The sequence below is a fragment of the Glycine max genome, chromosome 7 (genome assembly GCF_000004515.6).
Source record: "Glycine max cultivar Williams 82 chromosome 7, Glycine_max_v4.0, whole genome shotgun sequence".
In the NCBI taxonomy this organism is placed as follows: Eukaryota; Viridiplantae; Streptophyta; class Magnoliopsida; order Fabales; family Fabaceae; genus Glycine; species Glycine max.
The window spans coordinates 15,209,818-15,334,446 of NC_038243.2; the positions used below are offsets into that span (position 1 = coordinate 15,209,818).

The window sequence follows — 124,629 nt, forward strand, 5'->3', positions numbered from 1 at the left end:
GACTATATTTTAAATATGTATTGCAGAAATATTGACAGTTAAGTAGGTTCTTTTCTTCCCTTAATTGACAGAGTGCATGTTAAGGAACTAATCATAGTAAAAGCTTAATGTTAAAAAAATATAATCTTTTAATTGTGCTAATCATGTAGCCAGAGGATGAATGTTACCTGGAAGTTGGACACAATAATGATATTAGGGAACATACTTCAATCCACCGATCTTCAAAATCAACCGATAGGACGGTAAGAAGTTGGCTTCAGTAACTTTTTTACAGAAAAAAAAACCTCAGAATTTTTAGACTCAAAAACATATATACCTTTTCATATTCTCACCATGATCATATGATCAGGTTATTGGTAATGCCAATTTTATAATGGGATCTTGTCATATTGCCCATGATTGCAAGATTGGTAACAACAATATTTTTGCGAACAATACTCTCCTAGCTGGGCATGTCGAAGTGGAAGTAAGTTCTAAAAAATTAAAGTCACTTTTCTTTTATGATAAATTCGGTTTTATTAATTTCTTATGTTTTAAGCATAGAATTAGAAAATTAATTAAAACTCTTCATATGTAGGACTACGTTCACACTGCAGGTGCGACTGTTGTTCATCAATTCTGTCATCTTGGCTCTTTCTCTTTTCTTGGTGGTGGTTCTGTGGTAGGTTTATCTTTTTATCTTCATGGTCTTGAATCAATCTGTTTGATAACAAGGGAAATGATTGTTATGCAATTGTGGAAACATGCAACTGTCAAAATCATAGGCAGTCAGCACTCAGCAGAAGTTTTCTAGTAGGTCGTACTAAACTTATAATGGATGTGAATGGTGAGGAGTATGTGAAGAATATGCAACCTAAAAATCTGTCCAACACAATTAAGATCACTTCATATCCTTTAGATTTGGGCAAATTTGATAGGGACTTAAATTTCTGAGCGGGACCAACAGTATCAATTACTGTAAATAACAGTACTTATGTAATAGTGGATCTGTTCTCAACTTTGGCATCAGTAATCAATGTAAATTTATTTTTCATGAGATGATTTCAACAAAAAGTTTATTTAAAAATGGATTCTAGCACATAAGGGCTGCTATCTTTGGAATGTATTACATCAAATTGCCCTTATTGAAGAACTTGTTAAAACAAATACTTTTACAATGCCAAATTGATTTACATCTACTCAGGTGCGCAACTACATTGTCATGTTCTTACATAAATGAAGGTTTCACAAGATGTCCCAAAGTACATGATGGTAGCCGGAGAAAGAGCTGAGCTTCGTGGTCTAAATGTAGTGGGCCTTACTCGATGTGGATTCAGCATTGCAGAGGTTTATGCTCACAATTTTCAAATTTAGTTGTCCTCAATTATATTTCATCACAACTAAACAATTTGCTCGGGTAATGTTTCAGATCAAGAGCATGAGAACTGCTTATCGAAAGATATTCATGTGTGTTGATGCAAATGCTGGGTCTTTAGAAGAAAGGCTTGCAGAAGTGGTATTGTTTGTGTTCGTCTATTTCTTTGAGGTAGTTGGTGATTTATCTAGTGTCTTCCTTGGGGTGGATCTAATCTTATGGGAAACTTATTCTGCAGGAGCAGCATGAGGAATTGGTTCATGTTCCTGCTGTGCGTGCTATGTTGCAGTCTATTCGCAACTCATTTGCTGAAAATCGTCGTGGAATATGCAGGTTTAGACAATGGAATGCCTCTTGAAGCATGCTGAGGTTATGAGGTCAGTTAATATATATTTTCTGTGCTTGCCATGCTTACTAGATGCTAAAAGATGTATGTTTTTAACATCAATTTACAATTAAGAAACAGAAGTAAACCAGTACTTAATTTTAGTAAAATAATTATAAAAATTTGTAATTTTGCAGATGTCATGCAGTTCTTTTCTCTCCATCATGAAGCCTATGGGAGACCATTTAAAGTGTAGTTGGTTTACGATGGAGCAGTTCTTTTCCTTGTTATAATCTGTGTAAGAAGAGTTTGTTGTATTATTAAGCGATCGTAGGAAGCGAGAAATGGTCGTGAATCTCAAATTTTGTATAGGTACAGATTTGTATGCTGAACTCAGGAGTCAGGAATCTCTACCCTCTACTCATTCTCCACATAATAGACTAATCTTGCGTAAATTGTCACTTTTCTCTCCATCAAGTTAATATTTAGCCTGAAAAGCATAAAATTTCACAGTAGATGATTTCTCGGTAACTAATTTCTTGCATAGAGCTAAAACTGCAACAGAAAAAAGAAAGAATTGCAAAGCAAGCTAAAATATCAACAATGGATTGTACCCACAAACTGAATGCAGGACTGACAACATTCTATACATCATTCCCACAACAAAAAAATCAAATTATGTATTTATCTATTTTATCGAGCAGTGGGAAATGTTCCATAACTGCAGGCTGATGGATGAAATCTCACACATCAAGTCTCAGTAGCATTTGAAAAGTACATCGATACTACATTAAATATGTGCTCTGATACTAACAGGTACACACCAGCAGCAAGAAAAAGGTATATCCTCAGATGGTGCATCTTTTGCGCCCTAAATGAGTTATGCATCAACCACCTGAAAACCTGAAATGGACAAAAAACTAATGAACCCTTTCCAACATAACAAAATGATGCACTTGACACCTTCACATGCAACCGAAATCAGGATGGAACCTGTCATAGATTTACAACAACAACAACAACAACGCCTTATCCCACTAGGTGGGGTCGGCTACATGGATCAACTTCCGCCATAATGTTCTATCAAGTGTCATAGATTTACTCATCATTTTTTCAAAACATGGATAGAACTGAGACAATTGGTAATCATAGCATGTGCAATGAAGGATCTTGCATGAAAAACAGAATATTGTAGGATGTTTCTAAGGAAATCGGAGCATGAAGGTCTCACTGAATCTGCACCCACCCTTAATGAACTTGGGCTGATGTTCAACAATCTATAAACATTTATTACAATGACAATGAAATTATGCTGTATCATACCTAACGCAACTTTTTTACACGTTTGGAGGGTCGTGCTGTCTCCTTTTTTGATTCCTCTGGAGTTTTTAAGTCAATAAATGGCTGAAACATTTGAGACATAGGTAAAGCATCATCAATTAAATCGAAGCACTAATCTAACCTATTATCACTTCATATTTGTATTTTAAGTAAAGGCATCTCTCCAAGGTTGAAACTACTGTTGCCAACTAATGATTCATCATTGAAACAGATTGTATTCCCCTAAATATATTTGCATTCCCAAAATCAAGAAGCTATAAGCCCTTGTCCTCTTTTGTCTCACAGAATTAAGGCTTCATATTTGTAATTTGTAAATTATATTCCGCTATATGTTTGATCCATTTTCATTACCAATACCATATGTTTCTGTTTGATGAAATAGAGACTAGTTACAAAAATTCGTAGAATGATCTAACTGGACTAGATTAAAATTATGAAGTAGCTTAAAAACTTCTTACTTGGCTTCTCTCAAGTGCGTTGGTACACTTTAGAAGAGATAACGCATAGTAAAACCACTGATTAGAATATTAAGGCAGTTTTAACAATGTTTATTTAATCATGTAGATGTATTTTGTTACAATCTTAACGATTTTTCAATCAACAGTTATCCCCTTGTTTCTAAAATAAGTACTTATAGAAGAAGAAAATAAGGTAAAATATAATTGAGCTTTTTCCATAAGTTAAAATAAACTCATGGTTTTGGATGAGAGGAGCTTCTGTAAAAGCCAGTGCATAAGTTAATTTTAACTTAATTTATTTTGCTTTCTTATTTTTAAGATAAGTTTATCCAAACAGTTTCTTGACACTTTTTTCTCCAAATGCACAGTCCTCACGTTCAATAATTCAATTTTACGTGTAGTCAGGTGAATTCTTTTTGCCAATGCTAAACAAACAGTCAGAATTCGGATTGTGTTTCTTCATTTGAGGTAAAGTAACTGACTACTAACTAGTCTAGGTAATCTGTACCAAGCATTATCCTACTAAAATGTTATGAAATTCTAAAGTTAATCACAGCAATAGTATGAAAGTAGAAGAAAAAAAAAATTGAATTTGAATTTACCTCTTCCCATTTAGTTTGAAGTTCCAAAAGCTCTTGACAGTATGCAAGGCATTCAGCATGGTATACCGCAGCTAAGTCTTTGATCAAGGCCTTCCTCTTGATGATACCAATCACTTCAACAAAAAATTGAAAATTAGAATTATCAACTCACAATCCATAATCATAAAATCAACTCACAACCTATAATCACAAAATCAATCAATGCAATGCACTCCTTGAAGCCCTAAACTCAAAAATTCAAAGCGCGAGAAAATTGAATAAAGAAAAACAGAAATCGTAAGAAGATGTAACGTAACGATGAGAGGGATACTCACTCCGACTAGGATCAAACGGTAACGGAGGATCAGAAGGTGGTGGAACTTTCGGTTCTTCCGCCATAGCTTGCTGCTCATCAACTCAACCTGCTGCGCTAGCTTCATATAGAGTGGGCTAAATCTTTTCGGCTAATGGGCCTTCCCAAAACTTGGTGGCTTTTACTTCCTGCACCCCTAATATTTAGTGATTGGACAAAATTGTCCTCCATGGGTTATGACCAACTTAGGCCGTGCCTCACACCCAACGTGGTTAAAAAAAGAGAGCACATTATTCTACAATATAGTCCTCTTGCACTTGAATTATCTTCATAACTAAATTCATGAAAAGTGGTATATGAGTATTGAAAAATAAAGGATTCCTAGAAATATTTGAGTATAGTCCTTAGCCACTAAGCAAGCTTTGAACCCATCAACATTCCCTTTATTTTTTCATAAAGTAGCCATGGCCTAGTACACTCTTGACATATCAAAGAATGTGCATGACAACATCCCAAAGACTATCAAAAGGGGCATTGAGAAATTGGCTTACCACACTCACAACAAAGGTGATGTTTGCCCTAATGACAGTGAGATAAGTGAGTCTACCAACAAGTCTGTGATATCTTCTCGGGTCTTTCAATGGCTCTCCCTAACCTAGAAGAAGCTTTACATTGGGGTCCATATGAGCATTATTGGGACAACAATCAAGCATACCAGTCCCATTAAGAATATCTAAAGCATATTTTCTCTAGGAAATGACCATGCAAAGGTGGATTGAGCAACCTTAATGCCTAGAACATATTTCGGCAAATACAGGTCTTTCATCTGAAACTAACTTTGAAGATGGGATTTTATCCAACATATACCAGCAAAGTCATTACCATTCATGACAATGTCATCAACATATATAGATCACCAAATAGATGCACAAGTCAAATGATGAGTGAAAGGAAAATACAAAGTGATAAGCCTCAAAACAAGTGATAACAAATCGAAATAAGGCAGAACTAAAGAGGTCAAACTAAGCATGGGGAGATTGCTTCAAGCCATACAAAGAACATCGAAGGCAACAAACAAGATGAAGGTCATTAGAAGTAGTAAAACAAGGAGGCTGATCCATGTAAACCTCTACCTACAACTCACCATGCAAGAATGCATTTTTAATATGTAGCTGGTGAAGCAGCTCATAGTTTAGTTAGGATAGAATTTCTTGCACCATTTCTTTGTTTTGTTATTGTCTCTTCCTATAGATGGACATAATATGCTCAAAAAAATTTCTTTCTTAAACTTGAAAATCTTGTTATTGTTAGTTTTGTATGTTTCAAAGGAATCATAATTTGATTTATTGATGTGTCAACAGTAATGATAGATGTTTGTACATTTTTTTTAAATGTAATTTTTCAATAAATTTTGAAACCAAAATTATTAGGATCCTATGCTTCATTCGTTTTGCTTGATTACTGTTTTGTTCTCTATATACTAATAAGAGGTGACTCGGAAGATGGATACTCTTGTAAACAAGTTCTCTATATACTAATAAGAGGTGACTTTAGAAGATGACACTCTTGAAAAATAGTTCATTTTTACTGTTTTTTTTCCTCCAAACTTTTGTTGCCATGCATAACTAGGTGCAGGGCAAAAAAGGATTCTATGATTAACCAATCATTGTAAATTTCATTAGAAACAATATAACTATTTTTCTCCAACATATTTTTTTCCTACCTAGGTCAAAAACTCAGTGAGTCAGAAAATAATTTTTTGTGTGGTGTGTCATTGTCGTTGATCTAAAATTTTTTTATATATGATAAGAATCAAACATAAATTTTTTCATTAAATAGATCATTCTCCACATATGAACACAACAAAACCTTACATCATTATATCAATCCTATGAAAAATCAAGAATATCAAACATTTATTAGGTTCTTCTTACAACCATGTGAATGATAGTTTAGTCTGTTTTAGACAAAATCTAAGGTGCGCAATTAATTTTTTTTATAAAATAGTTTTGCCTTAATGAATTGATATGAAAAAATCGTGTGGTACTCACAGTTAAGATTTTTTATAACAGAAAAAAATTATAATACTTAAAAATATATAAATTTTGATGGATCATTTGAAGGCGGCATGTTGGTATAAATATTAATGTGCAACACTCATCAATTCTTAACTTTTTTTATTACAAAATCAATAGTAATATTTTAAAAAAAGTATTATATCAATATTATATTTTATCAAATTTTAGTTATTATATAATAAGTTTTTATCTCCTAACCTATTTAAATTATAAAAGTAATAGTAATTTTATTTTTGGGGGGTTTTTGGTATTTGGTATTTTTGGATAGGGGTGTTCATGGGTACGTGTTACTCATGAACCAAAATTGATCCAAACCGATCCAAACAGGTTGGATTGGGTCATTTATGTATTTGGGTCAAAATCGAACAGAACCAATCAAAATCGTTTATGTACAGTTTGGATAATGGATTTAAATCTATAAATCCGATTAAAACCAAACTGAACCGATCAAAATTTGTAGAGTTGTTTGGTTTGACTTTAAATATTACTAATATTGGAACTCTAAGTGTTGAAACTTCTTAAGGTATTACTTTCAAGTACATTGTTATTTGTTTCACCTTTTTTCATATTTATTTTTTTTCGTCATGTTTATAATATTAATGAATCATATTTTGTTCATTTGTTTCAGCAAATCTAGTTGCAACAAAGCTTACTGCAAAAATTAGCTTATAGGAAATAGTTGTGATTCAGACTATTATAGTAAATCTCATTGAATGATATTTTGTTTTAATTTGTATTAGTCTATTTTAGAATATTATGTTAATGGTATTAAATAAATTAATTTTATTACTTTTAGACATTTAATAATATTGTAGTAATTATATTGGATATTTGGATAAATCATGATATTAAATAGTAGTTCTAAGAAAAAAAGATAAAATTTAAATGAGTAACTCATTGGCTCGAAGTGAATCAAATAGTTCATGAATGCTTGATTGAGTTAGGTTTCAAAAAAAAAATGTAAAAATCAAACCTAACCAAACTCATCAAATTTGATTGAGTTGAATTTTAAATTTGACAAAAAACAATCTACAAACATCCCTATTTTTGGGGTTATTGCAATTGTTTAGTAAGTATGAATGGTGTTTCTCATAGTCTACATGAGACACAATTTATATGTAATTTTTGACAAAATTTCATACATTTTATTTGTATATTGGTCCTCTTTAATAAACTTGTTTTGCCATTATAATTTTTAATTTTTTCTAAAAGATTACGAAGTTCTCTCAAATCTTTTAGATTTGTAAAATAAATTAAATATTTTAAATTCTAACTATATAAATCTGTAAAAATCTAAACTGTAAAATCTTAATGACAATTTAAAAAAATATTGAATAATACATAATATTTTTAATTAATTTTTAAAATTCACAAACATAACTTTTTAAAAATTTACAAAGTTTTATTTATATAAAAATAATCTTTTAAAATTTGAAAGATACTTCTCAAAAATTGGAAAACCTTACATTACACCTTAAAAGCTCCTTCAACCGAGGAAAAGAGTTTAATATAGGCATTAAAAGATACACGTCAAAAAGATGAAACAACCATTGAGAAACGCCATGGAGATAATTAAAGACGAATGAGTTTGGGCACTTCGACGTCATTTCGGATGATTCAGAATTTCAGATTTCAAATAATGGAAAATGCTTCAATGATTCAAAAAAGTCTATAAAACCATGTGAGAGAGTGGAAAGTCTACAAAGTTTTCAATGGAATGAAATTTCAAATTAGCAACAATTTTGTTTTTACTGCAATTAGCAACAATTTTGTTTTTACTGCAATTAGCAACAAACTTAATACAGTATAGCCACTAACTCTATCTACTAATAAGTAACTGAGAATAAATCAAACAGTCCAAATCCTAATGTAATAAAGCAGAAAATAATCTTTTTTTTTTTATCTGTAACGATCCAACACAGACATGCATAAAAAATCCCCGTATGCAAAATATATAAAAATTATTCACATCTTATAAATAAAATGAACAATAATTAAATTTTATACTCTCACTTTTAAAAAATGCATGTATCCATACTCATAGCTTGCAAATTGTGTCCTTTTATACACATACCTGTATCATTTACCTGCATTTTAATTAACATGAAAAATTGATAAATAAATAATAGTAATTATAAAAATTGATATTAATTCAATTAACATCACATTCAAAGATATACGAGAGGACATATTATATGATATATGAGAATGAAAGGATTAATTCTGAATCGCATAATCAAACATTAACGATCAAGATTTATTGTTATGTGACCACTTAAAAAATTATGTGATTTGTTTATATTGAATCTCAACCCTTTTATGTATAATTATACCACTTAGATTTAATCATATCACTCTCATAAGATGTTTTATCTCTCTCATATATATATTCGTGTGCTAATTAGTTACAAAGAGATCAAATTAAACTATATTTAAAATAAATATATATGTTTTTATTAACATTGATATTTTGTTATAAATAGATCATTTCTATATTTGTGAAGTTACAAATCTTATGTAAGAGTTATTTTTAGTATATAATAATATCACTAAGGAATTTTAAGTGTAATTAAATTTTGATTGAAGATTAGTTTTATATTTGGTTCTTGCATAGATATCTTAAAATATTATTATGAGGTCTAATGTCTTAATTAGGATAATACCAAATAAAAAAATAATAGGTTTTCGTAATTACGATAATGTCTTAATTTTACCTTCAATCACTACAATAGGTTTTCGTAATGGAATAATTGCCATTTTAGATACTTAGGAACAAAGGATAGCTGCAAGTGCAATTCTTCTTACAATCATCTCATGGAGACCTTATCTAGACTTGCGTGAGATACAAGAATTCATTGTATGTCTACGTTTGAATGTTCATGCACGAAAAGACGTGCTCAAATCATATAGCAGAGTCAGCAGCGTTTGCTTAGGGGCTATAAATGGTGGTTGGCCAGATAAAGTAAAGTTTGGGTAGCATCAACTCGATCTGGCTATTGAAACATGAAAACCCGGTTTCACATACTATGTGCGGTTGGTATAAACTAATGAGTAATGATTGATCCTGTTTCATCCAGTCACAGTTACAGTTGTGTTGATCACAAATAAATAGTCAATAAAATATCAGTGAAGGATTCATCATGTCACAACACCATCCAACCAAAACCAAAACCAAAACCAAAATCGCCCACTGGTTGATTAACTCGATTTGCATTTTGGCTTCAATGCAACCTTTTATTTTTCTATGCCAGTGCCCCTGGTTTTTGTATCATATACTGGATCAACGAGTGTCCCATCCACAGTGGCTTTTAGACAGTTGAACCCAAAATATTTGTGTACAACAACAATTACGTGGACCTTGGACTAGTCCAAACGTGGTGGAGAAGCATGATGAAGACTTGGTTTACAAGGAAAAATCTGATTCCCCATCTAAATGAAATAATTAAAAAATACACCGGATCACATGATAACTACGAAATGAACTTGGACTTGCCATTCTCAAGGTACTCTCTAACTAATTGTCTAATCATTTTAAGTCTATGCTTCATATAAACTTATCAAACTATATTATACCATCTAGTAGTTTGTTTAGTGTTAAAGCGGTTTTAAATCTTTTGTAGCCCTATATATACCCCATCCAGTAATGTATCTTCAGCAAACAAACACTTAGCACATAGATGGCTATTCCTGTGATAGATTTCAGCACTCTCAATGGAGACAAAAGGGGTGAAACCATGGCGCTTTTGGATGAAGCTTGTCAGAAATGGGGTTTCTTTCTGGTAAAGAGAATTAGATTTGCGTTAATTCCTCCTTTTAATCAATTGTTAGTTTAGTTGGCTTTGTTGTTTAATACATTACATGTGCAGATTGAGAACCATGAAATTGACAAAAACCTGATGGAAAAGGTGAAGGAGCTAATTAATATTCACTATGAGGAGAACCTGAAGGAAGGTTTCTACCAGTCCGAGATAGCAAAGACCTTGGAGAAAAAACAGAACACCTCTGATATAGATTGGGAAAGTGCCTTCTTCATTTGGCACCGTCCCACTTCCAACATTAAGAAAATCACAAACATCTCACAGGAGCTTTGGTTAGTCAACTCAACCTGGGTGACTTCTAATGTAGAGAAATGCTGGCAATATATTTTCTGACTTTTTTAAACACACAGTTTACTATAGGTTAAAATTATTGAAAATCATAAAATTTTCGGAATCTTACTTTATTATTTAATAAATCTCATTTATAGTTTTATAATTTTTAATAAATTTTAACTAATAATAAAAATATATTAAAAAAATTGTGTTAGAAAATGTGTTTGATAACACTTTTTTTCCTCCTAATGAATAACACTAGATCTGCCCTATGAAGCACGGGCATTCCAGTCCTTTGTCGTGTTCAGTGTCCGACACGCGTCCGTGTCAGTGTTCGACACCGACACGACACCCGTATTACGTTCTATATTTTAGACATTATAGGTGTCCACGTGTCAATATCTATGTCGTGTCCAGTGTCCGTGTCGATGTCAGTGCTTTATAGTATCTGCTCCCTTCTTTGGAAACACACACAAACACTTTGTCTTAAAAATGCACAATCTGATACCAATTTTATATGTAAATGCAGCCAAACAATGGATCAGTATATTGACCAACTCGTTACGCTGGCAGAGAAGTTATCTGAGCTTATGAGTGAAAATCTTGGTTTGGAGAAAAACTACATTAAGGAGGCATTTTCTGGAACAAATGGACCTGCTATGGGAACAAAAGTGGCCAAGTACCCTCAATGTCCACACCCTGAACTGGTTAGAGGACTTAGAGAACACACAGATGCTGGTGGCATCATCCTATTGCTCCAAGATGACCAAGTGCCTGGCCTAGAATTCTTCAAAGATGGCAAGTGGGTGGAGATTCCACCCTCCAAGAACAATGCCATTTTTGTGAACACAGGTGACCAAGTAGAAGTGTTGAGCAATGGCTTTTATAAAAGTGTTGTGCACAGGGTCATGCCTGACAAAAACGGAAGTAGACTCTCCATAGCCAGCTTTTATAACCCAGTTGGTGAAGCCATTATTTCCCCTGCTAACAAACTCTTATATCCAAGTAATTATCGTTATGGAGACTATTTGGAGCTATATGGCAACACCAAGTTCGGTGAAAAGGGTCCCAGATTTGAATCTATCAAGAATATGACCAACGGGCACTGCAATCTTAAACCTTGAATAAAGATCAAACATATACCCTTCATTCTAGTTAATTTTACAAGTCATGTTTTTCGCGTTCTCCTTAAAAGTAGTCAAGAAAGAAATACGTAACATAAGTTTTTTTTTTTTTTTTATGGTTTTAATATCAATAATAACAAAGAAGAAAACACAAGTTTTTTCTTTATCTATATCCATCCCTTTCTTTCTGTACTTTTTATAAACTTTCAGTTATTCTACATACTAGTTTTTTTGAACATAACACGTGTATTACTCTAATAAGCAATAAAAATCTGCCTCCTAATGTGATGCACTAACTAGGAGCAACTCAGATAAGACAAAAGTACATAACAAATAAACCGGTAATTATTTACCCAAATAAATTAATTATTTATACAAAGAATACAAGCCAAATATTATTTACACAAATAATATATTTCATTGCATTGCATGGTGAGTAACCGATTCTTCTAGCACAACTTTTTTTTAATATTTTTTTTATTTCCGTGTTAGTTGAGATTTCTTAACTAATGTTTTTTTTAGATACGTTGAAAGAACCCATTTTTCAACGTGGATTTCTTTTATTTTTTAAAACTTAGTTTTTATTTTTTTTAAATGTTTTAGAAATTTTTTTAATTGTTTTAATTTTTTTATTAATTTATATATAAATTTTATTATATAAGAATAAAATTTTAATTTTCATATGTTGTTAATTTTATTTTGTTTAAAATTATTTTTAAATCATTCTATTGTGTTGTGAATTCTACACAACATTCCACAAAGATTAATTTTATTTAATTTATTTTAAAGAAAACATTTGTAATTCATTTTTATCAAATAGTATTTTTTTAAAAAAATAATTAATCCTTAAATGAAATATTTAGAATAGGTGACATAATTTAAAAGCTTCTATTGAAGAAAATGAAAAAAATAAATAAAGAAAACTTAGATAAATAATTGAAGGATTAACCTGATTGAAGTACATAAAAAAGTAGTTAGAACAACTAGTTTGAACAATGACTGCACAAATTCATCACACATCAAAACAATAATCTCATTAGTAGTTCTTGGTTTGTGCAACAGGGCAATGATTTCATATCATTTGGAGAACGCTCAAAAGTTGCATTCAACTCAATCAAATCTTTGGTACTAAATTCTAAATAGATGAAAAATATTTTTTTCCACATCATCGTCACATTTGAGCTTTATACAGTCATATTCAACGCAACCATCACCTACGTAAATTGATTAACGGTAAAAAATTATTTTCCTTAAGGCATAAAGTGACATGTCCTCACTTATTGTGATGACTTTAGGATCACTAAGACATTCAAACATTATTTATTCATATGATGGAATTATGTCACCATCGCAATACATAAGAGCGGACACACTTTTCATGTTTTAAGCAATATGGTGAATATATATCAGACAAAGGTATTGAGTTGCATCTAACCCCTACTGCTATTTATATTAGGTGTAACTTGTTCTCCTGTAACTCATACAACAGTTGAGATCGCACCAACAATGTAAACGATTTAGATTGCGTCTTAATTTATTACTGTTGGTTTGCGTAATTTGAAAAAAAACAATGTTCAGTGAAATCATCTTGTAAAAAACCTTGTTCAGTCACATCGTCTCGAAACAAGCAATGAGGTCAAATCGTCAAGGAAAAAACAATGTGGGGTCAAATCGTCTCGAAAGAAACAATGTCTAGTCAATTCTTCTCTAAAAAATGTTGTGCTCATTCATTAAATGCAATGTTCAAACAATTAACAAGGAAAAACTAGCATTCATAGTACACACTAATTTAACTAAGGCAATTAATGTCGTCTATGTCCACCAGTTTCACATTTAGGAGGTTGTCTGTTTCTTACCAACTGTCGACATACTCATCCATGTTCTTGCAGTTGAAGTTGTTCATCAAGAACAATATGTTGCTCTTCATAGATGAAGTCATTAATATTTGGTTGATTGGTTGAAGAATTGCCAACAATAGTTTTGTAAAAGGATGCAAACAAAGGTATGGACATGCTTTGCATGTACGCATAAGAAGATTCTGATGTTCGAAGATCTGTACCTATGAGATTGTCTTTAAAGTCTTCTCCGCTAGCATTGAAGAACTGTGGATTGTACCCATAATTTTGATGATGATGTTATTGTGGCGTGTATTCATATGATTAAGGAAGTGGTTGTAGTCCTTCATCATGCATGTTGGCAACAAGTGGTGAGCTTTGTGGTGGAGGATGTTGTTAAGTTTTCATCTTTGGATTTGAAGGAGATGTGGCAGCAATGTTTGAATGAGTTGCAAACCATGTTAGATAAACTTTTGAATTTGCTCATACCAGTTCATGTAATAACTCATATGTTCAAGATGTCTTTGAATAAGTTGTTCGATTAACACATTTTGGCATTTTTCCTTCCAAATTGCAATCCACTCATGATGCTCTTCTGCCCAATTTGTGTTAGTGTGTCTTTTCCTGTCAGTTTGATGGAATTTATCAAGATTATGAGGTGAATTTGATGTCTTGACAAAGTCCAAATTAGAGCATGATCTTGTCAATTTGCTACCATACTACCACTGGGAAACAACTTAAAGCGACACAAACACTTCATATTTTGAAATCCTTTTATGCATATTTTGGCAAAAATAACTCAAACCCTCTGTAAGGCATCTAATGGAATTGAAAAAGCAATATGCGTTAATAATTTATAAAATAATGTAATTGACATTTGAATAAATAAAATAAAAATACATGGTTCATCCTCCTCATTATGCATGTTATCGAATCTTGATCTATGGCCTATAACATTGTTGCGTGAGACTGTAGAAAATTGTAACCCTCTATCACTCCATCTAGTTAAATGTAATATGTTAATGTCTAATATTTCACCAAAATTGGTATTTGTTTGAGTGAACAAATTTTATTTACCTAGTTACAAGTGGATATGAGGTTGGCTCTCGACCTTTGGTTGAATGAATGACATGCAACACAATGTCTAAGACTGCAATAACATTGTACATCCTCCCATTTTTTAGATGATGTATAAATTGTCTTACACATTTCTATATACAAATGTGTTAAACATGTCGAACCCTAGTTGTATCATCCAGCTCGTTCAAGATCTGCTAACATAGCTAGATACATCAGGTGAACTCTATTTTTTGACTTGTCTGACATTAAGACTCCACCAATCAGTCCTAAAATGTATGCTCTACAATGAACTGTTAATTATTGTGGGAGAGTCAACATGTTTTCTTTTAATCATTTTAATTTTAGTGTTAATCTCACTAGTGCATTCTTTAGGGGAACAACACCTATATATTATGTGCACATTTGTTCTCAATCATAATATGTTGGGCTAGTAACTGGTTTTCCATCAACACGTAAACCCAGTTAAAGAGTAACATCTTCCAAAGTGATTGTGCACTCACCAACTGAAAGATAAAACATGTGTGATTCAGGTTTTCACATTTCAACCAAAGTAGTCATTAAAACATCGTCAATTTTAATTTGTCTAAGCTTTGCAACATCTAAAAACCCAGCTTGAACAAACAAAGATTAAATTTTGTGATTTGGAGAAGGCATATCTTGAGCATATGACTAGATTACATTATTCGTTACTTGCAGAAATCAAAATAATAATAACATGAATATTTGTAAGTTATAACATAATTAACATTGAAAAATACAAAATTTATTACATACTTTTCCATAATATGAAGGTGTTGTTTCCAAAGAAGAGGAACAGTTGTAGCTTCCATGGTTTAGGCTTTGCTACTAACGTCATGAAGAAGTTAAAGAGGGATATACGAGAACGAGAGAAAATGAGTCTATGTTTGTATATGATGACAAACATTTATTGTATTTATAGAAAAATTTAACAGCAACACAATTTATTCGGTGTGATCTTGGTCATTGATTTTATCGGTAGAATCTTGGTTATTCAACGTATGTTGCTCCAATTGGTGTTATCTAAGTCATTGATTTTGTCAATGAGATCTTGGTCATTCATCATGTGTTGCTCCAATCAGTGTTATCTAAGGGGTGTTACACCTTGTGGCCTCAATAATCTTAAGAGGGATAGGCTTAGAATGCAGAAGAAGCAACAACAATCAATTTAATAATGTTCTATAAACATGCAAGGCAAAATTGATTGCAATAACATAAATGAGATAAGGGAAGAGAGAATGCAAACACAGTTTTATACTGGTTCGGCCATAACCCGTGCCTACGTCCAGTACTCAAGCAACCCACTTGAGATTTCCACTATCTTTGTAAAATCCATTACAAAGTCTGAACCACACAGGGACAACCCATCCCTTGTGTTCAGGAATCCTTTACAACAAGAGACTCACAATCTCTTAACCAATCTCATTGAATAAGAAGAATGGAAGAAGAATTCTCTCTTCAAGAGAAGAATATTACAATGAAGATCATGTAAGAATCCTTATAGATTTTGCAAGTGTTTGATCAAGGATTTCTTGAGAGAGCATTTGACAATGAAGTTCTTTTGGAATCTCTCTCATTGTCTTTTGAGAGGATAAGACATTTTTGCCAAGCAAAACTCTCTGCCTAAAATTCGTGCCCAAGTCACCTATTTATAGGCCTTTGATGGCCATTCACAAATCTAATGAAAAGATGTGACTGTTGGCAGATTTTTTGAAAACTTTCCACTGATAATCGATTATAATGTTTGTGTAATCGATTACACAGTTATAATTTGAAGGGTTATGACTTTTGAATTTGAATTTCCAAAGTTTCGTTGCTGGTAATCGATTACAGACATATGGTAATCGATTACATGTTGAAAATTCAAATTCAAAACATTTTTCAACAGCTATTTCTCAACCCTGTCTTCTGGTAATCGATTACACTTCCTGGTAATCGATTACCAGAGCCTTGAATGTCTTGAAAACACTTTGTTTTAAGGCAATGCTTGGTCTTTAATGAATCTTGAAACATGGCTTTGCTTGTTGAAGCACTCTTGAATTATTCTTGAAGCAAATGCTTATCATTTGAAGCAGCCTTGTTTGATTCTTCTTTGACATCATCAAAATCATGTATACATACATTCACAAGGGGTTCATTTTGTTGGTGGGATCTTGGTTGTTCAACATCCGTTGCTCCAATCAATGTTATCTAAGTCGTTCATTTTGTCGGTGGGATCTTAACTGTTCATCATGTGTTACTCCAATTGGTGTTATCTAAGCCATTCATTTTGTCAATGAGATCTTGGTCATTCTTTTTGAAGTGCATGTTACAAGTCATTAAACATTATAAATATAATTTGTTCACCTTAATCAAAAGCCTTACTACTACCCTAAACCTAAACCATGACTTCATTATTAGTCACTACGATTGTGTATTACAATGACGTCATCAAAATAACTAAATATGATTCAACGTTTGTAAGTGATTCACCAAAGATCGTTCAACTTGACATTAGAATGTCACTTGATGCCTTGAAACAAGCAATTATGAACAAGATTAGTCTACCAAATGGTAAAATGGTCATGGATACACATTTTTGATGTCCTGTATCACTTGTTGGTGATTGTTTTCAGTACAATGCATGCATACCGCAAGATGATGAGGACATAATTACTATGTTTTCTATATTCGGGAAACTCTCCAACCTCACATGCCTTGAATTATATCTTACCACCGCAGACACACCTACACAAACATGTGCACAACCACCACCAATTTCTGCAAGCTCTTTGAATTTGGGGGATTTGGATGAATACCTTGATTAAGCAATGAACCTTGAATCGAGTTTTGAAGAACCCCCTCCCTCACAAATTATTTGATTGCTATTTTATTATTTAATGATTTATAGTCATCATGTGTGTTGTTCATTGTTGTATTACTAAGTGTTTTCTTTGTAATAAAAATATTCATCATGTGTGTTGTTTATTGTTGTATTACTTTTTATAATAAAAATATTCTTCATGTGTGTTTTAAGGCCAAAAGTTTGAAGTATGGAATGAAATCTTGAAGTTTCAATGATTTTTTCTTGTTTTTGGCCGCTTCATTAATGCATTTTAGGGTCGAATGAAGACTTGAAAGTTATCTTACTAGGTTAATTGACATGAAAACTACGGGATTGTAACATTATTTTAACCAAAATAACTAATACATATGACAATCTAGGTCCCAAAAGTTGCAATCATGGATTGATTTTTAGAAGTTTCAATGATTTTTTCTTGATTTTGGCCACGTCGTTAATGTATTTTAAGGTTGAATCGAGACCTGAAAGTTACCTTATTGGCTTCATTAACATGAAAAATATGGGAATGTAATATTATTTTAACCAAAATAATTGATGCACATAACAATCTAGGTACTAAAAGTTGCCTTCATGGATTGATTTTTTGAAGTTTTAGTGATTTTTTCCCTATTTTTGGTCATTCCATTAATGTGTTTTAAGGTCAAATCAAAACCCAAAAGTTGCCTTATTGGTTTCATTGACATGAAAAATATGGGAATGTAATATTATTTTAACCAAAATCACTGATACACATAACAATCTAGGTGTCAAAAGTTTCCCTCATGGATTGATTTTTTTATATAAATAAAAGTGTTTTTTCTTGTTATAAAAAATGCACATTTTTACTAGCCTAAACCCTAATTATGAAATCTAACCTAAAACATAACCCTTAACCTAACCCTAACCATAATTATGGATCCCGAATCCTAAGTCTACACCATAACACTAACCTTAAACCTAGGTCAAAGACACTTTTGATTTACGTCGGTGCGTTAGAGACATTTTTGTTTTATGTTAGTGTGTTAGGAAATCCAATGTTTTACATTACCGTGTTAGAGACACTTTTGTTTTACGTCGGTGGGTCACAAACACTTTTACTTTATGTTAGAAAATCCAATGCTTCAAACCCTAACCCTTAAGTCATAAATCTTGAACCCTGATCCTTGTATATAGAAGTCATATTCACCTTCATTTAACTCTTATGCACAACACTTTCTTTCTTTATTACTTTCTTCCAACTTTGCAAACATAATACACAACATGTCTTCCTCATTTGTCAATTGGTTAATGCAACTTGTTGATGACCAAGACGTCAAAAGTATGATTTTTGTTGTTTGTCAACATGAGGTTCTTACACGCATTGAATTGTATGCAAACATTAAGCTAAATACACTTCCCACCCCAAATCCTCAACCAATATCTCATGAACCTCAATATTATTCAAATCCCAAGTCCCATGTTTCACACACATCTAATGCACACATCTTCTTTTACTTAACTTCTTTCTGCACCATTTTCTACCAATTTGTTTTTATTCACAAACATTTGGTGTTATTGAGGATCAACCTCACCCACTATCATTTGTGATAACGATGGTTGTGCTTGAACATACAGGGCAACATACATCCTTGCAAGTAAGAAGTGGGAAATAAGAAAGCTTCATGAAGCTCATACATGTTCAAACTAAAGAATACACTGCCACACATACTGAAAACATGGTTGGCAAAGCAAAATGTCATTGAAAACTATTAGATTTCAACTTAAAACCAATTGGCACTAAGTGAAGTTGTCCAACAGATATATATAAGCTGCACCCCAAGATTTGTGGCAGACGATGTGAGACTTCCTAACATCCTCCCTCCACATATGTCTGTCAATACAGGCAAGTCTACTAGAATAGGCAAGAACTAAGATGGACTATATGCTTTGATAACATGCTTGATTTCAACTTAAAATCAATTGATACTAAGTGAAGTTGTCCAACAGATATATAATCTTTAGTCAAATTTTATTTATCTTTATTTTAAATTAGTCAGAATTCATTTTTAAGTGAAAAAAAAAAAGAGAATATCATCTTCATATATGCGGTGTCAAGTGGAGTTGAGTATACAAAAATACTTATTCCAAACTAGAAAAGCAAATTAAGCAAGCAAAACATCCGATCCGATGGGGGTAGGCAACAACATGAGTGCAGTGTTGAACTTCATAGCCCTGTTGGCCTCAATACCCATAATAAGTGCTGGTGTGTGGCTAGCCTCCAAACCAGACAACGAGTGCATCCACAACTTCCGCTGGCACGTCCTCGTACTTGGCCTCCTCGTACTCCTCATCTCTCTTGCAGGCTTTGTGGGTGCTTACTGGAACAAGCAGGGGCTCTTGGCCTTTTACCTTTGCTGCATGGCCATCCTCATTTCTCTTCTCCTTTTCCTTCTTGTCTTCTCTTTCGTCGTCACTAGACCCGATGGAACCTATCATGTCCCTGGAAGAGGCTTCAAGGAGTCCATGCTCGTTGGCTTCTCCCCCTGGCTCAGGAACCATGTCTTCACCGCTTCTTCTACCACTAGTTGGAACAAGATAACCACTTGTTTGGCTCATTCTTATGTCTGCATTAAACTCACCCAGGACTACGCTTCTGCTGATCACTTCTTCAACTCTAGTAATATCTCTCCTTTACAGGTCTCTCATTTAATTTGTTTATATACCTACCTTGTTATTTATAGGTTAAGCATGAGAGTTGTTGAACTCCGTAAATCGTTTTAATGATTCACACACATGTTGAAGTATACTTCAATTGTTTTGATCTTGAAAAATATTAAAAACTCACATTATATATAAATTAAGGATATGAATAGGCTTTGATTTCATGGGTTTTAAACTGCTTGATTGGAATTTCCATATGATTCTAAAAAAAGAATAAGATTTCTTAGGTTCGTTGAGGCTCAGTGAAACATGATATCCTTAATTCTAGTTACTCTAGCTAGGCTAGCATAATGGGAGTTAGGAAAGAAGAGTGAAGTGTGTGGGACCTAGTTTTCTATCTTTGCCCAACATATATGACATGGATCAATTTGCTTTTTAAATTAGAGGTTAGTAGGCATCCCTTCCTAATGCTGTGACCTAACTGCAGATAACAACGGTCCATCTAAATCTCACCACTTACAACTTTACTAAAAACCGTATCTTGAGTCAGCATGACTTGGGAATGCATAATCAGTATAAAACATTACATTCCATCCGCATGGACTAGGATTGAAAGGATGATTTTGCCCCTATAAAGATCTACATGCCAGCTGAAAAATCTACTCACTGATTTACTAAAGTAGAGAAATTAAGAAATTTTGCTTGTCTTTATTGCACGTGATAATAAAGTCATGTTATGGTTGCCAGCTTTTGGGCTGCATATCACGGGGTTGTTTTCTTTATGATAAAATATGTTCTAGGTTTACTCTTTTTTAAGTCAAAATTAGTCTTAATTGTTATACTTTAAAATTAATGATTTTAAAAATCATATATACGTTTTTATAACCGGTAGTTTTTGTCTCCATGAAATTGGAATACTAAAATGAGAGACGAACAGCTTGTTAAAAAGTAGGACCAAGATTAAAATCATCATTTTTAAAGTATAAGACTAAGATAAACGTTAATCATAATCTACGGGACACAAATCACATTTTATCCTTTTCTTTAACTTTCTTCTTTGTAATAGTTTTTTTCATCCATGGGAATAAAAGACGGTGTTAGAAAACTTACAATAACTCACACACCCTTGTTGAATCAACTAAGCTGGATTCCTTTAATCCCTTCTTTATGCTAATCAACTAGTCTTATATTACAGTCAGGATGTTGTAAACCTCCAACTTCTTGCGGATACAATTATGTGAATCCTATACTGTGGATAAATCCTGTGAATCCAATGGTAGACCCAGATTGCTACTTGTGGAGCAATGACCAGAGCCAGCTCTGCTACAACTGCAATGCATGCAAGGCAGGTCTACTAGGAAACCTCAGAGAAGAGTGGAGGAAAGCCAATATCATTTTGACGGTGGCAGTTGTTGTACTCATCTGGGTCTATCTCATTGCATGCAGTGCCTTCAAAAATGCTCAAACAGAAGACCTCTTCCGCCGTTACAAAAGGGGTTGGGTTTGATCCTCTTTCCTTCATTCAAGTTTTTCTTTTTTCTCTTTTAAAATTGATCTTTCATATTTTCTTATTCCTGTAAGAACATTTTTCACTAATGTGTATATTACTTATTGGTTTTCTCTGTGACATGAAAAGTTATCGGAAGTGATAAAGGAAGAAATCTTCCAACATCAAACTAGTCAGAATAGAATCCTGATTCTAGCTTTCCTCAGAGTATATAATAATTCTTATATGCCAAATTGTCCACGGCTTCTTGTATATATATTTTAAAATAATCTTGGTACTTAGATGCTGCCATGCTGGTATCCACAATCTTGACATCAATAGTCTTGAATTCAAACCTTCAATATACAACTGTCTTAAATACTTTAAGGAGAGTTCCCATAATAACTTTTACTTGACTGCTCCAGTGAAACGTATACTTGTGATCTCTACCTAAACAAAATTTTAAATGCCTGATCAAGCAAAAGGAAAAGGCAACTGCCACTACCGACCATAAAGAAACAAGTGCTTTTGAATTTTAATGTTTCACAGATCTCCAATGAACCGAAAGGTAGATCTTCCCAAAGTAGCAATTTTTTATGCATGATTGTAGAGTACAAGAAACAAAGAGCTAGGAATTCAGTTTGTGTGTTCAATGCTTGTGGTAACAATCACTAACACCAATAGATTAGTTATCTACTGCATATACTGATATGCCACGAGAGACAATAAAAATAATTTAATTGGAGATATTGTGTACATTCCCATGAAGGGCCTTGGTCACAAGAAACATTACTATAAAAAAGATTAAGATACAATATGATTATATGAACGGATTTCTCCCGTCAGATTCACTACTGATAAGTGATAAGTAAATACTATATTGGTACGAACTCTCATTTCATATTTCTCTCAAGCAGTAGAGAGCTTCCTAGAGTACACAATGTACATAGGATCTGAGCGTCCAGGATTAGGAGATATATCCACAGCCTACAGAAAAATGCAAACGGCATTAAGCCTTGAATTGACCTCAGCAATAACACTTCCATAGTAATTATATGAAACATTGCAGAGAGTTATCATAATTATTTTATGAGCCTAGTAGAGTTTAAAATTTCTGATTTATATATAGAGACGAGCAGTGGTGAAAGAAAGTACCCTTCAGCATTAGATGAAACATACTATAGTATGTTAATAAACCGATCCTAGAAATTAGAATTTAGAAAGTAGTTTAAGATTCATGCTACTTGAATCTTGTCCCCATAAAATGTGTCAGTCTACTACTAAATGGAAAATTTAATTATGACCGTGCAGATAGCTGAATGTCCTTCACGTAAGCATTGAAAAAAATATCAGTTATGGAATTACCTGAGGAGGTTCAAATCCTCCAGCATAATGGAAATATGACCCAACAATCATAACATGATCAGCATCCCCAGTTGATGTCCATATAGAAATGGCTTTTGTCCAGAAGCATCGGTTTGAAAAGCTAAAATCATCAATGAAGACATCATGAGTTGCATAGCACATACGAGTACAAGATCAATAAAAGATGAAACATCATCCAACAGAAAACAGGCATTGCTGTAAAGATTAAATGCTTGTTTATATGCAATATGAAATAAAGGAACAGTTGTGTGCATTCTGACAATTTGGCAATGAATTTTAGTGGTCGAGGGGTAACAGATCTTGGATATGATTCAAACATGAGCAGAACTGTTAAAAAGTTCATTGACTGTATAAACTGGCATCTCAAAAATAATTAAAAGTGTCACTTTTAAGAAAATTAATGGTGTAAAGTTATTAAGCACAATTGAAGTTGCATCTTCCTTAGTATGAAATTTCTTGCAGATTGCTTTTAAACTTTAATGCTAGGTTCATTGGTTTTAAACATTTAGGTTAGTATAAAATATATCGTTATATCCATGTCAGGCACTTTGGCTAGCTTGTTTAGCCTTCTTTTGCATCGTCTTTCCCCTTTTTCTAGATGCATTGGGGAATTTCTAAACATAATTCTTAATCTGAAATATTCATTCTAGATACCAGATGGTTAGAAGGGTCCAGAAAATTTCTGAGTACAGATTATTTAGCTGTGTTCAGATTATTAAATATCCAAGAAATTGTTTGATTTTATATGGAAGTGGTTTGTGGAAAATCTTCTTTCAATTATCAGATTTTACAAAACTGTTAATATGAAGTAATTCCGAAATGGTTGACAAGATTATCACCTCATTATGGCCAGTCCACCTGGTTTAAGTATCCTGCACATCTCCTTGAAAACATCAAGAGGCTTTGTAAGGTAATCAACACTCACCTGCAGGGCATATTCAATTTTTAAGCTTTAAATGGCTTATATATATATGCTAATCAAGAATTCAGACACAGTTTTAGCCCCAAAAGATTTTAAATGAGGAGAGGGAAGGATCCGGAGTAACTGCTGCAAAAATATGCATCATACATAGAAAATAGCATGCACCACTTGAAATATTTTCAAGCATCGAAGTTAAGATATATGGGAAAGTATTTTTACCACATTAGTGATGATGTCAAAAGAGTTATCCGCAAATGGGAGTTTTGTGTTCACATTTAAGTCTTGCACAGCATACTCTGTGAGAACCTACAACATCAACAATTTCTATTAGTAGGTCCACGCTTCTCTATCAAAATTAAAATGTTGAGAATCTTGAGATATAGCTGTCACTACTTTTTAGTTGAATTGAATTCAGTACTGGCTAAATTATTGAATACAGGCTGTAGGATCGCAAATGGATATGAAAAAAATATATCTAAAAGAGGCACCTTAAGAATACCAAATTCAGTTTCAGTCCCAAAATTAAAGGTCAATGATCATCACATAACTCAGAAAGAGTATTGTCTTACTGGGTTCCCCTTCAGCTCTTCTTCATTCATGCCTAATCCCACCACTAGTTCTTGCTTGTATCCTGATGGAAAATGGCTGACCTAATGCAAAGTGGAGAATTATGACAATATGTATATGCAATGCAACACCAAAGAGACTGACTTATAGTACTAAAACTCTTACCCAACTGCTACACATATCCAAAATGCTTACTCCAGGAGTGTTGCTAGGTGGGAAAACTTTGGAGTAATACTTAGTCAGAGCAGCAATTGCAGGATCATCAATGTGTGTCACAAATCGAGGAGCTTCATAGAACAAGGAATCCGGTGTCCTAAGGAGAAAAATTTATTGGCATTATACACAAAGGCTAACAAATAGAAAATAGAGAGGGTAGGAATCATTTGAAACAAAAGGCACAAGTCAAAAGACTCAACAAAAATTTGAACACCACAGCCAATGCATTAGTCATATTAAAAAGAAAACATTTACACACGTTATAGCCTTGCTTTGTAAACTAAAAAATGTCAATATTCTTTACACAAGCAAATATGAAACAAAATGCAGAAAGCAAATAGGGGAGAAATTTACTCATCGAAGCGCTGGAAATCCTCCTCCTTAAAGGGGAACTGGTCGGGCCATTCGACATTCTTCAGTATCTGTAAAATGGGAATGTGGCACAAAGAATTAGAGAAACAAATACAAATAAATTTGCACTCAATTTCAAAACACAAGACCTGAGCCGTGGAACACTAGACAAAATAACTCTTTTAAATTGGTTGAATTATTGTGCACATCAATACAATAGAATACCATGACATATTCATTATTCGGCTAGCCTATCAGGCATCAGCAATGTGCATCCATAGAGCATGAAACATGAAAGAAAGAAAGAAAGATTATGGAATGATGACCTCATCCACAGAGGGACCAGCCGTTATCCTAGCCAAGGCAATGAAGGATTTGCTACCAGCCATAGACAAGAAGGAAACCCCAAGGCCCAATAGCATACGACGAGGACCCTTAACTCTCCAATTCCACTTCTTTAATACTGCTCTTGACAGAGTAGTGGAAGTGGCAGTGGCAGAAACATCACCCAACACTGGCAATGGCAACCTCGTGTGCAACCTTAGTCCAACAAAATTGGTCATCCTTTCACACTTCACTCAACAACACATGCCATCCTCATCCAAATGGAACTACCACTTCACTTCTCCGCTGCCTGGATTATCCTCAAACATCATTGGCAAGTGATACATACCCACCTTACGTGGCTGCCTTCTAGCCCACTACCATAACTATAAAATTTTACTTTCAGATAAATAAATCATTTTGGACTACACAACTTCAGGAATGTCTCGCATCATAATTCACATCATATAAATTATAATATAAGAGAAGAGAAAGTTTATGCAATTTTCATTTTATTTGTTTTATTAACATTGACATTTTTTTTTTACTAAAAACGTAAATGTATGAAAATTGTATATGCATAAATTTTGTTAAGCGATGGGTTTTTTTTTTTGTAGTTCAAGATATATTAGTAGTAATTTCAAATCAGCAAAAAGAAAAAAGTAGTGATTTCATTTATTATTTTACTTATAAATGTAGATGTAACAAAAAAAAAAGGATTTCTCCTACGGGAACGGTAATATTCTATAGCCCAAATACCAACCTAAGAGCTCATTTGAACAAGAAAATTAGCATTAGTACAAAAATTTTATACAATTAAAAGTCATATATATATAATAAGATTACTAATATATAATATAATTTTTTGAAAAACAATATTATAAGTTGATCTTTTTTATATAAATAATATAAGTCTTTGATTTTAGCACTGCCCAACGCTAAACCCCTAGTTGTGACTCTCTCTTTTTTGTTTGTTTTTCTAGTGACTTTGGAACAGTGATGTATCAGTTTGGTGAATAATACCAATAAAAAAAAATTAAATTAACCTAACATGGCCAGACTTGACTTCAAGGCCCACATTGAGAAGCTTGCATGAAATTGCTAGAGATTTGACTAAATGGCCCAGTTCATGAACGTAGCCATAAAAAAAAAAAAAAGCAAGCCTCTCTCGTGACATGGCACCGCACCGCAGAAGAATTTATTGTAGAAAAACAACAAAACAGTTCACACAAAGCTGTTAACATCTTCTAGAAAATAATAGAGAAATAAGAAACTATACATTATATTATAGCTTAAAAAACTTGAGACCAATTTAACATGAAAACAATATAGAATTATTGTTACAACAACTTGCGTTGTTCACCTTCTGTAGAATTGCTAAGAAACAACTCGCCATGCTAGCTAGTATTCAATACAAGGAACTTGAATTTATACCTAAACGTCACTACCTCTTATTAAAAAAATAGAGATCAAACACAACTTTTGCATGTTAACTTTTTAAAACAAAAAATTTGATAGCGTCAATAACTCTTGCTTTCGTTGTCATTGTGATAAAATTGTCTGATCTTTTGTTTCTAATGACTAGAGTTGTCTCTTTTCATGGGATGTCAATCCAAAACTAAGAGCTCAAAAGAGAAAACAAGTTTCAGAATTATGATACCACAAACGAAAACCAAAACGAGTTCCACCCGTTTTTAATTAACTAAAAGATAAATAGAAAAACAAGAGGGTTGAGAGAACTACCATCAAATATAACTAAACTAAATGTACTGTCTTTGTGGGTGATTAGGAAAGGCTGGCCTACCAAAGACGTAACATTTCATTTTGGGGGATTGTGGGCAATCAAGTAACAAGTTTAAATGCAAAAAATGTCACAAACTACATGAAACACAATACTACCAGTGTATAATATAATATTGCCTTCTAGCTAGCAGCAATTATTCTCAGGAAAAAAAAAAAAAAAAAAAAAGCTTGCAGCAACTATATTATATACAGTACGTACTTGCAAGCATAAATAAATATATAAATTGCAGATTATTTACTATAGAAAACACCAGCTGTTACGAAATCCTAAAGTCAAAGAGGGATTCAAAAAACTTAGTGAGCCATTGCTGATGTGCAAACTAATTTATATTGTAGTGCTCTAATGATTGGGAGTGTTTGTGAGAATGGCTATTTTTTTTTTTGTGTAAAATGAAGATAATGGATATCTTATAATAATTTATACATCATATTTAATCAACTAAATTAATTTTTTTTATAATATACATGTTATTACAGCATAAAAATTTGATAGTCTAATAACAATATACTGATTATCTTTAAATTAATTTTCATATTTTGTTAGTATTTGATGTTTTATTTACTTGTTTAATTACGATTAAGAGTCTAGAATAGTTGAATACAAATAAAGATATATATATATATATATATATATATATATATATATATATATATATATATATATATATATATATATATATATTGTCTTTAATTTAAATCACATTTAACGTTTCATATCATGTCAAATCAATATTAATTTTAAAACATTTAATCTTTGTTATCTCATTTTCCTTCCTTAATACATTAATTCATATAATTTCAACTTGTTATATTGTAATTAAACATAGTTTTATACATTATAACTTGACGATAAAGATTTATATCGGAGATCTATAATATTTCACATCGGTAAATAAAGACAAGTTAAAGATACAAGTGTAGAGGTATTAAATTTAATTGGTTTAAATCTTGTAGATGATACATTTCCTATGCTAATTGATACACAAAAGGAAGTAGAAGCAACCTAGGCAATAAAAAGACAAATAAAGAAAATTAAACAATACTATGAGATGAGAAAGCTTTTAAAAAAAAATGCATTTGTTTCCATTAATCATGTTGTATATGGTTTTGATGAGACATTTTCCTTCTTTAATTCCATTTGCTTTTTACAATATTGTAACACGCAACTTGAGATAACCACCAATACCAAAAACTAAATAAGCAATTATTGTATTAAACAAAGTTGATAACGGCAAGCTATATGTCACTTTTAATTCTTCGTATATGGTTAACAAATTTGACAATTACTTTCCTATGAATTTTTCAAGGAAACTTTGCTGTTGAATTTTCTTTCTTTTTCACCTATTTATCTTTTGTCATAGACCAGCACGCCACACAGTTCAGTCAAGTTTCATGGGATGTTCAAATTCATTAATATTGTGTTAAATTGAATCAAGTTTATTAGGTTTTGTTTTTTAAGTAGTCTAATTACGTAAAACAACTTAATTAAGTTGGACTGTTAATAAGCAAGAATTCATATTATACACTCTTACATACACATAAGGAGAGATTAAATTATATCATTATAAAATATAACTACTACACTAGTATTTTACAAATTTTTTCATTTGTTAAATAATTTTATCTCAAACATTGTCATTAGATTCAATAGATTGAAATTCCATTATTATACATCAAAATTGATACAATGTATACCGTTAAAATGTATAAAATAAGAACTCTTCAATTATATACCAATAATTATTTAGTAAAATTTAATACAAACAATCAAAATAATAATTATAATTTAATAATTTGATTGGTTATAATCATATTTTATATAAATCAAACTATTGATGGTATAATAGTTTGTATAATATATATCAATATATAATTTGATTTCTCATCTCTCTCTATATATATATAGTTTGGTGTAATTTATTTTAAAAAAAGTAATTTCTCTTGAAAGTTAAAATAAAATGTTGTACTGATTTATAATAATAGAGAATAAAAATGATAAGAAAAAAGATGATATCAAATAAGATAAAATTCAAATAATAAAAAAATGAGGAAATTCATTTCAAGTTGAAAAGTCTAAAAGCATACACCTTTAAGATCCAATCTGATGTCAAGTTATATATATATATATATATATATATTATTTGAATATTCAAAAAATTTATTCAAGTCAAGTGAAATTAATCAAATTTATGTCCAGAAATATTATGACCTCGCTCTCTGTTTCTCATTTCTTTGTTGATTCTACTAAATGATATTAATATCACTATCATTATTATTATTATTATTATTATTATTATTATTATTATTATTATTATTATACATTTTTGTGTCTTGTTCTCTCAACATAATAAGGAATAGGGGTGGTCACCGGCATAGGTCACCTCAAACCCGAATTGATCCAAACTAATCCGAATAATTTAGGTTGAGTCATTTATGTATTTGGATCAAAATCCAATTGAACTGAACAAAATTGTTCATGTACGAGTTGGATGATGGGATTAGATTTATAGATTTGATCAAAATCGAACCGAGTCAATCAAAATTTTTAGAGTTGTTTGATTTGATTTTAAATACTACTAATACTAAGACTCAAGTGTTGAGATTACTAATGTTGAAATTTTTCAAGGCATCACTTTCAAGTACATTATCATTTATTTCACCTTTTTTCATTTTTTTTCTGTCAAGTTTATAATATTAATGGATCATATTTTGTTCATTTGTTGCAACAAATGTGGTTGTAGCAAATCTGGTTACAACAACACTTATTGTAAGAAATTAGTTTATATGGAATAGTTGTGATTCTTTAATTTGTATTAGTCCATTTTAGAATATTATGTTGATGTATTAAATGAATCAATTTTAATACTTTCATACATTTAATAATATTGTATTAATTATATTGAATATTTGAATGAACCATGACATAAATAGTTTTAAAAAAAGAAAAAGATCAAATTTAAATGGATAACCGAATCAAACCGTTCATAAATGAGTTGGATTGAGTTTTAAAAAAAATTATAAAAATCAAATTAAACTGATCAAATTTGATTGAACTTGATCTTAAATTTAATAAAAATTGATCTAAATCGACCTATAAATACCCTAGTAAGACAGTATTAGAATGATGCATTCCATAAGGAAGACTAAGACTTTTGCAAGGGTTTCATGTGAACTACAGTAATTTGTTTGTTGGAAAAGTAATATGCATTACATTTTCAAGGGAGTGGAGAATTGCCAAACACATCTTTGAGATATTTTTCTATTATTGAGGTTAGGATGTGTCCCACGAAGTTTAGTTTATGCATTCACTCGACATACCTTTTTGTCTTGTGTGAGAAAAAAATTAAAGTAGGATGCTACATTAAATTGATTAGATGCATAATCATAAACATTTACTTCACAAAAAAAAATAGTCATGAACATTTGGAAGTAGTTGCAAAGTACCAAACACAAAAACGTAGATCCCAAGCGCACAAAACACAAGGACATTCCCACTTTGAGATTAATTATACTGGTGATACGTAATAGTTGTCATTAATTTTAAAAAAATTGATATAAAAAATTGATTGTAAATTATTTTATTAAATAACTTATTTTTTACATATATATGTGATAACATCTTACACATTCCATCAATTCTATGAATTATATTATTTTTATAGATAATAATCAAATTTTTCGAAAGAGAGATTTTGATAAATAAATTTTTCAACAGAAATTAATTATTAACAAAATTAATAAATATTTTATAATAAAAATAACATGTGTCCAAAAAAAACCCATGACCATATCATGATGCAAAATTACTTAATAATTTTTCTCTCGTTAGAGTCATAGCATGTTGGTGAAGAAATCTTTTTTTTACAAAGACACTTGACATCTACGATTGAATCAATGGTTAAAAAAAAATAAAATAAACAACATTTTTCAACTTTAGCTTTCGTAAAAAAATGTGATACTAAAATTACTTATTAAAAAACAATTGAGTTACAATAAAACGTATTCACATATACAATAAATTAATAACTATAATTCAAAGTTTATTTCGGCTAAAATATGCCTTCCACTAAAAAAAATAAAAAAAAATGGATCCACCGTTGATAAGAGAGGGTCACTTAACTCCCAAACAAGTGGATCTAATGAGAGAGAAAATAAAAATAAAAAGTATGAATTATTGATATTAATAAAGGTGTCCAAGGAAAAAAGAAAATGAATGCTAAATACTAATGAGGAATTATTGGTATAGAAAAAGGTTTGGTACTTAGCTGGCACATAGCAATGAAGGAATCCTCTTGAGTATAAATAAAGAGTGAGGAGCGCCATATTCCTTCCCCTCTCTCTTCCTTGTTTGTGGGAACATTATGGAGCCCAGATTCGTAATCTCCGCATCGGAGGCCGAATCCCAATCAATCTCCAAACTCCTCCCTTCCCTCGTTTCCTCTTCTCAGTCCCTCGCCCGTCCTTCCATCTCCAACTTTCCCGTCGCCGCCGTCGGACTCGCCGCCTCCGGCCGCATCTTCGTGGGCGTGAACGTGGAGTTCCCCGGCCTCCCCTTCCACCACACCATCCACGCCGAACAGTTCCTCCTCACCAACATGGCCAACAACGCCGAGACCCGCCTCGACTCCTTCGCCGTCTCCGCCGCCCCCTGCGGCCATTGCCGCCAGTTCCTTCAAGAACTCCGCGACGCCCCCGACATCCAAATCCTCATCACCTCCCACAAAAACCCTCACTTCAGCCCTCTCTCCCACTTCCTCTCCCACCACTTCGGCCCCCACGACCTTCTCCCCAAAACCGTCCCTCTCCTCTTGGAGCCTCGTCACAACGCTCTCTCTCTTCCCCAAAACGATCATTTCAACGCTCTTGCGATTGCGGCGTTGGAGGCCGCCAATAACTCTCACGCGCCCTACAGCGCGTCCCCCTCCGGCGTCGCGCTTCTCGATTCCAAGGGGAATGTTTTTAAAGGCTCTTACATTGAGTCCGCTGCTTATAACCCCAGCTTGGGACCGCTTCAGGCCGCCATCGTCGCCTTCATCGCCGGCGGCGGTGGGGATTATGAAGAGATTGTTGCGGCGGTGTTGGTGGAGAAGGAAGGGGCGGTCATCAAACAGGATCACACTGCAAGGTTGCTGCTCCATTCCATAGCGCCACGCTGCCACTTCAACAATTTTCTTGCTTCTCAATCTCCTTCAACTTGAACATTGTTTTTTTTTCTCTCTACCCTAAATTAATAATATATATATACTATTTGAGAGTGGATTTGGATGCACCCTTACCTGACCTCACCCTGTAATAATGTGATTGTCACGGATAGACATGGTGATGGTCTATAATAATCCCCTTCCTATTTATGCCTATGTGGTTCTAATATTTTAAGACAAGCTTTTTCTTTTTGTATATTGTTACATCTAATGAAGAATATTGTCCTGTCTCTCTCGCACTTCTGAAGGCTATTTTGTATTTTAGACTTCATACTTCAAACTAACAATGTCTTGAACAGATTAATCCTTTCAATGAGTGTGGGAAACCAAAGAACTCAAGGGTTGCCACAGGCCAATTGGTCAGGGTTCAAGCCTTCAATAAATTTATATTGAATAATGATTTCTTAAAATCCATCAATGGATTTTAGTTTCCTTTCACATAAATTTTTTTTATATATATAATTTTATATTAATTTAAAATTATTTATTATTTCATTCATACATATTAAAATATAAATTATTTAATTATCTTCTTATTGTTGTTCAATTTTAATAAAATTTAACATAAATAATCTTAACAATATATAAATATAATTTAACAGTTAAATCGATAAAAATTATATTTAGATTAAATTATAAAATAATATAATAATTAATATATATATATTTGCAACCCTTGCATTTTGAAGAGTTTTGGTACTCTTATTGGCATGGACCAATATATTGAAGACATTTCATTTAATGAAATCCTGAAATCATGTCACGATTTGCTAAAAGAAAATTACAATTTAGTCATTTCTCTTTTAAATTAATTATAACTAAATTGTACATCATGCATCCAACAAAATACTTTTCTCGTTCTCTATATAGTCTATATTCTATAATATATGAAAACGCACTGCCGTCAACTTGTTATGGTCAATCAACAAAAGCATGCTCTCACACAGAATCATGGTCAGTTTGACAAGAATCGAATTTTAGAAGTTGAGCCCATTTGCTTGATCACTTTACCACAGCTTCTGCAGCTTTCTTGCACATCATTGGATCCTACAAGCTACAAGTTTACAACTACCCATTATTCTCTTGTTACAATCCTTGGTTTTCATTGCCCCCTGCCGAGAGTGGAAAGGTAGACTTGGTACCAAAAGTTCAGGGTATAACAGGAAGTTCCACCTTGTCAAAGGAAAAAAAACTGACCCTTCCCTCTGTGACCAGGCAGATTTTCAAAGGGATGCCACCACATTGTTTCTCAAGGGCTTCAATCTCTGCTCTAGATGGTGGATTTTGAACCCTAACAGGAGATACATGATATAACTGATTTAATACATTTCCATAACCAGATAGCAAAAAGAAGGGAGAAAAAAGGAAATTAGAGCCAAGGAAATTTTTGCATAGATATTAATTATTAAGGACCAAATAATCAGTGGGGTTCTTTTTCAGTTCAATTTTTAAAAATAAATAACCATACTCTGTGCCTAAGTGGTCCTAATCTAATAGATAAATACCTACAACAACTAGTTGCTCATTCACACTTGCTCCCCCAGGAATTAGAACTATTCCTCCAAGTCCCAAATGGCTATCACCTTCTCATGGATATATTGAAGCACATTTAACTAACAACAGATATCTTTAGATATAAAATTTCATTTTCATATTACCATTACCTTTAAATCCTATCAGAGAACAGACAGGTACAATGCCTTTATCAATTCTAAGTATTCTACTTTGAGAAATAACATAGCCACATTGCCTCCCACCTGCACCTTAGAAGATCCCACCCCAACCACACACATGTCACACAATGAAGTAGCATGTCTGCCACCATGAATTCCTATGATACAATAGAGTGAGTGCAAAAAGTTAAGTTATGATATGCTTGAATTACTCTTAGTGGTGTTGCCGATTACTCCATTGGATAACAATATAAAGATCACTAGCCAATTAAATTTCTGAATCTAAATTCATCTTACTGATGCAATGAGAGATGCAGTATTTACCTAGATAAGTACAGTAGAAAACTTGGATCACCGGGAGAAGACTTTCTAAACCTGCTGTTTGGAAGATAAACATCAAAGTCTGGCCTCAAATCATTTACCTGCAACTCTCCAAATAACTTATGGCATGTGCTAACTAGTGCCTGTACCGCATTGGCTAGAAAACTAAAAGGAGAAATGTTTTTATTGGAATGCACAAAATTGCATTGTTCATGACTTTTTTTACGCTCTCCTATGATTTCTACATAAATACTTTCTCCTTTTAGTTTCTTAACCAATGTCCTAAGAGCACTGGTTAGCAAGACCCATAACTTATTGATGGAAAGCTCTGATTTAGAATCAGTGTCTTCTAGTTGTTTGCTTTCTTCTGTGACTTCAACAGCAGCAGCTTTATGGGAACTTTTAATACTCTTCAAACTCCAAGCAACACCATGCCGGCCAATAATGTAGCCAAGAGACTTGAGGTGCCTGTAAACCTCAAACAGCTCCCAACAACATCCACTCTTCCCGCTAGCAACCTTTTCATACATTTCTGTTAAAGATATGCTTCTACCATCATTATCTACGATATCTAAGGCTCCTAGTTCCATAAGATACCTGCCAAATCAGCCTTTACATAAGCTCAAGTTATTATGAAATTTCAATATAATCTTTTTTTCTCCTCATGCAAACAAGTGTATTGCCTAGTTACATAGTTTCTTATTACAGAAAGCTAAGGCTTTAAGAATTGCGCGACTCTTCTCTACTTCTGAATGTCACATCTAAACAAAGGGGTATATATATATAAAGATGGCATGTCACCTACAAAGTCTCTTCAATTGAAGAATAAATCTTGCCACTGCGAACAATTCCAGTTGTTATCCACATTTTGCCATTCTTCTCAATGACTTCTCCCATTCCCATTTCTTCATTCCAACAGCCTTTGGATTTCACGTTCCTGGTAAATGAAATGCAAAATGTTCACTTTGAAAATCTAACTTTAGCATGGGAAACACAGATATCTTCATCGGTGAGTACTAATTTACAATGTAAATATGCTTGACCTGAACTGCAACTTGGGCATAGAACCAGATGAAGAGCCAAGCTCCTCTTCATCACTTGCATTTTGCAAATAGATCTCACCATCACTATCTTCACTTGAAGAACAACCCCTTGTCTTGCCTTCCATTGATCAAGGCTGTAATTTAAAATATCAACCAATTGACAGCGGGGACCAAAATCAAAAAACAGTTATCAGGATTGTTGGCAGCAACGTTGTTAAACTTGAAATTTTATAGAATTAGGAGGGGGGGGGGGGGGGGGGGGGGGGGTGAAAACTCATAACTCGGGAAATATAAAAAGATCCTACATTCCTACCTAAAATGCAAAAATTATACTTATATATAGTAATATGCATTAAAAAAACAGCATAGATAAAGAAGATAACCTCTTAGTCACATCATTAAACAAACTTAAATTGAAAAATCATAATCATAATAAGGAATAAGATCCAGATAGACAAATACAATACATAACAATCCAACAGACCTGTGAGAACAAACCGATTGAAGAGAACAAAGAACAAACCACTAACACACAAAAGAGCTGCAAGACAAATGAACAATGAAAATCATAGATGAGAGAAGATAAACAAATGAACAGAATAGAGAAACCTTGGGAATAAGGAGGAGTGCAGTTCAGTACGCAAAACAGAGGCGCAATCGGCGACGGTGGCGTACAGCAGCAGCGGTGGTGCAGCGTGAACGTCCGGCGGTTGCAAACGGGTCAGAAGCAATGTGCGAAAGAGGAGAAAGAGAGAACTGAGAAGTGTCTTACGAAAGGGAAGAAATACTTTAAGGGCTTTTGAAACTGGGTCAAAGCCTCAAAGGGACGACGACGGCGGCCTGCCGCAATGCCTTCGACGGCTCCGGTGGGGACCTGCGATGTTCGACGCGGCCTAGAGCGGCGTTCGACGGGGCCTGGTGGTCCTGCGACTCTGCGACGGCGGTGCGACCTCACTGGGTTTTACACATTCATGAACAAAATAGTCATTTACACTGTGCCCAATTTGACAAAGTGGCACCAAGAAGTAACAAGGCAAGTTTTGCAATTTTGAACGTACAACCTTCTGGTCCTTCTGGTTAATTTCAATTTAATATCTTTCTCTAAATGATTTACGTTCAAATTTCTTGTGTCAAAAAAAAAATCTAGACATTAGTTTAGACCTTAAATAATATATAGTTTGAAGAACTCGTCCAAAGGAAAAAAAAATCTTGATCTGGTAACTACACTAATTATTTTTATACCTCTTTTATTTTTGGGCCAACGATGATATTGCACTTCAAGTAGAAAAAATAGAATGGACAGGTTGAGTTTATCCTCTTTTAATTGATATATATTACTAAAATTATAGACTAACGCGATTAATGTGATCGCAATTACAATTATATTAAATCTAAAATGATACAACAATAAACTAGATATACCCCGCCGTTAGAGAAAATAAAAAATCTTTCTAATACAAGAAGACCTATATTACTAAAATAAATACAACAGGTGCGCTTGTCTATACATAATAAACTTAATATTACTAATAACCTCTATTATAGAAAATTGATAATTTTCAATACACTTATGACCCCAAAAAGCTTTATATTGGAACTGAAATCCCAATCGTAAATTGTTTTTTCAAATCTTAGTGATGATATGCAAACACTTTTATATCAATTATTATTTTTTATTTTTTTCTTATCCTATCATATCATCATACACTTTTTTCTCTTTTCCTCTGCAGTATTGAATAGAATTTGGTGTCCACCAAACTTTTCCCTTATCTGCTAAGTAGATTGAGTCATCGACCCCAAGTGCAAAAAAAAAAAAAAAGGCTAAAAAGGAAGAAACGAAATTAATAAATTTTTATCTAGATATGAATGAGGTTGTCAATCAAAGCAGCTTTTTTCTTATCCCACTCATCCAAGCAACTCATGTGTGTCATAAGCCTTGTTGGCTTATTCGACTAGACTATATGTGCTTTGCATGCAAATTGAATAGTGGGGTGGTAGTTGGAACAGACTGAATTATCATTTGAAACCATTTGTGCAAGTTGCTATATATCGGCAGAGTATGATACCAAACTTGCTCGAGTCTTGACTATTTGCAAGCTTGCGTTTCTTTAACCATCTAAACTCCAAGTAAATATGTGAAAATTGCAATGGAAATTGGCAAGGAAATGTTTCAATTAGTACGCAACTGTTACTTTTGAGCTATATGCAGCCAATTATTGACTTAGCTGGGTCAAGGCAATTAAGTGAATGCCCGCAATAAAGGCAAATAATATTCTCAATTGACCACTCTCAAAACATGTGACAAGAAACTAACATTATTGGCTTCAAAGAAATGACAAGAAAGAGAATGCAATTTGGATGAAAAATATATTGGATAATTAGGAATCAATAATCAAGTAGGGAAATCACAAGAAATATAAACATCTTAATTGTTCTAATTAAATTTGCTTCTAAGGCAAAGTAAAAGAAGAGGAACCAGGTTGTCTAAGAGGGACTTTGACAACATCTCTAAAACCTTTTACAACCCCTACATCTTCATCCATGGTAAACAGATCCTCCGTTTCCCTCATGATAGCATGGACCAACACAACCACTAAGGCAACACACATACCAACTATCACATTGTAGGTTACATTTGTAAGTACAAGCAAACCAATGGTGATCAACAACAAAGAGATAACCACCAATCGCTCATCCATCTCAAACCTCAAAATCACCAAAGGGGTATCTCGTAGGAAATATAAGTACAGCCATGCAATCATCATAACAACTAATATGATCAAAGAAATGGGGTGTCCTAGTAAGCTAAGGAAAAGCACAAGCAGTATGATAATCACGTAGTTTGCTCGAAAATGTTTGGCATTTGTGTTGATTCTTTGGATTGCACCGAAGAAGGAAGATGGAAGTTTGAGATGACAAGTTTGGAGCATTTCACTCCATGGTCTTGTTGTGCCTAGACCGTCTTCAATGCGCTCTTTGGCCTGTGAAACGAAAACTGAGTTTGAATTTGATGAAGCCTCTTCTGAGATTGTTCCATATGTGGTCATTTTTTTTTTCTGTATATTGAGAGAAAGGTGGAGAAGGAATGAGAGTGAAGGCAATTTGGCGGATCTTAGGAAAGGAAATGATTGCTGTTTGAACTAATGAATCAGACTGCAACATAACAAACCCACACATGTTTTGTGGATCTCTTCTTCGCCTTTCTAGGACAAGCTCTCACAAAACATGATACACTCAACACTATTTTTTTCTTTTTTGTAAATGGAAATTCATTAAACAAAAACTAAAATTAAACTAAATTCAATAAGAAATTCCAAGAACCAACAAGGCTTTGTTGGTCCGAATGATCCTTAACTCCGTCCCCTTAAGGTTTAAGATTCGAGCCTTGTGGATGAAAAAAAAAATAATTAGAAGAAGAGATCCACTAAAACCAACTAGGATTTGTCATATATTAAATAACCGGTCATAAATATTTTAAATTATGATATAATATTTTTTTTTATTTTAAGAAAATTAATTTAGAAATAAAAATGAAAGAGTAAATTAAAAGGAAAAATTGGTTAAAAATATCATGTTTAATCAAATTCAGTATAAAATGTTTTTTGTGTGTTAGATTATTGAAATTCAACATTAATAAAAAAAAATATTGAGAAGAATAAGTTAAACAAAACTTACTCATTTTTTGAAGATTGGTTGTTCACCCACATGGTCGTCGATTGTGAAGGCTGCTAGTTTCCTAGATCGTCCCTTTAAGTATCGTGTAGGCAATGACGAAATTTCTGTGTTCTACGATAATTGGCTGGGTGATGGTCCAATTTGTGATTGCATGGACTACGTGCATATTAGTGATACGCAGCTTCTCATCCGAGATGTTTTGGTTAACGGCCAATGGAGTTGGGGGAAGTTTTATTCTATTATTCCTGACGAAGTCAAGAATAAAATGACGAGCTTGGTTATGGATGATAATAGCTATGATATAATCATATGGGGGCAATTAAAATCAGGAATTTTCACTGCCAAATCTGCCTATGAGTAGTGGATTCATGAGCCTGCCAATCATAGTAATTTTCCAGGGGACTGGAACTGGGTCTGGAAGCTTCAAACACCTGAAAATATTAAACACTTCACTTGGCTGATTCTGCAAAACAGCCTCCCTACTAACTTTTTCCGTACTAAGCGTCATATCTCTTTTGATCCCTTTTGTTGCAGGTGTGGGCTAGAAGACGAGAGTATTATTCATTTGCTTAGAGATTGCAGTGAGGCGAGAGAAATTTGGAGTCACATAAATATGTATGCTGATACTGATTTCTTTGCAATGAATGGAGATACATGGTTCGTAACTCAGCTCAAGTGACACGGTGTTCATTTTGCTTGTGTTTGTTGGTTCATTTGGAAAGCAGGGAACGTTGAAGTGTTTGAAGATCAGGTGTGGTCTGCTTGGTATACTCTAGCACTTCTTCAAGGTTCAACAAAGGTCAACAATACTCCTTCTCACCGTCTGGTTGCTTGGACACCACCTGTAGCAGATTTTGTTAAGGTTAATGTTGATGGTAGCTCCTAGGGAAATCCGAGAATGTCTGGCATTGGTGGGATTCTACGGGACTCTAATGGTAAATGGCTTACGGGTTTTAGTAGTTGTGGCGGTATCACTACCAATATGACAGCAGAATTATTGGCGATCCTGCATGGCTTGCGTGTTGCTTGGAATTCTGGCTTCAAACGGGTCATTTGCGAAACTGACTTATGACTTGGAATCTGATCCAAGAAACTCTCTCTGGCACCCTCAAGCTTCTATCCTCAATCAGCTAATGAATGGCCAAGAATGAAAAAGAACAAACAATTCTGCTCGGAATTCTTCTAATACGAAAAAAAAAATATAAAAATAGTAAATATACAGAGTACATATATCCTTTACATCATAAGTTTCTCTGGAGTACAGCCTTCTTTGGGGTTTCCCTTTGTGAGACAACTTATAATACAAAAGCGAGAACATAAGTACTACTATGGTTACACAGATTCTGCTGGTCTATCCTTGGCAACTGAAGAAGGTTCAGCAAGCAGATCGCCAATGCTCACAGGTGGACCGATGCTGCATCGAGCTGTGTTATGTATCTCGATGGCATCCTTTATTTTTTGAAACTGAAATTTTCAAATGAACCATTAGCTGATTGTGAAATTACAAGATTTGGCTCCCAGCATTCTATATAATTAAGTTCAATCCATTATTGTAAGCTTATTTTTTATATCCATCATCGTATATTTGCTTTGCTATTAGGCATTTCACTTTCCCAGCAAGTTTGTAGGCAAGTCTTGTCCTTAGTGAGAAACATAGATAAGTGAACATGTGTTTCTATGCACTTGATTATCCCCTATACTAAATTCAATTTAGCCCAAGGGTCTTTATGCAAATGATGCAGGATGCTAAAAGAGAAAATGCCTAGGCATCATCAATATTAAAAATCACTATGCATCAGTTTTATGCAATATTGCATTTCTTTCCTCTAAGTTATATAGTATATAATAATGCTTGGCAAGGCGAGAAGATAAGAGTGTTTTCAGTTTATAAAATATTTTTTTATTTCCATTTCATAAATAATTACAGAAAAGTAAATCTTGTTTTTACTTTGTTTCTTGTTTTCAAATATTTACACAGGAAATAGCTAGTGAATGTTTCCTGTATAAATCTTTGAAAACAGGAAATGAAGTAAATATAAGATAGCATTTTTGCAATTATTTATTTACCAACACACAAAATAGCAACAAAATATTTTTAAAACCAAACTGGCCCTAAGTTTCAGTATAGACATTCTTGGACAGTGCCAATCAGCAACTGCTGCATATTCGCTTACAGTAAAGCCAGAAATGCTAACATAACCAGAAATAAATAGAAAAAATTACCTTGGCAAGTGAACATGAAAATGATTCAAGCTGCCCCTCAGTCCCACGATAAAAGTGGAAGTAAGGAAGTACTTTAACATTCAGTCTTTTACACATTGGCTTATTCTCATCAAAATTTACTTTGAGGAAAACAATTTCAGGGTGTTCTTCAGCTGTTCTGCATAGCTGCCAAATCCACATCAAGACTCAGGACATCTGTGATATAATTTCAGCAGCATGCAAACAAAATTGTAAAATAATTTTACAAATATGACCTAACTTAAATTTGTTCGGGCTGTAAAGATGATAAAACAGAACACAAACACACAAACTACTACTGGAGTGCTTCTTTATTTATGGATATCGAGGTAGGCTCCCAACTAACAGTCAATTACTCCCTTTGCTCCTATTTATAAGACCCAAGTTTGAATTGGTGCTTGTTCATTTTTATAAGACTCAATCTATAACATTTCTTGCATTAATTATTTTTAGACTAGAAATACCCCTCATTAAAAGATGAGAGAGAATGTATGGACAAACAATTAGAAGAGAGAGAAGTATTAATGACAAGGATAGTTTTGGAAAAATTTATAAATTTAAGACAAATTTATTATCATCAACTAAATTAACTACTTTTCTTAATCCTATTGAATTAGGTAATTGGGTCTTATATATAGGAATAGAGGGAGTACTTTTTTATTTTTAGAGGAAAAATACAGGCAGTAGAACAGAAGAAAATGGGAGAAAGGTGTCTCTCAATTTACAGAACTTAACCCAAGTCACAGGGCCAAAATTTATCTAAAAAGTCCCCCCCACCTCTCCCCCTCTCTCACTCTCCCTCTCTATAACTAATTTCTCTCCAGCTCTACTCTTTGTCTCTCTCTTCTAAATCAGTAACTAACTCCCCTCCTCTTCCTACACCAAGTGTCCCTTTTTCTTCATAGGACATACTCTCCAAATCTTAGGCCCAAGACTCATTTGATCTAACAATGGGCCCATTTTCTCACTTTGGTCCCTATTAAAAAAGAACTTTTTTATTCAGGTATAATTAATTTTTCCCTCTCCCCTTCATTGTTGTTTACAGTAAGCACCAAAGCGGATCAAGGATTCTTCAACAAGAATTAGACAACCAAGATCCTCATATAGTAGTAGCCTCTAATCAAGAGTAACAATTGGGAGATGAAAGAGGGGGACAGGCCATAGACTTCTAAAGCAAGTCAATCAATGGCCATGAAAGCATTTATTCAGTAAGTGTCCAATGCAATAGAAACTTCAAAGGTTTTATTTGTCAGAGACAGAAAAAAATAATAATATAGACTTGCAAATTAGTATCACTCCTTGAACCAAGACATAACATGTTGCCCATGTTAACCCCATATGACATATAACCCAGCCATTTGCATAACTGTTATTAATCCTTTTTTGGGAGTTTTTTTTTAAAAAAGGAAAATGCTCTAAAAATGTGGCCACAGGCAATATCTGATTCAAATTGAGAAATATGTTTTGAAGATATGGGTGCAGACAGTATCTCAAACACAGCCTCTTTCAAATCAGTGTGACCTCAAGATCCTATTCTAATTCATTTAAGAGTACCAGGACCAGCATGGAATAGAATGGAATGCCAAGCATCCAGATCAGTACATTCATAACAATGGAGACCAAAGTCACTATCCTCTAATTAAGACACCAGCCAACATTCAGTATAGTTTTTAGATGACCATGAATATTAGATCAGTGATGATTTTAGGACTTATTTAATTTTGAACATGTAATCAACAATGTACAATTGAGACCGACCATATGTTGTTGTGACAAATAAAAAATCCTCTGAAAAGTATAATAGTGAAAGGGTGAAATTCAAGAAGTAAGGGGAACCTTGGGGAATAATGCTCGGCAAGAAGCACACCAAGTTCCATAAAATTCAACAATAACTAGTCTATCCCCAGCTTGACTCATAGCACTCAGAAATTCTTGCGTGGAGTGAATGTCAATCATATTTGGTGCATTCTTTTCCCACCATTTTGGCTGACCTGTTTCAGCAACAGTTGCAGATACCTGAAGTGAAGTGAGTAAAATCAAACAAAAGCTGTGAGAAAAACACATTATACTTTAGTAACCCATAGAATTGACTATTAATCAAGAAATATGGTAAAAAAAAACAAAGTGTAGTCATTTTTTTACTATAGGCAAGAGTTCCTTCTGCACTATTTTTGAAAATAATTAACTTATTCACATATATACTCTTGATCAATAAAAACCAAAGGTAAAAAACAACCTAGCATTGATTTGTGTGAGTAAATGAATCATTCCAAATATTTATAAGCCCTCTCAGATGGTCTAGAGAGAACATTTGAATAGCATCAAACGGACAAAACTCAAAGTTGCAATGGAAAGAGATAATTCCAATACAAATAGCATTAGCACTATTCATTATATTTTAATTCGTTCACAGATAAAATTAGAATCAATGCCAAGAAGAAGCTACTTCTAAAGATAAGGTTAGGGGTAGTCACAGAGTCTTAATAAATATCACTTAATTGCATGTGCAAGCTCAATAAAGTAGCAACTAAGGGTATGTTTGGGTAAGCTTCTCTAGAAGCTCTTATAGGAAAAGAAAAAAATGAAATGAGCTTCTCCATAAACTAAAGAGAGCTCTCCATTAGCTAATTTGTAGATGTCCTCTCATCTTTTAGAGAAGCTATATGACAAAACTTCTAAAAATTAGCTAATGGATAGCTCATTTTAGCTTATGAAAAAGCTCATCTCATCTTTTTCTTCGTATTTTCTTCTCTTAGAAGTGCTCCTAAAAAAGTTTACCCAAACAGGCCCTAATGCAGTTTAGATCATCTAAGTACACAATTCATTGGTGATCACCACAAACTAAAAGCATCACGTTAATAGAAGGGGAATACTAAAACAGCATACAACAGAGCTGGGAGCCTTCTTTCTCGACCTGTTACTATTCTGTACAAAAAGGGAATGCTACATAGCACTGATCCGTTTTTCATTCATGTGAGAATGCATAGTACTAAGCCCCAAATATTGAATTACAGACACGTGATTCCAATTCTTATAGCCTGGCAACAAATATCTGGTTTGTTATTGCTTCTAGCTAGTCCTCACATTCTATTCACAAGGAATGATGGATGATGACCAAGAGATGAAAAATTCTACTCCAACAATAAAAAAGAACTGAAAATTTGGTTAATATTGTCATTCATTTCATGATCGTGAATTTTAGCATCCAACCCAAGCATGTTTCGAAAATGGGCCATAAGGCAACAAAGATAGCAAGTATCTTTACAGTTGGCTATCCCTAGAAACCAGCAAGCAATAACAATGTCAACAGTATACCATAGTAGCATGAAAAAAAAAAATGTGCAAGAGCTAAGCCGTTTTGGTATCAGCAAACTATGACGAAAAGTAACAGAGTAAGTAATCAAATTACTCTTTAATCGTGTGGTCAGGGATTGAAACCCTAGACCTGTGTTTGGAAGATATTAGCTTCTTAAATGAACTTGAGTACCTAATGAAATTACTTTTTGAAAGATGACTATATATATATATTTGAGAGAGTTGTGCGGTAATTTGCAACCTATAATCAGAAACCAGAGCAACACAATAACATATCTTGCTATACTTCTATGGTTGACTAGAAAAGAAACATGGAATGGAAGTGTAAACAAGTTAGTTAATTGAGAATGCATTAGAATAAGGAGGGAGAGAGAAGTGACCTTGAAAGAAAGCAAATGCTTTCTGGGGGGGAAAGCAAGAGTAGCTGGTGGCGCTGGCCTAGAAGAAGAATAGGCGAGAGGAGAGAATAGGATCTTAGCAGAGAAAGGTGAGGGGGTGAAGAAAGAGGAAGAGGAGAACCGAAAGGGCTGAAACTGTAATCGAATAACATCAACATGTGCCATTTACACAGCAAGGAGTAATAGCGCTACAAATACAAGCAAGGTAGAATTAGACACATGAGGATGTGTTGGTGTCTGAATGAGTGAGATAGATATAGATTGTGTTGAGCAAAGAGAAGAGAAGCAGATAGATAAATGAATCGTGCGAACCAAATGAAATGGAATGGCGTTCCCCAAACTATAATTGATATTTTTCCTTTTGCTTTTGGGCTCCCCTTACCCCTCCTAGGACCTTACCCACCCCCAATCCAATAGCTCCTCTTTTTTTTTTTATACCCATTAATCATTTCGTATTCAAAAATATTCCTAATCCACTTTCTCACACTTTTTTTTAACATATTTCTCTCTTATTAGTTGAAATTAAGATTTGCTAAAAAAAAACACACAAAATTTAATGGATCTCATTCATTTTTAAAAAATATTAATAAAAATGTTAAAAGAGTGTACGGCTAACATTCCTTTTTTAAAATTTTGTATTTATTCAAATAAAAAATTACTTCTGTCTTATTTTTAATTTAACTAAATTTGTTAATAAATTTGAATTACTAATAATTAAGAACTTGTAAAAAATATTAAAAAAGTATATTGTAAGCGTTTAATCTAATGGTTTGATACTCTCTTTCCATTTCTACACTTGGGAAGTCCTTATTGGAGGTTTTTTTTTTCACATGAGAGATGTGAAAAGAGAACAGGTGACAAATTCAAACTCTAATTCCATGATCACACTTTAGTTTTAAAGTGTAAATTTGGATAAAATATATTATATAAAAATTCCATCTAAGTGAAGACTCTCATAACTTTTAATATTATTAATTTCATATATATAAATTTAATAAAACACCAAAATTTAATTTTAATATTAAGAAAAACAATATATTTAGATTGAATTTAATATTTTTAAATAATATAAAATATTTTTACATGAATTTTATTTCTGTCTACTCTCTTTTTTATTCATCTAAATAAGTTGGGAAAAAAATCCACTTTCTTTTATTTTTCATTTTATTTTCCTCTCATTTCTTTACTTCTTATTTCGCTACTTATCTAAACTGATTTCATCGTAGTGATATGTAGAAGTGAAAGAATATTATGTATAAAAAAAAATATAAAAATAGTGAAAGAATACTGGGCAAATAGTATTATTTCAGGAATTGATATTTATGTGGAAGCATTTGACATGTAACAACAGCATCTTTAATAGGTAAAATTTAAGTAAATTATTTTGAATCCTTTATCATATGTTAATTCGTCACTACAATGTTATAAAATAGTTAAACAACTCATATTTTACAACCGTTGTTTATATAAGGAACCAAGGCTTAATTTTTTAAAAAAACAATATGACATGTAAATCATCTCCAATGACAAAAATAAATAAATAATTATGTTTAAAAATAAGCAATTCATTAAACAACCAGCATTAACGATACTCTATGTAGTCCGGAAAATAAAAAATATTACTATTGAACCAAAGACTAACACCCTCCAAGTATAGAGTGGGTATACAAGTGAGACGCCAGAAATAATGATGTGTTTGATAGAAAGGGAAAAAATAATTTTGGAAAGGAATTTGTACTTTTTTTGTGGGATCATATTTTTTCTATTTTACTTTAATTCAAAAATTTGTTTTTTATTTTCATCCTCTAAATCAATCACATCCAAAAATATTTTCCATCTAAACTAGAAGTATATTATTAGTGGTATGCCGGAAGAGGAACAAACAACTCAGGGAAATGCCAAAGTTAATAAGGGAATCTATATATGGAAGAATCACATATTGTGAGAGAAGCTCCACCATTGATAGAAGTACCTAATATAGTAATATACTTGTGCTATTTGCGTGCTTTCTTTCTTAACAGACAGACAGGTGGAATAATGCCTATTCCTACGAGGCCTGCCCAATAACAGAAGCTGAAAACATGAAACTTATGCGAACAGTATCCAATTGAAATTGAATAATAAAGCTCATATGGAAAACATTAGCAAATGTGTCAGTGAAATTATGAACTAAGTAAGGATATGAAAAACTACAGTAATTCAAACTAAAATTAATTTAAGCCAAGGAAATTACACATTATACACCTATTCCTTCTACTGCATCTCATCATGTTCATATTCAGAGCATCTCTCCTAAAACTAGAAATTTCACTACCATCTCATGCAGCTTGCTTGACCATCTATCTACCAGAGTTTTATTTAGGAATTGGGACAAAGTTCCATAGGTGCTTTTGGTGCTATTTTTCAATCAGAAATGAAGTTTCATCTCAACAATTCGCGTAATAAAAGTTTGCATTAAAAGATCATCAAGGATTACTGAAATAAAACTCCTGTTTTAATAATAAAAAATAAAATACACCAAAAATCCCTACATAACAACAACTACTACATCTCCTTTTATTATTCATGCAGGAGGCAGAAGAACAGAATCCGGAAACGAGTCAGAGCCATTATTAGGCGCACCCTTGATGTCAAGAATGGAAGTAACCAAATTATAAATCTGAACATTCTCAAAGGAGGGTATCTTCTTCCCTCTTGCAAACCTAGGACCATGTCCAATAAATATAGTCCTCATTGAGAAAAAGGCGTTGTCATAACCATGTGCACCGCCACATTCCTTCTTACCAGTTCTGTTCTGCTCAACCTTAAAACCCTCATCCGCCAAACCAATTATGGGCGGAATCCGATCACTGTCCGAGTAATGAAGCCTCTCAGGCAAATCCTCCTTCAAATAAACCTTCAATTTGGCCCCATTCTCAACTTTTCCCGAATTCAACCCTTCATTCATCTTAGCAACAACATGTGCCGGATCAACAGAAGGAGGAGGACGAATAGAGAGTATTGGAGTAAAATACTGGACCCAATCTCGTGGAATCTGGATCCAAGGCGCCAAATCATCCAAAAAGACAAGCTTTGTATCGCAGGTACCAACCATGCCATGGTCACCAACCATGATAATATGAACATCCTGAAAAACCCCTCTTTGTTCCAAACCCTGAATGAGGCTCCCTATAATGGCATCAATTCTGGCAACGGATTGAGTGATTTCAGAATCATCAGGACCAACCCGGTGACCCTGATGGTCAGGGTCCTCAAAATAGAGAGTAATAAAAGAAGGAATTTGATGAGAGGGTAAATCGAAATAGTTGAGAACAGTGTCTACTCTGTCCTGAAAGGGGACAGATCCGTTGTAGGGTTGACAAAAGGCTGTAGGGCAAGTCCAGGGGCCTTTGTGAACCTCGGAGCCAGGCCAGAAGTAGGTGGCGGCGGAGAGGTTGTTGAGGAGGACGGTCTCCCAGAGGGGTTGGGCGAGCCACCACTTGGGCTCGTGGCTTTGCATGGTGAATTGTTGGCCGGTGAGGGGGTCGAAGAAGACGTTGTTGACGATGCCGTGGTGGGGAGGGTAGAGGCCGGTGACGATGGAGTAGTGGTTGGGGAAGGTGAGGGTGGGGAAGACAGGGATGAGGCCGCTCTCGGCCTCGGTGCCGTCTTGGATCAGACGGCGGATGTTCGGAGTGGGGGCCTTGAACTGGTACCCGAAACGGAAGCCGTCGGAGGAAATGAGGATCACCACGGGGTGGTGGAGCTTGGCGGTTGCTGAGGAGGAGAAGTAGACGGCGAGGAGGAACATGGAAGCGATCAAGAGGAGAATGCAATAAGTGAATGTGGAAGAAGAACGCTTGCTGCGGGAGAGGAGGAGAGCTGATTCTTCTTCTTCTCCCATCAATCTGCCCTTTCTTCTTCTTCTTCTTCTACTACTCTACTCAGATCTCAATCACAAGAAACCCTAACTTTTATATCTTCTTCCTCACCACCTCAGCAACAAAAACAATCAGCACAAATAATAACGATTTATATTTTTTAATTAATAACAAACTGTTTTTAACTTCAAGTCAGAAGAAGGTTGCATGCGTCATCAAACTGATTTGATGCAGTTGTGGTCTTCTGGATGGATTTAATTTGTTTGTGGGTTTAGAAATTTGTTTTGACTTAATTATGTGATTTGTTGTTATTTTGACTTAATTGTGTTATAGCATCTTCAATGTAAAAAACTTACATGAATTTTTTAACATTTTTTTTTCACATTATTTTTTGTGATCTTCACAGTGTTATATCATTCATAAAAAATTTACTTATAATTTTACTTCAATGTAAGAAATTTAAATATTAGAATTTCTTATATAAAAAAGTATTATTAGTAACTAAAAAATATATTTTATCACATCATTATGTTCCAATGCAAAATAACTCACAATAAATCATTTTTTTAACCTAAGAAATCATAGAAGTCCAAATTGGAGATGCTCTTATTCTATAAGTATAATTGTGTTTCCTTTTTCTTTTTATGTGATCGTGTTATTTACATCGAAAATTTTGATTTTTTATTTTTAATAAAATATTTTTTTAATCATATTTTTCATCTATAAGATTGAATCGAAGATTTTATTTAAAGAAATTCAACAAAATTTAATTAAACCAAGAACTTATTAATTGTGTTGCCTAAATACAGTTGTACACATAATTATATTTTGTTATATAACATTGTTTGAAAGCGTCGATTTGAGATTTCATTGGTGTCCTTTGGATGAAAATGGTGCATTAGCATAACTCTTTGATCCTTTGGATGCATTAGCATTTTAACTAGTGAGTGCTACAGTTATTTCGATTCTCGAATACTTATTTAATTGTTATTATAGAGGAGTCCAAAAATAATTAGATTTTAAATCCGTATATATTAAATTATATACTTATATTCACTAGTTAAAATTTTAAAATGAAAATTTTTTGTTTTCATTTTCTAGTTGTTTACTGTTTTCATTTTCACTGAAAATGTTTTCAGAAATCAAACCAAACACATCTCCATCACTATTTTCTGTTTTCAGTTGAGAACAGAAACTTCATTTCGATTAAAATGAAATTGCGGTGATAATGAATGTAATTTTAAACAAATCTAAAAATACAAAAAGACAAGAAGTCAATATATCATAAATTTTCAATATTTTTATTTCATGAAAACAGAAAACAAGAAGTCAAATCAAACATGTTTTCAGAATTCAAATCTTAAATAAAAATAGGAAATGAAAACAGAAAATGAAAATACAAATTAAACACACCCTTAGTTTGCCTATTTACAATTTATTAACGGTAAGTCATTAATAAAATTTAACGCAAGTTTTGTGATATAGAGTCATTAACATCTTTAAAAATAAAAGTCATTCATCAATGAATTTAACAGTAAGTTTTGTGAAATTATTTTCATTTTATTTATTTGTAAAAATAAAAAAAAATATTTTTCTTTAAAAAAATCATCTTATTTATTTTGTGGCAAAAATGATGGAATATCACATTTTTTAAAAATATTATTCAAAGTAACAATGCAGGAGGTAAAATCTAAATTATTACGAAATGAAAATAATTTATGTATGCATAAATTATTAATTTACATATTTTAAATTTAGTATATCAATTTTTTTTAAAAGTAAATAATTATTTTAAAACAAAATTTTAAAATTAATATTACGTTATTAGTTTTCTCTAGATTTTTAATAATAATTATAATAATAATAATAGATGAGATGTAAAATATATACAAAATAATATATAAAATTATTAATATATGATCAATTGTTGAAAAAAATACAAATGCTAAAATAATACTTAATAATTGTTTTAAAATATTAACAATATTAAATATGATAAGATTCAATCAACCCTGTTGTTAATTATAACTTTCAATCGATGGCCGATATTAATTTGAAGTGAAGTTAACATAATGAACGATTATTATATGGCTTTTGATCAATGGGGGATTGTTATCCATCCTTATAGTTACAAGCCACATTCAATTTAATTTCATCTAAGTGTTTTTTATTTATTATTATTAACAACTGGATGAGTTAGATGTAATTAAACATGAATGTACTAGTATATCACGAATAAATGATTTCTTTTATCATCCTACCATAACGTGGATATTTGATGATGATTTAAATATATATTCTTTTATCCATTATATCTTATTAATAGTTTCCCCTATATCTTATTTACACATTTTATCAGTGACAAATTCTATTGAAAAATTTAATTAATCATCTTTAATGATTTTTTTTAATCATATTTTTTCATCACACCTTAAACACGAACAAGATTTGACTTAAAAAATCAAGTTCTTTTTGAGTCAATAACTTATTAATATATTCTATAAAATAATCATAATAAGTTTCTCTAATCATAATAAACCATTACAGACCTTTAATATAAAAACAAACAAGAGCTTTAATATAAAATAATCTTTTGAATTATTTTAGAATAATTATTTAAAAAATTAAGAAATTCAACATTGGGATGAGTATATAAAACATTTTACCTACTGTGGGTATATAAAAGAGAAAGAATGACTGAAATTAAATTACGTAACCTAACCCAGTGAAGCGCAGTGGCAGTGAAGCGGAGGTGGCGGAGAAGGGAGGCAGAGAGGTTTTGGCAATTTCTCTGTTCTACTGGTAAGCGAAAATGAATTATTCAGTGCGACGAGTGTTGCCAATGTCAAGGGTTGTTCTTCGGTCCTACGCCACTGTCACTGCGAAACCCAACGATATTCCATTTCAGCCCAAACTTGCTAACTCCGTTAACCTCATCGGTCATGTCCAGTCCCCGATTCAGTTCCATGTCTCTCCCAACGATGGCTACGTCTGGGCCTCCACCGTTATCACGCGTCAAGACTCCTCTGACCTCTCTTTCTCGTTCGTATCTCTTTCTCTCTTCTTCTTCATCGCTAACCCCAATCTCATCTTATTTTATGTTATTGTTATGTTAGGATTCCGGTTATATTTGAGGGTGATCTCGCTCATACTGCCAAATTTCATCTCAATCTAAATGATTGCATCCACATTGCTGGAAAACTCACCACTGATTCACCCCAATTGGAACACCTCCACCCCCAATCTAATATTCAGGTACCTACCTCTCTTTATCTTCACTTTCATTTGTTTACTACTACATTGCATTCCAATCTCTCTTCTTTAGTTTAAAAAATTAATTCATTAATAGGTTATGGTACAAACCCTCAATTTTGTTCAACGATATCCCCAACCCAACACCACCACATCAATTGATTTGAAACCTCAACCTCAACCTCAACCAGAACACTCCATACGTAAGTACACTAGTTAATTATATCAATATCAATTTTAATTTGTCTCTTCTATTTTCTAGTTTAGTATTTGGGTTGTTTCAACATTCCAAAATTTTGCAATTTGTTTTTATTTTTTTTACAGCCAGTGCAAAGAAAAACCCGGATTCTTCTTCACCGAGTCCCTGGAGAGACCTTCTAGATAATCCCATGCAGTGGCGTGATTTCCGTGAAAGCAAACGCAATGGATTGGTAGTGACTGCCTCATGACTTATCTTTCTCTTTTTGACTAATTTATCTGGGGATCCATCCTTTTACACCTCTGTTTACTTAGTACAGGTAAAACCAAAGCACCCTGATTTCAAACGCAAGGATGGCTATTCTCTCTGGCTTGGCAAGGATGAAAAGTGGGTTTTGCCTAAATTGGAAGAACTTCAATTTGATGTTCCAACTGCTATATCCAAAAAAGGTCTGTCTCTGTCTGTATAAATCATAAAGGCCTCATCCATCATAGATAGTCAGTCATATTTGAGATGCATGATAGAGTTGGTGCAAACAGATTCTCAGTCTGATTTGGGGTTTATATCTAATTAAAAAAAACAAATTTATATTTTTGATTTTTTAGCCTGGAGATGCTCTCAATTTGTCATGTTTGTTTTTCCTGTGCCACTTAAGATTATTCCTTATGTCCTACTTCCATTTATGCATCGTATTTTGTTTTAAAGTACACATGTCTCAGGTGATGGTGGTGAGTCCTGGAATGATTTGGTGCAAAACTATGCTAACTGGTGGGATAATAGATTAAATAAGGTAATCCCATTTTCTGTTTTGTCCTTGTGTTCTTAAATCTTTACAAGTTTATATTACTTTATTAGAATTTTTTGTATTGAGTTACTAGTTCATTTTTATTATCAGAGGAATGCAAAAGCTCCCGATTTCAAGCACAAAGAAACCGGTAAAGGGTTGTGGCTTGATTCTTCATCAGAGTGGGTGTTAGAAAAATTGCCGCCACCTCTGAAGCCTAAACAAAGTGTAGATACTGAAAGGACACTGGTTTCATAAGCAATGGACAGTGAAGCAGAAAATGGAGTCATTCTCTGTGTTACACTTCCATGTAATTAACTTATGCCTTCCCAAGTTCTGTTTTTGTGATATTTTTTTTTTATAAAACTAAGCATTTCAACCATTCGGCTACTAAGCATTTGACTTGCAGTCTTTACCTAGGCGGATATAGATATATTAGCTAGCTGCTTCTGATGTGAAAATGCATTTATCATCAGACAGAATTTCTGCTACTTCTGTACATCCTTATTCCGCATATGAGGGGAAGTGTTTTTGCTCAATTGATGGTGGATTTCATGTTCCTAATATGAAAGTGCATTTTGGAATTTGTTTTTTTCACGAGCATGTTTATTTTCTATGTGAGCCATATGTGCAACGTGCAAGTCTTGGCTCAGTTAGAAAATGGCAAAGCTTGCTGTTGAACGATTGTTAATTCAAAACAAAATTCGTATAAAGTCAGAGGTTCATACCAGTATACGTATATGTGGTGGTACTAGGAACTCGGGAAGCACCCCAAATATTGATTTGTACGTGTCATTTGCCTAGTTAATTCTGCGTCATTTGAACAACACGGTAAATTTCCAGATTTATTTCGAAGTTGAAGGTATATAAAAATTTACTCACTAAGTGACTTTGTTTTTCTCCATCAAAATAGGGTTATGTACCAGACAGCTAGCTGCTTTTGATGTGCTAGTGCGATTACAATCAGGCATTCCTTCCTGCTACTTGTGTGCGTTTTTATTCCACTTATCAGAGAAAGGATTCCTTCCAAAAATTTATTGTGGATTTCATGTTTCAAAATTCATGGCTTCCTTGGTGATGCTCATAAGAAATGTGGGGAATTTGTTGCATTTAATAAATTCTTTGCCATTCGATTGTTCGAGACGCGCTGTACCGCAGGAGTACCCAAATCAAATGTCTTTTGAGTGCATTTGATTTGTTGTATGACTATATATAATAAATAAATACTTATTTCGTAAAAATAAAATAAAGAAATACTTATTTTATGTTTGGGGTAGTTTGTTTCTTGGATTTTTTTTCTTTAATATTGGAAATATTTTTTCTCTTCCGATAATAATTATAATTTATTACCTCATAATAAATCTATGAGAATAAATTTTTCCAATCATATATTCCTAAGAATAAATAAATAATCAGTGAAATAAATGCCCCCTTGATTTTTAAACTAATCTTGACACAAGACAAATCTAAAGATGGAGCTCTTGATATTTGATAAAAGTATAAAAATGTTACCAAGAAATACTTTATGTTAACCGGATCGAGTTCCACTAGAAAGGGCTAGTTTTGTAAAATGTGGTGAATTACAATTCAAGTTTTTGTTAGGGTGATGTTTACATAGTCTTCAACTGTGCCTTGAATATAGTTGTCTGACTTGTCTCCATAAAAGAAAATGTGGGAAATAACTTTGATTATTTGTACATAATCATTTAAGTTAAAACAATATGATTTGGGTGAATTTTAATTTCTATTTTTAGGGAAATCCGAATTGAACCAACGTGAAATTTGAGTTGGCTGAGTCTGGTTAAAATATATTTATATTTCGAAAAGCATCAAACCAGCAAATTGTTAGAAAAAGAAGTTATATCTGTTTTGATTAGAAGTGCAGAATTTTGAATGTTCATATTCAAATTTACTTTTCAAGATGGAGTTGGCATATCCATGCTTCCTTCTATTTGTTGATAATTCAGATGAAAATAATTAGCATTCAGAACTGAAAAGGGAATCTTATAAAAAGCGAGACTAATTCCATCACGTGGAAAACGGAAGAAACAGAGAAAATGTGTTTGTAGGAGGTGGGAGATCAAAAGAATCACAGAAATTATTACTTTGAATAGGAATCAACGAATAAAGAGGAATGGGTACCAAAACACTTTTCAATATTGTTTTGAAGATTCTTTATAACTGGTTTATGCCTTATGCTTGTTTTAGATCTGTCTTCTTTTTTTAATCATCAAGCGTGAGCATGATGTAATAACAAGAGTGTGGTAAAAGAGTGGATTGGTGTGAATAAATAAAGCATCGGAGTTTGATTAATTTGGTAAGGGAATTACTAAAAACAATAGGAAGAAGAGTCAGAAAATATCTATTCTTTCTTGAGACTTGAGTGGCAGATTACTCTCTATGGCTTGTGGAGAACTCTTCCAGCCAGTAAAGCAGCTTCCATCACAACATGTATAACTTCAATAACATCATCCACATCGCACGTGTTTCCTTTGAATGTAGGAGCCTTTGAGTTCTTAAAGTTATTCATACAATTTATGAATGTTTGGCTGCACTCTTGGCTTAGGTAGTCATCTGCATAACCCCACCATCAATCAATAGTTAACATGGTTACCATAAGTACCCCCATTCAGCTCTGTTTAGATCCACCCACAACCTTGTTCAAAAAATAAAATAGTAGTTCAATAAACTTTTGAGTAAATTACATTGGTCAGTCCCATGTGGTTTACTTTTATTATATTGGACACTCCTGTTTTTTTTTAACCCTACAAAAAACATCCCAATTGTTGGTTTTCCATTTTACTGACCACTTTGATGCTTTAGACATGAGAAAGTTTGAGACGGTCACATGAGAAACACAGTTTTTAGTAAATTTTCTCTGCCTAAAATGTTTTTAGTGAACACTCTATCTTGTTTTCTTTGGTCTTATCTCTCTTCTTTGCACCTCAATCTACCCAAAAACGGGAAGGACATTTAAAATTGTGTTTAACCCACTCTCTCCTTTAAGAAAAAGAGAAGCTAAAAAAGAAACTAGATTAAACACTACCTTACTACCTTGTCTCTCAATTTTCAGCCTCTCCAACCATACGATTTTCTAAGCCACGTGCTTGCAACAGAAAAAGTGCACTGACTGATTCAATATTTGTTTCAATGGTCTATTACCATTAAAGCTAATTTAGTGGAAACTTCAGTTATGTGTTTTATACGAAGACTGTACAAAATAAATAACAATCCTATCAAGATAAAGACAGTAGTACAAAAAAAAAAAAAAAAAACGAATTGAAGATCTAGGACCTGTTTATCAAAACAATTCAATTCCGAACCATGCTACCCACAAATCAATTTCTCATCCAAAAAAATTTTTCATATTGTAAGATGTATAGAACTCACTGTTTTTGGCTGACACACATTGATCATGCTTCATACAACAAGCGTCAAGGCCATCACAAGGTCTTTCTCCAGGGCATCCACTATACAAAAGTCCACAGTACTTGCCATATCTCAATAATGGAGGCACTGTCATTAATTAGCCCCCATGCCATAGTATACAAATTGAACCTTAATCCAATCAGCTAAATCTTCAAAAAAAAGAAGAAAAATAACACATACTAATAGAATTAGACATGTACCTGAGCAGAAACTTGACTCACATTGTCTACTGCACTCTTTGCCCTGCAGAAATATATGAAAAGTACAAATTATATATATATATATATATATATATATATATATATATATATATATATATATATTATATGTTACTTAAAAGTGGATAATTTAATTAAGCAAGAAGATTACCACAGAGACAGCGACTCCAGTGGTTTCAGCTCCTATGTTGAGGGCACGGACAGGAGTGGATAACAAGTTAAAGGCAAAAGTACAACAAAAGAAGAGAACATACTTGAATGAGGGGGCTGGAACCATGTTTTTTTTTGTAGGACAAGGAGATGAATTAATCTTAAGTTTGTGAAACTTGGTTTTGCTTAAAGGCTTTGATTTATAGGTAGGGACAAGGAGTGAGTGAGTGGTGTTGGATTGGATTCAGAACTAAGTTTTCAACACATGGCAGGCACAGCTCAGAGAAAGAGTGGAGGGTTGGTGGTTTGTTTTTTAGTGTCTCGTGACTGTATTATTGTCATTAATTTAATTTATTCTTTCCTAGCACTTTTTATATATGCCACATTACAAACTTTAATGCATTGCAACTATACAATTTTTACAACCAATACGCTGAAAGTCTTACTAATATTGTTTTAAAATTTATCATTATATTGTAAAGAAAAGAAAAGGCAGCAACAATGTCAAAACACGTCAAATTTAAATTCTCAATAATTACTAAGGAAACAAACCCTTATCCGGTGGAGGTTAGGTTACGCTCATTCTCTATCTCAACTCGTGAACAAATTCGTTGGTACTTGCTACCTATTTGTCCATTGAAGGCCAAATACCTATTAGTCATAATGAATTTGTATATTAGGTATTTACCAGCATTTTAATACTTTGAATAAATTACTCTCATATCTTTTGGACCGTTCGACTAAGTGTTCCATAGGTCATAGGAGCCGACTTCCACAACAACAACTTACGTATTTAGACCCTAAAGATTCAATGTTTGGTGTGTTGTGAATTGTTCAGTCAGGAGTATCCCATAAGGCAAAACTCCCACAATGATGATAATCCACATAACTCTAGTCATCTTTATTACATTGGTCACAAATCCGCTTTGAAAACCATTTGACTTTATTGATCGAGTGTGCCCTGATTCTCAAGATGTTCCTGACAGATCTAGAGCTATCAAATATGTGTCCCTTGAAACCGTTAGAATGCGGCATCAAGACCAAGCAATGCACCATGTCTTTGACATGTACGAGACGTACAACAAAGCATTTGTACCTGATACGAAACCGACAAGATCGCAGGTATACAAGTGCATGACCAATGAGAGCCAATCCTAAGAGAAGTGTAGAAGAATGTCGAAGGATATCTTGTACGGATCAGATTCATGATTAGGAAAAATGTTGACAAGGGCATTGAGCTTTTGAGTGCTACATTCTCTCTCTTTGTCTCCTTCAGTGTGACCATCTTTTAAATTATGTTTTAGTTAATTTAAGAAAAGAAAATTCTACCTGATTTTATGGAAACCTATGATCTAAGTACCACACGGAATTGAAGTCAATTCTCATACAAAAAATCACGTTTTATATGAGATGAACAAGTGATACTATAACGCTCTTGATTGTCGACTTCTTTGTAACTCATGCTTTACTAAATTTCATACAATGACACTTCACTAAAGTCTTAGTCGGTTAAAATTCTCCATCAATCAAAATCTTTCATAAATAACCTTTTTCAAGACTTCAACAATCATCCATGACAACTTCCAAGATCAATAGTTGTTCCTACCAAAAAATAGATATATTTTAGCATCTGTGAAATTCTAAAATTATAAACTACTAAAAAATAGATATATTTTATTTGTATAAGTAATACTAATTAATTTCTTTAAGTTATTATCAATTATGTAGTATCATATTTACATAATATCTGGATTTCTCTCATATTCTACTGTGATTCATCCAACATGTTAAAAAATCATTTCAAACAATAATTTAAATCAACTATTTATTATGAGTATTACATTCTAATGAGAAAAAGTGAGAAAATAATTTTGTTCCTTATAGTCTTGAACGAATAAACAAACACATGCTAAGAGTGATGTATAAGTAGCAAAGTGGGATAATGTTTTTAATTTTTCATTCAAAATATTTCTAGGATGGTATTCATAATCAGTTTGTGCCTTTTCTAATTTTCCTCTTTCTAAATCTATAGTCTGTATTAAATGTTTTTTTAAAAAGGATTTTCACACGATAACTACTTTTTTTTGCTGCAGTAAATCACAAGATAACTATTGTATACTATAATTTAGTGCGTGCTTTTTTTTTTTGAAGGTCTAATTTAGTGCGTGCTTCAAATTTGTTATTTATAAAAATAACTTATTATCAATATTTGATTACAAAACTTTAAAAACATTAACTATTGAAAATCAAGGAAATCAAGGCGTGCACTTAAAGAGGCCATGACCATTTTTGTTAAGACAACTTTTGCCAAAAATAAATTACTTTCATATACACATAATGTGTACTACACTATTAAAAAAATATTTTTTAGGTTGATTCTTTAACACATTCCATGGTAATTTAAAAATTGTCTTTAAAGTCATTGTGGTAAAAAATAAACACTTTCAACGATGATTTTTTAATCATCTTAATATGTTGATTTTTACATCAGTTCTACAAGAAATTATTTTAAATAGTTTTATTTTTTGTTTAAAAAATATCAAAAACGTTAATATTTTAAGACAGATTTTTAAAACATCCTCTTAGAATTTTAACATTCTAAGATGATTTTCACTAAAAACCAATGTTAATTTTTTAAATATTTATTTTGTTTTACATCAAACTAAACTTGCAATTTCGATCATCCAAACCCAAACAGGTTGTAATAAAATATTACTAAATTGTTTTTACTCTAATAATGATCAATAAATTACTAATTTGAGATTGGTACGAAGAAAACATAACACTATAAGCAAATAAAGTTATATTTAGTCAATAAGCTATCCTTAAATATAAAAAGAACAACGCAAAAAAAAATTTAAAAAAATAAGAAACTATTATGATCTCGGATCACACATGTCTATAATTTTGATTAATTTCCCTGACAATTAATTAGATTTTCAATCATTAAGAAAGAATGAATTAATAAAATTCAATTTCATAATTTAGTCGAGGACCATGATGATATGAGGTCATACAATAATTTCTCTGAAGCTAGCTAGAAGATGCTGAAGTTGTTAAATCGGAGGTTGGCATAACTAGCACTGACATAAGCATTAAGCAAGTCATTTTGAGCATACAAGAAATCAGCCTTGAGACCAGATTTTCTCATTGCTTTCAGGATTTTGTTCTTGTGTGCGTATCTCGTCACCACAACCTGCTGGCTGTTACAATCCACTTCCACCTTCTCTATCCCTACACGTAGATTCATAGCTAATGTCAAATATTAATTAATATATTAATATATTCAACTACAAAGTAGTACTAAATACGAATTATTTTATATGGCATATATGGTTTGCCATGCAATGCACATATCTACAACAAACCAACCTTTCAATTTTGTGAGGCATTTCCTTAGTCTTTTCTCATGTATCACAACCATTTCCACTTTTAACTCAAATATTGTTTAGGACTATAAGAAGAAACCTGTAAGTAATTCTTTCTACCATATCTGATGGGACTATAAGAAGAAACCTGTAAGTAATTCTTTCTACAATATCCGATGTGCACACTCTACCAATTAGTTTGGCATGCATTCTCATCATTAATTTATTATATGTCCTAGAAAATTTCCAAACATGCATGCAAGATACAAGTTACCTAAAAATATCTAAGGATATGATGGGTACATGTATAAACTTATAAATAGAATAAGATGTAAAGCTTTTGAAGTTTGAATCCACTGCCCATCATGATATTAATTAATGGCTGCTTGTTTGTTAATTATATTGTTGGTGGTTGCCTAAAGATATCGAATTATCCATGCATGTGTCCCACATGTGAATAGGGATCGAGCTTAATTTGGTCAGGAAATGTGGAAAGACTATAATAATAATAATAATAAAATAGATATCTTTAAAATATATAAATTATAAATTTAATTATTATTTTAGTCCTTGAATTTGGAGGGATGTTTTTTTAGTCCTGAAAATTAAAATTATTTTATTTTTAAATTATTGAAGATTGTTTTAAATTATTGTAAAGAAGATTGTTTTAAATTATTGACATTTTATTTTTAAATATTGAAAAATTCAATTTAAAAATAAGGTAATTTAAGATGTTTGAGAGAATTTTTTATAATTAATTACAGGAATAATGATTGAAATGCATATCCAAAAGAAATAAGAGGAAACATATTAAAAATGTCTCATTAAGAAAATAAGGAGAACAAGAGTCTCACTCTCGAGATCGTGTATTTTAATTTACAATGTAAGAGTAATATAAGAGTAAGTTGTTATGATTAGTTTTGTTTTAGTTTGCATTTTTTTTTCACTTTTAAACAAGGGCCCCACATATTGTTCTGAGACTAACTTTGTTTATTTGAGTAGAAATAAAATGGAAGAAAAAAAAAGAAAGAGATAACTAATTAGATAAAAATAGTCAATTTCCTTTGTTTGAGAGAAAAAAAATAAGGAGGAAAGTTATTTCCTAGGAGCCAATAAAAAGTAAAAACACTCTCCCTCCCCATCTCCGAATTGGAATGAAAAAAATAATCTCTTTTCTGTGATTTTTTAAAAATCATAATATTTTTTAAAAAACAATAAATAATTTTATTTTAAAAAATTGTTATATTAAAATTATTATTTTTAATTACTATAAAAATAATTTTTTGTATAATTTATTTATTTATTTCTACTTCTCTACTCATCCAAACAAGTAGAGAAAAATACTTTAATCTTTTTTATTTCTATCAATCCAGGCAATAAATCTCTTTTACTCATTTCTTCTCTGTTTTTATCATATTTTTTCTTCTTATTTAATTCCTGTCTTTTTCATTTGTAATTCAAACAAAGCATACGTATCCATTTTATCCATTTAATTTACGTGTGAGTATTAAGGATACGTATTTAGTACCAATAAGTTTATACGTTATTACGATTAGTTAAATAATATCTTAGTTAGTGTTGGTTTTTTTTTTTTTTTTGAGACGCACTGTTGGTGGTTATACTTGCATAATAAGACCTTTTTTTTTTTTTTATCAGTACGTATATATAATATATACTAGCATAATAAGACTTGATCAGAATCCAAAATAATTTTTCCTTTTCTATTTTTTTTCAAAGTTCAAACTGCATGTAGAACATCTCATTATGATCCTGGGTTCAAGGCAATAGAAAAATCCGAAAGAGAAGGAGGGCGAAATGGTTAGAAAGAGTTTGTATATAAATCAATTTAAACCATTAAATTATCAAGCTCACACTCAAAGAATACATTATTTTTTTTACACTTTCCACTCTCTGCACCATAGTATACATTATATTTCTTGAGCCTTCCGAATATCATGACAACTATATATGAGATAATGAGAACGATCTTAACCCATTTTCCCACAAAAAATGCAATCCAGTTGTCTTGGCAGTTTGCCTCTGAAGACAATTGTTGTTACCCATTCGAATGCATGCACCCAAAATACACATTAATAAACAAGTTAAGCAAAAGACACAAAAAGAATCCATTTTAAAAAGAATTAATATTTTATTATGTGGTAAGAAAAAATTGGCTATTGGACCCCATTAATTGAATCATGCTGACAGCTACTTTTTACACCATCTATTTTTGTTATTAACAACACCTCCTATTTTTACTGTAATTTTTTATATTTAAGTATACCTTTAAGATTAATGAAAAGGAAAATGATTCGTAGATACTCCTTAGATGTCTACACCTCTAGAGAGATAAGAAAAAAGAAAAATAAATAATTAATTTGATGGGTGACATAATGTGATGAAAAAAATAAAAAGAATGTATTGATGGGATATTTATAATTTGTAAATGTCCACATATTATCACCCTCACCAAATCTTTGACACCTCATTTTTTTTAACACCACACCTTCATCAGTCATCACCATTTCGGCTTTTTCAACATCACCCTTGTTCCCTTTAACCTTTTGTTCCCACCACGCCACCATTTGCATTAACAAAACAAGAAATAGAAATCTCTTTATATATTTGCAAGGTTTCATTGACCCATGTTGATGAGGGTAAGGAATAAGGACATTGAAAAAAATTACTTTATTATTAAATAAAGTTTGTAATATTTAGTAAGACATAATAAAAGTGATTGTTAGCTTGCATGCAAATTAATAAACCATTAACTCAAAATAATTACTATCATTAGAAGTTCATTATGATTAGTCTCTTGATATGTCATAAGACAACTATATGTATAATACAAAGTTATAAATGAAATTAGATTTGGATGAATTCATAAATTAATTTTATGTCAATTGAGATGATGTTTTCTCGGTTTTTGTGTAAAATCTTAAATTCAATATTTCTATTTTTTTAATTAATTCTCTTTAACTTATCAATCTTTAAGAATTGTGATGTTGTTCATTTCCATTTCTCACTTCAATCATATTTTTTCTATTTTTTTTTTACAAAAAATTCCTTTAATTTTGGTTTTTTAAGATGTTAAATTATGATCCATGAAAAAAGATTCTCGTCATTCAACATAAAAGAAATAATTAAAATTTTGTATTCCTCCAATGAGAATAGAAGAGGTGGATGCACATGACGATCAAGAAAACCATTAGGAGAAGAAGACTTTTGAAAAACTGTGAAGAATGGAAACTTAAGGTATATAACCATAAAGAGTTGAAATAGTGGTGGGTTAATGGTTGTTGGCTAAGTGCGTAGAGGATTCTTTGTTTGCAAAGCTGACTAAAAATATGGTGAATATGGTGAGGCAAAGAAGTATATTATTGGTATTGAAAAATCATAATGAAATGGAGTCGTTGGTGAAGTGGAAACAAAACGCAATGGAGTCACTAGTGATAGAAAAAGAGGAGTTTAAGAGTGAAAAGGATGTTTTTGAGAGAGGTGTTTCTAAGTGGGTATGTAGAAATAGAGGTGACATGCTAAATAATATAACAAGATTCTTCAAAGGTAATTGGAAGGGCGGTGTGTTAAAAGTAATTACAAGATGTGATAGCATTACAAGAATATTTCACTATTATATATATATATATATATATATATATATATATATATATATATATATATATATATATATATGATCTATTATAGAGATTACAATGAGTAATTTTGCTAGTAAATTTGGATTGAGCACTATTGAGAAATTTGAAGTGATAAATATTTGAAAGACTTTTACAATGAATCATAAATAATTATAGTGAATATAGTGAATTTGATATTATATTTTAATTCAAAATTTTAATATTTAAATTTATAGATTTTATTTTTATTTATATAATATTTAACTTTTTTATTTTTATTCAATATGAGATTTTATTTCAAATTTATAGTCGAACAGTTGTCGTGTTTTTCAACCAATGATGCATGACAAATTAAGTATATGAATTATGTTTTTATATGCAACTAGTAACGTGTATTACAAGAAAGTTTACAATTATGGCCAATCATTTGTGATGCTTGCAGAATGTTGCTATGGCTTTGGCCAGTCATCATGATTCATGATTGTAATTGAAAGCAGTTATAGATCGAGCAGCATATATGATTGAGCAATATATGATGGTACTATACATATAAGTGATGCTTGCATATGGATTGCATATCCATGGAGAAAAATGATGAGAATAATATATGACTTTCGTACGTATTAATGCTAGCAATTTTTTTTTGTTATTATTAAATGGTGACCACTGTATCAAATTTAATTAGTTTAACTTCTTTACCAATTACTCCAATTCATCAATATGGCTGTCTTCCAATTTAATTAGTTTAATTCGAATCGATTTATCAAATTAAAAAAAGTTTAATTTGTTAGGTGGTCAAGGATATATAACCCATGAATATCCACTAATAGACTTGGTGGGAAATCATATTATCATAACAGTAGACTTTTTTTTTATTCGTAATATTAATAATATTAATGTGAAATATCTATTACTTTTATTGATGATTAATATTTGACCAATCATTTTTAATAAGATTTATTTTTTTATTCATATTTTTTTATTAACTATATTTAAATCCAAAATCTTAATTTGAGAAATTAAATCCAATATTACTCAAATCAGTAATTTATTGATTAATAGTTGACTTTGATATCATCTATATGCATCTTAAGTTAACCTTACAAGATGACAAATTTTATAACTGTACCGTTTTTCACTTTTATATTGATGATCATTAAACTGTTTCTTAACTGCAACCCTTAACTTATCTAAAGGTGTACATCTTCACACAATACTAATTAGTAATTATAGTGATGCTCGCCACGGGTAATACAGATTAGTGAAGTGGGACGCGGGCAAGTCAAAGTGACATTAATTCACTATCAATAATTAACTAAGTATGGCATGACAAGTGGAGAAACACAAAAGGATAGACCCCATGCATATCCAGAGATGCTTCTACGTTTGATCAATTTATACATTGATGTTGTTTCTGAAAGTATAATCTCACTATCTTTTTAATTAGGAGAAAATATTTTATGGACTCGGACCACTACACATCCATATTTACAAGCTATTTTTATGTAATACATAGTTGGATTATTAAAATTTGTTGGAAATATGGTGACCGGGACCATATAACAATTTCCCATCTTCTAGAGCTTTCTGACAGTAAAAGTTCTAAATCTATCTTAATACATGCAGTAGTGAAGGCCATATATGGTGCTCGAGAACAAACTTAGCTAGCTAGAAAGTAGTGTTCATATTGTTGCGGCAAGGGTTCTGTTAGGAGAGGTTCCAGGCTTTGCCACCTTTCATGTTGAGTTTCTTGAGCCTCCCAAAGAACATGACCAAGATAAGGATGAACTTGCCTTTGCTACTCCACCTACCCGAGAATCCAACCCATGAATCTTTGCACATGGCATCGGCTTTCATTTGCCTAGCGCAGCTGTATCCCGTTGAGAACCCTACGTTCCCATAAGCACTGCATGGAGTGCATGCACATTTTTTTTCACAATGTCAATTTACTAATTAATTAATATATATAGTTTTTATTAATTACTCGAGAAAATAGAGTTCCTTGCCTGATGACTTCTAAGGTGATGTTAAACACATTAAAGTTGAGGGGATCCTCTTTTAAGCTCTTACCCTCAGTGATGCAAATCAGAATAATGAAAATGACCAAGTAAGAGAGTTGAGATAATACAAGACACTCCACTACGCTTTTTTTGTTTCTCGACATCATTTTCGTGCTCTCTTACTGGTATAAATGTAGTGTATGGTGGGAGGTACCTGTTTGATCGATAAATCAAATTAAAGATATCAACACTACTAAAAAAATAGCATTTTACTAAAGGGATTCTATGACGGTTCTTTAGGAACCGTTTTAAAAAGTGGTGCGGTGATATTTTTGTAAATAATATATTTCCATCGATCGAATTATTAGGTGAGCATATGTTTAATTAACAGGTGCCTTTTTCATATATATATGATTATCATTTATCAAGCAAGTGTTGTGGATCTGTTAAGGAATTGAATAACATTTTTTCCACCACACAGAATTAAGAATTTCAAGATAATTTATGAAATTCCAATTACCTCACACACAATTTTAATATGTGTGCGTGGTCAATCATATCTCATAATTCCTTTTCCGAGTAATCAAATCAAATCATCAATAGATATATTCCAGTTCGTATGCCACATGTCAGTGGGAGGATAGAATATATGCGAACACTCACCTTTTGAAATTTACGAGTCATAGCAAGAACCATTAGAAAATATATACAAAGAGAATAAATAAATTATACAGAGATATTTATTCCTAAATATTCTGAATATAATTAAGAAAATAACTATATTCGCTAACAAGATTTGAACGCTACATTTAACATACACACTTTATAAAAAAAAGTAACGTAACTAGGAGAGAGTACATTTAGCAAACAACTGAGAAAGAAAAGCACGCAGCTGTTATAAAAATGTGTTTTAAACTTAATTTTCTTTACCAAACATTCTACAAATTTTATGGAAAAAATAATATATATATATATATATATATATATATATATATATATATATATAATTTTCCTGATTTTTCTTTCTTTAAAAAAAGTGCCAGTGAAAGTGTAAAAATAATAGTATATACAAAAACAAGTAATTTATTTTTACTTTAAAAGTTGCGCAACATTTTTCATGATATATTTTTGTTGTTGTTTATAACATCCCTTATTTTATTTTTTATTTTTTTATAAAAGCATTATAAAAATAAATAAATGAAAATAATAGGAATTTGATTTTCACATAGTGTAAAATCTTATACATCGTTGACTAATTGAAAATCAACTTAAATGTGATTTTCAAAATAACTTTTACAAAAATTTAATACTTTTAATTATACAATATTAATACATAAATAAAAATAATGTAAAACCATTTTATGCTTCCAATTAACTTCTAATAGTAGAATGTTATATAAAGGGTAAAGATTATTTACGTGGTCGCAATTGCCAATAGGCATAGCTCGGTGGAATGTTACTGCCAATGATCACGAAATTTTGTTGCATGTCCAATTATAATGCAATGTGATTGATGTCAATTATAGGAAATGCTACATGCATTTGGAAAACTAGAAGTGGGCTATAGTGAGGATAAAATTATTAAACTAAACAATCAACTATCACAAAACAGGAAAGAATATTAAGAAAAATAAATAAAGAAAGCACGAGTGGAAGAAAAATTTATTTGGAGTTGACATCTGCCCTTAGTTTGAAATCTGGACAGTTTTAATATGTATTATAAAAAAATAATTATATACGACAATTCGTATACAATATTTTAATAATAAAATAATGAAACTCTTCCAATTCTATTACATTAGATTTTAGATTTTATTAGCATGCGGGAAATAGTGCTTTGCAAACACTTGTTGTAACTAACAAGGAACACCATTATACTTTTTTTTTTGGGTAGTCAAAACCAACCACGAATAATCTTTGCCTCTAAAATGTAATAATATTATTCAAATTAATTTTAGCTGCTAGTGCAAATACCATTTCCTTGAAAATGTGAATATAGTATAATTTTATATTAAAAAGAATATCAATTGAATAGCAGCTTTTTTCATGCATGAGAATGTAAGAGTGTTAAAATCAATTTATGTAAAAGAAAGAGTATTATTTTTTATTCACACTTTCATAATTTTTTTTATAATGTTATTTCTTTATATTTATCGTATTAATTTTTATTATTTTACTCTTTTTTTCACTTCTTATTTCTCCACTTATTGTAAAAATTACTGTTAAGTTATGAGGTGAGAATAGCATTATCCTATTTGAAATGAATATTCTTAATGGAATATGATGCATGTCATAGACACTATTATACTAGTTGATACCTAGAGAGAAAAATGAAGAAAAATTTAAGTATGATAAAAAATCAAACATCATAGAATTATATATATATATATATATATATATATATATATATATATATATATATATATATATATGAAACAGTAGCTATTAGTTAAGTATTGGTCATGTTGAACTTGAACACATAATTATCCATTCTTGATTATTAACTGATCTGAATTATCTTATCTAGTATGCATCGCTACTTTAGATGATCCTGAGATAGAAAAAGATTAGTGACTTACATCATAACAACGAAGAGTACTAATATGGCTGAAGAGATGGATGAGAGATCAAAAACAGATTCACCAGCGTGTCTCGCATTTGTTACTTGAAATAAAGACGCCACCACTTTCTCATACACATTCAAACCCTCCATGATTTTGGTGTTCCACTCCAAAGAGCAAAGCATCACAAATTGTATAAGATTGAAACCCAAGACAGTAGCAACCAGGAGGCAACAATGAAGAGCAGAGAGCATATGATCATAACCCACGTCTTTGAAATTCTTCAGCAAGTACGAGAATTCCTCTTTTTTTGTAACCTTTTTCAAAACCATTATCAGAAGCCTCAAACATGGTGGATAAAGGGTGTTACCTAGAAGGATGTGTGGGAGGACAAGGAGAAGAAGTCCCGAATTCTTCTTGAAAACCATCATGTTCTCGTTGGTGGGGACAAAACCACAACTAGCAAACGTGGAAACTATGGTAAACAAAGAAAACGTTACAATCTTAATGCCTTTGTTTTTCAGTACTTGTCTTGCACTCGGTACCAAAGTTATGTACAAAGACACGAAACTAAAGCCAACAAATTGAACCACCACTAGGTAACCTAAAACTACAAAAGTCAGATAACTAAGACAGTTATACTTAAGTCTATCACTGTCGTCGTTAATATTACTATCATCACTCGGTTTGTGGTAATTTTCTGATTTTGAGTCAGGAATAGAAACTAAACCAAGTTCTATTTGATTGGTGCTGATAACTGATCTGTTTTGGAATTTGTAGGTAGCAAATAGAAGGTCGAGCATGGAAGTGAAAACTTCCCCGCCGAGAAACATGAGAAGGGTGAGGAGAATGAGTTGGGAATTGGAGAAAAGCTCCATTTCAAGGGCAACCATGCTAGAAACAGTGGAAGCAGAAACAGAGGTGTAAAAGAGGTTCAAGTCATTTGGTATAACGGGGGTCCTTGGCTTTGAGACCTTGAGACCCAAGTAACCTACCAGAGAAAGGATCACGAAATAACCAAGTTGAATAAAGAAAGGGTGGAAATGCTGGAAGGGTAGAAAAAGAACCAAGAATCTAAAAAAACGATCTTGTTTTCGAATTTTCATCATTAATCTGTCATAAACATGCACACTCTCCACGCCTCCACCAAATAGATATATAGTTTCACACAATTAAAATTAGAGTTTGAGAAAATATCATCTCACAGAAATATAAGTGAAAAAATATTACAATTTCTTACTGAGAGAATAATTTTAGCCTATCTTAAAATAGAAGAAATACTCAGAGAACACATTTTCTTTCTCTCGAATTTTTTTATGCATATTTTTTCTCTCTCGAATTGGATGTTACTTAAAACTGATGAAGAAGGGTTCTATTTATAGCCAACAATTTGAGTTTAACCATTAAATGTCATTTAGTAAAAAAAAATAAAAATCATTGAATGTCAATACAAAACTTCTACCATCCAACCAATTCACCGGCCTAGCACACTGCACACGCAAAAGTAGAATTTAATTACCATTCGTGCCTTTTGACTTTTATCTCTAACAATTTCTTCCCATAAAAAATAAAGTTAGCACTAGATACAATAGTTTTATAATGTGTTAAATTTGAGAGAAAAAAATTAAAATGATTTTATCGTCAGTAAAATAAAATGATTTTAATTAAATTTACTCAATGAATCCGAGTCAAACCAATTCATTATTAATTATTGATCGAGTTTGTTCAGTATAAGTTTAATCACAAAATTACACAAAACTAACCTAGCTAACTCAACTTGTAGCATTATAATCAGTTTAAATTGTATTTCACTAAACCCTTCACTCAAACGAATCTGTAAATTAACATCTAAATGATAAGGGTGTAAATAAAAAATAATACTTATTGGTTTTATACAAATTAATGTGGTTGTTAATTATAATTTGATCAATATTTATTGACTTCTTTCTAACAATCTAACCTGTCATGTTCTCACATTATACTCCACCAGAGTATGGAATCTCCTACCTTCCCGTGACGCATGGACATATTCAAAGTAACCAATTTGTTATGTTCAAATTCAAAGTAAATATTGTTAAGCTTGCACCTTGCCTTGCTCTGGAACAGGATGTTCATGCTTGTCGTTTGATTTGAATAAAAGAACTTGTTATAGCTTCAAATGGATTTTAGTGAGTTAAACTTTTCAAAGGGAATAATACTAATATATTCTTGTTTCTTTTTTATGACACTTTTTACAACAAAGAGATATAAGGAAAAGAAAAGAAAAATACGTACGTGATAAAATGGATAATATGCATGATTGAGAGTGATAAAATAAATAAACTACAAATTTTAAGTGAAAATAAAATTATTCTTCCAAATTAAAACACCGGTTGACTAGGAAAATGAAGTCAAATGATGGATTGGTGAAACTGATGAAGTGATCCATTCCCCAACGTGATAGTAATCAAACAAGCAATTTGTGCAGTGTCCCCTCACTAACTTGTTGCATCTTCCACTTTGAATATGTTGATGTGGGCATCCTCCTACCACAAACAAATACACCTCTATTAATAATTGTGCATGCTATGTAATTTTCCATAAGATTGTGATCTTTGTGTGACGAAATGTCACCTGCCATTTTATCTTTAAAGGCACAAATTTCAATTTATTTTTTGTATAAAATATTTGTTTTTATCAAAGATATAAAAATATTTTAAATCATAATTAGAGATGAATTCCTAAATCATTAAATACATTTTTGAGTTTAACTCAATAAAATGTTATTGAATATATTCAGACCCTAATTTAAAATATGTACGTTATTCAAAGTCTTTTTCCAATTAGCTGTTTTTATCAACGATTATGTATTATTAAATCAGACAAATAAGATTAAAAGAAACTTATTCATATGATATTTTTTTATATTTTTAATAACTAAAGAATATAGAAAAGAAGAGAGAAATGTTGAGGGGTTAGTATATTCTCATGTTCACATTTTCTTTTTTCTTTTATTCCCGCTCCGATCTATCCCAAATAGGATAGAAATTAAGATTTTTCAAATGTAGAAAAAGATGTGAGATTATTCTCATGTTCCTTTAAACAGATTTTTTCATTCAATAAAACTAAATTTTGAGACTTTAATTAAGTCTTACTAATCACTTAATGATAAATGTGAGATTTGATCACAGAGATAGAAAATAAAACAAAATAATATTATAAAAAACATAAAGATGAATAATACAACTTTAAAAATAATAGGCCTCCTCATTAATAATGCTGCATTCATTTGCTTCAAGGACATGTCGTGTTTGGTAGGGAATAACATCTAGCAGCGACCACGAAAAGTTAATGATCAGGTCTAAATTTTATAAAAATATTTTTCCTTTTTCTTGAATCAAACTTCTCGGTTTTTATTAGTTTAGAGCTCTTAATTTATTTATGATACCAATATATTCATTTATACGTGGATTAATTTATATTGACGCTTTATAACACTTGTACATTTCCCAAAGATTTATTCACGTATAAATCCGCTAGAAATTTGATATTTTAACTGCGCTTTGGAGGATTAGTGTGTCATTCTATATTTTTTTTCAATTAAATATTTTTAACATGTTTTTCCTTTTGAAAGATATATTTTGCACAACACCTTAAAATCTATCTAGAAAAAATTACTCTCGAGTGTCTCAAACTACTTACCATCCTTCTTATTTTTATCTATTTATCTATATATATATATATATATATATATATATATATATATATATATTCATTTCAATTCAATCGATAAATTCTGTAAATTATTCATTGAAAAAAAAAATAAAGGATCTTAATGTTAAAAGAAAAGCAGTTATAAAAAAAATTGAAAAAATTAAAAAGAAATTTATAATTTCAGAGACAAATATTCATTTCAAACAAAACAACTTATAATAGTAAAAGGAGGGTAGAATTCTGAAGAAAAAAATACAAATATTAAAAAAAGAAGAAATATTCGATTAATTCGTAAATCAAATATTAATATATAACTTTTTTCTTGAATTAATAATTTGCTTAAAAATAAATTCATTTATGATAAGGAAGCAAATACAAAAAGAATTTATGAAACAAATCAAAATATAATTCGCTTTATTTCAATTTTACACAAATATTTTCATACTAGAAATCTGAATTCGCATCATTCTTGTGATATCTTCTTTTTGTCACAAGCATGTGTATTTTTTAATTTATTACACACCCAAATTATTAGCATAAACATATATAAGTCAAGATCCATTTTTCAATATCATGGAATTTTTTCCCAAAAAATGAAATAAAAGATTCTTATATATATATATATATATAGTCTTCTTAATCATTGGTCAATTTCAATATCTACTCTCTTTTATCTTCATTTCTAAACTAGCGAAGGCATTGTCCTTTCAACTTGAAGGCATGAATATTTTAAAATTTTACAATATAACTTAGATTTGTTTATACACACACAAGTACCGTGGTCTTATGTGGAGATCGAAGTTTAGTAAATTTGAAATGATTTTTTTTTCAACACTCCGAAAATTTCTAAATCTAAACAAAGTCATGCTACTTAACCCAATTTCACCCTAGGCATAATTTTAAAAATCGGTTTGAACTAACCAATTCGACCGGAAACAGGTGGTATAATCAATTTGAGTTGTTATTTGAATCAAATATGTCATTGATCCGTGTAATTATGTGAATGAACCGATGGACTGATCGGGATGAACCGATTAACCCATATTTTTTAAAAATGCAAGTTTCAATAAAAAAAAAAAAACAACAAGAATTCAATTTTTTGTAATATATAATTTAAGACCAAAAAATTATTTAATGACTTTTTTGGTACAGATGAAGGACTGACCCATCAGCCCCTCAGCCTCCAATTCAAAAATCAGAAATGGGATTTATTACTTGTAACTTGTAAGAGACATAGTGTTTGTTGCTTTTTAATCAGTTGTCAATAGACTGACTTTATTAAATGTAGATACCGTTGTTTTCCTTCTCTAAATAGAGAGGGAAGTACATAACCTGTCTCTCACGCCCAAACGGATCTTGTCTGTCTTGGATTACGTCTCTAAATCACTCAGAGAAGGAAAAAAAAATATTTTTGGAGACTAAGTGTTGGACTAGACCAATATCAATTCTACCTCTTTCACTCCTAGTAGGGTCAACTTATGTTGCAGCACTTCATATATCTTATATAAGTGTCTTGTGTGTGAACAGTAGTGAGAGAGATAGAATTGATACTAGTCAATATTCAACACTTTTTGTTATATTTCATGTCATTTTTTCCTTGAAATCTAAGATTTTTCTGCATTTTCAGGACTCGATAATTGTCGCAGTCGAGATCAGCTAAATAAAATTTGGTGCATCCTTCACTATTTTCAAAGGATAAGTTTTCATATGCCTAAGGGCATACTGTCTCATTTGAGAGAAGAGTACTTCCTTTAAAAAATGATTAATTCCATTCACATTTCTTATCCAGATGTTAAATTTTGGAGGGATTCTGCTATACCTCATGTGAATTTAAGGAAATTTATTTTCAATTGTCCATCAGCAGAACTAATTTCTTTCAGTTTTTTAAAGTGATTCATTTGGTTTGTAATAGTTAATGCTTTTGCATTTTATTAGGTTCACACTTTAGGGCTCTTAGAAGATCAAAGAACTGAAGCAGTTGAAGTATATTTTGCAAGTAAAAATCTTGGGGGAGATAGATGCTTTTGGTATGGGACTTCACAAGTACAATACCTTTTTATTTCCACCTATAACCTTTTATATATACTTAGTTTTTGGCAAAGGTTGTATCTTATTTATCATCTATTATCTGAAATCATCAAGGCAAATGGGGTAATGATGGAAAAACATGGGCTGGGGCAGCGTATAATCTGATGCTCTATAAAATGGCTAGTCACATATGTGTCACCATTCCAATATACAATTCTTTGCCTAATTACTCTTAGACTTAATTTATGTGTACTATATCTTTCGAAATATATCAAGAGATCTCTTTTTCCTATGTTTTTATGATTTTCATTTATTTGATCTTTTTTGTTGCTTCTGATTCAGTTATTCAACAGCCCCTCTATTTCGAAAAGGTTTAAGTATCCTCTTGGTATACACTATCATCATCATCTTGATTGTCAAAGCATGGGTGACCCAGATAGGATTGCTTAATCGGTTTAGATCATGCAATCTCTCAGGTCTATGTCATCAGATCCAACTATTATTTCTTTCATTTTTTTCATACTTGCTGATGCGCTCTAACCTTGGAAATTACGGACTCCAACAAAATACTATATTACTGGGGGAGACTACGGAATCTAAGGTGAACATCACAAATTGTATAAGATTGAAACCCAAGACAGTAGCAACAAGGAAGCAACAACGAATAAAAGAGAACAAATGTTCATAGCCCGTGTTTATGGAATTCTTAAGCAAGTACGAGAATTCCTCTTTTTTCAAAACCATTATCACAAGCCTCAAACATGGTGGATAAACGGTGTTACCTAGAAAGACGTGGGGGAGGAGAAGGAGGAGAAGCCCGAATTCTTCTTGAAAACTATCTTGTTCTCATTGGTGGGGACAAAACCCACTACAACATATCTCACTTTTACTAATATTTTTTATCTAACACTTAATAAAAAATATTGTTAAAAGCTTTTGATCACATTCAAAAAATATTATCAAATTATAAATGTCACAAAAGCTTTAACAACATGGGCTATACGAAACATTTGATAAATGTTGCAAAAATATATTAATAATATTTATTCATAATTTTGCAATATTTATTTTAATGCTGTTAAAAGTTTTTAATAACACTTAATAATTTTTATTAAGTGTTAGATTAAAAAAAATTACTAAAGATCACATGTATAATAATGACCACAACTAGCAAACGTGGAAACTACGGTAAACAAAGAAAATGTTGCAATCTTGATGCCTTTGTTTTTCAGTACTTGTCTTGCACTCGGTACCAAAGTCATATACAAAGACACCAAACTAAAGCCAACAAATTGAACCATCACAAGGTAACCTAAAACTACATATGTCAAATAACTAAGACAGTTATACTTGAATCTATCGCATGATGCAACGTTAAAATTGTTACTTTAACTTGGTTTGTGATTTTCTGACTCAATGTGAGGATTAATATTAACTAAACCAAGCTCTATTTGATTGGCATGAATATTTGTGGGTGAAAAGGGATTGATGCTAACTTTGTTTTTGAATTTATACCTTAGCAAATAGAATGTCAAGCATGGAAGTGAAAACTTCCCCGCCAAGAAACATGAGAAGGGTGAGGGGAATTAGTTGAAAATTGGAGAAAACCTCCATTTCGAGGGCTACCATGCTAGAAGCTGTGGAAGCAGAAACGGAGGTGTAAAATAGATCCAAGACATTGGGCCTAACGGGGTCCTGGGCTTTGAAACCTTGAGACCAAAGTAACCAAGCAGAGAAAGGATCATGAAATAACGATTATGGTAGTTATTATTTCATCAATATTTCTTGACTTCTTCCAACCAGTCATGTTCTCACATTATAGAATACTCCACCTGGTATAAATCTACCTTCGCGTGGTGTAGGCATCCAAACTCATTTAACTACTGGCTCGTGTAAGCAGACTATTTCACCCAAATCCATATATTTGCCTTGATACCTTAGCTACTCTTAAGATATTATTGAATACATGCATAACATGTTAACATTTGAGATGCGATTTGTCACATTTAAAATAAATATAGGTTGTTATGGCTTCCACGTTAAAAGTTTTTTTAACAAGATTGAAGTGGTTTCGCTTTGCAACATGTTCAAACACACATTCTGAAAGGCAAAGTATTTGATTCAACTGCTTTTTTCAAATGTTCTTGCCAACGTATGTGTGATATCATTAAATTACACAAATAAAAATGAGAGAAATTCTATTTATATAATATATTAATATATATTTTAAGAACTAAAGGATATGTATATAAAAAAAAAAAAACTGAGTGATGAAGAGGTTGTGAGGTTCAAGTCTTCTCGAAAGAGAAAGACACCATCAAAAGTCCAATCTTCGATTACCACCAAGAAGGTAACCTTTATTTAAAATCCCTTTCCTCTTCGTTTAAACCAGAAATGTTTTTTCCAACTTAATTAAACCAGTTTGCGTTTGATAAGATTTATTCTCTTTTGTTTGGGACTAAGCCTTACTTTCATAGCAAATTACAAAAGAATTAGAGTCTAAACATTAGACTGCATTTGTACCCAAATACAAAAGAAGCATTAGAGTATAGTGTAGTCTAAAGAAACAAATTAAAAAAAAATGCGTTAGAATACAACATTAGACAGCATCTACCTCAATCTCTTCACTAAATTTATGTGCTTTTACACTTTCACCTAGTGATTTTCTAAAGGGAGAAGTTGGGCTAAAGAATATAGATAAAGGTTTTGGTTGATCAAGTAGGCAGCACTTCTATACCATTGTCACATGAACCCTTTAGCACATTCCAGTCAATTTATTTCACAAAATCAACCATATACTTTTACACAAAGTATTTGATGTACCGCTCATATCAGGTATTGTTATGTTCAGAATTTTACATAATACTAACATGTTTTTGCACAAATATTATTAATTGAACCACGGTGGTAACAAGTTGACAGCATAACAGAAATTTGAATGAAGACAGGCAAACATGGAGAGGTTTGATAGGTCTAGAGTACTTAAAAGCAAGCAAGCCTTTGCGAATTAAGGAAAAAAAAACATGGTTTGTAGCCTCATAATATCAAGGTCTAACTTGACGAATTATTACAAAAGACTCTCCATACTCTCTCACATGAACTTCCTGTACGGCCGACCATTATCTTCATCTTGCATATGCTGTAATCATAACAGTTCAAAGCATTCTTATGCACACCCTCAACAAATTAAAATTGAAAACCATATGTCCTACAATTAAAGCATCCACCCATACAGCAAGCTCGGAGAGTTTGATATGATAAATCATGTGAGGACAAAAAAAAAATATCAATTTAGCGCTACTGATGACAATATCTGTACACGGTTTAGTTGTCACCCATGATCCATCTCAAACTTGCAGCCAATTAAGCACACAGAATTAGGGTGTGTTTGTTGTAGAAACAAATTTCAAAACTGAATAGATTCTGAATCAGAAATTGATTGTTTTTGAAAATAAAACATGTTTCAGCAGAAGGAGAGATATAGTTGTTAAAAGAAAGTGAAAATCCAAGTATAACATAAAGAAGGAAGAAAAAGAATCGAATGCATAGGTAGAATGAAAAGCCCTAATTGGGAATTGGAAAATGACTACTTACGAATTCACGGACGATGCCCTTGTAGACGAGGACGGGAATAGCGATGCCGAAGATGCCAACAAGAGCAAGGTTGCGGCGAGTCCAACGGAAATTGAACTCCAGATTCTCTCTGGCAGTGCCCCAATCCTCTATGAACTTGTTCTTGTTTGCTTCCATTCCTCCCCCCATCTTCTCTTTTCAGATCCAAATCCCTTCTCTTCTCTTCTCTTCACTTCTTCGTCTCCGCCTCTCCTCTCACTCCCCCCAACTTACCACTCTTTATATGGCTCTAGGCCCACGGCCCACGGCCCAACCCACATTCATCTGCTTTTTAATACATTCTTTTGGTTTTACTTCTAACTATTCACTAAAATTTATTGTTAAACCACGTGATTATGTAAAATATAATACCCACCAAACTTTTAATTTTTAATAAATTTTAATTAAGAAGGATGTATTTCTACTATTTGTTTGGAGTAAGTAGTATTTGAGATATAAAAAGTTTCTATATTGATATTTAATTATAAATTATAATATATAATAAATTTATTGACCTTAATATTATGAATTTGTATATTATCATTCATTCACAAATTAAAATATATTATATGCTTATTATTTTTTTATTGTAAGAAAATTTTTAACTTATTAATAATTTTCTTAAAAGTTTTTTTTAGAATTACCTTAAAAGTTATATTTACCTTATTTTTTTATTGGGTCACAATAAATATTTTATACTTTAAAATTTATATGTATCATTTTTGTTTGTTTTTATTAGTGTTAATAAATACAATGCAACGAAAACACATTTCTATTGTGCATTGAATATTATGACTTATCAGATTTCTTTACAAACTCTTATGACAATTTAGATATTAATGTATTTATATCATAATAATTTAAAGGATTTAAAAGGACTTTATTGATTTATAAATTTTAAAAGGATTATGTGAATTTGTAAAAACACATTCAAAATTACAAGAGTTAGTGAAAATAATAATAAGAAATGATGAGAAAAAGTAAATCCAAAATATTTTTTTAATATTTTAATAATTATATTGATTCTAGCTTTATGTCCTTCTATACTAATCTTTGTTGCAATAGCATCTTCTCATTCTTACTTTTGGATTTGAACAATAGATTTAAAATTATACATTGATTTTCTAACTTTTTAATTACTATAATTATTTCACGATATATCTAATTGTCATACCCGAATTTCGTCTAGGGATCATTTTTTATTGGCATGCAACTTTTGTTTGACCACCTCAAAATGTTTAACACCCATTGCGATGAAATCCGTAAAATTCTAGGACTTTTCGGAAAGAAAATAGTCAAAAACACAAAAGTGGGGGTGAACTTATCAAACATGGGGGTGCACTCAAGAAACTTCATCCATAACATACTAGAAGGGGGGTGAACTTATCAATTATAGGGTGTGTTCATAAATCTTCCTCAAGAAGTCTCTGGGCGGCAACCACCTCCATTTTGTTAAAAATGGCATCTAGGACATTCGTAATGTTTTCGTAAAATTTCTGAAAACCTTGGGTTAACATATTTCACTTAATATTGGTGAAAGGGAAGAGAAAAAAGAGGAAAATCAAGTCTAAAATGCTCCCATAAGGCTTCCGTAACTTTTCCATAAAGTACGAAAAGGGGGGTGAACTTAGTAATTGGGGTGCACTCAGAAATCTTCCTCAAGAAGCCTCTGGGCGACAAGCACCTCCCTTTTTCCCTATAAATAGGGGAGGGGAGCTGTTTCAAAAATGTCCATGACCCCTAGGCTATGCATTTCAACTATTTTGGGTGAAAAAACGTATTTCTGTGAAGAAAATCTAAGCCGAGGTGCTGCCGTAACGCTTCCGAGACATTTCCGTGAGTAAATCCGTGAAGATTTTCCGTCGTTCTTCGTCCGTTCTTCGTTCGTTCTTCGGTCTTCAACCGGTAAGTGTTCGAATCTAAGACTTTCAATTCATTTCTTGTTTTGTTTGCTTTCATCTTCATATCGTTCACTTTCGATTTTCTTTTCTTCCGCTGTTAACGAGCTTTTTACTGTTTATTTAAGCCGTTATCTCGCCTAATAAATGATGAAATGAATTTCAACCGATCATTTGTATTGTAATCTCGTTTAATCACTGTTAAAATAAAATTCAATAGATCGTTCACGCTGTTACCTCGATTAAATAAAAAAAAGACAAAATAATAATAAAATAACCAAAATATCTTGAAAAAAATAATAATAAAATAATCAAAATATCTTGAAAAAATAATGATAAAATAATCAAAATATCTTTGAATAAAATAATCAAAAAAATCAATCGGACGTTTTTCTTTGAAAGTTTCCTTGAATGAATTGACTAATAACCAAAGTGAAACTAAGGTTAAAATTAACTCACAAATCAAGTTTTGTCCGCAAAAGTCACTTAAAACCGTTTTAAGGTTCAACGCCTTAAACGGTCCTCTTTGCTTTTATCGGTTAACATGGACCGTTCAAAAGCATGAAATCAACCCATAACTTCACCACTTTCGCAAGAACTACGTAGGTTTGATTTCTTCATCGCAATTGAGGATACGTAGGAGCAAAAGCCCCGCTTTTGTCGACCCCGTGAAATCATTAAAGGTCCAACGCCTTAACGTTTCTCTCCTTTCAAAAAACCAAGAGATCGTTAACGGTCCAACGCCTTAACGTTTCTCTCCTTTCAAAAACCAAAAGATCGTTAATGGTCCAACGCCTTAACGTTTCTCCCCCTTTCAAAAATCAAAAGATCGTTTAAAGGTCCAAATGCCTTAAACGACTTTTGTATGGTTAAAATCAATCTTGCAAAAAAAGATAAAAACAACTTAACCAACGTTTAGTTCTAAAAGAACTACGTAGGTCTTATTTCCTCATCGCAATTGAGGATACGTAGGAGCGAGGGAAACACCCTTGTCGACCACAAAAAGATAAAAAATACAAAAGACCCATAAAAAGCTAAAAAACATAAAATAAAAGGGAAAATATGTAGTTTTGAAGTCATATTTGCACACTTGATTGAAGGTTGTCGTCCCTTGTGACGGACACGTGGGGTGTTAATAACTTCCTCATGCGTAAGAACAACTCCCGAACCTTTCACAATTAAAGTTCGTAGACCACACGCTTCGGTTTTTCCAACGTTTTCCTCGAATAAACATTGGTGACAACTATGCACGCCTTCCTCCCTTGGAAGACGCACCCGTGAGCCCTCACGTCGCCCTCCCGCCGAAAGGTAGGTTGCGACACTAATGAAATCTTTAAATGAGATACAATAATAAGCATGCACTAGAAGAGAATAATGAGGGTAAAAGATTGGTAGGAGGGTTAATGAGTTATGTGAATGACGAAATTAAGGATGACAGTCACAAAAACATTAACAAGTTATGAGCATGGTCAATATAAGAAAAATATGATTAGTCTTAGCATATAAGATAAACATTAATTTAATTTAGAAAACAAAGGGAAAGTGCAAAGGAGAAAAGTATATATATATATATATGGCATATGCATCTTGAACAATATTAAAGATATTAAAGGGTATGATGAGAGAAAAGAAAAAAATCTAACAAAATCTCAAGAGTTTAGGTAAGATTATTTGATAAATGTTTTATACTAAAGAATTTGATGAAATCTATAGAAATTTTTCTTAAAAAACAATTCATAAAAAATTATATGTTTTCAAATATCAAAAGATTTTTTTTATAAATTATAAAATATTCTAATCAAATACCATCAGATTTGTTGTCTTTGTTAAAAAAACTTAAAAGTCTTAATTGAATACCACAATATTTATTTATATTATTCTTGTAATTATGTTATTGATATAGTGTATCGATCGATTTCATTACTAACTAATCTCTATCAAAAATCTATCTTATCACCTTTAATGAGATTTTTTCCCTTCCAACCACTTATTAATGTTTATTTATATTATTTAAAAATCTTAATTAAATACCACAACACTTTTTTATAAAAAAAAAATTTAATCCAATACATCCCTCGAAATACTAATACCAGTCCTTGATAAGGGATGGAGAAAATAAGGCGTAAATATTTTTAATTAAGAAATGGAAAGGAAAGGAGAGGAGAGGAAGAGGGGTCAGTTGTTCATTTTCATCATTTCATTGTTTCTTTTCTTTTCCAGACATCAAACCAAACACTAGCTACGCTTCTCTCTCTTTCCTTCCCAGGCACTCTTCCTAATCCTCCATGGCTCTATGTTTTTTTTCTTCTTCTTCTTCTTGAAATAATAGAAGAAAAACATTAGAAATCTATCTGGATCCTGTTTTGCGTTTCAGATCACAGATTTGATAATGCATATTATTAAATTTAACTGAACGCATCTTATCACTTGAATTTCCTTCGCAGAGCTTCCTGTGGCTGTGGAATCATCGTATCTTCTTACGTCCGAAGCAAGCCTTTGTCTTGTGTGTGTTCTTCCCCCTTCCGTCAGGTTCGCTTTTCTTCATTTACATTTCCACAATATCAAAATACCCTTACCTCTGTTTCTTTTATTATTTGTTCTATTTGTTGTCAAGAAATACTTTCGATGCATATGTCTCTGTGATTTAATTCGAAATAGTGGACAGACAACCTCTTCAGCTGTTGTGTTCCACAAGTTGCTCCATTATTCATACACTCTTGTCCTTATCCGAACCCCTCAGCTTTCGAAGCTTCCTTGCTTTGTATTTGGTTGTTTTTTTAGCTTTGTTTTCTTCAATCAGTCACTTTTTTTTGCTGTTGTGGGTTAAAGGGGATGTGTCAATTACCTCAAGTTACTTGTTTTGAAATCAGTATTGGATTTAAAGGCTTAAACTTGAACTAAACTACAAGTTACTTGTTCTTTGTCCATGTTACACCATAGCTATTATGGGCTTCATCATGTTCGCTTTTAATTTAGTTACATGCTTGCTCCCCTTCCACTTTGAGCCATCTATCAATCTAATTATAAAACAAAAATGTTGAACCAAATCTTTTGCAGTCAATCATTGTAAGGATTTCTGCCTCTCTCTTCAACTTAAACCAGCATACTGAAAGGATTAAAATATGCATTCCAAAACAGCACTTGAATCTTGGCTAATTGAGAAATGTTAGCAACATATTCTCTAACACACTCTATATTGTTGGGTGAATTTCATGAGTCCCAGTAAAAGAGAATGGGTCCTTTTTTAGTGGGACCAACATAAAATTCGACTAATAATTAGGGTTGTCAATTGGGCACTATAGCAGTATTAGCTGCTATATGCACTGCCATAGTGCCACACTTCAATGTTGCAGTCATAGTGGCCGACGCAGTAGCGGTGCTGTAGCACTGCTATGCTGATGGTGTCCAAATTCCTGAGAATGGCATCCAATATTAACGTTAGGGGGGCATTTTATGGAGATAATTTTGTGATTTTTCATAAAATAGGGTTTTGGCTTGTATAAAAACCCTTTCAAAATTCATAACTATCATGCCTCACTTGTGCTCTTCTACCTTGTGGCTATGACCCAACCCCTGTGTGCGAACCTCCAGCAACCATTGTGTAACTCTTCTGCAACTTGTCTAGCAGCAGTTTTTACTTCTCTCTTGTTCTCGTTCTCTGGGTTTTTTCTTCAGTTTTTTCTTGTAATCTTGTTCTCGTTGTTCTCTTATTCTCATCAATCTCTGTTTTCTTTGTTTGTGTTTCTCCTCTACTGTGATTTTTTTTTTCTTTTCTATTTTCTCTTGTTCTCTTTGTTCCATCAATCTATGTTCTTTGTAGTCTTGTCTCCGAGGTCTTGTTTTTGGTCATCCGTCTACCAAAGACCCATACTCAGTCACTCCTTTTGTCTATATCTCTTTGGTTAGACATGGTATCCGCTATTACATTTTACTTTTATGTTTACTTAAGAGCTAAGACCTATAACTTTTTTTATTGATTATGAACATGTCAAAATTTTTTAGTATGTATTTTTTCTTAAAAAATAACTGAACATTCATGTGTATTTAGAATGAATCATATAAACTATATAAAAAGTTTCAAAATAGTGGTCATCCCATGCTGTGTGCTATAGCATTTTTGGATTCAGCCACTATACGGGATTGATAACTATGGTATGAGGAAAGAATGTTGAAAAAAGTGTGTCAAAGAATTTATTGCTAATATTGCTTTGTGTTTTTTATTACATGGAATTTTGTCTGACATTAGGCTAGCCTTTAGATTGTTTTAACTTTTAAATTTGACACCCTGTTTGCCATGGTCATATTTGGCTTCCTAATCTCTGTCTTAAACTATTCATCCTCCTTCTAATAGGGCATTGGATGTTGTGCTTATGTAATGAAGGTGCACAATATGAAATGCATAGCTCTTATGGGGGATTGATGTAATAGTCTCAAGAAATAGGACAATGAGAGGTCCCTTCCTTTATTGAATTTATTCAAGAATGGCTTTTTTCCTAATCAAGAATTTCATAAAGCTTGTTCTGTAACAACATTAAGATTGTTTTTTATTTTTATTTCCTTGATTAGTTATTTAAATATGTCTGGTGCTAGACTTCTAGGAAAATCAGATGCATCGTGGTAAATTTTCCCTTACACCCAAGAATGAAGTCAAGGACTTGACAGGTTCAAGTTTAACCAGTTACAAACATAGCAGTCTTCTGGACCCCATAGATGTTTCTTCATCTTCAGATGATGAAAATGACCTTCCTAATGATGATGTGTCTAATCAATTAGTCCTTTATGATCCTGTGGCGAATGGAAACAATGCAATTGAACTTGCACCTGATCCTCTCCAGTGTGAACATCCATTGCTTCCAAGAAGCAAACCTTCACATTCAGTTCCTAGAGTTTTGCCTTCAGTTGGTGCTTTCACTGTCCAATGTGCATCCTGCTTCAAATGGAGGTTGATTCCAACAAAGGAAAAATATGAAGAAATACGTGAGCATATCCTTGAACAACCTTTTGTTTGTCAAAAAGCTCGTGAGTGGCGACCTCATGTATCTTGTGATGATCCAGAGGATATTTCTCAGGATGGCAGCAGGGTTTGGGCTATTGATAAGCCAAACATTGCACAGCCTCCGGCTGGATGGGAGCGACTGCTAAGGATCAGAGCTGAAGGAAGCTCCAAATTTGCAGATATGTATGCATCCATTATTGATCCTTTATTTTTATCTGTTATTGGAATAGAAACACCCTTGTGCAATGATACAATACTTATGCTTTCCTTCTACTAATGAATTCTTTGGGTCAGTAAGTATACTCTATTGGAATTTTTAATTTGTCAATAACTTGTGATTGTAATATTTTAACATTTCAGATACTATATAGCACCATCAGGCAAGAGATTGCGTTCAATGGTAGAGATCCAGAAGTATGTTCCTGCTGCTTTTGCTTTACTACCTTTGCAATGTTTTCTGAATTATTATTCTTCATATAATTTTGTCATGGTGCCTGTGTTTTAAGGTTCTTGATGGAGCATCCTGAGTATACAAGAGATGGGGTAACTCTTTCACAGTTCTCATTTCAAATACCAAGGCCATTACAAGAAAACTATGTGAGGAAGCGACCTGCTAGACTTACCTCTTCATATGAAGTCAGTGAGCCTGTTGAACATGAACAAGGTACATATAATTTATATGGATAAAAAATTGAGTAGAAAAGGTGTAATTTTATCCTTCAAAATATTCTTGTAGATGTGAATACTAAAGATTTGAGTGCATTACTATTTGTTATAATGATGATGATGATGATGATGCAGTGAGTCCTCTAGCATGGGTAGATCCAGAAGGGCATGGTCGCAGACTGGGGCTTCCTGCCCCCCCATTCATGGAATCCCATGATATTGACCCTATCAGTATCAGCCGTCCTTCAAAGAGGCAAGCAACTCATAAAGGTGCCCTGTAGTAAGGACCCTCATCAAATCCTTTCGTGTTATGTGCATTGTGCAGTCAGTCAGTTGCATCTTACTTACAAATAGAGAAATAGTTCGTTTATCCTTTTTAATAGGGCATTTTAGGTGTAATGAGCTTGCGGGGAAAAGCAGTGTAGAGACGGTTCACTTGTCCTCATGAGGAGATCATTATCTTGGTATTCCTAATAAAAATGTATTTTGCATCTGGGAGAATCTTTTGTACAAAAAAGGGTGCCTGTCCCAAGAGAAACATGTTAGACTCAAGTAATATTCTGATATGAAAATATGGTCATTCAGCAAGAGGCTAATTTGATCTTAACTTTAGCTTCTTTTGACCTTTTCTTTTTCACCTATTGTTTGATTTAGATCTTCCACAAGGAAAAGAGTTTTCTTTTATAATGATTATAATTATAATATAACGGTGGTGCACTAGGTGTCGTGAAAAAGGATGGAAATAATAATCATGATGATAACATGGGCACGTAATAATGATAAGATAATTTTGATGGCCAAGCATCACACCTTAGGCGAACGTGACTTTAGAAAGGGTATGTCATGCTTTTGCTTGAAGCCCTGTCCAACTCAATTGGCAATTTGTTGTCCATGATGATCTCAATTTTATAAACTGTTGGATTTAATTAAATGGTTCTAATTTTTGACCAAAAAAGTGAATGATTAGGATGAAGTTATTTTAACCTGTAAAACCGGTTTACTATTAAGTATATAAATATAAATATTGCTGATTTTTCCTCGTATAGACAGTGCATTTTATCTGTGGTTGATGCGAGGCTCTTAACGTTGGGGTCGATGAACTGACGAAGGTGTTAATCTTGAGCCATATTTCAAACGAGTCCCCCGTTTTTCTTTTTTGATTGGTAGGAATCGAAAATAAGTATTAAAGATTTACAAAACAATTCATATATCATATTCAATCAACTGAGTTAAACTTTATAAGTCTGTCCTCTTCTAGTACACACCAACAATGACTAATTTTTGACTTTCCATCATTTATCATTTTACAAGTTCAGCACGGATGGTTTTACTTTAATGACATAAATTTGTCAAATATGTTGTAATGGGGATGGGATAATCTACCAATGACCTTTCTCATGTGCTACTAATGTTCTGTCTTCCCTTGAATACTACTTTCAGGCTATTGTACTTGTACAGTTGTACCAGAATTAGATAAAACACACTCAATAGTTTAGTGGCTTTAATTATATATCTCGGGACGTCCCTTCTGAATAGCATCCTCACAAACAAAATGCTTGCATGGTGCTGCCTTTGGTAGAAAATCTAAGCATGCTGACCCAACCTTGGAAGTGATTGATAAAAAAAATACTACATACATAGGAGAAATGGACTATTATCGTGGTTGGTGCACTGGTAAAGCAGAATGTGTTGAGGTTGGTAACATTTGTAATTTGTAAACTTAAAGCTGGTCCAGGATCTTAAGACAACCACTTTTTTGTAAATATGTAGTCATTTTCAGTTGCATTTGGAAAATATTGCACATACATTGTGTTAAGTAAAATCTATGACAACAAATATGATTAGGAAAGGATACAACTTATGGGTTTTTATTAGGCCCAAAATATGTGGCTGTATATGTTGAATAATGAGTAGAGTAGTTCGTTTAGATAGATTACTGGCCAGTGCCACGGATGAGGAACATACATAACTAGAAGTTAGTAAACTTACTTAGGAGTCACTTTCCGCATCAATTATTGGAATATTGAAGGAGATGTCATAGCCTGTCTTTGTGGTTGTGGGATTCGATCTCAACAAATTCCATTGTCATACTCATACATACCATGTGCACTCTATTAAATGCCCTTTGGCACTTATCTCCTCTCATATGGTAGAGGGGAGCTTTTAATAATGAATTTACTTTCGTAGGATATATAATCATTTAAAGTGTTCCTTTAATTAATTAGTGGTTGGTTTAAGTAGTACATATATGATTTTACTTAAATAAATCTTGTATATGTAGAAATCTCAGTTAGGAGATCTAATTCTTCCATATTGTGAATGTTCACATCTTGAACAAGAAAAAAAGTAGTTTTTTCTTTAACATGCATTCAAAACAGTATTTTAATTTAACATAAATTGAATAGTAATTTTAAATAATTATTCAATCTTAATAGATGTTATTTCTTCATGGTTAAATTATTGTTTAAGTCCTTATAATCTTAAATAAATTCTTACTTGCCAACAACCGTTAAGACTTTAATATATTTTATTAAATTACATAAACATATTAAAAGCATAAATAAACTATAGGATCTAATGGATAAATAACGATTAATTAAGTGTCTGTTTCATTTGAGTTTTTCTTTTTCTTTAAGTAGTTAAAAAACTAGCATAATACTCTGTCTTTACACAGGTGACTTGACTATTTTTAAATATAAATAATATAATACATATATAATTTATCAAGGTCATTGCCATTAAAGAAACCAATATTTATGTGATGGATATATTTTTACAAAAGTTTAAACTATATTTTTTATGTTCAGTAAGAACACAACAATAAGAAAAAAAATTTGAATATTAAAAAACATGTTTTTTATTCCATTGATCCATAATATTTTTTTTTAATTTTGAAAACGAAATTAAAACCAAAAAATAAAAAATTTATTATAAAAAAATATATAAGTGATGATTGTGAATAAACATGAATATATGACTATAGGGGCAAGGAGGGGACAAGTATGTTGTTCCTATTCCCATTCCTACTCAATAAATTAAAATAAAAATTAAAATAATTAAAAGAGTAAAAGGTATTTTAAGCATATCAAAATCTATAATTATTTTGCATAAAAAAATATAAATGATGATTGTGAATATGCATATCAATAGAACACGACAAGGATGTGTATGTCATTTTGTGTTCCCATTCTCATCCTCATCCCCATCCCCATCCTCATCTTTATTTCTATCATCCTTGATCTTTGTTTAAGATAAATTTTTTTAAGTCACTCATCCCCGTTCAAGCCATGTATATTTGTCTTGTCTCAATCCTTGTTCATTAAAAATTGCTACTACTTTGTAACAATATATTTATAAATATTTTAAATTAGATTTACAATAATTTTTAGAATAAAAATCTCAACATTATAATATAAATATTAATCAATAAAATATTTATCTATGAAATTATTTAAATTTGTTTTATACAATTTTTATTTATAAATCATTTTATAAAATTTTAAATTAAAAATAAATTTAGCTAATTAATTTGCACCCACCCCCATCCTGTTGAGGATTGAGTATATTTATCCTATTCTCATTCTTAACCACTCAAAGTAACTATTATTTTAAAATAATATATTTATACACATTTCATATTAGATTTAAATTAATTTTTAGTATAAAAATATTAGCCTTTAATACAAATATTAGTCAACAAAATATTTATTTAAGAAATTTTTTAAAAAAATATATTTGATTTTAATTAAAAATAATTTTATAAAATTTAAAAGTAAAAATATTACCATTCAACATCATCTCACATATCCGTCTCATCCTCATCCTTTCACTAAAAATATCTATTACTTTAAAATAATATATTTACAATATAATTTTAAGGAATAGATATAAGTATAAACATAAAAGAAAAAAAGATAAAAATAAAATTAAAAGAGAGTTACATGTATCTTAAGAAAATATATATATATATATATATATATATATATATATATATATAATATTACAACAACAAAAATATTAATATAGTACATAAACAGTATGTAATATCATATAATAATATGGTGAATTATAAATATATTTTTACATATGTAATAATAATGAGAGAGAGGGAAAAAGTGAAAAGGAGTTTGTAGGATATGTGTTTTTTTTAGAAAATACAGAAAATAAAAAATCTAAAAAAATAAAAGAAAAACAAATGAAAAAAAAAGTTAGAGAGGAAATAAAAGAATATTGAGCAGTAATTTTTTTTATTAAATTGTGACGTGTTTTATAAAAAGACCAATTTTTTCTATTAGTTTAATATAATAATATATAAAATAAATTTGTCTTTTTTTATATATTTGTCAACTTTATTATATTTTTTAATGTAATATAAATTGTCTTTTAAATATGAACATGATAACTTCAATATAATATTTCATAAAAATAAATATTCAATAAAGTACACAAATAATATATAATGTCTTAATAATAATAATAATAATAGAAATAGAGATTTTTTGATGATAGAATGATAATGATTTTTTGTTTTATATAATAATAAATAGTAGATAAAAACTTTTTATTTTTTATATTTGTTAACTTTGCAGTATTTTTAATGTAATATAAAAATATCTTTTAAATATCAACATGATAACTACTCGCCAGAAAAAAAAATGAACCTAATAAATTAAATATATTATTATACAAAAAAAAATATTTAATAAAGTACATAATAATAACATAAATATATTATTACACAAAAAAATTATTTAATAAAGTACATAATAAATAATGATAATAATAAGAAGAAGAAGAAAGATTTTTGCTAATAGAATAATAAGGATTTTTTTCTTTATAATTAAAATTATAGATATGAAAAGCCTGTTTTATTAATAGATATAGATTTGAACTCAAAATTTTAACTTAAACTCGTTATTTATATTAACAAGCGTTGGTATTCTAGTTTACATAAAAAAATATTTTCTCTATAGGCAAGTTTACAGAAAAATAATAACCAATAGTACATAAAAATGTTTACTTTTAAAAAGAACGCAGAGATTTTATTGAAAACTTTGAAGCTATAAAGACGTATTTAAAAGTTTAATAAAATTATAAGAAATTTTCAAATAATTTAAATTTTATTTATAAGTTTCTATGCTTGATCCTGTGGGCTTTGTTGGTCTTGTCGGACTCGTGCAGGAAGAGCATGAATTCATCAATGTTTGAGGCGCACTTGTTTTTATCTTCTCTATCATGTCACAGATTTAATATCATTATTCATAATTATCTTCACTTTGCCACATTTTAATGCCATTGGATTCTCATTCTCTATTCCAAAAAAGAAAAATAAAAAGTAATTTAGCATTATATCATTGATAAGTTTTAAGAATGTTAATTTGAATTATCTTGATCATCCATAGACATTATAGATTTTGTGTAATTCTTTTTTAATCAGGCAGCACAAATTAAAATGTTTATGTTTAAATTATATTTAAAATTTATAATAAATTTAAAAATTTAAATAAACATTTAATTTCTCCAAAAGCTAACCAAAATAATTAACTTGTAATTTTTAATTGATTCTATTTTTATAAATACTCATAAAAAAATTATCCTATCATGTTAATTATAATAGAAAATGCGAGCGGTGCTTTTCTCTCCCCCAAAATTGATTAAAAAAAGGAAAATGCAAAAATGGCGTTCCTTTTTAAACCAATATAGTATGATTTATTTATTTTGAATACGTTGTTTTCCTTCGATATGATGTAGATTTTATTTGTTTGTTTGGACAATATGACATAGATATATCGCATATAATAGGCACAGTCATCCCTGTCCGCCGAAAAATAAGGTACACCACTCATATGCTTGGGGATGTGAAATATTTTATTAGTTTTGGTCTTTCAAAGTTTAATTTTGAAATAATTTATATAATTCATGTTTGATTTTGTAGCATATATTTAAGTTAGAAACTGAAAAATTAGTTGATAAAGTTATTACACTTATTTTGTGATAATTTATTTTTCTTAGCGTGATATATTTATTTTGAAATGGAGGTTGGAATTAAATTGATTTTAAGTCTTGCCACTAACAAACTCTCCGTTCAGACAAGCTTTTCCCAAAAATTCTGAGGCTTTTATTGTCTTTAATTAAAAATTGAATGGATGAAGAAGAAAAGGATATATCATAGTCTAAAAAGAGAAGAAAAAGAAAATGCTGAAAAGGATGGAAGCTATCAACAATTACAAATGGGATCGAGAATGAATCTTATCGGGAAATGCAAATGCTTCTTCGTCATTGCCAAGTGCCAACGCTTTATGGAGGCCTTTTTCCCGAGTAATTCTTTTATTTTTACACTATTTACTCTTAAAATAAAATAAATTTAAGAAAAATAATTAATTTAATTTATAACAATAAATTATCTTAAATTTAATTTTTTTTAAATTGTCATTATAATTTTTTATTCACAAATTTTATTTATTAATTATTAATTTTTTTATTAACGAATGAATTAATATGGAACATTTTTCTGCATTTATTTTCCTTTTATCATTCCATCAATCTTATATCTCAATCTTTAATATTTTTTTAATTATTTATTAATATATTTTCTTTTTTAAATGAAAAAATTCTTTAATATAAAAATAATTAATGTATAAAATATTTTAAATTGAATCATATGAAAAATATTATTTTAAACTCGAGTGGAAACATAAAATTGTCCTGCAATAACATATAATAATAAGGCACACGTCATCTACATTTTGGTTCACCCGGGAAATCAGGAATTATATAAATATATATACACTTTAGTCCACCTAAACTCTGTTTCGATTCCATCGAGGCACAGCCATGAATGAAGCATTTTTTTTTTCTTTAACAAAATATTGAAAATTGTAATGTCAAAAGTTTGATAAGTGCATACCCCCAAAACTCTAACAATTTTTTTTTTCAGATGTCATAATCATTGTAAAACACACAAACACACATATTGTCTGTGTATTTAAAAAAAATTTACTTGATTGTGTTTGATTATACTTAATAAAATTAACAGAAAAACTAACTATAAGCTAGAAAGTTAGATTATGTTTAGTATAATTAAAGTTAAAAAACTAATTTATTAAATTTGAAGTAATATGTAAAATTAGTTTTTAAACTAACTCAAAAGTGTAAAATGAAATAAAAAAAACTATGATTTATTTTAAAAAAATGTAACAATGAAAATAAATAAATATATTTAGGACGAAAGTAAAAAAAATATAAAAAATTAAAACGTAAAAGCTAACATTTTAAAAAATATTAGAAGTTATTAAAAAAATTTGTTTATTAAACAACCAAATGAATTTTTTAGCAAGTAAAATAAGTTATAAACTAATTTAAATATCTTATCAAACATAACCCTAGCTAGGAACGGAAAAACTAACATATAGTTAAAAGTTTAAAAATTAACTTATTAAATTAGAAGTGTCAAGTAAGATTAACAAGAGTGTAAAATCACATAAAAACAAAAAAAAAACATGATTTATTTAGAAAAAGTAACAAAAAGGATATATAAATATATTAAAGATAAAAATAAAAAAAATATATAAAAAAAATTAAAAGTCAGCGTTTCAAAAAATATAGACATTACTCAAAATCTAGTAAAAAGAATTTGCTTACTGAACAATTAAATAAGTTTTTCGGCTAGTAAATTTTTTTACATTATATATATTTAAAATAAGATCGTGACATAAAAATTGTTAAATTTTATTTTGTGTTTGTGCATTTATATTATTAGTGTATTTGCAAAAATATTAAAACATAATTTACTTTATCATCTTATTAAATATATTCATATATAAGATGATGGTAAAAAAATCTAACTCAATTAATTGATGAGTTATTATTGGATTATGTAGTTTTTTAATTTTTAAAAACATGTAAATATAATTTATTTTCATGTTTAAACTTAAACTTTAGTAGCGATCTTAAAAAGTTAAAGGATAGATTAAATTTTCATTAATATAAAAAGACAGCAATTAAAATAAGTTTGATTGCAAATATAAGGAGAAAAACACATTTTTTGCTATGAATGGGGTTGGTGCGAAGAGTGACGCAACTCCGTTAAACGAGCCTTAATTTCGGCTGCTTTACGGTGCACGCTCACCGGCCCCACCTTCTCTATTCCTCTCATCCTTTTTATCTTTTTGCTTAGTTTCTTTAAATTAAACAAATTTAAATCTTGTACTACAACCTGTTCACACATAAACAAATATTCCAATTTAAATTATTTGAAGTTGTTGTTAATGTAAGATTTATTTATTTATTTGTTGTAACATGACACGTCGGTAAATAACATGGGAATGTCCAAAACTCATGTACACAAAAACCTATACGCGTTTAAATCAAATAATGTTTCCATTATTTTCAATGTTTGGGAGATCTTTTCTTAATTACAACTTCACCCGAAGGCGAAGACTTAAATCTTCTTGTCTCAACTTCTATCAAAATGAATTTATAATATAGAATAAATTAATTTTTTATTTTAAATGCTATATCAACACTTTTAATCTTTCTTTCCATTCTCCTTCCATCACATCATAATTCTTATCACAACTTTATAACATATTTTTTTAACTCTCTAAATATTGAAAAAGTCATTAAGTGTCTATCAAATATTTTTCATTTAGTATAAGATACACACTTGCCAATCGTTCAAATCATTTTTTTTTATTTGCTTTATAATTCTGATATTGTAATATTTTTTTTATCCATGAAAATGTTTTAGTGTGTTTAGTTTAATGTTAAGGTACACACATATTCTCGTGGGCGTTTTGTGAAAAATAAAAAGTCGGAGTTTTTTATTTAACAACTGTTAAATAAGTTGTGAATAAAAAGTCGGAGTTTTTTATTTAACAGCTGTTAAGTAATAAAAACCTTTCAACAATAAATCAAATATTAATATGCAATGAATGAATTATTAGTATTTTTTTTAACTTCAAACAAGTTGTGTTAACCGTAAAAATTATAAATAAGTTTTCGAAAACAACTTCACTTTCTAAAAGTTGATTTTCACTATATTCTATTAATAAATAATTTTTTTAAGAGTGATAGATATAATTCATTCTCAATTATATGGTCTTTTTTATCAAACAAATAATTATAATCTTCAACTTAAAATAATTATCTAATAACTTATGAAGATAATAATAATAATTTCGATAATATATCTATATCCATATGTAGTAATAGTTCTTTTTAACAACAATTTATAAAGTAATTTCTACAATAGTTTCTACAATAATAGTTCGATAATAGTAGTGAATTTGATAACAATTCTAATAAGGATTATGATAATATGTAGTGCATTCAATAGTAACAAGCAGGACTTGTCTAGAAGTTTTGGGACCTAAGACAAATTTTTCAAAAAAGACTTACATTCTCTTTTAATAAACTTTTCTCTAAGCATAATATGAAAAAATAAAATGAATTGAAGTTTTCTTATATGATAAAATAAACTGATGTACTTAATATTTTTATAAACTATTCTTATCTAACTTTTCCATTATATTTTACCTTCATCTTTCTTTGTATAAATACTTATATGGAGAAATTTATCTAAATATAATCTTAATATTTTAATCTTACGGAGAAATCTTAATATTTTACTTTCAATAGATAATTCATTAATTCTTTCTTGCATTTCACCACTTCCTCTTTAATTTTTTTAAACCAAATTCACACTTTCTATTTGACACTTTATTATATTAGTAAACTTTATAAAGTATAAGAATAAAATAAAATGAAAATACAACAAAAAATATAAAAAAATATTGCAAATTAAATAAGAAAAAAGATGATTAAATGATAGAGCCTGGACATAGAAGAACTATACGTTTTGATATTATCTGACACATTAATATTAGTTATTTACTATAAAAATCATTTTAGGACAACTCCAAATGAAAATATTAAATTTTATAATATATATATATATATATATATATATATATATATACACTGTTAATATTACCCACTAATTAATACTATTGTAAATATTGTTGTAATGACTATTGGCCAATAATATAAAAATTGTATAAATTTGTAGTTCTACACTTGCACCCTTTAAAGTCTTACATTTCATTAAACAAAATAATGGTTTTGTTACTTGACGTGAATTAATGACTGCCGTGTTGAATTAGTACATGATAAAATTATTGCAGTTTTGGTGGGCCTAAGGTAATCGCCTACTTCGCCTTGCCGTAGATATGGCTATGGTCACAAGCAATGAAAATTGGATAAAAATATAATTTGAAAAAAAAAAGATTAAAAATAGTAAAAAGTTTAAAAAATAAAAATTCACTGAGATGAATACATGACTTTCAAATCGAGAGTCATCTTTGTTGTTGGTGTTTGAAGAACTACATCACAATGATTCAATCCAATAAAATTGATTGATTATTTAAAATTTTGTTTATAATTTTCTAATATTAAAGGCCAAGTTATATGATTTTAACATGTATACAATAATTTTCTATTCACAAATTCAATGGCGTCGATGTCTTCACATAACTCCTTTTATTAACCGCTGCAACTGTCAATTTTGAATTAAAAAACCTTCATCCCGAGCGCTTTTTGCCACCACATGCTTGATATGTTTCTTCAAAACATCAATCTCATTGAAACCTACTATTTTGATAAAAACATCAACACTTAAGCTCACCTTAAGTACTTTGATATGATCTTAAATCAATATATTTCCTTTTTTATGGAAATAGTAAATATTGAATTTTAGTAAGTTCTTATACTTACTAAATTTGTATAACAGAGATAACAGGTTTTAAAGTACAATGGTATTGTTTTTAATATTTACAAATTTCTTTAATCACTATATTGTCACTAAAATTCTTTGCTTATTGTGTTTTAATACAATATTTTTCATTTTATACTTTATCTTATTTCTTATGCTAATTGTTAAAAAATAAAAAAGATTTTGTTGCAAAGGTGACTATGGATTGAATAATTAGTGTGAAATTGATCATGTGAGCTATGAGACCCACGTACATGAGAGGATTGACATTGACATGTATGAAGAAAATTATTCCTTTGAATCGATGTACGAAATAAATAAATAAATACTTGGAATTTTGGACTCGAAGACATTTGAAAGTCGATGGTCAAACCATTGGGACCTACAACTCACCAGTTTAGGGGACATGGCCTTTGGAATTGGGACCCCTTCTTTCCGTCTTCCAACACCACTTCCGTCAACAACTAACGTCAAATATAATTCAATCATTTTTTTTTATTTTATTAAATCTTCTTAGTAGGAATCCTACTTTACATTCGATTAAGAGGAAAGAAAAATAGATAAAAGGAAATGGAAAGTGAAGTTGTTTCGTAAAGATGAAATCATGAAAAAGTGAAATGAGAGAGAAAAAGTAATTGGTATATAATATAAATAAAATATTTGTGAAATTTCAATTATATATATATATATATATCATACATTAATTTGTATATGCCTAATTTCTGGACAATATATTTAAATAAGTCATTTCATATTGGAATATACTTATTCGAATAAGAATAACATCTTCGAATATGTTTTCATGCTTCTCTCTCTTACCACACGAGGATAATTTGGAAAAAAAATATTATTCATCTTTATTTTCTTCACAAATCACATCTATTTTGAGGAAAAATGCAAAGTCACAGACCTCACATTAATCATACAAAAAAATCATTGTTCATTTCTCCTCCTTTAATGCAAATGAACAAGTGAAAGTTAACCTTTTCTCTCTTTTCATCGATGAGCGACTTTCTTCACCCTTATTTCATTGGAAACAAAAATAACATTAGTGTGAGTTTGGTTTAAAGGAATGAAATATGTGTGAAAGTGAATTGAAATTAAGGATAAATAGTTATTTTTATTTTTAAAAGTTAGTGTTGAGCGTTGACAAATTTATCCCCGAAAGATGAAAAATTAAAATTTAGTTTTTAAAAGTATAAAATGTACAACAAATTTGCCCCTCCATTAACATTAATGGATTTGCCTACGTCGAGACATGAGATATAAAGTGGGTTAGATGGTTAAGGGAGAAGGGAAGAGGGAAAAAGTCACGGGTTTGATCCCCTCTACTAACAAAACTAACAATTAAAATTTGCTGACTAAGAAAAAATTGGCATGTCCGGACGAAATTGTTTGCTTGCTCACGTGGTCTTCATTGCAACATTGTCTCTATCGAGATTCTATTGTACATTAGTGGGAATTGGAGCCTTCACCCTTTCTTTCTCAAATCGAAAAACACATTGGCACCGTTGACACTACGACAACCACCCTTCAATGAAAACAGCACCTCCAACCCGAATCCATTATCGCTACCATGCCACATAACCATTCAACCCAAATCCCAATCCAATCCTCAAAGCATCAAACTTTTAATAGTTATTTTATTAGAACACTCTCTACGCCAACAGTCTCGACCTCGTCATTGTCCTTTTTGTCAAAATCGACCACATTCTTTACGTTGCTTTTGTCCTTCGCTCCAATTACCTCCCCACATCAAGTAATGAACCGTCGTCATCGCATGCCTTGACTCTTCCACCGTCGAGGTCCTCAAACTTTTATACTTTATCACGTGTTGTGTAATGTCTTTGACTATCGACTTCTCGCACTCTATGACACTTCACATAGTGACACTTCATTCAACTTTCTTGTTGGTCAAAATCCTTCATCGATCATAACTCTCTGTAGGTATCCATTTTTAAGACATTGACAATCTGTTTTGGTTGCTTTTAGGAACAAATGACTATCCCCACAAATCAACATGAGACTTTTCAATGTACTTTATCCTCATTTACACGTTTTTTGGGAAACTTCCTAAAAAGTCATTTATCTCATAATTATTCAAAGTTAAGCATGCTAAACTGTGAAGTTCTTAAGTGATAGATTATCGAAAAGTATATGCATTTTGTTTATATAGGTAATACCAATTATTTTCTTTAAGTCATTCTCAACTATACAGTCTCATACCTGCATAATCTTTAAATCCCTATTTTTTTTAATGTGATTCATTGGAATGTTACATGCACACCAACTTCTGCTAGGTTCATTCTCGAACCACACCATACGAATTGTCAAAATAATATATGTAACATTCGAGTTGAAAAAATTACATGAAAAACTCCTTACAAAGTTTGAAAGGAAAGCTAATAATAATAATCATAAATAATAAAAATTAAATAATTATGCACTATATTAATTCAAGTTTGAGGTAAACTATTTAATATTTTATTAGTGATTTTTTAATCTTTGCTTATTACGAGCATTACTATTTACTAGAATACGACTTTAATTTGTTAGTAATTCCTTGTCCATCTAAAATTGTATTGGAACTTTGGTTTTATAGTACACTATTTTTTCTAGTTTATTTTTATTGTCGAGAATTAAAAAAAATATATGATGTTTTTAGAATTAAAGATAATATTAATTAATGATTTTTTTGTGAGAGAAATTAATTAATGAATGTGTTAAGGCCGATAAAAAAATAATGAATATTTTAAAATTAAAATTCAATTGGATGAAAATAAAAGAAATAAAATATTAACAAAATTAATAATTGAATCAAAATTGTGAATTTTTTAAATAGAAGATTAAATATTTCTATTTTAAATAGAAAAATCAAAATTATAAATGAAACAAAATAAAAAGACTAAAAATTATACTTAACTCTTCTTGTTTTAAGAGATTATAAATTCAGTATGATTATGAAGTGGTTTATCAACTCGGATAGGCCTAAGGATAGGATTCTTTGAAGATTAGATAGATAATAGTTGTCTTAAAAACAACACATTGCTGAAATAATATACTAATCAATTAAATAAACAACGAAATAAATGAACTGGCTGTGCAGCGCCCATGTGCGGGCAAGCGCATTTGGGATCAATCCAATAATACAATGCCGCAGAAGTTTCCTTCCTTTCCTTACGCAATGGCCAATTCATCTTTATTATTATTATTATTATTATGCGTTGCGCGTAACAATGAGAAATATGATTTTTTTACAAAAGAACAATTAAGTTAATCGATATTATGACGGTTTACAATCTAATAATAATGCCAGTTACTGTAGGAAAACAAATAATTATCATGTCAAGTTTGTTTATTAAGATAAGGTATAATATACTCCTAAGTTCAATCCTGTTGTATAAAAATGATTTTTTTTTACGAGAAGTATTTTAGTAATTTTATTGGATTTAGTCATTAAAAATATTAGTTACTGTAGTATTTTTTTAATTTTCAAAAATTAATTTTATCCACTTTTGTTTTATCATTAACTGTGTGTTTGATTTAAAAGAAAGAAATATGATAAATAAAAATAAAAAGAGATATTTTGAAAAAAATAAAAATAAAATGATATGTTTGTTGTTTGGTTTAAAAGAAATATGTGAGAAATAATAATTTTTGTGTTAAAGAAAATCATTTTTATTGGACCAAAAATTTTTAAAAAATATTTTTTTGTGCAAAAAAATCAATTTTACTATAAGAAGGAGCAGTAAAATTTCTTTCCAAAGTTACGCAATTAAATATACTCACTCCATTTTTATCTTTGGTAACTTATTTCTCTCTTTGAAATTTTACTGTGTAAGAGGGAGTAGAAAAAACTTGTTTTTAATTTTGATCAAATAATAGTTTTCAAATTTTTGTTCTAATTAAAAAATCACGTATATTTTTCATACTAGATTGGATGGATACATGTGAGTCACACGTAAATAGATGATTATTTATATTACATGCCTGTTATACTAAGTTTTAAGTTTTAGTTTAAAATATAAAGAATATTTTGATTTTTTTTTAAAAGTAATTAAGCGAGTTAGAGTAAACGATTTTTAATGTTATAACTTTTAATGTTTAGTTATAAAAAATAAAAAATAATAAGAAAAATAAAACTGGCCAAAGAATAATAAAAAAAGGGTACGAGAATGATGTTTAAAATTAGAATAAAAAAGAAGAAATATTAGGTAATTGTCTCTTTTTGAAACTCTTAATGTACTGTGTTTTTACAATGATGTTGTTTGGAAGAGAGAGTAGGAGAAGTGTTTGAAATTGGAAAGAAACCAATTTTTTGGTGTAAGGAAGCGAGCGTGGCGTCTGGTGGAAAACTCCGGAGGTCAACTCAAGAGAAAGAGAGAGTAATGAGCATTGCATTGTGTCTCACACACTCTTTGAACGCATCCTCCTAATGAAGACGACGCAGCAGCCTGAAGCTCCTCAAGGCGATCCCTGTGAAGGTGACTCAGTCTCTTTTCTTTGTATTTATGTGTGTGCTAACAACAATAATAATATTGGTTGGTGCAGAGAAGAAGAAGAGCATAAACCCTGAGCTATGGCAAGCTTGTGCAGGGCCTTTGGTTAACCTTCCTCCCTCCGGCACCCACGTCATCTACTTCCCTCAAGGTCACAGCGAACAGGTTGCTGCTTCTCTCAACAAAGATCCCCACTCTCAAATCCCCAACTATCCCAATCTACCTTCCAAGCTTCTCTGTCTCCTCCACAATCTCACTTTGCTTGCTGATCCCGAAACTGATGAAGTCTACGCTCAGATCACTCTTCAGCCAGTCCCTTCTGTAACAATCCATTCTTCTCTTCCTCCCTCCCTCCCTCCATTCATCATCTTTGCTTCTAATCACATTCCTTTCCCTTTCTTTTCAGTTTGACAAGGATGCTCTCTTGCGATCTGATCTCGCCCTCAAGTCCTCCAAGCCACAACCCGACTTCTTCTGCAAACAACTCACCGCCAGCGATACTAGCACTCACGGTGGTTTCTCCGTCCCTCGCCGTGCCGCCGATAAGATTTTCCCTCCTCTCGTAACTCCGTTCCTCCGTTTCCAAATTTCCCTTTTCCATCCACTTCTCTCTTTCTTTCTTCTAATTCTTTTCATTCCATCTACTCCAGGATTATTCTATGCAACCTCCTGCTCAAGAACTCGTCGCCAGGGATTTGCACGACACCGTTTGGACATTCCGCCACATTTACCGTGGTACGTTTCAGAGTCCAATCACACCCTATAGCTTTTATCTCTAATTTCTGAATAAAATCTCATGATGATTGCTCCTTCTCTCTCTCTCTCTCTCTAGGACAACCAAAACGTCATTTGCTTACCACTGGATGGAGTCTATTTGTTAGTGGAAAGAGGCTCTTGGCCGGAGACTCTGTTTTGTTTATTAGGTATATTCATTCATTCTTGCTTTCTACAACTTTCCAAATATCTCTTTCTTCTCTCATTTTTAATGTTTCTGTCTGTCTCTGCCAGAGATGAAAAGCAGCATCTTCTTTTGGGTATCAGACGAGCTAACAGGCAACCCACCAATATATCGTCATCAGTGTTGTCAAGTGATAGCATGCACATTGGAATTCTTGCTGCAGCGGCTCATGCAGCTGCAAATAATAGCCCCTTCACCGTCTTTTATAATCCTAGGTCCACTATTTAATATTAATACCTAATCTCTTTGATTTTCACTTTGCTTCCTTCTCTGTCCAATAAGATTGCAAAGGCACGGATTAGCTATTTTGTCAAATGTGTCTAAGTTCTCAATTTATGTCTTTCTTTTGTTTGCAGGACTAGTCCCTCAGAATTTGTTATTCCTTTAGCCAAGTACTACAAGTCAGTGTATAGCCACCAGCCATCACTTGGCATGCGTTTCCGAATGATGTTTGAAACTGAAGACTCAGGAACAAGAAGGTGCCTCACTTTTATGTCCATCTATATGAAGTATGCGTTGTAAAAGTATGGATGATTGAGTTCAAATTAATGCCTTCATGAAGTAAACTTGGGTGGTTGAATGAATGTCATAGTTGGAAGATGTAGTTAGTTTGTCTTTTAATTTAGTTGGTGCTTGAATAAGTATTTATTTCTCCATCCAGTTTCATTAAAATTGGCATTATTTTATGTAGCACTCCTGGAATAGGGGATGCTTGGCTGAAAATGGATATTATACTGGCTGACAATGAAAATTATATTTAATCATTTCAATCGTATTGCAGGTATATGGGTACAATTACAGGTATCAGTGATCTGGATCCTGTGCGATGGAAAAACTCTCAATGGCGTAATTTGCAGGTACCATTACTTACATCCTTTAGCATTTCATGTATGTAATTTCCCACCCCCTGTCTATCAGTAGTTGAATCAAGGAGATTTATATTTTCAGAATATGTCTGTTTCTTTAATATGCACTAGCATTGGTTGTTAAGTTTTACATATCATTGGTCAGGTTGGTTGGGATGAGTCAACCGCTGGGGAAAAGCGTAGCAGGGTCTCACTCTGGGAAATTGAACCGGTGACTGCTCCATTTTTCATCTGTCCACCTCCATTCTTTAGATCCAAGAGACCAAGACAACCTGGAATGCCTGGTAAATAATTCTACTACATACATTTTAGATGCAAAGATGAAATATATTGGTTTTTCAAAACCACCTCTTCTAGATTCTTTCATTTGTGTGCTTCTTACTTGTTTCCTGGTGGACCTTTCATTTTATCAAATTTCTTAATGGAAGAAAATTTGAATTTGGATTAGTGATTGGAAATATGTAGTTTATTGTGGCTCATTTTTTTTCTTTACTTCTGCAGATGATGAATTGTCTGATTTTGATAACATTTTCAAGCGGACAATGCCCTGGCTTGGTGATGATATGTGCATGAAGGATCCCCAAGGTCTCCCTGGCCTTAGCCTAGCTCAATGGATGAACATGCAGCAAAATCCTGCACTGGCTAACTCACTTCAGCCAAATTATGCACCTTCCTTATCTGGATCTATTTTGCAAAATATTCCTGGAGCTGATATTTCTCGCCAGCTGGGATTTTCTGCTCCACAAATTTCTCAGTCAGACAATGTAGCCTTAAATACTCAGAGGCTTCTTCAGACTGCTCAACAATTGGATCACCTTCAGAAGCTACCATCTACTTCTAGCACATTGGGAACAGTCCTGCTGCCACAGCAACAGTTGGGTGATATCACTCAACAACCGAGGCAGAACTTGGCAAATCAAACTATCCCTCAGGGTCAAGTTCAGTCCCAACTCTTGCATCCCCAGAACATGGTCCAAACCAACAATATTCTTCAGCAGCAGCAACCATCCATTCAAAACCATCAACTACATAGAAGCCTCTCTCAGAACCCATCACAGCAGCAGACAACTATTGGTCAGAATCAACCGCAAAATTTGATCCAGTCCCCTATGCCTGATCATGTTCAACAATTACAGATGTCTGACAATCAGATTCAGTTGCAGTTGTTACAGAAGCTTCAACAACAAAAACAAACGCTATTGGCTCAACAAACTGCATTGCAGCAGCCTACTCAACTTACTCAAATCCAGGATCAGCAAAGACAGCTTTTAGATAAAACACATAACTTGTCTAGAGCACTAACACCTGGTCAAGTACTGGAAATTCCTCATATTATTCAGAATTCACTGCCCGAGGCTAATTCTATCTCAAATCAGATGACAAAGGCCAATTGCCAGAGCAATATTCAATTCTCTCAGCAGCCCAAGCTTCAGCAGCAGCAACAACCTGGCATGGTTTCTGAAATGCCTGGCCACATGGCACTTCTCCCTACTGCTACAACTAACCAACTTTCTGCTGGTGGCAGTAGTATAGTGACTGGAGCAGGTGGTGCAGGGCAGTCTGTAATTACAGATGATGTTCCATCTCGCTCCACCTCACCTTCTACAAATAACTGTACCAATGCACTTCCACAATTGATAAATTCACGATTCCCGAGAAGCACAATGGTAGGGGATGACATGGCGCACTCTGCTGCCACAATCTTGAGTTCAAGTGCCTTGGAAACTTCGTCATCAAATGCAAACATGTTAAAAGATTTACAGCCAAAGTTTGAAGTTAAGCCATCTCTGAATATTTCCAAAATTCAGAATCAAGGCCATTTTGCTCCACATACGTACTTGAATGGTAATGCTGCTCATACAGATTGTTTGGACACATCATCTTCTACAACGTCAGTTTGCCTTTCTCAGAGTGACGCTCATATGAATCAGAATAGCAATCCATTGTCTTACAATCGACAGTCTATGTTGTTTAGAGACAATAATCAAGATGGGGAAGTTCAGGCAGATGCTAGGAGCAATATTCCTTATGCCAATAACATTGATAGCCAAATAGGAATGCCACTGAATCCAGATTCACTCTTAACCAAAGGCACATTAAGGTTGGGGAAGTATTTGTCTAATAATTTCTCTTCAGAAGGCATGCTTGGAAATTATGAAAATAACAGAGATGCTCAGCAAGAACTTTCGTCTTCAATGGTTTCACAGACATTTGGTGTCCCTGATATGGCCTTCAATTCAATTGATTCCACAATAGATGATAGTAACTTCTTGAACAGTGGTCCGTGGGCTCCACCACCAGCACCGCCACCTCTGCCACCAGCACAGTTTCAGCGGATGAGGACATATACCAAGGTTTATTGATGTTAATTGTTATTTTAATAATAAATCTGTCTTGATGGTAGATGTAAGCTGTTTCATGTGTGCGTGTGCTTTTCTGTTATTCTAAAGTACCTTTTTTTCTTTTGGCCCTTTAGGTATATAAACGCGGAGCTGTGGGAAGGTCCATAGACATAACACGATATTCAGGTTATGAGGAGCTTAAAAAGGATCTAGCTCGTAGGTTTGGCATAGAGGGACAGCTGGAGGATCGGCAAAGGATAGGTTGGAAACTTGTCTATGTAGATCATGAGAGTGATGTTCTTCTAGTGGGAGATGATCCTTGGGAGTAAGTCTGACTATTCCCTTTTCTCATTGGGTTTGTCCTTTTGCATGTGCATATTTTTGGCAGGCAAGAAATATGATGTTCCATAGTTCAATAGTCATTTCGTTGACCCTTGTAGCCTACCAACCAGAGTTTTTTTTTTCCAGAGTTGATGCGTTCTCCTCCTTAGGATAAGATAACAAATAATGGACATTAAGAGGAAAGGCATATAATTCAAAGCATTTTTTACGGTGGAAAATATCAAACCCCAAAAGCATTGGACCAATATGCATCTTGTATTTGGAGCGATTCCTGAATGCCAATAAATATAGGAACGAATATATAATAGTTGGGATATATGTTTAAACTTGGGCAAATTCGTAAAACCTTGAATTTTTCTGATTAATTGATTTGATATTTTAATTGTTTGTGATGGGTATTTCAGGGAGTTTGTGAACTGTGTCCGCTGTATTAAAATACTTTCTCCTCAAGAAGTGCAGCAGATGAGCTTGGACGGAGATTTTGGCAATGGTGGCCTTCAAAATCAAGCCTGTAGCAGCTCTGACGGTGGCAATACTTAAATGAAGTTCAGTAATACGCTAACTATTCTTCCGTATTGTTAACTTAGATTATTTCTGGGAGATGCATTATTGTCCTAATTCCGAAAGGCAATTATTATGCCACTGCGGACTTCTGTGTCCACCATCAGGACTTGAAAGGAGAAGTTTTGTCTATGTTCCGGACATGCAAATTTGAAGAGCCAAATGAGGGCGGAGAAGTGAGCTGCTGCTCTGGTTTAACATTGAGCGGTAATTTTGAATGTATAAAGTCTTAGGCAGCTAGATTTTGCGGAAGCTTTCATGATCTTCCATCCTTGGAGGCACCTTATTATTTTTTAGCCAATATGACTGTGAAGTAGAGAAACTTCAAATGTTGTAAGGTCAAGTGCATACTGTTGCATTGTTTGCTTGAAGCGTAAGTACTAAAAATGTTGGAGTTATTTGACTGTACAGGAGATCAATTACTAGTATTTGACACATGAATCTAATGTTCATCATCGACTCACTCTTATTCTAATTCAGTAATTGTTGACGAAGAACAATGGTAATCATCGGTAATTAATAATAATTCACGTAAAATGAACTTATGCATGCACAAGGATAATAATTAATTAAATGTCATGTTGTATAATTAAATATATATTGGCTAATACGGCAGCAACGTACACTTCCCCTGTGGATGGTTCCAATATTAATCTCATCATATTCTTAGTTGGCATGCTTCCTTAGCAAAAAATTACTGCTCTAATTTGAATCGTTCACTGTTGTTTTTCTTAATAAATATTGGTGTCACACATCCCAAGGAAGCAATATGCAAGTATTTGATATGTTTGTTGTAACAGAGTTGGCTTTTGGGAATTTCATTATGCAAACTCACCTTGATGAAACTAAAGTCCATTATTTTGATCATATTCAAACTAATGGAGTGTTTTGAAGAATAAAAAGTAGAACACACCATATCCTCAATCGAAATGTTTTGGACGCATTGCTTATAAGATTTGAATCTTTTGAATCTGGCTGGTAGAAACTTTGGACAAGCTTAATTGTTACAGCTGGTGTGGCTAAACCAAATAATACGCTATTCTCCTAAATATTCTTTATTGTCATGTAACTGTCTTAAGTAAGGGATCAAATAAATTTTGTTAGCTGAAATTCTATGTTGAGGACACCAACAGGGAATTGGCAGGGAAGATTGGAGTTGTGATATTGGGCATAGGCTAGCAATGAAAAGTGTTGCAGGGGCAAGATGGTGGTGATTCAAGGCAAAGAGAATGAAAAAATCTGTTATGGTTCGCGACAAGGTGGCGCTTATGGTTAGCAAGAAACAATTGTTTCTTTAGAGGGAAGGAGGTAAGTGTTGAGAATGTTGTTGATAGGATTAAGGTTGTTTCCTGACAATGGTTTTTTGTATAGGAATGTCACCAACTCGATTTTATTCTCCTCATGGTGCACGAATTCGTTCTTGTGCGCATGATGAATGACTAAAGCCTTGTGATTTGATGCCGAAGGGTGTGGGTTGGTATTTTTTTGGAGTAGTATATGTATATATAGTGGCTCACTATACTTTTGTATACATGTGACTCTTTAATATATATATATATATATATATATGTGTGTGTGTGTGTGTGTGATGTTATCTTTTCCTTTAAAAAAAAGATAGGGGGTGATTCCAATATATTTAATGCTCTTCCCTTGAGACGTGTTGAATTTTTATTCAGTCATTTTCTCGAGCAGCAGTTAAACAGTGAGAGTTTTAGGAGATGTAACAAATAACTACTCAGGTGTCATGATCTCATTTTCTATTAACAGCCAGTCATTACAGTGCAAAAATATGAATCACATTAAATCTTTTATTCAGTCGTTTTTTATTAATAGATAACCATGTGGTAGAAGTACTTTGCTAGATTTGGTTTAACTTTCCAAATGTCTTTACAAAAAAGTGATACTTTACAAGAAATTGGTAATCTAAGTGTAGGCAATAAAGGTAAAAAATATGCTTCACATGGTATATTGTGTATATAAGAGAGTTTTGGGTCTTTGGTAGGCATCATTTGATATAATAGGCTCGTAGTGGAGCTTTAATGCATGTATCTTTCTTGTGCTTTTGTTGGGGAGTGGTTATGTAACTTTTACACTAAACTTGGAATCTTGGACTCAGCTTGTGACAACTGAGAAGTATGTTTTCAGGTTTCAGCAATAGCATATCCTTTGCGAACCAATTTTTTTTAGCTAGTGTCATCCAATTAGAAGTGCATAGTTAAACTTATAGTGCGAATGAATTGATAATATTTTGAATGATATTTATTATTTTTAATTCTTTAACTAAATATTTTAACATTTAGGTTAGCATTTCCCATCATATTTAATATGTTCTTTATACATTTATTATTCAAATATATGTATCGATATCAAGATTACATTATAAAATTAGTTTGTAATTAAATTTATTTTGAAGAAAAAAAATCTGGTGTTTTAATGTAATATATGACCAAATAGGACATACTTATAATTGAAACTTGTGCATGATAATAGTTTATTCAATTAACGAGGCAAATAGGACATGTAACATGATAATAGGTGATTTGCTCATGCTAAATTACGATGCAGGTAAGCTATTAGTATGTTTCATTGATAGGTTCATTATGCATATGACCAAATTCCAAATCAAGTTACTTTGAAAGATCCCATAGGAAACACGTTGGAAGTTGCTTTGCAAAGAGAAAATATTAGAGTTTATTTATTTGAATGGAGTCAAAATTTGGCAGAACTTTATGATCTCAATGAAGTGGGTGGGTTAAACTGATATATTTGAGTATAAATTATTTTCAACAACCGGCGGTTTTTTCAAAAAGTCAATTTTCTTTATGGAGAATCAAAATTTACTTAAAAAAATATGATAAAAATAAGTTTGTTTACGGTGAAGGCAAAAAGATACATCCTAATAATCCACCTTCAATTAAATTTCATAATGTTTTGTTCAAGAATTTGACAGCAAATGATATCTTCTAGATCATCTGGTACAAAATTATTTTATTATATATCTTTTTCATTTATAATTTATAAATTTTTAACTATTAATATTTGAATATTCAACTGTTTACTTATTGGATTTTATTTTTAGTATCTGCCTTTGGGATTTTGTCATTATGGTCTGACTCTTGGGGCTCAAATTATTCAGTTATTTCATCCAAATTGTAGCAAATGGGGGTGCAAATTTTCTTGGAAATCCGATGGTCAATATTATTGTTGCATTACATAAGGCTGACAAGATTGTTGCAAAGCTAACAAATTTAAAGGTGATTCATTAAAATTGGGAATTACTCAAACTTAAATGAATGAAATATTTTGCTATTTAGTTTAACTCATTATTGTTGTATTTTGTTACATGTAACATAACAAATTAACATAAAGTATTTTATGTTATATTTGACTATTTTTTTTCTTTCAATTTTTTTTATAAAAAACAAAATTAGGCTTCATAATACAATAAATTGTTAATAATAATAAAAAAGTCCGGTGCAACGCACGTAGTTAGACATAAATACTACAACAGTGCTATAGTGAGAACAAAATTTCAGTTAGAGGTTGTAATTTATAAATATATAGGAAACATTAATTCATAGTGGGGAACCTTTTATTTTGTTGCGTTCATTCATATGAAGGAAACAAAATTAGTGAACGTAGAGTGTGGAGGTGCAAAACTGGAACTGGAACAGTAACCAAATAGATTTTTGAAAGCGGATTTTGAGTTTGTTTGTGGGGAGCAGGGGAATTTCCCATTGGCAAATCGCCATGCAGCACAAACATAAACATGCCGGTGGGTCTCTGTGTGCAACCTGTGGAGGTGACAAAATCTGGCTCATTTGTGAACTCAATTGGGTGAACCATCGACAAGGATTCATTTGGCTAACCAATTCTATACGGATTCCGTGGCAATGTCATCAATTATTGTATTAGACCACGGAAGACTTGTATTGTGAAGAGTGAAGATTATTTCAGCTTTTCAGATGACACATTCCACACGTGCTTCGTTAATAGTCTGGCTGGTAATGTTCAAGCTTGACTTGACCCATGTTTCCTTCTAGTTTGAGTGACTATGTAATGTTCTAACTCCTAAAAAACATTATTTGCGCGATAAATTAGTATACTAGAGTAAGCCTTTAAGGTGTGTCGTTAGGGTATAATAATCTTCATCAGCTAAGAGACCAAGAGACATTCGAGAGAAGAGCTTAAAGAAACAAGGGTTAGACAATTTTCTCAGACTTTGGCAAGGAGTTTGCCCTAATTCATGTAATTGATTTCTTTTTTCCAAATGTAAGTTATTCGTAATTTTATTGTATATTTTAAATGTGTGGGACTTAAAAACAGTCTCAAGAAAAATTATAATAATTTACTTATATTGTTCAACCTATTCAGTTAGACTCTCTTAATATTCATGATTTTATTGTTAATTCTATGCTTATATGAAGTTGCCAATTACACTTGACTTATTAAACATTTATAATGTAAATTTATACTTAAATTTGCATTTGAAATTTCTTCGTTACCTGTTTTAATGAATTCGGCGTAGATGGTTATGCTGTCCAGAAGATAACGTAAAACAGAAGAAATCTATATATATTGCAATTACTAGGAGAATGAACTTGGTTGCAATTTATATATATTGCATGGAGAGAGGAACTCTATGTACGTTATATATATAATGTTCCATTCATTGGAGATTGAACAATCTACACTAAATTTGCTGCAATTAATTTTCGTGGCAACTCTCCCCTGGGACGAGATAGCTAGTACCAAATTTAATTATTCTTTCATCGATTAAATGTATAATAAAATGAAACATTTGATTGTGTAGGTTGAATTCATGCTGCAGCAAGAAGAGCAGATGTGAGTGTGCACTAGAACACGAGACCTGCAGCACTTGTCTAAGTCTTGGCGATCATCGTTGCTAATGCTAATGCTAATGTGAGTCTCACGGCATTCTGCACCACAAAACGCTTTCTCGTCTCTGCATACATAATTCAATATTAATTGATTAATTTAATTAAGGGAATATGAATATGAATATATATGCGACAGAGAGTGTTCCAAAAGGGCACATGCAGCTGAGTCCAGCACCAGTCACCAACCAATTGAGAGAACCACATGTTACATGTAAGGCCAAGTGTAACACATCAAGTTTCGAGAAATTTATGGCCCAGCTACAGCAGTGCATTCACGTTTCATCCAAGATAAAGAACCAATTTCCTCTCCCATTTTTTATTTTTCCAAGTTTGTTGGGTAAGAATTAAGATACTTATTCATTAAAATTAATCATCAGTACACTTAAATTTATTCAATTCATCTATAAAATTCCTCTAAAAAAAATTGAAATTCTTAAAATGTTTTTTTAGGATGTTATTATCTTTAAGAGTTTTACCCTTTTTTTTTTATATTTATTGATGTTAAAAAATAAAGTTAAAAATAGCTTACTTTATCAGTTTCTAAATTACAAAAAACAGATCCACATTTTAATTTTGTGGTTTTCATAGTTTTTATTTAGCTTAATTAATTTTTTACCCATTTAGTCTGACTGGTATGGTTTTGGTTCCCCATTTTTTTTTACAAATTAATTAAATCCTTCTATTTTAAAATTAATCAAATTTGGTCTCCTTATTGATTTCAATTTTTTTATACTTAAAATCCCTTAAATTCTCATTTTCTAGTCAACTTTTTTTATGAATTGAATATATTAATTTTAGAAAACCAATATCACATATATTCCAAAGTTGAGGAATCAAAACATAATTAGGTCATTTAATTATTAGTATGTTATTTTATTATTTGTTGTTATAAAATACAAGTGGATGTATTTAATCATTACTGATTAAAACACAATTTAACCATAATCAGACCATCAAAGAAGAAATTAAAGACTTTATAATGTAGGTTAATTGGTCCAATTTTATAAACATAATTGAAAACTTCTACATCTAAAATAAGAATCAAAAGTCTAGCAGAAGAAAAGGGTTATTGAAATCATAGAATAGAAGTGCGCTTCTCTACAAGTAATTGCAAATGTGAACAGGGGAAAAAGAACTAGTGACAATGGATGAAAAACTTGGAATAAATATGATTAATACATGATTAGATTTAGAAGATCAAATATATACCCAAACGGGGAGAATGCGACAACAAGAAGCTACAGAGATCGATCTAGACAAATTGGTTATATATATAGTGTAAATTACTAGTCCTTCAGCTTGCAACATGTAAGCGTAAATTCAAATAACTGCCACTGATTCTACACACACCACTATGGATTGAAACCTAGACCTAACATATTCAATTAAGTTACCATAAAAAATAATTTAATTAATCAAAACATAAAAACAATAGAAATAAATGTACTAGAATTGAAGGTTGAACCAAAATTGTGATTTAAAAAAAATAAGGAAACCAAGTTCATAAGTAAAAAAAAAAGGAAGACTAAAATTGTAGTTATAAAAAGACCAAAGTTATAATTTAATCTAATTATTAAATACTTTTTCCAAGAATCAAAATTAATCAATTTACACAGTTTAAATTTATAGAAAAATAGTTGACTTCAAAATCTTATTACACTATATAAAGAAGAAAATGTCCAGACAAAAAAATAAGAAGAGAATAACGAAAAAATTTAATACTTCTCTTACAATTTTTTTTCATTCTTCTTTTTTGAAGTTATGTAATTCTTTATATATTTATAGTAAATAATTAACTAAAATAATTGAATTAAATTATTATTATTATTATTATTATTATTATTATTATTATTTTATATGACATTTCTTAATTTGATAAAAAAATCATCAATTAAAATAATAATTCATGATTTTTATATAATTTTAAAATATAAAAATATTTTAAATATATAATTATCCATAAATTTAAATATAATATATTTCAAAATCATTATTTGTAATGAAATCTATCACATGCTAATCTTTTAATTGAAATTTGTGATGAAAATATCTAAGGAGAGATTGACTAAAAAATATTTAATTGAAATTTATAGTTTTGGTGACGGATTATGTAACAATAAACTTTGAGGGGAGAAATCTGTAATAGTATTTCATAATCTTTTGTGATGTACTTTGTGACGTATAATTTTGAGAATGATTAAAATTCATTACAAAATCTCTCGCTAAATCTTTAATATGCAGATTGTGACTTTTTTCAATAAGATTATGAAATATGTTTTTTTCAATAAGTCATGAAATTTGCGATGTAACAGACTTTTGAGAAGGACATAAATTCGTCACAAAACTCCTCGTAGAAATATGTTTTTTCAATAAGTCATGAAATTTGCGGTGAATAATTTGGAGAGGGAACATTTTTGTCATAAAATCCGTTACAAACTAACTTAAATTTGTGTCCGTAACAAAATATATTATCAACGAGTCATATATATATATATATATATATATATATATATATATATATACATATATTATGATTTTTTTTAGTTAATTATTTACGTTTCGTTAAATATGTTGTTAAACTTTAAAGAGGGCTGTTAATAATCAAGTTGAGTATTTAAAAATTGATATAAATCGGTTCCTAACAAATTTAGCAACTGGTTTTTGTGATGGATGATTTGATCGTCGGCCTTTTTCCTTCTTATTTATTTATTTATATATAATCAACTTAATAGTCAAATTATTTGTGACAAGACTCAAAAGTAATATAAAAAGTCATGGGAAAGTTTGAAAGGGTCGTCGTGAATTAGATAATAAAGTGGAAAGGGAGGTTTAGAATTAAGTGCGATACATACGACTATCAGCATTATCATGCTCAGGTTTGATCCAATTTAGGGATGGCAATTACAAGAGTGAGGAGGTAAATTTCTGGAAAGTGGAAACTAATTTGGATGTGCATTATCTGGTCAATATGAATGCATATAATCAATTGTGTTTTAATTCTTCTCAACTGAACATAGATGAACTAGTGGTGAAAATAATAAAGGTGAGAAGCTGGTTATGCATTGAAGTTAGGTCGAAAAATATCATTTTATGAGTGGTGGTCTTACCTATTACTAAGTTTTTCTTGTTATGTTATTATGTCTGGAATACACAAGAATGTAATGGGTGGGCAGAGGTAATAAATTTTGTCTTATGAAAAAAAAATATGACTATCCGCATAAATAAATATATTGACAAAGACAAGGCTATAAGTCTGGAAGTTTGTCTTTGTTCTGCACATCAAATTTTGTTGGATTTCATTAAATTAATGACAAAAATCATCATAGATTCCTATTGAAGTTGTGAAATACATTTAGGGATTACAATATTTTCTTGTATGATACACATTCTTCAAAGATGCATGTGGCCGAGTGCTGTGGATAATATCCAACCAATTAAGTTTAATTGATACCCCCCTGCCTCTCATATTCATTCAAAAAAGAATTTGAGCGTAAGGCTGGATAAAAATTACACAAAAAGAAAGGTAAAACAATAACTCTACACTTGGATCATATTCTCCCCAGTGATGATGTGCTTGAGCGGCTTTCATATCCAGAGAAGCCAGACACTTCACTCATGCCCTAGAACACAACACAACACAACATGTCAACATTCATTCATTTGATGATTATATATCCAATTTCAAAAGAAAAGAAAATTAATGAATGTGTGATGAAGGCCTGACTTGGGTTGAAGAAGAAAGTCCGGAATGGATGGAAGAGTTACTGTTTCTGGGAACATATCCTGCAGCACCACCTCCACCAGTACTTCTAAGTCCAAACATCATCATAGGTGACATGTTTTGTTCAGCAAATAACCTAAGCTTATTGAGCTCCGGCAACACAACTTTTCCAAGATCAGGTCTATCTTTTCTCCTCATTTCAGCGCATCCGAGGGAAAGCTTGGCGAAATGCAAGGCTTGTTCAAGTGGCCAGTCCTGAATGGCGGGGTCAAGCATCTCCGCAAAAGTTCCCTTCTCAATGGACCTTCCAACATGATGAGTCAAACCCATCGGTGGCTTGGCCGTGACCAATTGAAGAAGCATTATCCCGAGAGAGTATATGTCAGATTTGATTCCGAGCATACCCGTTTGCTGGTACTCCGGGTCGATGTAGCAGAAAGTTCCAGCAGTAGAAGTCATGCGATACTGAGTGACAGTGTCTGCAACCGAAGGAGGGACGAGCCTGGCCAGGCCCACGTCACTGATCTTGCTCACGTAGTTGCGGTCAAGAAGAATGTTTCCGGGTTTCAAATCGCGGTGGACGAGTGGCTCTGGTTTGGTCTGGTGAAGAAAAAGGAGACCCGTGGCTATCTCTGCAGCGATCTGGAACCTTAGCTGCCATGGGAGAGGTGGACGTGATTTTCCTCTTGGGAAAAGGCATTCATCCAAACTTCCATTGGCCATGTACTCGTACACCAGGCACCCATACTCTGGACAAGCACCCAGCAGAAGAACCATGTTTGGATGCCTTATGCAACTCAGCACTTCCACCTCCTGCTGAAACTGCTCTCGTCCTTGTGCTGCATCTGGCTTCAACACCTTTATTGCAACCTGGGTGCAATCTAGTTCACACCTGGGGGGAAGAGGTGCCGGCTTCAAATTAGTCCTTCCACTAATAAAATTAATGATACTAACTATGGGGAAAAATCCTACTCTCACATAGAAAATATAAGTGGAGGACAATCCTCCTATTTAGACTCAAATTCTTATAAGATGATATCAAAGTCTATATTCAAAAGACCATTCATCATGTTATCCATGTACTAAGCTAAAAAGTATTGGAAAAATAGAGATAGTAGCAAAATAGAGTATATGAATGGAAGACAATCCTCATCCCTATGAGCTATAATTTTTTAGGGTTGAGTTAAGTTCAAATTCTTCTAAGCCTAACAACTATTATTTGTTGATAAAGAAAAAAAATGGTTTGGCACCTGTATACTGGCCCATACCCTCCTTCCCCGATCTTGAGAGACTCCGAGAACATGTTTGTTGCCTCTTCTATTTCCTCAATGCTGTACCTTCTGTAGCTGGCTGTCCCGTGTCCAAAACTACTCACGCTCACGTTCTTCTCAGGCTTAATCTTCCTCTCCATCTGCAGGCTCATTCTCTTCTGTTCTTCCAATGCTGCTATCTTTTGGAGTGCTTCTTCTCTGATCTTTTCCTTCTCCATCTCCATCATCAGTGCCATGGAGGATGCTGCTGCAGCAGCCTCACCCCCCGACGATAACGACGAGGACTCTTCCAGTTTCTTCTGTTCTTCCACTTTCAAACGTTTAAGCTCCATTGCCTTCTGCTTTGCTGTCATGGCTTCCTTGCAGGCAGAGCTGTACATCTCCATAGTCTGCTTGAGTTCTAGCTTCAGCCTCCTCATCTCGAATTCGACATCATCGGTGCTGCAGTCGGATAACCTTGATTGGGAGGAGAAGGAGTAGCAGTCATCCATGCCTTGCGATTGTGAAGAGTAGGAGGAAGCGAAGCTGCTTCTGCCATCATAGTCTGAGAACCTACCGGGGGCAATTCCACTCATCGCACTGTCCATATCCTCATACATTGTTGGGAACATTCGGTCCACACTTGGCCTTCCACTGCTCACGAATGATATATCAGAATCCAGAAGCTTTGAAGACTCGTATGTTTTCCCAGCCCTTGTGAACGGTGATCTGCATGCATGCGTCACCAATAGTTACATTTGTTATCAACTAATTAATGAACCAATCATATGCAATTGCTGTTGCATTAATTACAGTTGATACCAAACAAAGAAAAAGAAAATGCATTCATGCATGCATGCATGCATGCAATTGTATTTAATTAATTAATTTTGTAACTTACATGATATCATCTTCATCCATCATGGTGGGGCGTGCCCCATGACTCCCATGTGGCGCTGCCCTCTCTGATGTAGCTGTGTATATGTATGTAATTGAGATCAGAATGGCATATATAATAATTGAATGAGGCAAATTGAAATTAAACAGATGAATTAGTTGACATGCATACGTCGTGGTGGGTAGTTGCGGGGTAGCTGAGGATCTGAAAATCTTTCAGGACTTGGCATTGTCTGCGGGTGTGGTTGTTGTTGTTGTGGCTGCAATTGGTTACGAGGTGAGGCAGCGGCAATGGCAGCTTTCTTAAGAGCCAATGGAGCAGTAGCAGATCTCACGCTTGAGATTTTTCCTTTAGAAATTATATAAACTGTGCAGAATTGTGGTGCCCCTTTGGACACAGTGCTTGGAACATCAGTTGTCCTAAATCTTCTGTCATAAATATTTCATCAACTCGGAGTTATATAATTACCATCAACCCGTAATTTATTCTTTTCTTAATAATATTTCATCATCAGTATATGCATGTTTTAATTTCATCTTGATTAAGAAAGAGAAAAAAGTCCATCGATCGTTTAATCACCTAACAAGGCCACTCCTTGATGGCGCCCCAAGTACAAGAAGCTCGATGGTATTCGTGGAAATGGCGTCTATTAATGCCTTAGATATATCCATGTCCTCCAACAGCACTTCTTTGCATTGTATCTGTTTCAAATAAAACACAAACAGTTTTAATTAATTAGGATCGATCTTGTTCACCAGTGCACTTTCTTCTGTTTATATTAATTGGTTGAATGATGAAAATGATGAGTACTAACACTTTTTCTATTGCAGAAGACTCGAAATGATTCAAAAAGTTCCTTAGATTCTTTGTCGGCCACAGCTTCGCTCAAATGATCCGCTGCACGCATAGCCATTCAAGTCAGGAATATATGCTAAATTTTACAAACAGATCAATAAACTAGAATTTTGTAAACATAATTATTATAGGCATGAAAGTCAAATGCAATTGCATATAAAGCTACCAAAATATGAAACGTTAAAGAAATTAATTTCATGATGGAGAGAAATGTAGAGGTAATGATTAATTACATGATGGAGCCGAAGATGCTCTTTGTCTAACATGGATTAGTAAGAGACATTGATCTTTGGGAAGAAGATTATCCACTGCCCATTTGGCAGCGTGTTGGCTTGTCTTGTTATTCTCAATTGCCACAGCCACCACACGTCCTGCACCCAGTTTCTTCTCTGAATTCATCCTCGACATCTTTAATTAATTTCTGGCCTGGATGTTGTGTGGTTGGCCGTGTGGCTTAATTAGCTTGATTGAATCCTGATACAAAGTTTATACTATGATACGTGTTGAGGATTAGAAATTAAGAAACAAGTTCACTAGCATTTTTATTGGCCTTTCATCACATAATAAATATAATAATAACTAGTCATGTGCTGGATTTTTAGCAATTTGTTGAAACTCCAATGTGAGTGGAAAATTGATGTTGTTGCAGATTAGTTTGCACTATGTTGTTAGGTTCCAAAATTAGTGATGTTTTTAGGAGAATTAAACCAGAAACCCTTCATTTTGGGAATATACAGTTGGGCTGCTGGGTTTCTTCTCCTATCTGACCAAAGCCACACTTTAATTTAGATCGTTATGTTAGAGTTGTTAAAGGATATACTTGGTAAATTTCACCAAACAGACAAAATTACTGTATATGATGAAGTTTGTAAATAGTTATTTCTTGTTATAGTTAATGATTAAATTTCCTCACATTGAGTGATATAAAGTAAAAGTTATATATAGATAAATAAAGTTAGGAACAAACTTGTAAGTTACTATTACTTTCTCTTGGGAAGCTATTTGAGATGTTAATGCTTATAAATAAAGAATTACATATTAAATTCACCAAGTTAAGAGAAAAAGAAAATGCACTAATGTAAATCACATATAAAAGTGTCCCACCCTATCAATTATATATATATATATATATATATATATATAAAATATGATATGATATTTATTTATTCGTTTATCATTTTGTTTTATAGGAAAAATCATCCAAAGCGAACGGTAATTGGTTTATTTGAGAATTAAGAAATGAAATCGTTTTTCTTATAAAAGATGTCATTTGCCTATAAATTAAAGTCGGTGTGACTTTAAAATAAGTTACATGGGCGTGGGTTATATATTATTTAATGATATAATGGTATATGACTTATTTAATTATATCAAATGATTAAATTTAAGTTTTTATTTTTATTTTTTTCAATTAAAGTCTAAAGACTTTTCTGTAAATTTGATATTTTTTATTTTTAATTTAATATTTTTTTAAAAACACTTTAATCCCTAATTCTAAACCTAACCTTTCCTCCGTTCTATCCATCTTTCCTACCGACGTCAGTCCTGACTCCACAAGGCCAACAAGAAGGCAATCTCCGATCTATCTCCTTCCTAATCTTAGTCCCCAGTATTCCTTCCTTCTATTATTAAAAGTTTCAAACTTTAAATTAAAAAAATAGTGTTGACTTAAGTTAAAACATAGAAAAGTATGCTATCTAATTGAAGTTTTTGAGTAATTTAATTTCCTTTTATTTTTTGTTCTTTTTTAAATTTTCAATAGAACTACGCACAATAAGGAGAGAGAACTTGATAAAAGATAGAAAACTCTTTCAATAAACCATTTGTTTTGAGAGTTGATATTGATAATGGTTAATTATGAGTATATTTTTTTGGGTTAAATTATATAAAAAATTATAATTTTTTTTGAACAAATAATTATTAAATTAACATCATTTAAGTTTTTGTATAGAGAATATTAAAAGTGATGAATTTATGATACTTAGTAAGTAACATAAAACCAAAAAGATAATTCACGAAGGTATGAATAATTAAGGAAAACAAAGCTAATTAAAGAAAACAAGATTAATTAAGAAAACAAACTAATTAAGAAAATAGACTAATTAAGGAAACAAACTAATTAAGAAAAATATACTAATTCAGGAAAGTAAAGACAAATTTAGTGCAAGAAGTCTGATAATCTGCACCTATAAAAAGAGAGAAGAAGGAAAAATCACACATAAATTTCAAGAGAATACAATTCCTTGTAGAACACAAATGTTAGAAGAAGGAGAATCAAGCATTTAGAGTCATTCATTCTCTCCATTCTCTTTCTTATCTTTTCTCTCTTTACTAAATATTTCGCTCTTTGCAATTGTAAAGTCTCCATGACAATGAGATACTAAACTCCCTTTGTTGGAAACTTGACCGTCAATTACTCTTGCTGTAATTCTTCTTCTTATCTATTTATGAATATTACATTTGCATTATCTTTTTTTGTGTTTAATATTATTGTTTGTGACTTGATTACCCATTTGCATGGTAAGTTTTAGGGGTAGCATTGATAAACGTTATTTAGAACTCAGAAATGGTATCTAAATAACGTTATCACTAGGGATATGTTGATATGTGTTTAACCAGTTATAAATCTTTATTCTTAATGCAATTTACTATTTTAGCTCTGCAAAAGGATTTGAGAGAGAAAATAGATAAATTAGACTCTTTCATGCGGGGGACCAAAGTAAGAGTATACTAGTAAATATAGGTGTAAATTAGAATAATTATAAATAGAGAAAAATCATTAACATTACATCAAAGAGTAGCTCTGGTAGGCTAAGTTTCCAACATTCTAATATTCTGAATTTTCTTCTACAATAACATTGGATTTTCTCATGTTTTCTGTTTTTAATTAATTAATTTAAATTTTTGTTTAATTTCTTCTCTTGTTTGATATAATTTTTTTACCAATTTAAATTATTATTTTTCTCATAACCTTTTCAAGTCAATTTTCTTTAATATCTTTTATTAATAAAATGTTCATCTACCTAAGTAGAAACAAAGTCCCTATGAAGACGACACTCAAACGGCCGTTTTAATTTTACTACTTGGTATGTATTAGTGCGCTTGCCAATTCATTAACAAGTTTTTGGCACCGTTGTCGAGGACTTTGTTCTTTGTACTTGGTATTTTGAATATTCTATTTTTAATTGTTAATTTTCCTTAATTTTCCAAATTTAAATGATAAAAAAAGGATGGATCCTTAGAAGAACTTGATCCACGGAAGATATTTTGAGTGGTATGCTCAGACATCGAAGGCTTCTTAGTAACCAATTAATGAGGTTGTCTGAGTATGTTGAAGTCATGCAATTAGGGGTTATTCACCCACCACCAATAAATTTTGATTTATGTGAAGGAGAACATTTCAATGATAGTTGTCATCTCTACTCCATGAAAAATTCTTGGTGGGAGAAAGAGTTACACCCTTACAATCAATATGAAGAAGAAAAACTTTCTAATCTTGAGAATGTGTTGATGCAATTCATGAAAACTTTGAAGAGGTTAAAGCTAATGAGGAGAGTCTTGTAGAAGAGCATGATTCAAGAGAAAGAGATGAAGAAAAAGGTGAGGAGGGAACACAACAACAGTGGAAGAAGTGCTCACAAGTAGAAATTCAACAAGAAAGTGTGACCTTGATTTGTCGGGGACTTTTTCTCTTCCTTCTACGTAAATAACTTTTTTTGCCTTTTAATTGGGTGATAATTTTGAATTTGAAGAGCAATTTCATTTTGTAGAAGTGGAAATGATGAAGGAGAGGTTTGCTAAGCTGCTTTTGGAAGAGGAAATGCCTGGAGGTGGAAAAAGGGTATGTACTGCACTTGCAATCTCCAATGCAATAACCAAGCTGCTTTTGGATTTTGGAGTATAAATAAACTTTTCTTAATTAAATAATGTTAGTTATATACTTATATATAATGGATACTTATATAATTTTATAATTTTTAATATATACCGGATCAAATCAGATCAATTACTAGTTCATCGATTGAACTACTAATCCACTACCTCGATCGAGTAAATGATCGGGTAGAGTTTCATAACATTAGTCCTAGGTGTCACCTTGTGTGCCCCAAGGTAGAATCCCACATATTAAATAGCACCCGTGTCATTTGCCACTAAGTCTTGTGATGGTGGATATTTATTGGTAAATTTAATATATATATATATATATATATATATATATATATATATATATATATATATATATATATATATATATATATATATATATATATATATATATATATATATATATATATATATATATATATATATATATATATATATATATATATATATATATATAAAGATTTAACAAAGTGAAAGAATAATAACAAAACATATAATATGATAAAAAATAATTATTAAATAACAAACAAATTATAATAAACTTAATAATAAATAAAATAAAAATTAATAAACCACTTAAAACATAACAAATAATATAATAAACTAAATAATAATAGTTAAATAAATTAAATAAAACAAAACATGTAATATGATAAACAAATGAAGAATAATAATAAAAATTAAACTAATATGTTTTATATTAAAATTATATTAATTTGTGATATGATTTTTTGGGCATCTTTCGAAGTAGGTTATGAAATTTTTATTTTTTTTTAATATATGCTGGATTAAACTTGACTAACTAGTGACCTACCAATTCAACTATTAATTCACTATTTCGATCGGATCAATGACATTGGCTGTAAGTTCATGTTCAACGTTTTTACATGGTAAAGAAGTTAGATTATTGTATCTAAAAGCCTAAACCGGAATATAATGGCTATCGTTACAAAGTTATAAAATACCTATAATACTTAAGTTTTGAAAAATAGATCATGGGAGATATTTATTTTATAAAATATGTCTCCATGATGAGTGGGACCGTGAGTTATAAATGTTGAGATTTTACTGTCTATAATTTGAGGAAAAAAATCAAAGAAACCATGAGTGAAAAAAATCATATCCCATGGATCACATATTATACGAGAGTCATTAATGATTTAGAAATTATCTTTGGAAAACATTTTCAAATCACATGATTTTTTTCCACCACATATTACGTATGAGAATTTGAATTCGTAGGTGATTTCTGATCTACATACTCTTCTTAGGATTTGTGGAATGTTGTGGAGACAACGGATAACCGGCTAATAGCGTAACCGGTGACTTCATGGTTCCTCCTTAACCAGAATTTCTTTATTTCTCACTAGGACCTTCGTAACTCTTTAGATGGAGTGAAGATAAATTATATGTAACAGTTTGATATATTGGGGACCATAGCTTTCTTATAGCGTGTTAATCTAATAGGGTTCCTATTACATCTGTTCATTTAAATTCGTATCATTTGATTTAGTTGTCTAATGAGCTCACTTAATTTGATCACATAAAATAAAATCCACTAATGATAAATAACCAATATAATTGTCTTATAATATTAGTCCACATTAATTATTGGAATAGAAAATTCCAAGAAAGTTCACTCAACCAATGTTTTTTATAAGCTTCTATATACTTTACCTTTCAACAATCTTTTTATAAACTCACATGACTAACTTAATTAATTTTACTTAGTGACACTAAGAATGTGTTTGAATGAGGAAATTAAAATGAGTAAAGTAATTATCCAGAGGATTTAAAATTCCTTCAACCTAAATAATCTGTTTGGATGCTCATTTAGAAGAAATTTAAAATTTTGACATTTTAAAATGGAAATTGTTTTTAACTATAAACTTAGAATTTTAAATTCTTTCAAAAATGAAGGAATTCTAAAATTCCCAAAAGCTTTCACAGAAGGCCTTTGCAGGGCCATGTCCGTGATCAGGGGAGGCGGTGAGGTGGTCGACAATGACAATCCAGGCCTTGATGTGGGGGAGGTAGCCGGAACGGAGCATGAAGCGGAGGAAGGAGGCAGCATAGAGCGTGTGGTTGACCTTGGTGACGGAGACAACGAGGAGGCCGAGGCAATTGGCGTTGAGGCAGTGAAGCTAGCGTTCATTGCGGAGGCGTGTGACGATGGACTGGGCATGCGTGAGAGAATAGAGTGTGTTATGGTAAGAAAGCTAAAAGGCCAAGTGATTGAGACAGGTGGAGTTAGGGAGGTGCATGGAGTGAGAGTAGGTGAGCCAAACTTCTTCAATTTTACGGTCATGAAGGAGGGAGAGAAGCTTGTGATCGTAGGTTCCAAGGAGGTTCTTGCAGTGGCGCGTTGGAAGGGAGAGAGTGGGGGTTGTAAGAGAGTGACGTTCATGATGGTTGTTCCTCTATTTGACATAAGTTCATCTAATTATCTATCAAGCTATCTTGTTATCCAAACAAGAAATTTTAACAATAAAAGAATTTCAATTAAATCAATTAAAATTTTTAAAATTTAAAATTCTCTAAATTTCCAAAATCTCTCATCCAAAGAGACTAAGGGATTTTGATTGTCTCCAATTGTTAAAAACTGTAAAGTGTTCAGTTAAATAAATATAAACCGTAAGATTAAAATTAACCATTCAGATTTATTAAGCAAAAAACTCACTGTTTCATTAAACGGGCACAACACCCTTCCCTTTTCTCAAACGAATGCCGGCATAACCTCCACCATTTGGACCTTACTTCCGGCTACTCTAGCTAGGTTGGTACGGAATCTCTAGCCTTAATCCAAGCAAAAAAAAATCTCAATTATGTTCAAGGGTTTTTGCTTTTCCTAATTTTCTTAGCAAACAAAAGTGAGACTTGTTTTTCTTGGATGCAAATCTAGTAATCACCAAAGTCCAAGTAAGTAACTACATAATTAGAAACGTAACACAGAATTGGGATCCCATGCTCTTATTCACAAAATTGGACACCATAGCAGTCATTGTTGAATTTCTGCAGTGTTAGAGACTTAGTTTTTGTGTAAAATCAAAATCCTCAAAGATTGATTGTGAAGGCTGGAAGGAACCATGTTAAGAATCACTTTATGGAGGAAGAGAATTGAACTTTTTTCAATATTTCATTAACTGATTTTGATTGAATTCACTCATTCAAGACTATATTACATGAAATTCATTCTAATAAAATAAGAGTATGTTTAATTGCTAAAAACTTCATATTCAATATTTAAGAATTTAGATGACAATGACACTTAATTTCTAAGAGTAATGCATGTGAAGGAAAGCGATGCAACTTTCGGCTATTTTAGGCGATGCACTGTAGCTTCTCGATCCTTTCAGTTAGACGGTGATAAATTAGTACTTAACAGTGAAACAAAATGACAGTAAAGTAAAAACCATATTGATTTAATATTTAATGGACATAAATTATGTT

General features: G+C 31.8%; 16 protein-coding genes and 2 pseudogenes across 30 annotated transcripts in view; 7 read left to right on the plus strand and 11 right to left on the minus strand.

The window, feature by feature from the left end:
• Window positions 1-2,112, plus strand: part of LOC100798746 (probable acyl-[acyl-carrier-protein]--UDP-N-acetylglucosamine O-acyltransferase, mitochondrial) — a 3,612-nt gene extending 1,500 nt beyond the window's left edge. For 2 of the 4 annotated variants that reach the window (XM_006583509.3, XM_041017025.1), the window contains exons 5-11: window positions 150-242; window positions 350-466; window positions 578-661; window positions 1,222-1,326; window positions 1,409-1,525; window positions 1,593-1,731; window positions 1,877-2,112. In XM_006583509.3, coding sequence (XP_006583572.2) covers window positions 150-242; window positions 350-466; window positions 578-661; window positions 1,222-1,326; window positions 1,409-1,525; window positions 1,593-1,712 — 636 coding nt within the window. In that variant the 3' untranslated portion in view covers window positions 1,713-1,731; window positions 1,877-2,112. The remainder of the gene's footprint in view (window positions 1-149; window positions 243-349; window positions 467-577; window positions 662-1,221; window positions 1,327-1,408; window positions 1,526-1,592; window positions 1,732-1,876) is intronic. The other 2 variants (XM_014777963.2, XM_041017026.1) reach the window with 1 other exon arrangement.
• A 157-nt stretch (window positions 2,113-2,269) lies between these two features.
• LOC100784980 (uncharacterized) lies at window positions 2,270-4,521 on the minus strand (annotated as a pseudogene).
• Window positions 4,522-9,804: 5,283 nt separating this feature from the next.
• LOC100785514 (1-aminocyclopropane-1-carboxylate oxidase 1) lies at window positions 9,805-11,831 on the plus strand. The gene is made up of 4 exons (XM_026129227.2): window positions 9,805-9,953; window positions 10,071-10,229; window positions 10,317-10,540; window positions 11,071-11,831. The coding sequence occupies exons 2-4, from the start codon at window positions 10,128-10,130 to the stop codon at window positions 11,663-11,665; spliced, it is 921 nt and encodes a 306-aa protein (XP_025985012.1). The 5' UTR covers window positions 9,805-9,953; window positions 10,071-10,127; the 3' UTR covers window positions 11,666-11,831.
• Window positions 11,832-19,455: 7,624 nt separating this feature from the next.
• Window positions 19,456-21,686, plus strand: LOC100786042 (tetraspanin-2). The gene is made up of 2 exons (XM_003529034.4): window positions 19,456-20,095; window positions 21,255-21,686. The coding sequence occupies exons 1-2, from the start codon at window positions 19,586-19,588 to the stop codon at window positions 21,564-21,566; spliced, it is 822 nt and encodes a 273-aa protein (XP_003529082.1). The 5' UTR covers window positions 19,456-19,585; the 3' UTR covers window positions 21,567-21,686.
• A 580-nt stretch (window positions 21,687-22,266) lies between these two features.
• On the minus strand, window positions 22,267-27,275 carry LOC100786557 (uncharacterized). The gene is made up of 8 exons (XM_003529035.5): window positions 25,314-27,275; window positions 24,991-25,058; window positions 24,586-24,733; window positions 24,423-24,503; window positions 24,073-24,159; window positions 23,771-23,856; window positions 22,911-23,031; window positions 22,267-22,532 (listed from the first exon to the last, which is right to left on the minus strand). Exons 1-8 carry the CDS (start codon window positions 25,548-25,550, stop codon window positions 22,455-22,457), a joined length of 906 nt encoding a protein of 301 aa, XP_003529083.1. The 5' UTR covers window positions 25,551-27,275; the 3' UTR covers window positions 22,267-22,454.
• Window positions 27,276-31,065: 3,790 nt separating this feature from the next.
• LOC100787103 (cytidine deaminase 1) lies at window positions 31,066-32,545 on the plus strand. Its single transcript, XM_003529036.5, has one exon. The coding sequence runs from the start codon at window positions 31,476-31,478 to the stop codon at window positions 32,310-32,312; it is 837 nt and encodes a 278-aa protein (XP_003529084.1). The 5' UTR covers window positions 31,066-31,475; the 3' UTR covers window positions 32,313-32,545.
• A 571-nt stretch (window positions 32,546-33,116) lies between these two features.
• On the minus strand, window positions 33,117-36,515 carry LOC100799269 (uncharacterized). 2 transcript variants are annotated; one of them, XM_003530147.5, is made up of 5 exons: window positions 35,962-36,515; window positions 35,353-35,486; window positions 35,115-35,246; window positions 34,313-34,906; window positions 33,117-33,606 (listed from the first exon to the last, which is right to left on the minus strand). In XM_003530147.5, the coding sequence occupies exons 2-5, from the start codon at window positions 35,475-35,477 to the stop codon at window positions 33,465-33,467; spliced, it is 993 nt and encodes a 330-aa protein (XP_003530195.1). In that variant the 5' UTR covers window positions 35,478-35,486; window positions 35,962-36,515; the 3' UTR covers window positions 33,117-33,464. The 2 variants fall into 2 exon arrangements, with proteins under 2 accessions (XP_003530195.1, XP_006583574.1); XM_006583511.4 differs by lacking the exon at window positions 35,962-36,515 and adding an exon at window positions 35,837-35,868.
• Window positions 36,516-37,720: 1,205 nt separating this feature from the next.
• Window positions 37,721-40,101, minus strand: LOC100799802 (PRA1 family protein F2). Its single transcript, XM_003530148.5, has 2 exons — window positions 39,028-40,101; window positions 37,721-38,408 (listed from the first exon to the last, which is right to left on the minus strand). Exon 2 carries the CDS (start codon window positions 38,397-38,399, stop codon window positions 37,803-37,805), a length of 597 nt encoding a protein of 198 aa, XP_003530196.1. The 5' UTR covers window positions 38,400-38,408; window positions 39,028-40,101; the 3' UTR covers window positions 37,721-37,802.
• A 109-nt stretch (window positions 40,102-40,210) lies between these two features.
• LOC100787640 (thioredoxin-like 2, chloroplastic) lies at window positions 40,211-45,313 on the minus strand. Its single transcript, XM_003529037.4, has 4 exons — window positions 44,964-45,313; window positions 43,105-43,284; window positions 41,251-41,415; window positions 40,211-40,491 (listed from the first exon to the last, which is right to left on the minus strand). The coding sequence occupies exons 1-4, from the start codon at window positions 45,144-45,146 to the stop codon at window positions 40,360-40,362; spliced, it is 660 nt and encodes a 219-aa protein (XP_003529085.1). The 5' UTR covers window positions 45,147-45,313; the 3' UTR covers window positions 40,211-40,359.
• Window positions 45,314-47,176: 1,863 nt separating this feature from the next.
• Window positions 47,177-48,974, minus strand: LOC100788170 (ectonucleotide pyrophosphatase/phosphodiesterase family member 3-like). The gene has a single exon (NM_001317649.2). The coding sequence runs from the start codon at window positions 48,862-48,864 to the stop codon at window positions 47,545-47,547; it is 1,320 nt and encodes a 439-aa protein (NP_001304578.2). The 5' UTR covers window positions 48,865-48,974; the 3' UTR covers window positions 47,177-47,544.
• Window positions 48,975-51,533: 2,559 nt separating this feature from the next.
• LOC100788700 (protein OSB3, chloroplastic/mitochondrial-like) lies at window positions 51,534-54,317 on the plus strand. Of its 4 annotated transcripts, none has more exons than NR_183031.1 (8): window positions 51,534-51,883; window positions 51,958-52,096; window positions 52,191-52,296; window positions 52,418-52,524; window positions 52,612-52,741; window positions 52,998-53,082; window positions 53,188-53,907; window positions 53,990-54,317. NR_183031.1 is itself a non-coding variant. In NM_001414673.1 (7 exons), exons 1-6 carry the CDS (start codon window positions 51,654-51,656, stop codon window positions 53,075-53,077), a joined length of 792 nt encoding a protein of 263 aa, NP_001401602.1. In that variant the 5' UTR covers window positions 51,534-51,653; the 3' UTR covers window positions 53,078-53,082; window positions 53,188-54,317. The 4 variants fall into 4 exon arrangements, 2 of the variants coding, with proteins under 2 accessions (NP_001401602.1, NP_001241452.1); NR_183030.1 differs by having other exon boundaries at window positions 53,012-53,082; NM_001414673.1 differs by having other exon boundaries at window positions 53,188-54,317.
• Window positions 54,318-55,339: 1,022 nt separating this feature from the next.
• Window positions 55,340-57,030, minus strand: LOC100500260 (uncharacterized). The gene is given in 4 exon segments (NM_001248551.2): window positions 55,340-55,650; window positions 56,467-56,592; window positions 56,706-56,748; window positions 56,875-57,030. Coding segments are annotated over 4 exon segments (471 nt in total). The 5' UTR covers window positions 57,001-57,030; the 3' UTR covers window positions 55,340-55,474.
• An 8,279-nt stretch (window positions 57,031-65,309) lies between these two features.
• On the minus strand, window positions 65,310-69,762 carry LOC100800875 (sodium transporter HKT1-like). The gene is given in 4 exon segments (XM_014777551.3): window positions 65,310-65,782; window positions 65,883-66,035; window positions 66,037-66,090; window positions 68,456-69,762. Coding segments are annotated over 4 exon segments (1,497 nt in total). The 5' UTR covers window positions 69,547-69,762; the 3' UTR covers window positions 65,310-65,583.
• A 3,786-nt stretch (window positions 69,763-73,548) lies between these two features.
• Window positions 73,549-76,766, minus strand: LOC113002182 (sodium transporter HKT1-like; annotated as a pseudogene).
• Window positions 76,767-77,011: 245 nt separating this feature from the next.
• Window positions 77,012-78,032, minus strand: LOC100306283 (uncharacterized). Its single transcript, XM_003529040.5, has 2 exons — window positions 77,753-78,032; window positions 77,012-77,297 (listed from the first exon to the last, which is right to left on the minus strand). Exons 1-2 carry the CDS (start codon window positions 77,918-77,920, stop codon window positions 77,250-77,252), a joined length of 216 nt encoding a protein of 71 aa, XP_003529088.1. The 5' UTR covers window positions 77,921-78,032; the 3' UTR covers window positions 77,012-77,249.
• A 3,749-nt stretch (window positions 78,033-81,781) lies between these two features.
• Window positions 81,782-85,918, plus strand: LOC100790117 (methyl-CpG-binding domain-containing protein 2). 8 transcript variants are annotated; one of them, XM_041017029.1, is made up of 7 exons: window positions 81,797-81,934; window positions 82,113-82,197; window positions 84,020-84,120; window positions 84,259-84,847; window positions 85,025-85,078; window positions 85,171-85,328; window positions 85,466-85,918. In XM_041017029.1, exons 4-7 carry the CDS (start codon window positions 84,276-84,278, stop codon window positions 85,609-85,611), a joined length of 930 nt encoding a protein of 309 aa, XP_040872963.1. In that variant the 5' UTR covers window positions 81,797-81,934; window positions 82,113-82,197; window positions 84,020-84,120; window positions 84,259-84,275; the 3' UTR covers window positions 85,612-85,918. The 8 variants fall into 8 exon arrangements, with proteins under 8 accessions (XP_006583579.1, XP_014633450.1, XP_006583582.1 ...); XM_006583518.4 differs by having other exon boundaries at window positions 84,267-84,847; XM_006583516.4 differs by lacking the exon at window positions 84,020-84,120 and having other exon boundaries at window positions 81,782-81,934.
• Window positions 85,919-100,331: 14,413 nt separating this feature from the next.
• LOC100790644 (auxin response factor 19) lies at window positions 100,332-106,104 on the plus strand. The gene is made up of 12 exons (XM_003529043.5): window positions 100,332-100,585; window positions 100,653-100,921; window positions 101,007-101,162; window positions 101,251-101,335; window positions 101,433-101,523; window positions 101,609-101,773; window positions 101,915-102,037; window positions 102,340-102,415; window positions 102,570-102,708; window positions 102,926-104,778; window positions 104,901-105,091; window positions 105,513-106,104. Exons 1-12 carry the CDS (start codon window positions 100,537-100,539, stop codon window positions 105,646-105,648), a joined length of 3,333 nt encoding a protein of 1,110 aa, XP_003529091.1. The 5' UTR covers window positions 100,332-100,536; the 3' UTR covers window positions 105,649-106,104.
• Window positions 106,105-113,867: 7,763 nt separating this feature from the next.
• On the minus strand, window positions 113,868-118,016 carry LOC100801947 (U-box domain-containing protein 35). Its single transcript, XM_041017031.1, is given in 8 exon segments — window positions 113,868-114,190; window positions 114,295-115,183; window positions 115,542-116,270; window positions 116,443-116,515; window positions 116,611-116,867; window positions 117,019-117,140; window positions 117,254-117,356; window positions 117,518-118,016. Coding segments are annotated over 8 exon segments (2,430 nt in total). The 5' UTR covers window positions 117,703-118,016; the 3' UTR covers window positions 113,868-114,118.
• Between the last annotated feature and the right edge of the window lie 6,613 nt (window positions 118,017-124,629).

What these genes read in the sequence shown, in the direction of transcription:
- LOC100785514 (XM_026129227.2), top strand. Translation starts at nt 10,128, where the DNA reads ATGGCTATTCCTGTGATAGATTTCAGCACTCTCAATGGAGACAAAAGG. An exon ending in AGAAATGGGGTTTCTTTCTG is followed by an intron (nt 10,230 to 10,316) that starts GTAAAGAGAATT and finishes TTACATGTGCAG; the next exon opens with ATTGAGAACCATGAAATTGA. An exon ending in AACATCTCACAGGAGCTTTG is followed by an intron (nt 10,541 to 11,070) that starts GTTAGTCAACTC and finishes ATGTAAATGCAG; the next exon opens with CCAAACAATGGATCAGTATA.
- LOC100786042 (XM_003529034.4), top strand. Translation starts at nt 19,586, where the DNA reads ATGGGGGTAGGCAACAACATGAGTGCAGTGTTGAACTTCATAGCCCTG. An exon ending in GTAATATCTCTCCTTTACAG is followed by an intron (nt 20,096 to 21,254) that starts GTCTCTCATTTA and finishes CTTATATTACAG; the next exon opens with TCAGGATGTTGTAAACCTCC.
- LOC100786557 (XM_003529035.5), bottom strand. Translation starts at nt 25,550, where the DNA reads ATGACCAATTTTGTTGGACTAAGGTTGCACACGAGGTTGCCATTGCCA. An exon ending in TGGATATGTGTAGCAGTTGG is followed by an intron (nt 24,504 to 24,585) that starts GTAAGAGTTTTA and finishes ACTTTGCATTAG; the next exon opens with GTCAGCCATTTTCCATCAGG. An exon ending in AAGAGCTGAAGGGGAACCCA is followed by an intron (nt 24,160 to 24,422) that starts GTAAGACAATAC and finishes TTGATGTTGTAG; the next exon opens with GTTCTCACAGAGTATGCTGT.
- LOC100787103 (XM_003529036.5), top strand. Translation starts at nt 31,476, where the DNA reads ATGGAGCCCAGATTCGTAATCTCCGCATCGGAGGCCGAATCCCAATCA.
- LOC100799269 (XM_003530147.5), bottom strand. Translation starts at nt 35,477, where the DNA reads ATGGAAGGCAAGACAAGGGGTTGTTCTTCAAGTGAAGATAGTGATGGT. An exon ending in ATGCCCAAGTTGCAGTTCAG is followed by an intron (nt 35,247 to 35,352) that starts GTCAAGCATATT and finishes TTCATTTACCAG; the next exon opens with GAACGTGAAATCCAAAGGCT. An exon ending in TTTCTACTGTACTTATCTAG is followed by an intron (nt 33,607 to 34,312) that starts GTAAATACTGCA and finishes ATCTCCTGTTAG; the next exon opens with GGTTCAAAATCCACCATCTA.
- LOC100799802 (XM_003530148.5), bottom strand. Translation starts at nt 38,399, where the DNA reads ATGACCACATATGGAACAATCTCAGAAGAGGCTTCATCAAATTCAAAC.
- LOC100787640 (XM_003529037.4), bottom strand. Translation starts at nt 45,146, where the DNA reads ATGGCACATGTTGATGTTATTCGATTACAGTTTCAGCCCTTTCGGTTC. An exon ending in GCCGAGCATTATTCCCCAAG is followed by an intron (nt 41,416 to 43,104) that starts GTTCCCCTTACT and finishes TGGATTTGGCAG; the next exon opens with CTATGCAGAACAGCTGAAGA. An exon ending in TTTCATGTTCACTTGCCAAG is followed by an intron (nt 40,492 to 41,250) that starts GTAATTTTTTCT and finishes TGAAAATTTCAG; the next exon opens with TTTCAAAAAATAAAGGATGC.
- LOC100788170 (NM_001317649.2), bottom strand. Translation starts at nt 48,864, where the DNA reads ATGGGAGAAGAAGAAGAATCAGCTCTCCTCCTCTCCCGCAGCAAGCGT.
- LOC100788700 (NM_001254523.3), top strand. Translation starts at nt 51,654, where the DNA reads ATGAATTATTCAGTGCGACGAGTGTTGCCAATGTCAAGGGTTGTTCTT. An exon ending in TCCTCTGACCTCTCTTTCTC is followed by an intron (nt 51,884 to 51,957) that starts GTTCGTATCTCT and finishes TTGTTATGTTAG; the next exon opens with GATTCCGGTTATATTTGAGG. An exon ending in AACTGCTATATCCAAAAAAG is followed by an intron (nt 52,742 to 53,011) that starts GTCTGTCTCTGT and finishes CACATGTCTCAG; the next exon opens with GTGATGGTGGTGAGTCCTGG.
- LOC100306283 (XM_003529040.5), bottom strand. Translation starts at nt 77,920, where the DNA reads ATGGGGGGAGGAATGGAAGCAAACAAGAACAAGTTCATAGAGGATTGG. An exon ending in AGGGCATCGTCCGTGAATTC is followed by an intron (nt 77,298 to 77,752) that starts GTAAGTAGTCAT and finishes TTATGATTACAG; the next exon opens with CATATGCAAGATGAAGATAA.
- LOC100790117 (XM_006583516.4), top strand. Translation starts at nt 84,276, where the DNA reads ATGCATCGTGGTAAATTTTCCCTTACACCCAAGAATGAAGTCAAGGAC. An exon ending in AGCTCCAAATTTGCAGATAT is followed by an intron (nt 84,848 to 85,024) that starts GTATGCATCCAT and finishes TTAACATTTCAG; the next exon opens with ATACTATATAGCACCATCAG. An exon ending in TCAATGGTAGAGATCCAGAA is followed by an intron (nt 85,079 to 85,170) that starts GTATGTTCCTGC and finishes CTGTGTTTTAAG; the next exon opens with GTTCTTGATGGAGCATCCTG.
- LOC100790644 (XM_003529043.5), top strand. Translation starts at nt 100,537, where the DNA reads ATGAAGACGACGCAGCAGCCTGAAGCTCCTCAAGGCGATCCCTGTGAA. An exon ending in TCAAGGCGATCCCTGTGAAG is followed by an intron (nt 100,586 to 100,652) that starts GTGACTCAGTCT and finishes TGGTTGGTGCAG; the next exon opens with AGAAGAAGAAGAGCATAAAC. An exon ending in ACCGTCTTTTATAATCCTAG is followed by an intron (nt 101,774 to 101,914) that starts GTCCACTATTTA and finishes TTTTGTTTGCAG; the next exon opens with GACTAGTCCCTCAGAATTTG.